The sequence below is a fragment of the Vipera berus genome, assembly GCF_964194415.1.
Source record: "Vipera berus genome assembly, chromosome: 1".
NCBI classification, from domain to species: Eukaryota; Metazoa; Chordata; class Lepidosauria; order Squamata; family Viperidae; genus Vipera; species Vipera berus.
The window spans coordinates 300,894,705-301,038,883 of NC_138202.1; the positions used below are offsets into that span (position 1 = coordinate 300,894,705).

Sequence of the window (144,179 nt, forward strand, 5' to 3'; positions counted from 1 at the left end):
CCTCTTCATGTCATCTAGTGCCTGCCTGCATTTTTGCAACCAAGCTATGCTAGCCTGAGCCTTGAGGCATATCAGCTGGTATGTTGACTTCATGTACTAGGTATTGCTAATTAACATGATCTAGATTGGACTTTCCAATCTTGTGCCCTGCTGTGTTGAAATGATTGCTCTCTGCATTCCAAGCCAGCTTTAGTCATGTAAGTTGAAGCTTCTGGAAGTTGTCAAATTGGCACCTTGAACAGGCAGCAGACAATGAAAGCTGTTTGCACTTAAAATAGTATGAGTTTGCCTTATTGAGATTCTTTTCTGAATCTCTGAGACTTTCTTATGTTCAATGCTGCACCAGTTCTCTTAAAACATTTCAAAGATAGCAGTAGCACTTGGTACTTAGACTTATATACCACTTCATAGTGCTTTACAGTCAGTGGTGGGATTCAAATATGTGAACATGGATGTCACTTCCGTAAGTCCATTCTGGGCCTGGGCAACAAAAAAATTAGCTACCGGTTCTGCTGAAGTGGTGTGAACTGGATGAATCCCACCACTGTTTACAGTCCTCTCTAAGTGGTTTACACAGTCAGTATATTGCCTTCAACAATCTGGGTCCTCATTTTACCGAACTCGGAAAGGTGGAAGGCTGAGTCAGCCTTGAGCCAGTGAAATTTGAACTCTGGCAGTGAACAGAGAGCTAGGCTGCAAAGCTGCATTCTAACCATTGCACCACCACAGCTCCTAAGATCCCTTAGTAATCATTTTTGCCTGTTCAGTAAGAACCATAATCTATTTTCTACTTTATTTTCATAATTTATCCAATTTGTACAGTTCTGAGTTATTATTATTATCCTGAGTTATTTCAATTAGAAGCTGGTGAATAGTAGGGCTGAAGATACTGACAAGACATTTTGTACAGAGAGAATGTGTGTTATGTGATACATAGTAAATGTGGATATTGGCAATTTCAAGGAAAGTGTAATAGACATGCACACCTCTCTTACTATAAATACCTTGCTTCTGTATGCTGAATTATTTACAGCCAGAAGTATTTAATTGATAGAAAGTATCAGCTTCTATGATCTGGAATGAACTCCCTTGGAAGAACATACAAGTTGAAGGATCTTTTTTTCCCCCTAAGAAAACAAAAATTAATTCTAGCATTCAGAACAGACCATTGAAATAATGAATAAAAGAAAGGTTCATTTTTTTTCCCAATAAGTTGTTTTTACTGTACATTTTGTAGCAAAAGAGGAAGGGAAAAGAAAATATTTTGATCACAGGGATGCCATTTTCTAAAACTTCAAATAGGAAACATGACAGATAACAGGATCAAATACATAGCCATGTCACAATATATCTCTGAGCTGAGCTTTGTCTTAAAAACAAAAACCAAGATGGTATATGAGTGTTCTCTTCACCCTTTTACAATTCTGTTCAGCACAGTCCCTTTGAAAAAATAAATAGTGTGTAATTTCAGAAAGAGCTTCCCAATGGACAAATCTTTGGGAGCAAATAAATACAAAAACAATTCTGAATTATAGGCTGTGGCTCTAAAGGCCAACATTTCACTTCTGCCATGGAGTAGTGTTTTGGGAGGGCAGAATTTGTGCATTCACAGCTCTTCCAGATCCATTAATGCATTTGATTATCACTTAAAAAGGCATGATGGGTAGTCTCAAATGGACAAGGGTTTCAACAAGAAAGACAAACATGTGAACATAATGTGGGACACAGAGAGACTATATAGCACTGTTGAATCTGGGGCCCTCCTAGTCTACACTGCATTTTCCAGAGCAAATGAGGAATATTCTCATAATCAACCTTGGAGTTTCATGTGATGCTGGAGATTTCATGCCCCTTTCTTCTGACTGACATGATGATATGCCAATTTGTGGTATTTAATATGAAGGCTATGAATCCCCCTCCCTCTTCTAATGTTTATGAGTTGGATTTTTTTGTTGTTTATTGATTAAATAGTGATTTGGGCTCCTTGGCCAGAAATAAGAACATTTTTCTCCTTTCTCCCTCAGGTTATAAAAACTGGATTTCTCTCTTCCACCCTGACACTAAACTCTCTTATATTCTTAATAACCTATGGCCATCTGTTGATGAATAAAATAAGATTGGAAAATGATAACACCTTAATTATTAATAATCAATTATTAGATTTTTTCTGGGAAAGTGCTATGGAATTTTTTAAAAAAAGACTTATAACAAGGGAAAGAAAGGCATTGAGTATGGACTGTTGGATTACTATTTTTTCTGGAGAGGGGAGAATATTCAGGTAAACAGTGGCAAGATTTTTTCAAAATGTTGCTTTTAATCTTAATGTTAATTTGTGTGTTCAGGGTTTCCTTTTTCCAGATATATTGGTTATGTAGTGGCAGCTGAGGTTATTTCCCTGTTAGATTTGTGTCCACTGAAATGTTCTTCTCAGACAATGAGAAAATGAAGACAAAAATAATTCTCCTAAGAGTTGAATAGACACTTCTTAACCAGCATTAATCCTCTTTCAATTTTGTTACACAGTTCACTGGGAAACTGGGATAGCACTGAATGTTTCCAGTGAATTCCTTGAGACATTCACACAGATATAAATAATATGTTGAGGGCATATCACCATCTCCTTACACACATGCACACATCCTATAAATGTCTCATAACTTCGTTTACTCCACTTGAATTTTTATGTTAATATTTATTGACCAATATGTTGCTGAATGTGTTTGTGTGTGTGTGTGTGTGTGTGTGTGTGTGTTTTCCTTCTATCACATTTATGGCCTTTTGAACTCATGTCTTGGTTATGTTTGGTAGGACTAAGAATGGAATGGAGGGCAACTTCTATTTACACTGTGCTTTCCATGACCCACTCAGAACTCCCATAAGTTCCCTTTGATTCTGTCACGTCACTGTCATTGTACTGTAAAAGCATACCATTCACTGACAAACTACGTTTTGTCCAAATGTTTGTGATTTTTTTTGGGTAGTTGCAACACTGAGAAGTGGAAAAGTCCCCCATGTCAAAAGAATGGCTACGCTTAGTTTTACCCTCCAGTGGCAACATGAGGAGGCTACGAAATTTGGATTCCTGCTGACCCAAAAGTGGCTCCTTGTCTGAGTGACGGACCACTATGGAAGTTCTTGAGTCTATTGTTTCTTCTTTTTTCTGACACTTCAAGTCCAGAGAGGCAAAAGCTCCCATGAGCCGATCAATATTGTGATGCTTCGATCTTGATGGGGGCCTCCATTTACTGGACAATGTGCCCTGCTCACTTTGGAGGCTGTAGCCATCACAGTCACGGCTGTTCATGGAACTAGAGGAAGAAGAGATACTGCTGTGTGCCGACTCACAGTTAAACTCCATGAGTTCATTCCTTACCACAACTTTGGGATTCACTTGTGGCAGGACTCCATTCTGGACAGGTTGAGATCCATTTGTTTGAGAATAGACGTTGCTAACATTGGCCATCTTACCAGGATTGTTGTTGCAAACCTTGTACCGCACCATGAGTATGATGATAAATACCAGCAGAGTAGCCACAATGATGCCTCCAATGATTAAAATCATGGTCCCACCCAGAAAATGGCTGTGCATGGACTGGCACTGGGGATAGTCCTCTTTGGTGTAGAACTGGGCACAGCCTACTATGTTGGTAGCAGTGAGCGTTGTGGCAGTGTCATCCCACAGGGCCAGAACACACAGATCATAGCCTGTTCCAGAAACTAGATTGTTCACCACAAAGGCTTTATTTGTAGCTGGAATCATCCTTAAAGAGAAAGAAAAGAATAGCATTAGATTAATTTGAAAGAGAACAGTAGACTGGCAAGGCAGAAGCAATTGTGGACTTCAGAAAACTAAATAACAGGTACAACGTTTGAATTCTAAATTGTTTCTTTTTTCACCTGAGCATACAGACACAACAATCTTGTTTATTTCTGAATATGTGATTTTAAAAAAACTCATTCTGCCATGGTACAAGAACTGGCCCTTACAAGATTAGTGGCATTTTCACCGTGGTTAGGTAAATCATATATTCCGGCTTCCTTGTTGCTATTCTGTCCACATATTACAAATCATAATGCCTGAAGTCCCAAATTGACAAAGCACAAGCATTCAGAATACAAAGAAGAGACATTACTTCAGTTTAATATCTAACAAGATTATCAAAATATACGTTACAAGCTTTTATAGCAGACAGGTTATTAGTGCTGTCTGTTTTCTTTTGTCTGTATTTTTAATTGTTTCAACATTGTATCAGATGTAAGCTGTCAGATCTGTTGGAGTGGCCACTTACAATAAATCAAGAAAAATAAATGTATTTGTTTAATTTGTATGCTGCCTGACTCCCTATGACTCTGGGCAGCACAAATAAGGTTATGATTGCTATATAAGGTTGTAATTGTTGTATCTTGTGTATAATCTTGGGGTCAACATTACCTTCAAAACATTTTCTGATGCATTGGTGCTTCTTCAGGATCAAGACTTATGAGATACAGGGGAATCATAGTCTCCTGCCAAAGAATACCTGGAGGGAACTTTCCTCTCCAGAAATGGAAATGTCTAGAGATGTCAAGTTGCTTCCCCCACTCTGCCACCTGGCATCATACCAGCCAAGTGGCAGAGACAATGCAGGCTTCAAAAACACAGATTCAGTAAACCTGTTTATATCCACCAGGCAAAAGCAGTTTCCCCCTTCTGGCCAGCTTTCAATCATTTATTGCATCTCAGTTCTGCTAGATGCATAACAAGCAATGGCTTTCATGGGGATCCTAAGAGCAGTTCTTCCTGAATTGCAAATCAAGAAGACTTATATTTGCCTGCATAGAATTGAATGAGTGTAGCTTTTATTAGTTTCATACCAGAAAGCATTTGTAACATTTGAAGAGCTTTATAGGAACCAACAGAGGCACCTATAGGAAATAAACCAGAGGTAGTCTTTAGTGTTAGTGTTTTATGTATATGAAGCACTCTAAGGAAGACCATCTGAAAATTATCTCCATAAGTATCCTGTTTTCCCAACGTCATCAGTTAGCTCAAAATTTTCAAGCAGAGGAAAAGAATCAATCACAACATGTGGACTTTACTCACAAACATCTAGGAATGTCACAATATGGCAGCCAGGGATAATTAATCACTCTCTGCCATTTGCTCCAACGAAGGAGACAATTTATTCTTTGATGACAAACTTAACAAACGGTTCAGTTTAGCCTCAAGAGTTAACATAATAGTTTCTTAGTTATGTGACACAGATGTTTGCCTTTCAATACTGGGGGACGGGGCACACTGAGTAGAAGGAAGAAAATTCTTCCATTTCCACAAAACCCAGTTGAAGTAAATGTCAGCTTCAGGTTGTCATATGAGTGGAACATAGATTTGTAAGTTACATTTTTCATAAGAAAGACATTTTTCATGCTATGCCTAACAGCATGCTATGCTATGCCTAGTAGCAGAAAGACATTCATCTTTTAATCAATTAACCACTCAGTGGTGAACCAAGAATATTTTTTTTAAATATTCTCCTCCCCCAATGCTGTTGCCCTTTTATTTCGACCCCAAACCACCCCAGTGATGCCCTCGACATGATGTCCCATTGCCTGGAGGCGGTTCGGGTCTGGATGGGGAGGAACAGGCTTCGGCTCAATCCTGACAAGACTGAGTGGCTGTACGTGCCGGCATCTCGGGAAACTCAGAGGATTCCATCTCTTACTATGGGGGGTGAGTTATTACCCCCCGTAGATAGGACCTGCAACTTGGGAGTCCTCCTAGACTCACAGCTTTCTTTAGAAGATCATATAGTAACTGTGACTAGGGGGGCCTTCGCCCAGGTTCGCCTGGTGCGCCAGTTGCGGCCCTATCTAGACCAGGATGCCTTGTGTACAGTCACTCATGTGATCGTGACCTCTCGGTTAGACTACTGCAACGCTCTCTACATGGGGCTGCCCTTGAGGACCACTCTGAGGCTCCAACTGGTGCAGAATGCAGCCGCAAGAGTCATGTTGGGGGTCTCCCGATACTCCCATGTTACACCTCTGCTCCGTGAGCTGCATTGGCTTCCAGTTGCCTTCCGGGTGAGATTCAAGGTGCTAGTAATGACCTTTAAAGCCCTACATGGCATGGGTCTGGAGTACCTTAGGGAGCACCTGCTGCTGGCATCAACTTCCCTCCACCCAGTGCGCTCCCACAGAGAGGGCCTCCTCAGGGTACCACCGGTCAGAGAGTGCCGACTGGTGACCCCCAGGGGGAGGGCGTTCTCTGTGGGTGCGCCGGATCTGTGGAACCGTTTACCGGTTGAGCTCCGGATGGCTCCCGACCTTCGCTCCTTCCGACGTGATCTAAAGACCTATTTGTTTGAACAAGCCGGCCTGGTCTGATGGGTTTGGGATTTTATCACTGTTTTTATGTAATTTATCTGTTTTATTGGGCATTATGGTTTAATCTCTTCTTAATTTTTGTATTTCTGTATTTTAATATTTATTGCCCTGTTCACCGCCCTGAGTCCTTCGGGAGAAGGGCGGTATACAAATAAAATAAATAAATAAATAAATAAATAAATAAATAAATAAATAAATAAATAAATAAATAAATAAATAAATAAATAAATGTCATTGATTACCAAACAGCTAATTAGTACATGACCAACAATGACTAACTAACTCCAAACCTAGAGCTGATCTTCTGGCTAGTATCCTTCTGATTCCTGTTATCAGTCAATATACCCCTTAATTGCCTACACCCAAGACAAAATGACTAAAATGAAGACCCTTGGCCTCTTATATCTTGTCCACTAGTTATTCTGTGCAAGAAACTGAACCATACCATGCTAGAAATAATAATAATAATAATAATAATAATAATAATAATAATAATAATAATAATAATAATAATAATAATAATAATAATAATAATAATAATAATAATAATAAAGTTGGAAGGGACCTTGGAGGTCATCTAGTCCAACCCCCTGCTCAGGCAGGAAACACCAGTGCTTTTTTGGTAAAAAAAAAAAGGTTCCGGAACTCACACATGTCATACAACCCACCTTGCCTACCCTACAAGGTTCCATCCAAAAAAGGTGCCGGAACTCTGTTCTGAGCGTTCTATGAGAAAAAAAGCCCTGGGAAACACTATACCATTTCGGACAAATGGCTGTCCAGTCTCTTCTTAAAAACTTCCAGTGTTGGAGCATTCACCACTTCTAGAAGCAGGTTGTTCCACTGGTTAATTGTCAGGAAGTTTCTCCTTAGTTCTAGCTTGCTTCTCTCCTTGATTAGTTTCCATCCGTTGCTTCTTGTCCTGCCTTCAGGTGCTTTGGAAAATAGCTTGACTCCCTCCTCTTTGTAGCAGTCCCTGAGATATTGGAACACTGCTATCATGTCCCCCCTCATCCTTCTCTTCGTTAAACTAGACATACCCAATTCCAGCAACCGTTACTTATATGTTTTAGCCTCCAGTCCCCTAATCATCTTTGTTGCTCTTCTCTGTACTCTTTCTAGAGTCTCAACATCTTTTTTATATCTTGGTGACCAAAACTGGATGCAGTATTCCAAGTGTGGCCTTACCAAGGCATTGTAAAGTGGTAAAAAAGATCCTTTTATCCTATTTATTTTTTGCAGTCCAATTTAAAGAATTAAAGTTCCATTGATTTGTTCTTACACAGATTACTTTTAAGTTCACATGTACTGTCAATTAAGAACCACTGTTATAAAATATCCCGTTAAATATGGCATTCTAGAATAGTGTTTTTCAACCTTGGCAGCTTCCAGATGCGTGGATTTTAGTTAATAGAATTTCGCAGCCAACATAAGTGTTGCTATTGATGCTAAAAGCTGAAGTCTACACAGCTGGAAGCTCTCAAGCTGGCAAATACTGCTCTAGAGCTTCTGAGCATAGAAAAAGTAGGGGCACCATAAGTTTCTTGCTGAGACAAATAAAATCTTCAACTAACAAAGTGACAAATGTGGTCACTGCACGCAGAACTTATTTATTGGTTGATTCAAAAAGCCTTATTTATCCTGTTGGTTCAAAAAGCCATTGCATGATTCCCATCATTACCAGACAGGGAATATAAACATGATCGTGTTTGTTCCCTAATTCAAAACTAAAAGCTTCTTCCCTGACTATTGGTAAAGTAATGCTTTATATATATTAAAGACAATTTATAAAGATAGATTAAGCATCTTCTCTAGAATCTCCCTTTTGGGAATTCAATATCAGAAGTAATACCAAATGATTAAAATAATGTTAAAAGAAAGCCACCATGCCATTGGTTTAAATTAAACAGCTATATGCCAGTTTTTTCTGTCTAAACAAGGGAAATAGAGTTACAAACATATACTGTGAAATTCTACTTTAAAAAAATAAACAAAGAAAACAGCTGAACATCACATGGATGAATGAGAAAGAACAGTCAAGAAACTGTGATTATCATTCACCTTTCTTGGGGTCATTGTATGATAGTAGTATTGGATGTGAAAATGGGGACATCTAGATTTTAAAAGTTAAACTACAGTTGGCCTCAAGAAAGTTCATTTGCTGATGACCATGTCAACATACCCATATAACTTTCTTGACCCCTGTCTTAGACATTTGCATATGTTACATTCCTGCTGTGGAGTTTGATTTCTTTTAACAGAATAACAAAGTTTAAACGGACCTTGGAGATCTTCTAGTTCCACCCCCTACTCAAGCATGAAACCCTATACCATTTCAGACAAATGGTTGCCTTCCCAGTGTTGAAGCACTCAATTTCTGGAGGCAAGTCATTCTACTGACTAATTGTTTTAACTGTCAGGAAATTTCTCTTTAGTTCTAGGTTGGTTCTCTCCTTGATTAGTTTCCATCCACTGCTGTTTGTCTTGCCTTCAGGGGATTTGGATAATAGGTTGACTCCGTCTTCTTTGTAACAGCCCTCCAAATATTAGAACACTGTTATCATCTATTTATCTTTTCATTAAGCTAGACATACCCAATTCCAGCAACTGTTCTTTATATGTTTTAGCCTCCAACCCCCTAATCATCTGTGTTGCTCTTCTCTGCAGACTTTCTAGACCAAGGGTATCAAACAGCTGGCCCACAGGCTGGATGCATCATCAGGAAACCATGCCCACCCCATTGTTGGCAGTGGCGAAAAAGCTTCAATACGTTGTGCAACGTCATGTGACATCACGAGTTTGACATGTCTGTTCTAGACTCTCAATATCTTTTTTATATTGTGGGGACCAAAAACTGGATGAAGTATTCCAAGTGAGGTCTTACCAAGGGATTATAAAGTAGTACTAACATTTTATATGATCTTGATTCAACCCCTTTTATCTGACTTTTGTCTGGAAGAGATTCCTCCTCCTTTTTCTGAAGGCCATTCCCTCTTTTCTCTGCAGCTCTCTATAAAAGGCTATAGAAAAAGATAGAAGCAAAGATAGAAGCAAAGAGCAGAAGAGGATGATCAGAAGTAAGGTGGAAGGACTTAACAATGGTGATGGCTGCACCGTTGGAAGACCTGAAGGATAAGGTAGGGCAGATTGTCATGGGAAAAAATCTGTCTTTGTAGTACTAAGAGCTGACAGTAATTTCATATGCAGCATTCAGAGAATCTCAGGGATCACACTAAATTGAAACCACATTTTTTCTAAAATATCTCATTAATAATCATACTATATTTTTTAGTGGAGTGCTTTATCAATGTGCACATCCATTATACAGTGATAAAACACTGGTTTTTTTTCTTCCTTTCAGTCTTGTCCAGTGCTCAGAGATTACCTGGATAGGTCCCTGCAGTTTTCCTGCCAAGGTGTTTCAGAAGTGGCTTCCCCATTGCCTCCTTCCTAGTGCTGGGAGAAAATAACTAGCTTGGCTTTGTGCCTAGGCAAGATAGAACTCATGATTTTCCCACTTGTAGCCTGATGCTTTAACCATTACACCAAACTGGCTTTAAAAGCATGGTAAACACTGGTAAACTGACTTGATTCATAATACACATTTGGTATACATGTATCAATAATGTTTTGTTTTTTTAGTATACATCTGCACAGCTGAAAATCACTGCATGGAAGGAATCTATATACAGTTATATGAAGAATCATGCCAACTATTTTTGTAGGGTTTCATTAATGGGTAAATTTGTGTCTCTAACACAAATTTAATAGTTAATAGTAAAAACTGTGGGAGATTCATTGTAGGAACACTGAATGTAGGGCAATGCAAGCAGAGAGGATGGAATGGGACTGCAGAGATAGTCTCAAAATGAACTCTTTTTTCCAGAGACACAGATGCAAATTGTCCATCAGTTCATTGTCTAACATAGGGATCCTCAACCCCTGGGCCACAGACTATTATGAACTGGGGGACACACTTGGAAGTTAGCAGTGGGTGAGTGAAGTTTCATCTGGTTCCCCTCAGGTCCCCCTCAGATCATCAGGCATGAGATTCTCATAAGAACACAAACCTTACTGTAAACTGTGCATGTGCCCCCCCCCATGGAAAAAATGTCTTCCATGAAGCTGGTCTTTGGTGACAAAAAGATTGGGGACTGCTGGTCTAACATATTTTCTTTGCTTCACTTTTTCCAACCTACTTTTTTCACTTACATGATCACAACCTGATTGACAGATTCAGCTCTAATTTTGTTCCCAATGATCTATCTTAATTACATCCTTATGGCTAACATGTTTTCCTTTCTGATTTCTCAGTAGTTATCAGTATGAGACAGAAATAGTTTAGACTTGCACTGGAGACCTAAAGTAGGTATATTCAGCCAACCAAGCTTTCGTACCAATCTGACAGGTAATTCTGCTAGTAATTCTCACTCACACAATATCACACATTATTCTTGGAAATTTTAGTAGGGATTATGTGTTAATTTGGGCATTTTAGATCTGCACAGTTAGATCACATAGTTAAGATAAAGAACCTTACAGGATTTTTTTTAAAAAGCTGATGGATTAAAACTAAAATGAAATTATTGTTTAGCATACACATTGGAGGAATCAACAGTCAACAGAATGTCACCCACATAGGTAATTTTTAATTGTTCTGTTCCTGTAGATTATACAAAATTTTTGCAAGGCAATTGAGCTCGTCATTTGGCGCTCTAATGTTGGAGTCACCAAGGAGTCCAGGAGCTTGACTGTGACAGGCTACCATAGCAGATGTACTGGAGGTAGAGAGATGTTTGTGTTGCTCTCTCCCACTCCAGCTGGTTTCTAAAAAAAATAAATAGGTGTGAAAAATAGCACAACATTCCTTCTGCCTCTAAAGCTTCTTCCCATTCTATCACACTTTGAAACGTCTCCATTCGCCCACTCTCAGTCTTAACAACAATTGAATGTTTATGCTAAATTGATGTCAGATTTTCCATACATTCCAATTTCTGCCCTGCCTTTGGAATTCTGCCAGTCACCATAGTATTAAGTCTTTCTAAAACCTAATACAATGACTGAGATTTAGCTAATAAGCTAAAACGAGATCAGTCTTTCTGTGGGAGAGCGTACTGGTGTACATATACACACATGCAGACATACAAGCACCTACAGCATATATGTATAATTCAATAGCATTTCCTGCAGCGCTGTGGCAATTCAGGATATGACTTGCTCATATTAGTGTTTTGTTCATTTGCCCACCTTTTCTCTAGAAAGGTGGCTTTCGCTTTGTCCTCAAATGAACAACCCATGGCCTGTGACAAGAGAGTGTGGCTGGCTTGAATTTTCATACCCAAAGGGAGACCTAAACTTGGTTCTCCCCAAACATAGTTGATTTTTTTTTACCATCTCACTCTACTAATTCTTTGTTCAGTGTATAACACAGTATGAATATGCAGAGTTTTGAAGCATTGAAACTTTGAACAAAGGACCCTCTTGAAGGTAAACTACAAAACAAAGTGGTCACTTGCTTCTAAGCAGGGAAGCAACCATAATACTTTGCTCTTGCAAAATGTCATTGAGGATTGAAGATTGGCCTCATCTCCAAGTTCATGTGATGCATCACTAATATTCTGCATTGATCTGGGGGCAGGTTACAAAATTCTGCATTGAACCATATAGCAAACTCTTCACATTCCCTCTGCCCTTCCCACATCATTACATGGATCTGGTTTCATCCTAGAAAGTGCTTTCAGGAGTATTTTATCTTTATTAAATTTAACTACTTGAATTATGTTCCTTACTACACGGGTTTTCTCTTCCATTCTTTTCATCAACACTTTCCTTGTTCTTAATATCTCAGTTGCTTCATGGTTCACATAAAGGGTCAGTTGAATATTAAGGGTTTTTTTTAATTTATTTCCATCCTAAGAATAAAATTAATGAGTATTCCTCCCTCTACACCACTGAAGAGTTCTTAAACAAGTGTCAGGTCCATCTCCTTACCTCTACTGAAGTGTGAAACTAACTGCTCTGGATTAACTATGGTAATCCTTTTTTAAAAAATAATAATAATCATACAACCTGTATCTGAGAGATGAATCAACTATTCTATATAATTCTTGCTGAAGTTGCTGAAAAAGTTTATGCCTTTGCTGGTTGCTTTTGACAAAAAAACAAAACAAAAACCACCCCATGATTGTTAGAGATGCTATTTCATCTCCTTTCTGAATTTACAATCTATTATATTCTGTGCACCTGCCAGCACACATTTCTTGAAAATCTAGGGCTTTTTTTTCATTCTGTCTCCTACATCTGTGTTCTAGATAATATATGAACTACCTTTCCCTAAACATCACCTCTGTTTTCTTGCCATTACTTTCTGCAAGGTTCCTTTGGAAATAAAGCAAATCCTTTTTTGCTACAAGAGCAGGGGTTTCTGACCTGTGGGCAATGGAGCAGTAGCCCATGGCCTAATTGCCTCTGGGCGGTGGTGGCTGGCTGGTATGCACCCATATGTGTGTGTGCATAGCCTCACTTGCATGAGCAGTGCCGTGAACATCAGGGATATTTGCAACCCCACTCACGTGAGCGTCGTTAGGATATTTGTGGCCCAAATAGCATGATCTGTGTTTTGATGCTTGTGGCCCCATTTGGATGAGCATTGTTGTGAATGTCACAGATACATGTGCATGCACACGCATGCACATGTGTACCTGCCCACCCACAAAAATCATCCCCTCTTTCTCCCCCCTCTGGGCCGCTAACCTGGAAAAGTTGGAGAACTCTGTACAATATGATTTCTTACCTAGTTTGCACAGACCTATGGATGAATAAATCTAGATTCATTCTGCATTGATTTTACATTCCTTCAAACATTTTTCTATTCCATCTAATATCCACATTAGTTTGCATGTGCATATTTTCATAAAATGAAACTTTTCTCAACATCTTTATTTATGTATGTAATGTTTCTTAGCATTTTAGCATTAAAGTTCTATACCAAAGCCTGAACAATTTGCTAAGCACATTGATTTGTGCTTTAGATTGTAAGCCGCCCTGAGTCTTCGGAGAAGGGCGGGATATAAATGGGATTAAAAAAAAGGGGATGTTTCAAATTAAATTGCTTCCCTTTTTTTTCTTTTTCTGTTTTTAAAAAAGCTGCCTAAAACAAATTCCTTTATCCCTCTAGCAGGGGTGTCAAACATCCGGCCCATGGGCTGGATGCATTATACCGAAACCGCACCCACCCCAGCTCTGGCAATGGGGAAAAAGTCACAATATGTTGTGACACGTCATATGATGTGGCAAATTTGACACCCCTGCTCTATAGGCCCAATGAAATAAATAATCAGATTGTGACCACAACTCTATAATCCTACTGAAAATTGACTTGCAAAGTTTTTATAATATCCATATCCGCATCAACATAACATTAATGTCCACACAGCCTTTGTATTTTTTGCCTTTCCTTGTAACTGATGCAAATAGCTGGAGGAACATCATGAGAGCATCTGAGAATTTTCCCCTACTAAGAAAGAATCTTGACCTCACGCAGAAGATCCATTTATATAAGGAATAATTTGCATTTAAAATTGATTATGTTAGCATCTTTACTGGCTCTCTTACTTATCTTTTATAAGCTCCCAGTTTTCCATATTAAGCTACCATGATCACACTTTCATTAATCTATTATTCTTGATATTTTCTTTTCTCAGTGACAGGCTAATTTTCCCCAGGCAAACTTTACATGTTCAGGTATAAACTAAGTAAAATAAGTATATTAAGCAACAATTCTATTTTCCATATTTCTTCTCAGGGAGACATTATCTTACTAAGCAAAAACTAATGCACCTACTGCTGCTATTTCAAAATATTGAAGTGGCAATGGCACACTAGATGTTGCACAGATGTAACATGATCCTTCCCCAGAGTAGTTATTAAAAGCCAGGGAAGAAAACAATAAGCTGCACAAGAAAATGAAGTACTAAGGACAAAAGATGGGTTAAATGAAATAGATAAACTAGATGAGACAGACTATGTGATCCTACTGTGACCAAGGGCTTAAAAAACAGGGTTAGAGACTTATGAAGTATGGGGAAGTGATAGGGATATGCTTGTTATTTCTCCTAGTTCCTATTATGAAATTAGTTTTCCCACTTAGAGCATTAGATCGGAATGACAGTATCATCCTTTGCAACAAAAGAGCATTGGAAGGAGGCAACACTGCTGTGATTCACAGATATACAACCTAATGGTTGACCACTTCTAATCATCCTGGTTTTCATGGAATTGATTGGTTGGTAATCTCTATCCTGGAATATTCAGCATATGCCCATTTTAATCAAGTTCATACTGTAAATGGAAAGAAAAAAAATATAACCTATCTACACTTACCGTGATTTGCTTTAAGATTCAATAGCAAGGGAAGTCATGTTTAACAGATATAGTTTGGCTGTCCCTGTTCAGCTGAATACAGATGCCATAATTTAACTCTATTTACTTGGAAAGGAATGTGCAACATAGCACATGGAAACAATAACCTAACTGCATCTTGAACAGGGGAAATGTGATCCACCATCATAAATAATAGATTGGGAATGGATAGTTATGAACAGACTTTAAATGTCTATGGCAAGAGGTGTCAAAAGAGGAGAAAGTGCAAAGCCATGTGGAACCTCAGAAAAGTTAGGTGCAGATAGTTTCATAACAATTTGGTGGGTGTTTCATGAATCAAATTATTGCATTATTGCTTTGAGATTCAGAAGTGGAGAAGGATAATCTAACCACATCCAGTTTCTATTTACTTTGCACTTATACCAATTATGCATGCTGACTGGATATCTTCCATCCTGGTTGGAATTTCATAGCTTTGATTTCCAAAATGTGAATGCATGGTAGAAGATTATGGTATTAAATAAATTTAAGTTTCAGTGTGCATCATAACTTGCTTCTTCTTTCAGTAGGTTTCCTCCTTCTCAGAAGAAAAGGGGAGGATTGACAAAATTAAACCCACTCCATTTCACTTCCAGCATATTAGTGTCTCAGTGTATTTCTCCTAGGCTCTAGGTTATTGCAGAAATCACAACAAATTCACACAAGCAAAACAAAGTTTGGTTAGTTTACAGTATATAAAATAACATGGGAGAGACAAAGATTATTAGTCAATGAGTGATTGCCCTGCCTAAATCAAATGATTGTTCAACCAAGGCACCAGTTGTTGTCTCAGCTGCAATGTCTTAAGGCAGCTCTCCCCCAACTCTTATGGCTTGGCAGCCCAGCTGGGGGGGGGGAGAGGGGAACTGGGCTGAATGAGTGGTGGGCTGATATGCATGAGTGGCAGGCCAGTGCACATATTTGCATTAGTGGAGCTGTGCATATGCATTGCACATGCATGCCAGGCCTGCTGCTCACATGATCTGATTCTGAATAGGCCATGGCCCGGTAATGGGCTATGGCCTGGGAGTTGGGGACCCCTGTCTTAAGGGAAAAAGGGAGAGGTTGTGAAAATTCCTGAGTATAAAAGGAGAACTTCCGGTTGATGATTGTGGCTACAACTTAATTCTACTCCACTATTGCTCAGTCACATCCTGAGTAATATTGGAAGAATTTTTTTTATAATCTACCTAGTAGATTAACCCAAACTAGATCAGTCCATTTCTAGAATTCCAGACTGATACCTTGAATTAGACTGGATAATCTATGTATGCATATACTCAATTTCTTTCCTAATACTAAGACCACAGGAACAATGTTCCATATTAGCTATTCTAAAACTGCTAAGAAATAAGGCTCAGTATGATGGAAGAAAGCAGAGGCTGGGCACTGTGTGCTCCTTGGGTTGGAGCTAATCAAGGAGTTGTCGATATCCAACATCTGTATTGATTTTAGGTGTGAGCACTCTTAAGAGTTGTCATCAATCACAGGTAACCTGCAGTATATTTTGGAGAAGGAATCTTCAACTGAGTGTCTTAAAACGAATGTTAGATTAAGGAACTTCATGGAAAGTCACCCAATCCTTCAAGGATACCAATGCTTTGGACTACAAGTTCTTCAAAAAGGATTAACCCTGTTGCATTGCAATCAGTATTGCAATTAGCCGAAGTATTTAATGCTCATTGCTGCTTTTGTTTATTTTAAATTGCCCTTTGATGCACTTCATTAGCTTTGCTCTCGAATTGCAACAATCTGTATTTCAGGTACAGGTAGTCTGCAACTTATGACCACAATTGAGTCCAAAACTTCCATTGGCAAGCGAGACAGTTGTTGTTAAGTGAGTTTTACCCCATTTTACAACCTTTCTTGCCACAGTTGTTAAGTGAATCACTGCAGTTGTTAAGTTAGTAACACAGTTGTTAAGTGAATCTGGCTTTGCTTGTCAGAAGTCACAAAAGCTGATTGAAAGACTCTGGGACACTACAACCATCATAAATATGAGTCAGTTGTCAAGAGTCTGAATTTTGATCACATGGGGATGTTGCAATAGTTGTAAGTGTGGAAAATGGTCATAAGTCACTTTTTTCAGTGCAATTGTAACTTTGAATGGTCACTAAATGAACTATTGTAAGTCAGGGACTACTCTACAGAGCCAATGCTGCACAACTTTGAATTCTGCCTTTTTTTCCCCAGGGGTGAGGTAGAAGCTAAGCCTAGTATTACTTCTACTCATGCTGCTTATTTCCATGAAACACTCCCAGAAGCCTCTTCGGCAGTGGTAAGCATCTTTTCAGAAGCCAAGTACCACACTATTAAACAACTAACCCAAACAACTCCCAGGAACCAGAGCAGCCAACAATGCAATTGCTGCATATTTTCTCATTTTAATTCTTTTCTTCTTTTGTTGAAACATAGGCAGAGTCCTAAATTTGTCTTTTCACAGAACAATTATCATTAGAGTTGATTCACTCCCCATGATTCTCAATCCTGTCTTCTCATCACTCATACATTCAGCTGCCCTTTGGAGAATTTGTCTTGTCAGATGAAGCCCAGGGTGCTTGTTGCCTCATTATTATTTCCTAATTTGATTATGCTCTTTTCAACTCATTTGAAAAAGAGGGAAGAAAAGGCAGAGTCAAAGGCGTATTGATAAGGTTGGTATGAAATGGCAAGCAAGACAGATCGAGATAATGAACATTCCCCCTGAGCTTCAAAGAGAAAGGAAAGCCATGTGAGATTCTGTGCATGAGGGAACATTAATTAATTAATGTTGAAATTTACATTAATTTTCCAGAACTCAGTTACAAAGAAAGAATAAGAAAAATGTTTTAAGGTGATTGTGCAAATAATGGAGAGCCTAGTTTTGGTCGGTGAAAAATGATCTTACTAGCCGGGAGGTTCCTCCCACAGACCTTGCAATTTGCATATGGCATCTATCAATCAAATCAATCAATCTCTATCATCCATCATCCATTTTCTATCTGTCTGTCTATCTATCTACGTATCTATCTATCTATCTATCTATCTATCTATCTATCTATCTATCTATCTATCTATCTATCTATGCAAACATATAGACACACACACACATTTACATACAGACACACATGCACACAGACACACAGACACGCACACATTGCACTTTGTTTGCTGTGGCCCCTAACTGAACATGCAAAAACCCCACAAAACAAACAAATGCACAACCTATTTTTATTTGAATTAATGGGAAAGCCTTTAATATTTTTAAGAATTGAACTTACCTTCAAGAACAGTATATTTAATTTGGGAAGCTCACAGGTTCATCTTGTTTACTGAAGTCTGAAGGGGCATCTGTGACTTCAATCTCTTTTTTTTAATTAGCCTGTATGTTAATAACAGATCTGCCTGAACACAAATATCAGTGGGTCAGTTATCCATTTTCTGGTAACTTCCCATTGCTACAGGATGGGTATATATGACAATTTCTAACTGGAATCAGAAAGCAGAGACATTTTATGTCCCTGTTTTATCCTCTTCAGCTTTTTCCAATCAAATTTGGGACCAGGATATTTAAATGGTTATGTCTTTCCATTCTATTGAGGGAAGCAACATAAAATCACAGAGGACATCTATAGGAGAAACTTTTCAGTAGCGGCATAACATGAAATGCCTTGGCCAGTAAATTTGTCATTTCACCACAAAGGTAAAACCTTTTCATAGTTTTATTTGGCCTTTTGAATATATTTCAATGCACCTTTTTGTCTTCATTATTATTATTATTTTCAATTTGTTGTCAGCTTACAATGTACATATATTACAGGTTGTTCTCGACTTAAGACCACAATTGATCCCAAACTTTCTGTTGCTAAACGAGACATTTATTAAGTGAGTTTTGCCTCATTTTATGACCTTCTTGCCACAGTTGTTAAGTGAATCACGGCAGTTGTTAAGTGAACTGGGTTCCCCATTAACTCTGCTTGTCAGAAGGTTGCAAAAAGCGATCACATGACGCTGGGACAAAGCAGACATCATAAATATGAGTCAGTTGCCAAGCATCTGAATTTTGATCATGTGACCATGTGGATATTTCAATGGTCATAAGTATGAAAAATATTCATAAGTCACTTTTTTCAGTGTAACTTGAAATGATCACTAAACAAACTGTTGTAAGTCAAGGACTACCTGTATTCTTGTTGCCAAATTGTCATAGCTATCCAACTTGTTTGTTGTTGAAAGCTAGTCTTACTTTTTAAAAAAATAGATGAACCTATAGGTAAAAGTAAAGGTTCCCCCGTACATGCGTGCTAGTCGTTTCCAACTCTAGGGGCCGGTGCTCATCTCCGTTTCAAAGCCGAAGAGCCAGCGCTTGTCCAAGGACATCTCCATGGTCATGTGGCCGGCATGACTAGACACCAAAGGTGCACGGAACGCTGTTACCTTCCCACCGTAGTGGTCCCTATTTCTCTACTTGCATTTTTACATGCTTTCGAACTGCTAGGTTGGCAGAAGCTGGGACGAGTAACAGGCACTCACTCTGTTACGTGGCACTCGGGATTCCACCCACCAAACTGCCGACCTTCTGATCGACTAGCTCAGCGTCCTAACCCACTGAGCCACCGCATCTTAAATATCATTTATTCATGACCTGGTGAAAATGAAGTGTTTTTTTAAAAAAAAACAACCCATAAAGCATTCTAAATTTTCTTCTCACTAGAAAGATATCAATCATAATTTAATGTTAATACTAAGAGACAATTACATTCTGCAATATATATGTGACACAGAATTTCACAGTTCCTTATCTGCATTCTCTCTTCAAATTTACTGGCTTGATGAGATTACAAAGCATTAATTTAACAAAGCACTTGTTTAAAACTGATAAAAAAAACTTTGACTTTTCAGTTGCTGGAATTATTTTGAGAGGCAAGCTGCTGACAAGTTAGACAACTGTAGCTTTTATATGTCACACTGCCCTCGATCATTTTAACTACAAGAATCTCTCTATTGAACATACTTCCTCATACTTTGGTCTCAAATCTCCCGTTTCATCTTCTATCTCTTTTGATGAATTATTTTATTTTACTTGATCACATTTTTAAACCATTCATCTTGTTCACAGAGGGACATACAGAATTTTGAAATGATTCTGGGAAGCCTATGATTATGATGCCAACACCTTGAATTGCATCAGTAAGCCAAGTAGCAGTCTATGCAGATTGTAAAACAGCAAGGGCAGATACTTGTGGTGCAAAATTTCTCCTATCACTGCCACATCATCGCATTCTGGACTAGCTGCATTACCAGTGCAACACAGAGTGGGTACTATCATTTCCCTTGATATCCTGCATATATACTTTGCCTTCTTTATTTAAGTTGTTTTGCTATGACTAGAATAGTAGAAAGCAGTGAGCTGTCATCAATTCTCCACTGCCAACATGCAACAATATTAAGGAAGAAAGGCATTGAAAGTAATTCTACACTTCGGTTTACCCAGCCTTTGCAATCAGAACCCATTACCTCTTATTGCTCTTCCACAAATCATGGTTTATTATCAAAGTTAAAAAAAAACCAACACATTTGCTTTGTAGAATGAGAAATGCATCTGTATAGATCCTGAGTTAATGCTGTTTTTCCCCCCTGTTGCCTGAAATTAAGAACTGTATTTTTATTAGTTCAGTTATTTATATACCCTCCAAAACTGCAAATAGCAGCATATCCATTAACAATAGTGTGAAAATCATTCGGCCAATAAAAACAATGATTATAGATATGTATGGGGGAAAATGTATCATTTGATTTATTTTGTGCCTAGGTCAATGCCATATATGCATATATGCATAAATCTGGTCTGTTTTCACATTGTTTTAATGCAGAAAAAGAGCAACTTCATATGAAATTGGATTTACTGTATATTTCTATATGTGGGCATAAAATGAATTTTGTATCAATAGTTTGAAATCTATGTTCTCTCAAAATGCACCGTTCTCATTTGTTTTCAAAATGCATTTTTAAAGCACAATTGATTTTTTAAAAGAAAATGTAAAAAAAAATGGTGCTGCAATGTTCAAGAAGTCAACACATCACTCTGTCTGAATTTGCATTTTAATTGGGAAAATCCAAAATTGTGTTAGACCATAACTGAATTCAGAAAGAGTTATGAATTCAAGCATCCATGCATACAACTATAAACCCTGTAGGTATAACATTTCAGCTAGCATTTTGTGGAGCTGGGCATCAAAGATTTTGACCATGTCTGCTTCACAGGTATGACATGCAATGCCATCTGGAGGATAGCTTGGAAAATTTTTGGAAGGATAGTATGTAAGGCAAAGTTACAATGGTCTGAGGTCCCAGGACTACCATATGGCCTTGAAAACTTTGAACATAGCCTCCAGAGTCCTTTCCTATAGTACTACTGAATTTAAATGAGACAGTAAAGAGAAATTTCCACAAGTATGGAAAGTAACTATGTAAATTTAATTAAATTTCACTGAGATGAGAAGAGATCTGACTTATGTGCTGTCCTCACAATTTTTCCCTCCAGTCCTTGGCATGCCACTTGAAGACCAAGTATGTTCCCCATCACAAGCTTTGGGATGACATTGAGCACCTTCAGAAAACTTCAAGAAAGACTCAACAATGATGTCATTAACCAATCAGAGCAGAGAATTCCTGAGAGGACAATCTGGCAGGAGATATTCTATCTTACTTACTTACTTACTTACTTACTTACTTACTTACTTGCTTGCTTGCTTGCTTGCTTGCTTGCTTGCTTGCTTGCTTGCTTGCTTGCTTGCTTGCTTGCTTGCTTCCTTGCTTGCTTGCTTACTTGCTTACTTGCTTGCTTACTTATCAAATGTATATGGCTACCCATCTCACCAAGGGTGAACTCTGGGTAGTATACAATAATCCAATAAAACTGCACATATATAAAAACATATGAATATATAAAAGGATAGTGTTAAAAATTACAGATGATTAAAATTAAAGTTAAAGTTAAAAAATATATAAAATCCAGGTATGGAGAGAATCAGCATATCCATTTCAGTAATGGAGTCACTGTTAAAGATACCCACTGATGAAAGTAGCATGTTCTGGGGAGACTGTCAAAAAGATGCCAGACTCACTGTCCTTTTATAGAGCTGTGAAATGCTAAACTTTGTAGTTGTCAGAGTATTTTGATCCAAAATCTGTTCACTGAGGGTTAAAATCCTCATTTATATAACAGCTAATTTAAATTCAGATTTCTATATTTTTTAGTTCTAAAGAAGGACATGCAGATTTAAAGCAGCAATTTTCTTGATCTAGCTGTTGAAAATTTGCTTTAGAATAAAATAATTTGCTGATATATGAGAGATTTGATTATATCATGATCTATACTTCAGTACTCTCACAAATGCTTATCTCAAATCTACTGATTGAGCAGATTGCAACATTTCAGCTCTAGCCATTTTTAGATGTTACTATTTTTTTGATCAATGTTAATTGGGGTTTGTTCATACTTCCTTCTCTTCCTATTAACTGCTGGCTCAGTACTTCTTCTCTTTACTTTGGCTTCTGATTTCCTTCTGATTTTAACTGGCACCATCACTTTAATATGCTCCTGGAGCACAGGGGAACTGCCAGATGACTGGAAAAGAGTTGATGCACTTAAAATCTTTGAAAAGGGGGGAAAAACTGGATGCAGGAATCTACAAGAGCAAACAGTTTGCTATCAGTACCTGGAAAAATCCTGAAAAGGTAATCAAACAGTGGGTTTGTGAGCATCTAGAAATGAACAAGGGGATTACAGCAAGGGTTTTGTTAAAAACAGATTATGCCAAACATAGTTTACTGCCTTCTTTCATAAAGTGACTAAATTAGTGGACCAAGGAAATGTGTGGATATAGTGTACTTAGATTTTAATAAGGCATTTGATACCCCTTCCAGATAGATATGCAGTTGGCTGACCAACCATGCTCCACTTAGAGTATGGTCCTTAATTGACCTACCTCCACATGGAGAGAAATATGCAGTGGGGTTCCTCAAAGTTCCACCTTGAGCCCCCTGCTCTTTAGCATCTTCATCAATGACCTAGATGAGGGGATTGAAGGGGTACTCAAATTTGCAGATGACACAATGCTGGGGCAAATTACTAACATTTCAGAAGATAGATTCAAAATTCAAATGAATTATGACAGATTTAAGTATTTGGCCCTGTCTAATAAAATGCTGTTCAGTGGCAAGAAGAGTAAGATCCTGTACCTATGAGAGGGATCTCACTGTCCTGATGGACCACCACTTAAGTATGAGTCAACAGTGTGCTGTATCTGCCAAAATAGCCAATGTAGTCCTGGGTTGCATCAATGGAAAGACAGTAACAAGATCAAGGGAAATGATAGTACCACTCTATGTTGCACTGGTAATGCCATATTTGGAATATTGCATCCAGTTCTGGTCATCACAATAAAATATGCTGAAACATAGAAAACTGAGGCCCTAAGTAGAGTGCAGAGAAGAACTACAATGATGATATGGAGTCTGGAGGTTAAATCCTAAGAAGAGCACTTGAAGGATTAAGGTGTGGTTAGCTTCATTAAAAGAAGAGAGTTGGAAAACATGATAGCAATCTTTCAATATATCAAGGGCTGCCACAAGAATGAGAGTGTTGATTTATTCTCCATAGCACCAGTGATAGGACAAGAAGTAATGGGTGGAAGCACATCAGAGAAAGATCCAACATGGAAATAAGGAGAAATTTCATGACAATGAGAACTATTAAGTAGTGGAAAACCTTGCTTCCCAAGGTGTGAGTGCTCCATCACTGGAGGTTTTGAAGAAAAGATTGAACAACTATTTGATGATATGATATGAGGATTTCTGCCTTCTATATATGTTGCAACAAATGCCATATTCCCTAAAACCTCTGACACTGCATTCTTCCTCTTTCCTTCCATTTCTCAGTTCACTGTGAACCATGTTCCTTATCCTTTCCACTATTTTCTTACTTCTTTCAGCTCCTTCATTTCTGTGTCATAGTATCTATTAACTTTTTAATTTGATTATTTACCCTTCTTTGCTTCAGTTCCTCTTGTAGCGGCCTAAATAAATCACAACTGTTTAAATCATGCACATTTTGCTTTGAATCCTATTTGTTATAATGGCCTTCTGGATACTATTGAGCAGTCCACAAAGCTTCCATAAATTAAGCCCAATGCATTTCAAAACCACTCAAAGTAGCCATTGTATGAATTTATAATCTAGTTTGTTTAGACATTTTTGTGTTTTCCTGAAATCTAATTTGTTTGTGTGCCGTTTTCATGCTGTATAGTTTATATAATATTGTATTCATTTTTTGACTGCAGAATTCCTTTGAAGAATTCTAAAGGTATGAAATATGTTAGGACAATTGTCTGTCTGTATACTTATTGCTATGGAAAGCTGCATTTAAGAGATATACATTAAAAGCAATCAACAAGATTTGTTCTTTTTTACTAAGTCTATAGGTAGTTTTATATAGTCTCATGGTAAATATTTGTAGAAGGATCTTCAATTGTTAACAACTCAGTAACATGCTTCTTGTGAGATGATCTGCCTGCTGAAAGTATGTTTTGTCCTTGCTTCAAGGAACTTAGGCTAAGGTTTAGAAGACTTCTTGTTTTATCTTCAAATCATTGCATATCCTTTTGAGCCTGAAACAGTGACTCGATCAAGGCTAAACACTGAATTTAACAGCTGAAGCAGGAACTGAATCTCACAGAATTATTAATGTTATCCACTTGCAGGTTTTACTTCACAGTCTTTGAAATATTTAAACAATGGAAACATAATTGAAACAAAGATAGATAGAGCCAAATAACATTTATAGCAAAATATATATTTAAGCAAATTGCAACTGTCCATGTATATTGGGAATTGCAGAATACAGATCAAATTTCTAGCACTCAAATGAACTAAGATTGGTATCCACTGAGATTCAGATTCCATTTTCATTACAGCTTTGTAGGAATATTCCAACAGCATTAGAGATGATAAAAGGTAAAACTGACATTAGACGGCAAGATTTTTTTTGCACTATGCAAATATGTTTGCACATGATTCATGTAAAATAATATGGTACCATTCTTGGTGGAACAAAATGAACAAATATTTATTTTTTTCTGACTTTGGGGGGGAAAGGATTAGATCTAATTATGACATGTTTATATTAAATAGTTTTTTTGATATCCTACTTGGGTTGAGTTTAAATTTGTTTAAGTGTTGTGAATAGTACAGGGAAGAATAGAAAGCAATGAGTTTTAAGGTTTATACTTTCTCTCCTGTTTTGGGGAGTAGCCTCCATCACTTTGTACAGACTGCACTGAGCTATATTTGAATGAATAAAGCTCCAGTCTTAATTAGCCATGTTGTCATATGTGTTATAGAACAGAGTATGATTTTCTCTTTGGATCTGCTCTCATTCTGGCATTTCCCTGTCAGTTAAAAATAATGAACCTAAAGGCTGAGTGACATTGATGCACACACACATTATAGCTGCAAACATCAGCCGGAAATACCAGAAATGCAGGATTGGCCATTAAGCAGAATGAAACTGCTACTTCAGGTGATGGCACTGGATGCATGGTAAATTGGGGCCAAGCTTCTGCAACCCAACTGACTTATGACTGAATTGGATGCAATACATTATATATTTTGGATATAAATTACATTGGCTACCAATTTATTTGGGGACAATTCAAGACAGTAGGCTGAAATTGCTTGGTATTGGGATATTTGAAAGGTTCCTCCTCCTATATGACTGTAATTTATATTGCTTTAGAGCAGGGGTCTTCAAACCTGGCCCTTTTATGACTTGTGGACTTCAACTCCCAGAATTCTTCAGCCAGCTGGCTGAGGAATTCTGGGAGTTGAAATCCACAAGTCATAAAAGGGCCAAGTTTGAAGACCCCTGCTTTACAGATTCTTCTGTATCTCCCAATTCCAAGAACCTATGTACTATAAGTAGCAATAGCAACTTATATATCACTCCATTGTGCTTTTACAGCACTCTCTGAGTGGCTTACAATGTCAGCATATTGCCCCCAACAATCTGGGTTCTCATTTTACCAATCTCAGAAGGACAGAAGGCTGAGTCAACCTTGAGGCACTTCAGGACCGAACTCCAGACTATGGCAGGGTTAGCCTGCAATACTGCATTCTCACCACTGCACCACCAGGGCTGCTTAAAATAATAGTCCCACATACAATTTAAAAAATGCTTATTACAGGTAGAAATTCTTCATTCCAATGGGCAAGGGCCACATTAATCTGAAATATCAGGCTTAACACTCTAGATACAAAGCTCTTCCAGGGCAAGGTTATTATATTCCTTAATAGAGAATATTTGTAGGTCAGGATTGAAATGAAGGGCACTTCATGCTCTCTGAACTTGGTTGTTTTCTTGCTGACATTTCATTATGCAAACTATAGTAGCTGGTGCAGAATGCGGCCGCGCAAGTTGTGATGGGGGTTTCCCAATACTCTCATGTAACACCTCTACTCCGTGAGCTGCATTGGCTCCCGGTTGCCCTCTGGGTGAGATTCAAGGTGCTGGTGATGACCTATAAAACCCTTAATGGCTTGGGTCCGGGATATCTGAGGGAACACCTGCTGCCGGCATCAAGTTCCCTTCGTCCAGTGCGCTCCCACAGGGAGGGTCTTCGCTGGTAAAAGATTGCCGGCGCATAACACCCAGGGGGAGGGCGTTCTCAGTGGGTGCGCCTGCCCTCTGGAACCAGCTGCCCGTGGAGCTTAGGACTGCCCCCGACCTTCGTTCATTTTGCCGGGACTTGAAGACCTAGCTCTTCGAGCTCTCTGGCCCAGGCTGAGAATTTTAATTTTAATTGGGTTTTTTTATTTTTTCAGGGATTGATGTAATTTTTTTTAATTGTTTTTAACTTTTGTATTTCTTGTTTTAAATACCCTGTAAACCGCCCTGAGTCCTATGGGAAAGGGCGGTATATAAATCCAATAAAATAAATAAATAAATAAACTAGGTAACATCATCAGTGCTACCATTTTTTTCAGCAAGAAAACAACCAAGTTCAGAGAGCACCAAGGACCTCTTTTTATATTTCTTCCATTAATTGCTGCAGCTTCCCCATGGTTGTATGGTGATTACACATTATCCAGGTGACCAAATTTAATTTGCTATGGGTTGATTCTTAGTAAAGGAACAAAGTCAGATGTCTTTCAATGGATTCTGCTGTATCTGATAAAGATTTGTGGTGATGTCTCGATGCCACTCATATTATATAATCCCAACAAAAGTATAACAGATGAAAAATTGCTATTCTCATTTTCTTAACAGGACTATATCACAATAAGTACTAATATCAGTGAATTCCCAATTATGATTGTAAGTCGATTGTAATCTTAGATGACCATGCTACCTTTGCCTTGGGAAGCTTTGTTTATTTCAAACGCAGGGAAGACCAGAGGCAGGGCTGCAGTTTTCTCACCATTTTGTCCCCTTCCCAGATCTAAACATCCAGCAGACTGGTAAAATGCATATAAGGCCATAGAAGATTTCTGGCAACATCACTGCTGTGTCTCTACTCAGAAGGAGAGTAGTCTTCTGCCCTACAGTAATTCTCTTCTGCTAGAGGTGGCTAGCAACAGGTAAACAGAAACAATCGTTTGCACTGTAGCCAGTGAAATCAAGTCACAAAAGCTGACTCCCCCCCCCAAAAAAAAAACAAACAAAAAACCAAAGCAAACCAGCAGAGAGCTCTGTGCGATTGTGTGTGAGTGCATGCATTCTTTGCAGGTGATCAATAGGTCAGCAGAAGCATCATAGTCAATTACCAGCAGAAAACAGTGAGGCTTGGTTGGGTTGGGTTTTTTTAAAAAAAAAAAACTGGCTAGCAAGCAAGAAACCACATGTGCCTTTGAAGCCTCTGTGCATATGCAAAGATGAGCCCCACCTCAATAGCATCATGGTGCAAACACATAAAGGAGGAGCTTACAGAGTGACAGTGCTGCAAGGCAGGGTTTGTTAGAATTTGCCCCACATTGCTGCAGACAGCCTTGGAAGCAGTAGTGTCTTTGGGGAAGGGCTGCTTGGGAAGGAGTGTGAAGAAAGAAGAGGTCTCTCAGGTCAAAAAGCTATCCTATTGGGCTGATTCTGCAAAGTTGTTCCTAGGCTAGAGTTCTCTACACAACGCAGTTGCCACAGTAGACTCTTTGGTGTGATATACTGTAGATATCCCTGCTTTTTTGAGATAATAATTTCCCTTGCTTAGGGAGTGAAGTTTGCAGACTTCTGGTTTAACATAGACCCAAATATTGTCAGCCAGGCATTCTCTTATTCTGACATACAAGTATATGGAAATCTATTTTTGAACAAAATTGCCTTACAGCAAAAAAAAAAAAAAAGACAAATGACTGCAGCCCCTGTCTTTGAGCCTTAAGAAAGAAAATAACATTTTTGGAAGTTATGATGACAATTATTCTGGTTTTTTTTCCTTAGTATATTTATCATTCCAGAATCTACAAATTGGAAAACCTTCTTTCTGTCTCTCTCTTTTCTTCTGTGTCTCTTTCTTCTAAAATAATACAGATGGCACTTACAGAAGCATGGAATCATAATTATGGAATCATAATTACCAAAGTAGTACAATTTTTAAAAACAAACACGAAGATAGATCACAAGGGAAAAAATGGGTTTAATGCCAGGTTGTCTGAAATTATTTCAATACATGCAAACTTATTTCAGGTTTTGGTGAGTGGTCCTAGTAGATATATCTTGCAAAGCTATAGATGAGAAAGAGAGAGTTTCTTCATAAAGTAGCCTTTTTGCTGACTGCAAAACTGTTAATGTGCTTCTCATTGTTGCTTTAGAAGCATCAGTCTCAGCACTCTATAATCATTGACTCACAGAAGAAGCAAGCACCATAGTGCTAAGAAATCAAACCAGGCTGGAATATTTATGCAAAAAGAATAGCAATAGCACTTAGACTTATATACTACTACTAATAATAATAATAAGTTGGAAGGGACCTTGGAGGTCATCTAGTCCAACCCCCTGCTCAGGAAGGAAACCCTATACCATTTCAGACACGTGGCTGTCCAGTCTCTTCTTAAAAACTTCCAGTGTTGGAGCATTCACCACTTCTGGAGGCAGGTTGTTCCACTGGTTAATTGTTCTAACTGTCAGGAAGTTTCTCCTTAGTTCTAGGTTGCTTCTCTCCTTGACTAGTTTCCATCCATTGCTTCTTGTCCTGCTTTCAGGCACTTTGGAAAATAGCTTGGCTCCCTCTTCTTTGTGGCAGCCCCTGAGATATTGGAACACTGCTATCATGTCTCCCCTCACCCTTCTCTTCATTAAACTACACATACCCAATTCCAGCAACCGTTCCCTATATGTTTTAGCCTCCAGCCCCCCAATCATGTTTCTTGCTCTTCTCTGTACCCTTTCTAGAGTCTCGACATCTTCATGGTGCTTTACATCCCTCTCTAAGCAGTTTACAGAGTCAGCATATTGTTTCCAACAATTTGGGTCCTCATTTTACTGACCCCGGAAAGATGGAAGACTGAGTCAACTTTGAGCCAGTCAGAATAGAGCTCCTGGAGTGAGCAGTGTGCCACCAATGCCCAAATAAATATCTTTATGGAGTTTTTTTTCCTCATATTGAACAGAGCATGGTCATAATTTCACCATAAATCTTCCCATTCAGTATAGGTGTCCATATGTGAAAGGGCTAGGAATGGAAGAGAAAGGACTAAAAGGAAGAGCAATAAGCCTTATTTTATTAAGGGAGGGCCTGGTACTAGCAATAAGACTCAAAGGGACTTAAATACTTAAAAAAATAAGACTCAAATACTTAAAAAAAAAGAAGATTCAAAGGGATGTAATTGGTACTAGGCCACAGAGTGTGCTTTCAGCAGTGAGCAACAGCCTCACTACAAACTTTAGATGGGAGCAGGTCAATAATTAAATGCAATTTCATCTCATTTGAATCTATATTTCGCAATGACTGAATAGATGATGATTCCTCTCATCATGCATTTAATAATTTCACTTTCTATCACATCACTTGGTGACAATGATCGAGGTGCCTCTTTCAGCCACTTCAGAGAGTCATTGAATGTGGTGTGCAACTCACATTGTGTCCCTCTGTCTCACATCAGTAACAGTTGAGGTGTTTTAGTTCTAGCCATCAGACTAAAGGATCCCCTCACTTCTCAAACTATAGAGACCCAACAGCTCTCTTCCTCCAAATATTCACTGGGGACATTGATAAAAAGTAAGATAGTTGAAGGGTCTCACCAGGGAAACACATAATCTCTCACTCTTCTCACACAAACGGTGATAGTTAAGAATCTAATTAGCTGAACTGAGAAATTCTTTCCTTTCCAAATTACTGAGTAAGCTGGGGTGGAAATGCAGCCAGGCCAATACTTGGCCTAAAAATCATCATGCAACTAATCCTGAATTATTTGCAAGGCAGGATAGGTGGGTTATTGTGGGACTGAATAAAGCACAGGGTTGGGCAAAGGTGTTATTAAGTAGTTTGTTAATTATTGCCAATTATGTAGGAAGGGAGACTTATAATGAGTCACTATTTTTCCATGAAGCAGGGGCAATACCTGTGTCCAGATGAAAGCTCAAGTAGCAGTTCTATTTGTAATAAATTGTTTTTGTTCATACTTGTAGTTTTCCATGATCAGGGAAATGTAGATGGAATTCTTTCTTCCTGAGAAACTAAATATGATGAAATTGCCAATATGCCTGTATCCAAAGACATCGGTCTTTAGTTTCACTTAGCTACACAGCTAATTAAGGTATAATTCCAGCTCATTATGATAAAATACAATTGCTTTATTAGGAGGATATTTAATTAGCATTAGCTCTAGCCACTTTTTTCCAGTGAAGAAGGATTCATTCAGTAATGGTTGAACTTCACTGCTAGGTTTATAAAATCCAATTGCAATTTAATGAGCAAGCTGATTGTCTATATAGCAGTCAGGGAAAAGGCACAGGATTATGTACTAGGATCATTGATTTCATGGGCACTGGAACAGATGCACAAATAATTGGTAACACACTTGAAGGTCCAGTATTGTTGTGGCATTGTGAAATGTTCAAGCTGTCTGGCTACTCATTCCCATGCTTTCCTGTGATGGTCACTTTTTTCATTTCTGAAGTTAACATAAGGAATTGATGCTTGCCTGTCCTCCATAATCACACTACAAAGACTTTTTCTTTTTCATCACATTGTGAAATGTATTTGGTTCATGCAGAATTAGGAGCATTAGCCTTAGTGTTGGTAAGTCTTTTGAACTCTGTCAATTTCTTTGGAATTCCCTACAAAACTAGATATACAATGCAACTGATGATGTTACCTAGTGGGGCAGGGGTCTTCAAACATGGCCCTTTTATGACTTGTGGACTTCAACTTCCAGAATTCCTCAGCTAGCGTGCCTGGCTTGTAGTAGGGCAATGAAACTTCTACAAGCAAACAACCAAATTCAGAGAACATCAGGTGTGCAGTGCACCCTCAGTAACTTTAAAATGTGTAGATTCAGCTTCCAGAATTTCTCTGCCAGCATATTAGCTGGGGAATTCTGGGAATTGAGGTCCACACATTTTAAAATTGCTGAGGGTGGGAAACACTGTTAAAGTAGATGGCAACAGCAGTAGTAGCTCATGTCTTGATTTCCAAATGCCCATTTATACCATTGCAAACTTGCAGTGGAGCCATAAATAACACTACACTTTGGGCTGTACTTCATACAGAGTGTGGGCATTACCTGTTATAGACTTCTGGCCATACACATAGTTTGCAATGTTAACCCAACAGCAACATAGATCTATCCCCAATACCATTCATAAGTGCTATTTCTCAATGCACTTATGAATGGTATTGGGTGTCACAACAAAGTAGCACAGCAACAATGATCAAAGCATCACAATAGCTTCACTATACAAAAATACCCACAAAGTTGGCATATTATCTTTTGCATTTAAGCATTCAGGAGAGTCTTTAACACTGAAGCCAACAAAACCGCTGATGTATCTTGGAAAGTCAACTCTAGAAAACCATCTTCTTAGTTCATAAAATTTAAACAACAGATAGCAAAATAAGTACTGTATAGACATATGTGTGGATAACTTTAGAGAAAGTACACAGAAATATTTGAGTCAAGATAAGAGACAACTCAGTTTTAGGAAAAGAGAAGGGGTGAGATATAAACTCAAAATAACATATTTTATATAATTTATACTTAAACATTTTTGTTAAAATAATATATTGTTGTTGTTAGTTGTAAAGTCGTGTCCGACCCACCGTGACCCCAGGCCTTCCTGTCCTCTACCATCTTCTGGAGTCCCAGCATTAGGCTCTTCTCCAGTGAATCCTTCCTTCTCATTAGGTGGCCAAAATATTTGAGTTTCAACTTCAGGATCTGGCCTTCTAAAGAGCAGTCAGGGTTGATCTCCTCTAGGACTGACCGGTTTGATCACCTTGCAGTCCAAGGGACTCACAGGAGTCTTTTCCAGCAGCAAAATTATATATTTTATATATGTATATGTATATATATATATTCTTAATAATTTTAAAAATACAAATCCCAGGCATATTCACTTAAAGTATAAAATCTTCAAACACCGGGATGGATAAAAAACAGTCGTTTATTGCTAAAAGATCATAATAAGCAATAAAAAGTAACCGTTTAAAGCATATCTACCTAATCTAACCTTTCGCTGGTCCTCTACCAGCGTCATCAGAGAAAGCATTGAAGGTTTTAAAAACCGTTGTGCCTGTCCGTCCATCCATTCCTGTTAATGAACAGACAAAAGTGACCATCCCAAGGCAAGGAAAATAACCAGCGAATGCGTGACCCATCGAAAGAAATACAGCAAAAAGAGGATAACGCGACTCATAAGAAAAAGAAGATACCAATCATGCAACAACTAGACGAGAAGACAAGGAATGATCTGAAAACAACCCCAATTGAAAGATATGGGCGAACCAAAGAAAGAGAGCGCCACAACACACATACACACCAACACACAAAGAACGTCCAAAGACAGCAAGATCAACTAAATCAGATAGCAGAAAGCAAGGGCGGCATATAAATAAACAAAAATATTGGGGTAGCTAGTCCAGGGATCAGATAAAGATCAGTGGATAAGCACTGAAAGAAAGTCATATGTGCAAGTGAATCAGGGTGGGAAGCTGTTTGCAGAAATCACGGAAGGGAGTCAAGAGGAAAACCCAGGTATAGCACAGAATGGCCAATCACAAGCAAGGAGGGTAGAGAAGGAGGACACAGAGAACAAGGAAATACAAATACCAACAGGTATGATATTGGATGAGGAACAGCAAAAGAAAACAAGATCAGTTAAGGCAGTCAAACCAAAACAGATAAGGAGGAAAAAGTTATAAAAAGTGACAGTAAGACCGGATTGCAAGGGAAGCGATGCGAGACAGTCAGAACAATCACGATTGGCTAGAGCAAGGTCCATCACGCTGCCAATGAGCAGAGTGCGGAACCAAACAGGCTTACCAATGGTTTTTCAAACCTTCAATGCTTTCTCTGATGATGCTGGTAGAGGACCAGCAAAAGCTTAGATTAGGTAGATATGCTTTAAAAGGTTACTTTTTATTGCTTATTATGATCTTTTAGCAATAAACGACTGTTTTTTATCCATCCCGGTGTTCGAAGATTTTATACTTTAAGTAAATATACCTGGGATTCTTATTTTTAAAATTATTAAGAATACATATACATATACATATACATATACATACATACACACATACACACATACACATACACACACACACACATATATATATATATGCACATACATATACATATATATATATATATATATATATATATATATATATATATATATATATATATATATATATATATATATATATATATATATATATATACATACATACATACATACATACATACATACATAGACCATTTCAGACAAATGGCTGTCCAGTCTCTTCTTTAAAATTTCCAGTGATGGAGCACTCACAGCTTCTGGAGGCAGGTTGTTGCACTGATTAATTGTTCTGTCAGGAAATTTTTCCTTAGTCCTAGGTTGTTTCTCTCATTGGTTAGTTTCCATTTGTTGCTTTTTGTCCTGCCTTCAGGTGCTTTGGAGAATAACTTCACTCACTCTTCTTTGTGATAGCCCCTGAGATATTGGAACACTGCTATCATGTCACCCCTAGTTCTTGTTTTCACTAGACTAGATATACTCAATTCCAGCAACTGTTCCTTATATGTTTTTGCTTTGAAGGAGCAGGCAGGACAGCGAGGTTAAGCAAAACTTAACTTTATTTAGAACCAGCCAAACAACAGAAGAACATCGCTCTATTTATACTTGCAGCTGTCAGATGTCTGGCCAATCGGGGCTGTGCCGGTTTCCCGCTTCGTTTGTTTCAGCCAATCGGAGTCGGGCTGGTTTGACAGCTCGGAGCTGTCATCTGGTGGCGCGTGCGCTGTAGCCGGCGACTTTGACAGCAGAGAGCTGTCAGTCGGTTAGCGCCTGCGTAGTTCCCTCCGGCAGCTTTTGACAGCTGTCAAAAGCTGCCGCGGTTTTACCTCAGCCCCGTTGGTTTACATTAAAATATGGTTAACGTTTGTTTTCATTAAACATGTGAATACATAACACCCCTTACCCCTCCCTCTGATTGAGTTGAAGTTTTCCCCCGGCTGTTTCTTTTCGGCTTTTCCCATTCGAAGTCTTCCAAGTAGGTGGGGGGTCTTTTTGTTCTTTCGGAGCGTCGGGGGGGTGTCTCCTCTGGTCGTTCCTTGCCCCTAGGTGTAGTGCTTCTGTTAGAGTCTGGTTCGGGGGGCAGAGGGTTTGGCTCCCTCGTTTCTGGGTTGGAACTGTGTTGTGGGAAAAAGTCATTTTGCTGTGATGACATTTGCTCGGGGAGGTTTTGGTGTGACAGTGTTTGCGGGGGGGGGGTTCTGATAGCATTTCGTAATTCCCCCTTTCCTCCATATTTTGTGGGCTGCGTCGCCGTAACTGGTCGATGTGTCTACGGAGGTGGGTGTTGTTTCCGGTCTCGACGATGTATGACAGGGGACCCGTCTGTTCTATGATGACCCCCTGTGTCCATTTATTCCCACCTCTGTAGTTTCTAGCCCAGATGGCTTGCCCGGTACTGAGAGTCCTGTGTCGGAGGGGAAGTTCTGGATCTGCTGGGTTTCTGTCTGGATGTAAGCAATCCAATCTGGTCGTAAGTCGTTTGCCCCAGCGGAGTTCTGCCGGGGACTTCCCGGTGGTCGTGCAGGGGGTGGTGTGTTGTGCTAATAGAAATTGAGCAAGTCTGCGGTGCCAATTGCCGGTGATGATTTTCCTCAGTGCCTCTTTGGTTGATTTCACCATCACCTCAGCCAAGCCGTTCGTCGAGGGGTGAAATGGAGCCGTGGTGGTGTGCCTAATAGAGTTCGCCGTTGTGAAACTCTGGAATTCGTGGGAAGTAAATTGGGGGCCGTTATCAGAGACTAACACATCCGGAAGCCCATGTGTGGCAAACAATCCCCTTAATACTTGTATTGTGGCTGCAGAGGTCGTGCTTGTGACTGGGGTCACTTCTAACCACTTGGAATAACTATCTACCACTATTAGGAACATTTGTCCCTGGAAGGGACCCGCGAAGTCTAAATGGATGCAGGACCAGGGTGTTTGTTTATTGACTGTAAAAATCCCTAGCAGGGGCTTGTGATCTGTAAAAATGGTAAATTGGCGACCGTAGAGGTAGTCGTGAAACTTTTTCACGCTGGCCACTATGGCTAAAGCCTCTTTATCGATTTGAGCATAATTGCACTCAGGTTTTGACTGCGTTCTGGAGTAGAACGCTATAGGAGTTTGGGTTCCTTTCCTCGTTAAGTGACTTAGGACTGCTCCTATGCCGTAGGGAGAGGCGTCACATGCCAAACACAGGGGTAGCTGTTCGTTGAACAGTGCTACTGTGGCGTTGCTGGTCAGTAAGTTTTTTAGAAGCCTGAAACTTTCATCGTGCTGCGGGGACCAAGACCAGGGGTTGCCCTTATCTAAAAGCCTATGGAGGGGTTCTGCTATTGTGGCTTTATGTGGCAGGAAGGTGTGGTAGAAATTAACTAACCCCAGAAAGGCTTGCAGTTCTTGTTTGTTTTTTGGGATAGGGCCTGTTTTGATGGCTCTTATCTTAGATTCAGTGGGGTGAATCCCTTTTGCATCAATTTTGAACCCTAGGAATTCCGCTGAGGGCACCCCTATGGAGCATTTGTCTCACCTTAATTTGAGCCCTGCTGTTCTGAACCTAAGGAGCACCTTTGCCAGCTTGGTCGCTAAGTCCCTTTCCGATTCCCCTGCTATTAGAACGTCGTCAAAATATGGGCAGACCCCAGGGATTCCCTTTAGTGTTTTCTCCATGATTTCTTGAAAGATCCCTGAGGCTGTAGAGATGCCGAATTGAAGGCGGTTAATTTTGAAGGCTCCCTTGTGCGTGACAATTGTCTGTGCTAGGGCGGTGTCAGGGGTGACAGGCAGCTGTAAGTACGCCTGCGCCAAGTCTAATTTAGCGAAAATGGCGCCTGACTTAATGGCCGCGAGGATGTCTTTGACAGCCGGGACAGGGTAAGCATGGGCATTTAATGCGCGGTTCAGGGTGGCCTTATAATCAGCGCAGAGTCTGATTTGGCCATTGGGCTTGATTGGGGTCACTATAGGTGTTTCCCATTCGGCCCCTTCGACTGGTTCTAAAACTCCCAATTTAACTAGCCTGTCTAGTTCGTTTTCTATTTTTTCTCTTAAAGCAAAGGGGACCCTCCTGGCCTTAATTCTTATGGGCATTATGTTAGGGTTCAGTTTTAGTGACACCGGGGGTCCTGTATATTTCCCTAGCGAGCCGTCAAAAACGTCCGCAAATTGATGGCAGACGGTATCTAAGTTTGACAGCTGAGTGGCGTTGATGCCTGTTAGGGCTATTCCTAATGCCTCGAACCAGTCTAGCCCCAGCAGGCTGGTCCTGTTTTCTTGGGTGACTAGAATAGTGAGGGATCCTTTAAATTGCCTAAACTCCGTTGGGACTGAGGCTTTTCCCTTGAGCTTAATGGGCGTTTTTTGAAAATCCGCTAGGCGGAGTTTAGTGGGACGTAAGGCAGGTTGCTGCTGGCTGCGGCTACAAATGTTCTTGTAAGTTTGCCATGAGATGAGAGAGACGGAGGACCCTGAGTCAACTTCCATCTCGCAAGGGACTCCGTGGATTAGGACGTCCACTTTAACTTTGGGCTTAAGGATGGTGTGAATCGTATCTTCCCTTGCCTTTCCCTTAACATTTTGTACTAGGGGTTTAAATTTTTGTTTTTCCCTGGATGTGGGTCGGTTCGTACCTGCAGACGTCACCTCCAATTCATGTAGGTTTTCTCGGCTCTGGCTACGGCACACGGCTTTGAGGTGACCTGTTTTCCCGCATCCGTGGCATTTGGCACTGCGGAACCAGCACGATGCCCTCGGGTGGTTTCCGCCGCAGCTGGCACATTTGGCTCTGCTAGGTTGGTAGCTGGCGCTCTTGATGTTATTGGAAGGACCCCCTCGGCTGTTGCGCTGGGACTTGAGTCTTTCGAATCGCCGCTGCACGGCATCGATGTCCATGGAGATGTCGTCCTCCTCTGGACCGCTGAAACCGCCGTCCTCCTGGTGCACGGACCCGCTGGGCCCGCTATCAGGGGAACGTTGGTTGTCACCGTGGCTGTCTTCGTAGGCGATGACTTCCATCGCCACTTCAGCCAGCGTCAGAGCGGGTTTGGCGATCAGCTTCCTCCTCAGCCGCTCATCTTTAAGCCCTATGACAATTTGGTCCCGGATTCGGTCCTCTAAATCGGGGAACCGACATCGCCGCGCGGCATGTCTGACCCGGGTTATAAAGTCATTGGCAGGCTCGTCAGGAAGCTGTACTCGTCGGGCGAAATTTACCCTCCAGAAGAGCTCTGACTTCGTGGGCATGAAGTGTTTACTCAACCCCTCGGTGAGTTCAGCGTAGGAGATTGTTGCGATGGGTTCTGGACTGAAGAGTCCCACAGCGGCATCGTAGACGGCGGGCCCGCTGAGCCAGAGGAGGGCGGCTGCCTTTGCCCGGTCGTCCGTAATCTTCTTCACCACCAGGTACCCTTCTACCTGGCCTAGATGAGATTCCCAGCATTCTGGGTGGCGAGTGTTGAACTCGCGAATATGGCCATGGTTCGTCATGCTGTCTGTCTTGGTCGTGGGTGCTGCTGCTTGCGTTGTGTGGAAGCTAGGCTTCCTAGTGACTTCAGCGAGTGACTAGCTCAGGCTAAGGGGAAAAATCTCTTCTCCCCTTAGGCGGTGACTTCAGCTATGCAAGCAGGAATCCCACCTTCGTCGCCAGTGCTTTGGAGAGAGAGCAGGCGAGACAGCAAAGTTAAGTAAACTTAACTTTATTAAGAACCAGGCAAAGAACAGAAGAGCAACGCTCTTATTTATACTCGCAGCTGTCAACGTATTGTCCAATCAGGGCTGAGCCGGTTTCCCGCACCGTCTGCTTCGCCAATCCGAGCCGGCTGAGTTTGACAGCTCGGAGCTGTCATTGGTAGCGCGTGCTGTTGCCAGGTGATTCTGACAGCCGAGAGCTGTCAGATGGCTGCGCCTGCGTGGTTCTGTCCGGCAGCTTTTGACAGCTGTCAAAAGCTGCTGCGGCTTTACCTCAGCCCCGTACTCTATTATAAGTATGTTAACGTTAATAAACATGTAAATACATAACAGTCACTCTACGTAGCTACACAGTACTGGATTTTGCACTGAGCAGGGGGTTAGATTAGATAGCCTCAAGGTCCCTTTCAACACTGTCACTCCAAACCTGAACCTTTTGATCAAAATCCATTGTCCATAGGATCTTCAAGCTGAGTGTAGATGCACATTCCTTTAGTCTCCTTTAGATTTGAAAGAAACCTGGTTTTGTCCAAATAATTGTAGTGTTTGTTGAAATAGACGACATCAATCAAGCTTTACTGCTTCTGCTACCAGTTAATCTCCTTGTTAGGTATCCATAGTTCTTTTTCTCTCTCCCCCAATAGCATTTTAAAATAGGCTCACCAGATTTGTAAGGGGAAAAAAAATCAAACAACAATCATAATGAATTAGAAACCTGCTTTTGAGTAAGAAGCCTGAACAATATCTTTCTGCCAGTTCATTTAAAGATCTAGCAGAAGTGTCCTCAGTTTTTAACCAGATGGGAAAAAAAATCAGCTTTTGAAAAAGAATATAGTTGATGACTTCTTGTTTTTTCTCTAAGTTAATCTCTGCACTAGTTAAGAAAGGCTTTTTGTTTCTTACATGATAATGAGAGTTATTTCAAGAACAGCTAAAACAACCTTTTTTCAATGGTTAATATCCACAATAGTTACAAAGTGAAAGTTTAGCTCAATTCACTCTTTAATATACTTTCTAAATCAATATGCAAATTAAGGTTATTATTTGATTGTCTCCTATTTCTGATTCTTAGAATGTTGCTTTCCAACAAGAACACAAATCATGTATTGGCAAATATATATATACACAGATAATGCATATATTTGAAAAATGTGTATAAGCGTGAATATTATGATAACAAATTAAAATAGGACCTTTTTTAAAAAAAAATCACAAACTAAATGAGAAAAAAGAGAAAAAAGAGAAACTAAGCAGAAATTAATGAGAAATTATTTCAGTATTTACCTGATTAACACAAATTTTATCAAACACTAGGATATAATGCTTGTGGTATTCATTCCAACTTCAAAGCATGTTGTATGGTTTTTCCTGTCAGGGAGGTGTTAATTTCTAAATCAGACTTGGGGGAAGCTAGTCAAATGTATGCCTAGACCAGGGGTAGGCAACCTCGGCTCTTTTATGACTCATGGACTTCAACTCCCAGAATTCCTGAGACAGCATAGCTGACTCAGGAATTCTGGGAGTTGAAGTCCATGAGTCATAAAAGAGCCGAGGTTGCCTACCCCTGGCCTAGACACTTAATGTCAAACATTTTCTGAATATATATATCCAAAGGATATAAATTTTGATCCATTTTGAACATTCATCAAAACAGGACAAAGAACTTGGCTGAAATGCCAGAGATGTTATTGTCCATGTAATAAAAATGCAGATGAGGTTCCTGATGGAAGTCAATCTTGGATTAAAACATTCTGGTTACAAGTATGACTTCTTTAAAGCAGAGCAGACAACAAAGCTCTGTGGAACCAAAGAAATTTGAAGACTGAAGCTCTTGTGCAGTGAAGCAATGAAAGCAATTAAGAGAAACTGTGAGAATTTCCTTTTTTTGTTTCCTGTTCATAAACTTTCTTTCACTCTGTATCCTTACATTTCTTTCTTGATTTCTCCCATTATGACAAACCACCCAATGAAGTAGATGACCTTTGCAAGTGGGGAACTGAAGCAAGGAGATACTGATTTTTGCAAGGGCACAAAGTAGCAAAGGTTCCTCCAAAACTAAAGCAAAGTAATTATTCAAAAAATTGCAATTGCTTCCAATGAAGAAGAGCTAAATAACTGGCCCCAGAGGTAGGTAATAATTCTTACTCAATTTGTATGGGGAGTAAATCATAGATAGTGTAATCTTATTCTAGGACGGTGGTGGTGGTGGTGATGATGATGATTTACTAAGATTTTCTGATAGTTACTCTTCTAAATACTAGTAAGGACCCTTCCTTCCTTCCTTCCTTCCTTCCTTCCTTCCTTCCTTCCTTCCTTCCTTCCTTCCTTCCTTCCTTCCTTCCTTCCTTCCTTCCTCTTAGGTTGTCTAGAAGCATACTCCCTTTCTTTATTGCTTTTCCTGAATTTCCTCATTGATTTTTTTTTCCCATATGGCAAATAGTTCAATGTGGATTTATATTATGTAAAACATAGGATGGCAAAGGAATTGAGAGATCAATTAAAATGCCAATACCAAAAAAATGAATGCTCAGAATTATTTAACGTATTTGCATTTTACACTTAACTCATTAAAATAATGCTCAAGATTTTGTGACCTAGATGTCAACAATGTGCAGAACAAGAATTGCCAGCTGCGTAGGACATATGGGGAAGAAGCAGGATCTCCAAAAATCACACTGCTAACATAGAGTGGATAAGGCAAAATGCAATGATGCCCCCCCCCAAAAAAATCCACCCATTTATAAGGATTTTTGACTGTGAAGCACTACAAAGTGTGGATAGCTGTTAAAAACATTGATGTTCCAAATTTGCTCATGTGTGCTGAAGAATCTGAAGAATTTGACTGTCAAGGAATAGATCAAATGGAATATGGTAAATCTATATAGTTTGAAATTGACAAAGAATGCATTACAATTGTATACTGATAGGTAAGTCCTTTAACTTGTCTGCAGAATATATAGTGAAAAATGCTAGACTAGAAGAAATAGAAATTGGTATTAAAATTGCTGGGAAAGATATCAACAAACTCAGCTATACTGAAGATATTCTGATGACTAGAAATGAGAAAGATTTAAGGAACCTTTTCCTGAAAGTGAAAAAAGTGCAATATTTTTTTTAATATAAAAGAACATGTCCAAGGGCAATGTATTCAAATAGCAGGGGAGAATTTAACAGGCTTTAACTTTCTAGGCTTAAAATGTATAAAGATAGTGACTCTAGCCATGAAGTAAACATCTACTATTGGGAGAAAGGCTATGACAGATCTAGACAACATATTTAAGTGTAGAGACATCTGATTGCCAGCAAGGGAACATATTGTCATGATTTTCCAGTATAACCATGAATGTTAGACCATCAGAGAAGGTGAACAAATAAAAACTGTAGTGGTGGAGAAGATGGTTGAGAACACTTCGGACAGCAAGAACAACTCCTTCTGTACTAAGAACAAACAAACCCACGCTCCAAGCTAAAAGAACTAATAATACAGCTAAAGATTGAATATGTTTGGCACAGTGCAAAAGCAAGAGTTATTTGAGAAAATCCTGAAGCCTGGAAACATCAAAAGCAATCAATAAAAAGACCAAAGCATGAACTTCAAAGAACTCAAAGAAGCAGTAAGTGATCAACACTTCTGATGAACTGATGTCCACCAATTAAGAAATTACTGAATTACAGCACACACACACAAACATATCTTTAATTTTTTTAAAAAAAAATTTTTAAAAAATCTGAAATGTGCTATTACTTTCTAATCTTGTTGCAGATTAGTAAAATAGGGGTTCCCTCATCCCATTCCATTCAACAAATGGCATTTTCTATTGAATTCTACAGAATGGTCACAGAAGTAACTTTTCAGACATCAAATGAGTTAGGATGGTGTAGTATTTTTTTTAAAAAAATCAGCTTTGATTTTACAGTATATAGAGATACATATTAAGCATACATAAAGTAAAGGTAAAGGTTCCCCTGCACATAGGGCCGGTGCTCATCTCTGTTTCAAAGCCAAAGAGCCAGCGCTTGTCCGAGGACGTTTCCGTGATCATGTGGCCGGCATGACTAGACACCAAAGGCACACGGAACGCTGTTACCTTCCCACCATAGTGGTCCCTATTTTTCTACTTGCATTTTTACGTGCTTTCGAACTTGCTCTGTCAGCTGAAGAAGCACGCGAGACAGCTGGCTAACAAAAACCTTTTATTGTCAGAACCGGGCAAGGAACAGACTTACAATGCCTTCTATTTATACTCCAGCTGGGCGGTCGGCGACCAATCAGGGCTGTGCCGGTTTCCCGCTTGTCCAAGCGGGCCAATCGGCGAAGGAGAGTTTTGACAGCCCGGAGCTGTCAAGCTATTCGCGCCTGCACAGTAACCGGTGGTTCTTGACAGCCGAGAGCTGTCAAGCGGTTACGCTTGTGCAGTAGCTTCCGGCAGCTTTTGACAGCTGTCAAAAGCTGCCGAAGGTTTTACCTCATAACTAGGAACATGGTAACATAACATATAACGTGTGAATACACAACAGAACTGCTAGGTTGGCAGAAGCTGGGATGAGTAACAGGCGCTCACTCTGTTACGTGGGACTTGGGATTTGACCCGCCAAACTGCTGACCTTCTGATCGACAAACTCAGTGTCCTAACCCACTGAGCCACCGCGTCCCTTGTAAGTGTACATAGGAAAATGCTAAAAGTGCCAATGGCTGGAATTACAACAAGGTTGGAAATTATCTTCCATCCCCCTTGATTTATGGATATTTTGGCAGATTGATTCAAATGTATGAAAAGTGTTAATGGTAGCACTCTGAACAGCTTCTTTCACATGAATATGTGTTTGTAAGTAGGTGAATAGATGTAAGAGATTACAGAAAGAATCCTGACTCATGGAAATATTCCATTTGATGTTCTCTCATCACCATATAAACTGTAGTGAAGATAACTGTTTGCTCTGTCTACAACACAGACCATGACAGGACAAAGTCATTAAATTGACTGGTTGAAGATTAGAATGAGCTATCTAGCCAAACACAACTCATCTTCTCCTTTGTTTCTCAATTCACAATCTCTCTTTGTCCTCTTATTTTATTTCCTCATTCCTGGATAAAAACAGCTGAATTGTCTCTACTTGCAGAGGAAAGCATGGGAGAAAGGCAAAGGGCTCATGTCAGAATTGAATAATTCATTTTTTTCTTATCATGTGCCAACTTATGTACATATTTTTAAGCTACCTATAGAAAAACATGGATATAACCTTGAAGAACAAATGCAATAGCAGTTACACAATCATCAGGTTAACCCTGAAATAGAGGAAGAGGAAGTATAAAGTGTAGAGAAAGAGAGAGAACCTCTATCAGACTTTCAAGATTAATGTCAACCAGGTGAAGGTACTAGAAATACCATTGAAAGTCTGTTATTATAACTATATATTTTGATGATTACTAAGTTGTTACTCGTGAAATACCAACAGAAATATGGCAAGCAACAGAAGAACGATCAATAAAGGTCCTAACCAAGCTATGCCAGCAAATCTGGAGAAAGATACAGTGGTCAACAGATTGGGAGAGGTCAATCTACCTTCCAATGTGAGGCTTAACAGAGTATACAAACTATCATACAATATCCTTAAGTTAATTTGCTAGCAAAATAATATTTAGGATCATCCATTAAAGTTCTACATAAAAATGAGAGATGCCAGAAATTAACTAACCTGCAATTAGTGCAGGTTCGCATCCCACCAGGCTCAAGATTGACTCAGCCTTCCATCCTTCCAAGGTAGGTAAAATGAGGACCCAGATTGTTGGGGGCAATTAAGCTGACTTTGTAAATAATGCTGCTTGGGGTGTGTGTGAAAGCCCTAACAAGCAGGCATATACATAGAATGAAGGCTACTGCTAAGCTTGTAAGCCGCCCTGAGTCTTCGGAGAAGGGCGGGATATAAATGTAATAAAAAAAAATAATAATAAAAAAAACTGGCTTTAGAAAAAGCCGAAGAACAGAAGCATTATTTCTGATGCACACTGGATAATGATACACACTGGAGATTATTTCTTTTTTTAAAAAAAAGAAATACTGATTTTTTTTTAACATACTCACCTTAATATTTGATAAATAGCATGTTGTATGGGTTTACATTTAAAAACAATCCATAACAATTAATTTCTATAATTCCATAATCCACATAGTACTTCCTTTGATTTTCTCTTCTTCCAGTAATATTCTCTTTAACAAACCTTAAATTAGTACATTTCTTAATATTTTGATAGATAACAATTGAATATAAACATTTTTCTAGTATTTAACAACCACATCAATATAAAACTTCTTTTCTAAGTGATCATCTTAATTACCTCATCATAAGTCCTGTTTACAAAGTTCTTATTCAGATTTGTTTTCCCCGCAATGTTCAAAACATTCTTACCAGCTAAGATTTTCTTAGAGTTAATTACACTTATTACATCTTTTTCTTCAGACAAGCTATCCCAACAATTTTACATTTCTTATATCTTAAAAAAAAAACATACAGAAAAAGAGAAGAAAGAAAGGAGGGAAATAGTATACTACTTAAAAACATATCCCTCTTAAGGTAAAATACATTTATATCCAAAATTTTTCTATTTTTTTTAACCATGTTCAAACAAATGTTCAATCTTTAAATATTCCATCTAATAAATCCAAAATCTAATATTTTGAGTTTATTCAGAACATTCTTGTCAATTGAAATTTTTTCAAGATCAATTACACTTGAATATCTAAAACCTTTCCCTCATATAAACCATCCTAACATTTTTATATTTCTCATATTGTAAAATAAAATAAAATAAAATAAAATAAAGAATATTATGTTACTTGAGGGGCCTATCCCTCTTAAACTAAAATACATTTATATCCAGAATTTTTCTATTTTTAACCATATTCAAACAAATGTTTAGTCTTTAAATATTCCATCTGATAGGTCCCATCATCCAATTTCTTAATTCTAGCTTTAACTTTTTTTTTGCCAAACATCTTTCAGTATGTTCCGGTGGAACAAAAAGTCTTCCCATAGTCTTGTAGATGTTCTCATAGCTACAGGAGACAAATCCAGTAAAATGTTTTTGTGGGAGGGTTTTGCCCCTTTGTATTCATTGAAAATCTTTTTTTTTCTTTCTCTCTTAATTTCTCTTACCATTTTTGTCTCTCAACTTCTCGTAGTTCTTCTGACAGTTCTATAATCCATTTTGTCAAATCTTTTTTTCTTGTCCTCAGACTTATTTTGCAATCTTGCAGTATAGATTATCTTTTCCATGTCCAATATTTCCTGCAATTTTTTCTCTGCCAGGGTTAAATCATAATTCCTTTCATTGTTGGGTTTCACCTTTAAATCTCTTTCCTCTGGTCTATGTTGAGTTGTCTGCTTTATCTGATCGCTCTCTGTTTCTATTTTCTGAGAGTTTTTTGTTGTAAGGTTAAATAGAAGATTTATTCATTTAAATTTTCAATATTGTTTTTAATTTCCTCTTGGTTTGAAATCATTGTCATTTGAATTAGTTGCAACATAGCATACATTTCCTCCTGGAAAGTATTTGTTTTTTTCTTGATATGTCTTTCTGCAGGTCTCTGATGTTCCATGATAGCCAAAAATCAAAGATTCCCTTTCTCTGCAAGCAGCTTCAAAGTCACAATTCTATAAGTATTTATAATCCAGGAAGTTCAATTTTTTAAAAAAGTTTATAGTTCTTGCCTTGTAAATAGCCCAAAAGGTTTTCTTTTTGTTGCAGTGGTTCTGTTTAGTTAAGGCATTGAAGGTCACAAAAACAAGTTATCTTTTACTGGGCTTTCTGTCAGTTCCTGTATTAGAGTAACTAAGTTGTATATTTTCATCCATCACTCAATGTCAGCACCAGTTCATTTTTTGAGTTTCAAAACAAACAATTGCTTTCTTCTGTTTTCATCAATAATCTTTTGAAAAGAAAAGAAAATCTTAACAAATTCCAAATTTCAAACTTATCCAGATTTAAGTCTTATATTCATTTCATTTCAATATATTTCTGTCCCCCATAAAAGTTAAATTCACTGTTTCCTTCTGTGGGAGGGTGGGACAAGAATCTCCCTCCTTCTCACTTTCAGAGGATTCCCCAGGGAATCAAATATCAAGTAGAAAAGAGAAAAATCAATATTCTTACCAGTTCTAAACATGATGTTTATGATCAAGCTTGAATTAGTGCTTTTTGGCTTTGACTGCTTGTAGCTTGGGCTAGACTCTGGAGTGAAGCTAGCCTTTCTTCTTCTGGTTTCTGGAGGGCTTTCCCAGACTGACCAGATCAACCGCTGTCTCTCTACAGTCGGCAGGGCTTCCCTCCTTCTTTGTCACCTCTCCAGGGAGACTTTAGGCCCAAGAATCGGCCATAGGATGCAGAGCCCCATGATCCCTTGGCTACTTGCGCTACTACACAAAACTGAAAGCCCACACTGGAGTTTCTGATGCACTGGCTATACCAAAGAATACAAAAAGGGATTCCATAGATTATAGAAAGGCCTTCAGTTGTATTGATCACAATTCAAGCTGTGGATTCAGTTTTTAAAAAATGGGTCCAAGAACATATTATTATCCTTACGGAGAAACCAATATAGTTCTTAGATAATCACAGTACAAACAAAATATACTGAAACAGACTGGTTCCAGGTTGGCAAAAGAGTGAGGAAGATTATATTCTCCCCTGATTTATTCAACCTATATGCTGAATATATATTAAGGGAAGCTGGGGTGGAAGAAGTAAGCATGGTTTTAAAAGTGGAGAAAAAAAACATTAATAACCTGCATTGTGCTGATGATAGGCAAAATTGCAAAGTATTTGAAAGTTCTAGTGATAAAAAATAGGGCTAAAATTAAATATAATGAAGATCAAATCATGATAACAAATAGTAGAACCAGCCTTAGAACTGAAATAAAGATATCCAATTGGTAGAGAGCTTCTGTTGTTTAGGATCAGCTATCAACAGGGAACAAGCAGTCAAGAAATATGTCACAGAATAGCACATGGTAGAAGAGTCATGAAGGCTTGGAAAATATATTCAGATGTCATATGTGTCTATATCTTCAAAGATCAGAAGAGTGCATGGTATTCCCTTGTGACACTCTATGGAAGTGAAAGTTGAACTTTGAAGAAGCAGGCTACAAAGGTTATTGATGTTTTTGAACTTTCTTGCTAGGAAAAACTCCTGAGAATGCCATAGATAGCAAAGAAAACAAACAAATGGATCATAGAACAAATGAACACAGATTACTTACTCACTGGAGGCACAAATGACCAGACTCACATTATAATATTTTGACATCATATGAAAACTTCGCTTTCTAGAGAAGTTTTTTCCCATTCTTTCTGAGCTTAATTCACATTTTGCTAACCATTGCAAGCTTATCTCTTTGATTTTCTACAATTAATCTAATACCAATTCAATTCAGATGTGGTAGTATGGATGCTACCTACTTTCATATTTGGTGGACTTGTAGAAATATAAAAGCTTTTTGGATTAAAATTTGGTGGAACATTCAAAAGATTTTTAAGAGAAAGATAAAGTTTACCCCACAATTATTTTTATTGGGTGTTATTACAGATGGTGATACTAAAGAAATTAACTTGATGTTGAATTTGATAACAGCTGCAAGGTTATTGGTAGGGCAATATTGGAAGAAGGATTGCCTGCCTACTATAGAGGAATGGATGCTTAAAGTGTCAAATTTAGCAGAAATGGCTAAGATTTCTGCTTATTTGAAGGATCATTCACAAGAAAGATACATTTCGGTTTGGAGAAGATGGATAGATTATATTCAGAAAAAATATGGGACCAAAAAGTTCCATTTAGCTTATGAGTAAATTCTAGATTGTTAAGTCTTTTTTTATTATTATTATTAGTTATAATAATATATATATTATACGATATTATTATTGTATTAGTATAAGTTGGATACTTTTAGATTGTTTGTAATTATGTTATAGACGGGTTAAAGTGCATTATGTATTTAGTTATTTATATAGTTGGTTAATGTTAGTTAGATTATGATTATTTTATATTTGTAACCCTGTAATCAGCTTTAAAGGGACGCGGTGGCTCAGTGGGTTAGGATGCTGAGCTTGTCGATCAGAAGGTCGGCAGTTTGGCGGGTCGAATCCCGAGTGCCGCGTAACAGAGTGAGCGCCTGTTACTCGTCCCAGCTTCTGCCCACCTAGCAGTTCGAAAGCACGTAAAAATGCAAGTAGAAAAATAGGGACCACTACGGTGGGAAGGTAACAGCGTTCCGTGCGCCTTTGGCGTCTAGTCATGCCGGCCACATGACCACGGAGATGTCCTCGGACAAACGCTGGCTCTTCGGCTATGAAACGGAGATGAGCACCGGCCCCTAGAGTCGGAAACGACTAGCACGCATGTGCGGGGGAACCTTTACCTTTACCTTTACCTAATCAGCTTTGGGAAGTGGGGGAGGGGGAGGGGGGTTTAGGGGTGGGTTGGGGATGGGATAATATTGTAACTTTTATAAAACTTTTCAATAAAAAAAATATTTTGACGTCATATGAAAACTTCGCTTTCTAGAGAAGTTTTTTTCCCCTTCTTTCTGAGCTTAATTCACATTTTGCTAACCATTGCAAGCTTATCTCTCTGATTTTCTACAATTAATCTAATACCAATTCAATTCAGATTTAAATCTACACTCTATCTAGGACTCTGTCCAAGTACATTACAGAGTGTTGGTTATGGGAATTAAATTGAAAGAGAGAGTGTTATGTATACTGTTTAAGCTTTGGTAGAAGAAAGAGAAGATAACCCTTCTTTCCCTCCCTCCCTCCCTCCCTCCCTCCCTTCCTTCCTTCCTTCCTTCCTTCCTTCCTTCCTTCCTTCCTTCCTTCCTTCCTTTCCTCTGCCATTATAGTGGCAGCTTAGTGAAGACAGTAGCTATTTATTTAATAAAAATACCACTGTATTAATGAAGTAAAATAATTAAGTTGGTTTGATGGATATTTGGATAGGGACTTCCTTTCTCCCTGACCAGGGACAGGCAAGGCTTTATATGCTAACTTGATTTGTTGAAGAGGTGACAATAATTCATTTAGCAAGTCAAGGCTTAGAGATCACTGATAACCTCCAAATTTCCAATATCTAGAAGTCACTGATAATAACAATTAATGCTATAACAGGGAGTTATAACATATGACATGCTGTATCTCCATATATAACCTCTGTTTAGGCACCATTTGTGAAATTATTATTTGCAACTTTTATAATACTGATGCCAATAAGTACATGAACAAGACCATGTTTCTGGTGTTCTCCCTGTCTTTACCAAATTCAATATATCCAATACCACTATAAAGCAAGACTCCAGCTTCTGTGAAGACATATTATTTATGAATAAAAATGCAGCTCATTGTCAGATTCTCTGAGTAATTGACAAGAGGTCAGAAAGAACAAAAAACAGTATGAGGTGGAAAGAGAGCGGGGCACAATTTTGGGTGAGTATGCATTGAATAGGACTCCAAAAAGTGTCCAAGTACTCTACAAAAATGTCTGGACAATGAAGTCAGAAGGATTAGATCAAAAACTAAGACTAATTTGATGGAAATTAAGTATATTAGCACATAATCAATCAACCAATCAAATATGTTACAATGTTTGCTCCCCATGCAATCAATACATTTCTCCTTTTAAAAAATAATTTTATGACAACATTTGGAAGGCCTCTAATGTGAAGGTATGTCCAAATGTCCTAGGCCCCTGAAATAAGGGGTATGGTCACTCTGATTCCCTTGTCCTCAGGGATCAGGACTGTCACATCTGTCACCAAAATTGTTACAGTGTTTTCAAGATCACTAAATCTTAGCAGATGTCAGTATTCTTGCATAACTGTTGGTGCTATTCATATATTAAATTCCATGAGATTGCAGCTAAAAAGCTGCTAAAGTCTTGAGTACTTGAAGGAATATATATATATAATTGCTAATTAACTCTTTCTTTCCTGCTTTGGCCTGACTCAAGGCTTATCCACAGGATATAGTCAACTTATGACAGCTCATTATTTGTGTAAATTAGGAAGTTAAAACAACTGCCTAATATATAATCAGCCCAGGTTCGAATCTCAGATAAAGGGTATGACTGACTGATGAGAACATAATAAGTTTGAAATGATCATCTCAGCCTCCCAAATCTTTATTAGCAATTTGAATAATTTACACAAATAATGAGCTGTCATAAGTTGACTATATCCTGTTAATTAATTAAAATATTTTCTCTCATGGTATTTTGACATCTACTAGCTAGCCGGTATGTACATCCATTCTGTTGCTACTTCTAAGATCTTGTTTCTAGGACTGCAGGTACTTTTGCTTTCAGTTTGGAATTCTGCAGCTCATTCATAAAGTAAACTAAAAATGCCTCCTCATCAATAAAAGCATCTTCATTTCCAAAAAGAAGTCACTAGAGAATAAAAAAAATCTTCCACAATAGGTTTGTCTTTGTATTAATTAATTGATTTAAATGTACTTAAACACAGGGCCAGTCACAAAGGACTCAAATGTCTATACACTAATGCACAGAGTATGAACAGTAAGCAGGGTGAACTAGAAATTCAGGTACATGAGGGCAGATATGATATTGTTGCCATTACAGAAACATGGTGGGACAAAACCTACCAATGGAACACACAGCTAGAGGGATTTAAACTATTTAAAAGAAACAGACTAAACAAAAGAGGAGGTGGAGTTGCTCTATATATAAGAAATAACTTTATCTCTACAGAAATAGAGCACAACAATGACGAAAACTGTAAACTTGAATGCATTTGGGTCAATATAAAAGGGGGAAAAATGACATTGCCATAGGTGTATACTATAGGCCGCCCAACCAAGCAGAGGAAATAGATGAACTTTTTGCTAGTCAGCTAACTAAGGTATGTAAGAAGCACATCACGATAGTAATGGGGGACTTTAATTACCCTGATATCAACTGGGAGACAAACTCTGCACCAAGTGGAAGATCAAACAGATTCCTGTCAAACCTAGCAGACAACTTTCTCTCCCAAAAAGTAGAGAAGGGAACTAGGGGATTAGCCATATTGGATTTAATTCTCACAAACAGAGATGAAATGATAGAAGGTGTCGAAGCCACAGGAACCTTGGGGGGAAGTGATCATGCAATATTGGAATTCAACATTCTGGAGGCACAAGCAATAGAACACAGCCAAACTAGAGTCTTGGACTTTAAAAGAGCTAATTTCAATAAACTTAGAGAGACCATGGGAAGAATTCCATGGATGAGAATCTTAAAGGGGAAAACAACTCAAGAAGCTTGGGAAATTTTGAAAAGTGAGATAATAAAGGCCCAGTCTAGCACAATACCAACAAAGAAGAAAAATAACAGCTCTCAAAAGAAACCAGCATGGCTGCATAAAGAACTCTCTGATAAATTGAAAGATAAAAAGGACAAGTATAAGAATTGGAAAAAGGGGCACATAACTAAGTCAGAATATCAGCAAATAGCCTGAGCCTGCAAAGATGAAGTGAGGAAAGCTAAGGCTCAAAATGAACTAAGGCTTGCGACCAAAGTCAAAAATAACAAAAAAGGCTTCTTTCAACATATATAAAAAAAGAAAAAAGTTAAGGAAATGATTGGTCCATTAGTGGGGGAAAGTGGCAAGAAGGTGACAAGCAATAGGGAGAAAGCAGAACTATTTAACTCATTTTTTGCATCTGTCTTTACACAAAGGGAAAAAACAGTCCAACCTACCAAAACCAGTGCCATAAAAAACAGAATAGAAACGCAAGTTAAGATAGGCAAAAAAAATGGTAAGTGAACACCTGTCCAGCCTAGACGATTTCAAATCACCAGGGCCAAATGGATTACATCCCAAAGTTCTCAAGGAACTGGCAGACGTGATCTCAGAACCACTGAACTATATTTTTCATAGATCCTGGAGCACTGGGGAACTACCAGAGGACTGGAAGAGAGCTGATGTAGTTCCCATATTCAAAAAAGGGAAAAAAATAGATCCAGGAAACTACAGACCTATCAGCCTGACCTCAATACCTGGGAAGATTCTGGAAAAGATAATCAAACAACAAATCAGCGAACACCTTGATGCAAACAAAGTCATCACTAAAAGTCAACATGGGTTTGTCAAAAACAGATCATGCCAGACAAATCTTATTACATTCTTTGACCAAGTGACAAAACTAGTGGACCAGAGGAATGCTGTAGATATAATTTACTTGCACTTCAGTAAGGCATTTGATAAAGTAGATCACAACCTACTACTTGATAAGATAGAAAAATGTGGGTTAGAAAGCATCACCACCAGATGGATTTGTAGCTGGCTGACAGGCCATACTCAGCGTGTGGTCCTCAATGGAACTGCATCTACATGGAAGGAAGCGTGTAGTGGGGTGCCCCAGGGCTCTGTTCTGGGCCCAGTGCTCTTCAATATCTTCATTAACAACTTGGATGAGGGGATAGATGGGGAACTCATCAAATTTGCAGACGACACCAAGCTGGCAGGAATAGCCAATACTCCAGAAGATAGGCTTAAGATAAAGAAGGATCTGGACAGACTCGAACACTGGGCGCTATCTAACAAAATGAAATTCAATGGTGAAAAAAGTAAGGTTCTACATTTAGGCAGGAAAAATCAAATGCACAGGTATAGTATAGGTGGTACCTTGCTCAATAGTAGTAACTGTGAGAGGGATCTCGGAGTCCTAGTGGACAATCACTTAAATATGAGCCAGCAGTGTGCTGCAGCTGCCAAAAAAGCCAACACAGTGCTAGGCTGCATTAACAGAGAGATAGAATCAAGATCAAGTGAAGTACTAATACCACTTTACAATGCTTTGGTAAGGCCACACCTGGAATACTGCATCCAGTTTTGGTCACCACGATGTAAAAAAGATGTCGAGACTCTAGAAAGGGTACAGAGAAGAGCAACAAAGATGATTAGGGGGCTGGAGGCCAAAACATATAGGGAACGGTTGCTGGAATTGGGTATGTGTAGTTTAACGAAGAGAAGAGTGAGGGGTGACATGATAGCAGTGTTCCAATATCTCAGGGGCTACCACAAAGAAGAGGGAGTCAAGCTATTCTCCAAAGCACCTGAAAGCAGGACAAGAAGCAATGGATGGAAACTAGTCAAGGAGAGAAGCAACCTAGAACTAAGGAGAAACTTTCTGACAGTTAGAACAATTAACCAGTGGAACAACCTGCCTCCAGAGATGGTGAATGCTCCAACACTGGAGGTTTTTAAGAAGAGACTGGACAGCCATTTGCCTGAAATGGTATAAGGTTTCCTGCCTGAGCAGGGGGCTGGACTAGATGACCTCCAAGGTCCCTTCCAACTTAATAATAATAATAATAATAATAATAATAATAATAATAATAATAATAATAATAATAATAATAATAATAATAATAATAATAATAATACACATCCCCTTCATGGATTACTACTGCCTTGTCGTGGTGAAGGGGCTTGCATAATTCAATGAAGCTATGAGCTATGCCGTGCAGGGTAAGTGCTATAGATCAGACTAATTAAAATTGAATACATGTATATATCTGCCCCTCTCAAGGAATGGAAGCCAATCCAAAGTAGAAAACTCTTCTTTTTGAAACCTGACTCAGATTGTTTTTATATTCTGTTTTGCTTCCAATCTTGACTTTCTCTTCTTCAAAGATTAAATGAGTTTTTTGTAAGGAAAATGACAAGTAGTAGCTGTAAATTTCACAGATGCTCCAGGACTGTGGGAATATTGTATACATAAATATCTTGATTTCTGCTGACTGAATACCTTGTGATATTCTATTACCAAACTATTTAAGTCAGTGAAAGCTCAATTTAACAGACAATTTAGTGGGAGGCAGTGTGCAATCTTCCCAAATGTCCATTAGATATAACATCTAATAATTTATATTGATTTGTGTCATGTGTGTGATTGTATAATTATGTAAATTGCTGTCATCTGCATCACATCATTAAGCAAATTTTGTAAATTGCTGTGAATAAGGAAATTTTAATATTTTCAAAACTATTTTAAGTGGCTTGTTCAATGGCTTGTATTTGGAAGTAATGGACATGTCTGCTATCTTGAAGGGATATCCACACAGAAATATTGCCTTTTGCATCAAGAATCTTTTAAATGGGTTTTCACTACCTATATCTTCATTAAACTACTGAAGACCTCTGTAAATCCATTCTGATTCAATTTGAGTTGCAGATTTGAAATTAAAGACATGGTTTGATATAAATTCAATAGAAACTGATTTTGTTTGAACCCATGCAAGACTAGGGTAGAAAGGCAAACTTTAAAAGATCTGAAGCTGTTGTACTTTGGGGAGAATACAATGAAAATACCAGAAAGAGTAGACCCTTTAGAAAAGTTTCTTGTAACCAGAGACAGGTTATCTGAAAATTCTGCAAAGTCCTTCTGCTATGTCTTCTCCCTTTTCAAAGTTAGGAATCTGTACTTTTAGGAAAGGGGGTTAAAGAATGCGGAAGCAGTGCTAGCTTCCATCCGTTGCTATAAAGGAGATTGATGTATCAAAGAAAGGGCAGAACCATCTGAAGATGACATACTGTACACACAAAGGAAGCATATAATGTACCAATGGGCTTGCAAAGTGAGTGAGATGATGTTTGGCTGTAAAAGTGACCTAAATATGAAACATCATGTAGTGCCATATGTGAAAAACATAGCATATGTACAGCTGCCTACAGTAAGTAACAAGAGTGTACATTACCTCTCTTGATTATGTCAATTTAAAACATAATAAGTACACATGGGATAATGATGATGATGATGACGACAACGACAATGATGATGATGTATTAGATTTATATCACACTTGTGCTCTGGAAGATCAACCGGGGTATACAATCTTTCAATTTTATCCTCACAACTACAGACCTGTGACTGGGCAGGGCTTTCGCCAATTCAATTCAATCTGCACTGCCTGAAATTGGCTTGAATTACTGTATTAACTAAATTGAAAATCAGAAATAAAAAAAAATCTAATGTAAGAAGAAAAATTAAAATGATTTTTGTTTCACTTTTTTCAGTTGAGTAGAGTTGAACAGTTTTAAACTTTTCCCATTACAAAATTAAATTATGATTTCTCTTGGGAAATACCTTGCATCCATACCAAGATTATTTTCAGGATCTGACAATGTGCTTCAAGGCATGAAATAAAGAAACTTTTTACAGTATCTCTAGGAAAACTACAGTCTTCAAACCAATAAGTCCCACACATACAAGAGGAATTAGTGCAATAGTCCCAACCATTTAGAAAAAAAAATGATTTTTGCTTGAGTTACATACTAGATTTGACCAGAGAGATGAATCACTAGGAACAAATTGGCCATAACTAATATAAGTTGGCTTACCATTGGACTGAGCTTTAAATTTCCCTGCTTTTTAGACTAATTGTTATGTAGCAGCTCTCCCACAATAGGCAAGTGGGAGTTATTTATTAGTCTGAACAGTTTATAGGCTTCCTCCTTCCAAGAATGAAACCAAACCTGAAAAGGATTTAATTTTTTTCTTAAGAGGAAAGGAGATTTCTGTCTCAGTCCTTTGGTTCAGTTCCAGTTGTATTGTTATTGGTAGATCTTTCCATCTAGCCAGATGGGCTTCAAGGACAGAGATAGAGAATTCACACCTTTCCATTAAGCCTGTTCAAACTGGGGCGGTCCTGTTCCTTTACTGCAATTAATGAAAATGATACCAGTTTCTGTGCACATTTAGATCATTTTGTTCCCTAATCTGCAGCTTTAAGATGAATAATAATGGAAAAAAATTCTGCTGTAATTGAAAAACCCAAAGAAAATAATAGAGTAGCCAAAAATAACATAGGACCAGCATCGTTCATAGGATAAACAACCAACTAAAAGCCAGGTAGTTTTGGAGAAAAATCAAAATGAGAGATTGCCTTTTCTACTGGGAAAGTAGACATTAAGATTTGTAAGAGAGGCACATCTGGAAATTCTTCTGTTTTAGGACTACAAGTTTATAAAAAGCCCTTGGAACCAGCTCTTCATTCCTTTACATGCACTATAGAGCAGAGGTGTCAAACTGCCAGCCCGCGGGCCAGATGCATCATAGCAAAACTGTGCCCACCCCATTGCCGGTAATGGTAAAAATGTTGTGACATTGTTAGGCATATGGTGTTAGCCTACAATGTTGGGTTGAAAATATATTAACCATGATGTTATGTCTTTAAGAGGTTAATTGGCCAATGGGTGTGTAAGTGTTCTCATGGCCATAAGAGGGAGCTAGTAATGTAGCTTCTTTCTCTCTCTGAATTCACTGCTTTCTACTGTTACTGTTTTTGCTCTGTAACTTGAACTGTGTATTGACCTCTGGACCCGTAAGAAGACTTTGTATTTTGGATTACTCCTTGGACTGTTGACCTGGACTGTTTATTTGTGACTGTGCATTTTTGTTCTTACACCACCTTAAAGTAAACTACTTTTTGCTTTTATAACTCAGTGTACTCTTGCTGCTCTCAGTACCCTTCCTTGTCTGTGCAACTCCTTGTTAGCACAAGGAGACCTCTGCACAACAAATTCCTTAACAGACATGTCACATGTCACGAGTTTGACACCCTTGCTTTAGCGGATGCATAATTTAAACTAAGACTTTGAATATCAGTGTTATTATTGGTTACATTTTATTTTTTTTAAGTACACACTGCTCTTTATTTGTATTTGCTACTTTAGGAATCCCTGAGGGAGGGATATAAATTATGCACTCTAAACAAATAATAACATTTTTTTTTAAATGTGAAGTCAAAATGCCAAAAGTGAAAAGAACCTACACTGCTTTTGAAGGTAGTTCTGAAAATCTGTTAGTCTATGTGTACAAAATGTGATATTTTTGCAATATTCTCAAAATTAATGTAACATTCCCATAACTGTTTTGCTGCTATTTCTGATAACTCTGCTTTCCAAACCTGTCTGTGGTTTAAGAGACCTCATCAGGTTTTTAAAAGTATTTTTGAGTACATTTGTGGACCTTCTTAATTTGAAGGATACACACACACACACACACACACACACACACAAACTAATAATTATTTATTTGACATTGTGCTGCTTTCCTATTTTTACTTTGGGCTAACAGGTGGATATAACTCTCAAAAAATTCTGTCATTCTCTGACTTTATTAATTGAAGCAGACTTCAAAGAAATGTAATTTCTGATTAGTCTTTGCCTCTGTTTATTTAAAGATCACATTAAATTATGATTTTTTTCCAAGTTGTTTTTCTCCATCCCCTTAATTTACTTTTAGGGCACTGTACAATCCTTCACAGAGGCAGTTTGTGTTATTGTTAAGGCACTAGGCTGGAAACTGGAAGACCACATGTTCTAGTCATGCCTTAGATACAAAGTCAGCTGGGTGACTTTGGGCTTTGAGCTGGGGAACTTTGGGCCAGTCACTTTCTCTCAGCTCTAAGAAGAAATCCCAGTTCTAAAAATCTTGCCAAGAAAACTTTATGGATTTGCCCAGGCAGTTGCCAAAAGTCAATAATGACGAAGTCACATGCAAGCACATACATTTTTTTACTGATAGAATAAGTTGTATAGTCATTTCAGATCCCATTAATTTCCCATGCTTACTTATATCACCTATTTGGTCACTTCTTATCAGATACTTCGATGCTATATCAGCATCACCAATCCTTCCAGATCATTATAAAGGCTGCCTAAAGTCACCTTCATTTCCTCCTAGCCTTGAATTTGGAGACTAATTCTTTGGCTGAATGGACAGGGTGAGACAAGAGTTCCTGCCAAAGGAGGAAGGAGAGGAGAGAGTTTCTTGCAATGAAGAAATTGATTGACAAGTACCTCTTCACAACAGCAGAACCTTAAGAAAAACATATTGCTGTTATTGAAATTCCATCTACACCACAGCAAAGCCTGATTATAAATTGACTTAACTCCCATAAAGAGCCAATATTGTGAGCAAGGACAAATTCATCTTTTACTCTAAATAGTGTTTTTATTTTATTTTATATAATTTTTAGTGAATTTTTAACAAGCTGAAAGCAATACAAACATTATAAAAGAAAATAATAGTGAATAAGCAAGAATAAAATAGAAAAAGAAAGCAAAGAAATGAAAATACTATAAAGAGGCTTCTGATCTTTTTGGCAGCTGTTATAAGGGTATTTATATTTTTAACCCTCTCCTTCTAAGGTTACATCATAATTTCCTTCTTCCCTAAGCTTTCTAATAATCAAACCCATCAATTTCCAAATGGTATTTTTTAAAGAAAAATAATATTCTGACTTCAGGTGGTCTTTGGTAATGACTACTTGTTCAGTGACTGTTCAAACTTACAATGGTGCTGAAAAAGTGATACTTACTATCAGTCCTAAAGTTCTACCTGTCACAGTGTCCCTGTGGTCACATGATTGCAATCAGGGTGCTTGAGTACTGATTCTCAATTACAACATCGTAATGACCCCTTGTCATATGATTACCATTTGCAAAATTCTTGCTGGCTTCCTACAAGCAAAGTCATTGGGGAAGTTGGCAAGAGGTTACAAATTATGACTACTTAACATAGTGCTTAATAACAGTGCAGGCTAGACTTAACAATGGCAATCAGAAGAGCTGGGACTGATATCACTAAGGGGCACAGTCATCTGATCTTGTGTTTTATGATTGTGTCCCTTAGTGACAAAAATTCTGGACCCAATTACCATTGCTAACCAAGAACAACCTGTATGTAGTTGTTAGCTTAAATCTGAAATCACACCATAATTGTATTATGTCCTTGAAAATAAGCCAGACATTACAGCTGTTATATTATGCAAAATGCAGCAGCCTACATAGTGACAGGAATGATATCACCTCTGTACTATGGGAGTTGTACTGGCTCCCGTTTTGTTTCCCAGGTGCTAGGAATGACTTACAAAAGTTCTATATTATTTAAGAAATGCTTATTTCAAGGAAAATCTGCCTGCCAAAGCCATATCAGTAGGAAGTACTTGGTAAATTTTCTCTTTCCCATAAGGAATAGTTGGAGATTACTCAGAGATGGGGTTATAGAAATAATGTGGATTATTTGTTAATTTTAGAGTTAATAATTTGATGTATTCTTTCATCTATACCTATACCAAAGAAAATCTAAAATAATTATTTTTGTTTGCTTTTTTGTTCCTTTTTTCTTTTTGCACGTTTATCTTGTTTTTATATTGACTTTTCTTTCTTTTTAATTCTTTTTCTTTCTGCCTGTCTATTTTTACCCCCTTTTTTAAACAAAAAACCCAAATCTCTTCTCTTTCTCTCCCTCTCCCCCCTCCCCCTCTCTCAATTCTATATGTGTAAAAAAGAGAGAGATGTCTTCTCTCTTGTAGTTCCCCTCCTGTGAAACCAATTAGCCTTAGAAATAAGTACTGCATCCAGGAAAAATAAAACCTGTTGAAAACTTTACTATTTAACTTTGTGGACCTCACCACAAGAAGCATTTTATAGACAAGAAATAATAGGCAAAAAACCACAAATGCATAACCTATCATGAGCTAACAAAAATTTTGTCAATGGGAATAAAATCAAGAAAAGAACTGGTAGTAGAGGAATATAGTTGTCAATCGTTCTCTTATTTACAATTATTGGGAAGATTTAAAGTAGACAAAGGAGTTTTGGTTTTGAACATTGTAAGATTGTGTTTGAACCAGAATTGGGTACCAGTGAAAAACATGTAATTGTTAAAATGTATGAAGTTTTATTGAAATTTGAAACAGAAGAATAAGTGAAAGAATATATAATAAAGCAGGCAAAAAATCAGTTACAATATACAGGTGGAAAAATGGGAAAATACATGGAATGACAAAATTCAAATGTCTGCATGAAAAGGAAAAACTACAATATAGTGTCAAACAAGGAGGGAGAAAACTGAAAAATTCAAATTTATAACCCTGTGAAATGCTTATTCTGTTCCTAGCGAGCTGATGCAGAGTAGTGGGGAGATACAAATATTACCAAATGCCAAAAAGCCTCTAATGACCTCCTTTCTAAGGACTACAAACCTGTGAAAACATTTATGTCCCTGGAACATTCAGATTGGACTAAGCAGAGCTTTTTTTCTCATAGAACGCTCAGAACGGAGTTCCGGCACCTTTTTTGGATGGAACCTTGTAGGGTAGGCAAGGCGGGTTGTATGACATGTGTGAGTTCCGGCACCTTTTTCTTTTACAAGAAAAGCACTGGGACTAAGCATAGTAAAATTTTCTAAGTATAGGATATGAGCGAACAAGAATTACTGTATACATATGGAGTGATATATAAGCCTAAAAGCTATTGCTGAGAAGAAAAGACCAATCACTGTCTCTAGGAATTTGCAACCTAAATTTCAATTAAGGAGAGACTACAGAAGCCATAAGAAGGGGAGGCAGATGAAAAGACAGAGAATGAACATGAGTAAAGCACCTTAGGATGCACGACATATTATTGTGCAATACAATTTTCTTGTGTTATTTTCTGTTCTTCTCATTCAATGTGAAGGAAGTAATTTTGCTTTTGGAATCTTCGTGAATAGAAAGTCTACCTCCAGCAAAAAAAAAAAAAAATGAAATTTCAATGCACCATTAAATAAGAGATTTTCAAGCAGCCTAAGAATTAAAATAGGGTGAAAAAACCAGGAAGGTTTCAAGGAAGACATCCTTGAAGAAACTCTAAGGCAGAGTTCCAAGCATTCTTTGTTGTTTTTTTCAGTTTGAAGATGAAAAGGGTGACTATATTTGGGCACAATATATTAACAAATCCCTATATCCATTTATTCAACCAGGCTTTCTTCTTTTTCTCCTTGTTAGGAATAATGCAACAGGATGGTGTTCAGAACTATGACAGGAGCATGCTCTCTCTCCTTGTCATTTTATGATATCTGTTTGATGCTTGAAAATTCAATTAAAATTCAGCAGACAATGCCAAGGACTAAAGGCCATAAGACAGTTAGAATGGAATCCTGACACTTTAGTTGGTGAGGGATCCAGAAGTCTCCTTTGTTGGCATTTAATATTGATGGCTTGTATGAAAATGTTAAAACATCTGATTTCACCCATGAGTCACTTGAAGTTTAGCAAACATCCTGTTTCAAGCAAAGCATCTTCTTAGTGTTGAAAGCATGAGTGTGAGCCTTGCCATTTAGATGCCACCCAGCTAAGGGAGGAAATGTGACAGATGTTGGGGGTAAGCACCGTGACGTGATTCACCCTGAATGTTCCTTGAGAGCAAATGCTTAGCCTTTGATAAGCTAGATAAACCATTGGAGGCAGTAATAAAACAGAGCAACATTAACATGCTTAAATAGTTACCGCAAATACATCTTGAAAACTTCCTGTGATATATTCACTTCCACAAGTGTAACTCCTGTGACTTTATTGCTGATTAACACCAATGTTACATGAAACTCAGTCAGCCTTTTGTAAGTGCATTACCTAAGGTCGGGTTTGGAGCCATGCTTGTAAAGCTAAAATCATCAAACTTGCTTTAAAAAAAAGGCAACTTGTCTCCCAAAAACTCAGTGTTCTACACACATTTTAAAGATAAAGCCCCAGGTCTACCTCACCCACTCAGGTGCCTTCCATATCTCCTTCCATATCTCCTGCAGAGCCTTGGTGGAGCAGTGGGCTAATGCCTCCTTAAGTAACACCAGCTGCCTGCAATTAGTGCAGGTTCGCATCCCACCAGGTTCAAGGTTGACTCAGCCTTCCATCCTTCCGAGGTAGGTAAAATGAGGACCCAGATTGTTGGGGGCAATTAAGTTGACTTTGTAATAATGCCGCTGGGGTGTGTGTGAAAGCCCTAATAAGCAGGCATATACATAGAATGAAGGCTACTGCTAAGCTTGTAAGCCGCCCTGAGTCTTCGGAGAAGGGCGGGATATAAATGGAATTAAAATAAAATAAATAAAACTTCCAGAAACCCCAATGCCTATGCAAGCCAGAAAATCTAGCAGTTGTATTCCTGCCATATCCAGCAAGTACCAAACTGGGAAAAGCTAACCTACGTGATATCATATGAGAAAACAATTACAACAGCCAATTTCTTCCTTATCGTCAGCATTTCTGGATTCAGTCATTCATACACTTGTTTGATCCATTTCTAAGACTTCCCCACTCACCAATGACACCAATGGCAGTTTACAAAGGATTAAAAGCAAATCAGTAAAGCCAACAGTATAAATGAACTAGGCAAACAAGGGAGGAAAATAATATGATATACAAGTATGTCAGCTCCATAGTTATATAGCAATACTATAACAATTAATAGATTTCTGGCCGTGTTCTGGCCCAGTGCCTAGAGAAAAGTCAAGTCTTTAATGCCCTTCTAACAGAGTGCAGGATTGGGATTATGTGAAATTTGGGGGAAGGGAGTCTTTATTTTAAATATGTAACATAGCGCAACCACATTGCTAACACGTTATAGTAACACTTTTTTAAAATACCATGTGCTCATGATGTTGCCATTCTCATCCTCAGCCCCTAACTATGGTAGTTTAAGGTCCTATTTGAGTATTCCAGCTTTAAAGTAATGTTTCCCCTCTTTGTTCAATGAAATTTTGGCACTCTAGCATGCTTCATCAAACAAATGGTTGATGATAGAATCAGAAGCTGGAATTGGCCCAGCTTCTGCTAGTCTCTCTTGCCTGCTTTGGGCAGGGTACCTTCTTGTCATGGGAAACATTCTCCTTTGTCGTTTTGGTTTGGACTATAGGATAGTGAAATTTTAGATGTCTCTTCATTTGTAATGACTAAGTGGTGCTTTCCAAAATTGTTGTCAGGTTTTTATATTTATACCTTATATACGGTACATGGATTTAGTGCTCCTTTAAGAGAATATTAAACCGAGAGAAGGGGGTGGTTAAAAAAACAGACAAAGTAATCTTGTGGTATATAGTTGATTTAAACAAGGTTACACATTATGGCACATATAAAGCAGCTTTTTCCTGCTTTTACTAACAAACAGTTGTATCTGGCCATACATTTAGTGTTGTTGGAGCTGTTGGTGGTGGGGGTCTCATTTTGCCTATTCCGTATGAAGATTGGGGTGGGGCTATTGAATATAAATGGCATATAAATGCTTCTTTTTCTGAGATTCAACTTTTGTGGTTACAAAGAGGAGGGTCCTTGTACCCTTCAAAGAACCAACTCTTTAAAAAAATAACTATTTTATCTCTCTGGACATTGACACTCACAGGAGGCAAAGGAAGCAAGTGATATTGTGCGTTGCAACATAATATCTAAAATATTTTTATAAATTATGTTGCAATGCACATTTTACTACAAATTACGGAAGACCCCCAGAAAACCTTTGTTTGCATGGGTTATAGTTGTCAATTTTTTTTATCAAATTAAAATTTAAAACAAATGAATCCCTAGATTTATTTACTGAATTACAGGAAAATAACAATATTAAACCCATTAGAAAGAAAACCTTTATTTTTTAACAAAAAATATTAGTTAGAAAAGTGACATTGCTTAACATTTTTGCAAATATCTTCAGGGTTCCTAATAGGATCTTGGTAGAGGAAGTAGGTCCTAGGATCACATTTTAAGAGCCTTGGTGGAGCAGTGGGCTAATGCCTCCTTAAGTAACACCAGCTGCCTGCAATTAGTGCAGGTTCACGTCCCACCAGGCTCAAGGTTAACTCAGCCTTCCATCCTTCCCAGGTAGGTAAAATGAGGACCCAGATTGTTGGGGGCAATAAGCTGACTTTGTAATAATGCCGCTTGGAGGGGGACGAAAGCCCTAATAAGCAGGCATATGCATAGAATGAAGGCTATTGCTAAGCACATTGATTTGTGCTTTAGATTGTAAGCCGCCCTGAGTCTTCGGAGAAGGGTGGGATATAAATGGGATTTTAAAAAAAGAAAAGAAATATTGGTTTAACACAATGGAAAGGCTCAGTTCCTTCACTGACCTCGACAGGGATGTTGAATGGAATAGGATAGCCTGATACAGTTACTTTCTTTCCAGTAAGAAATTAAATTAGGAGAAATCCTTAATGGGGATGAGACTAATAGAGCTCTTCAGGAGTAAGGGAAACTAATTCACCTAGGACAGTGGCCCCCAACCTTTTTGGCACCGGAACTGGTTCTGTGGAGAATGTTTTTTCCACAGATGGGGGGCAGGGGGTTTGGCATGCTGCCTGCATACTGTGGATGGGGCTTTGCTTGTTTGCATGGACCGGTTGTTGGAATGCCATCGACTGGTGCGGGTCCACGGATCAGGGGTTGGTAACCCCTGACCTAGGAGGTGGAACCCAAAAGTCAAACCTGGAAAAAAGGAATGGTAAACATGTACACACTGCTTCTAAGAAGCAAGGCATTTCATCGTATTTAAGTGTCAGATGTTAAGACTTCCAGCTTACAAGACATTTCTCTAGTTCATCAGCGAGAGTCAGGTTTTCATTAATAGTGTTGGAAGTGAAGAAGGGTCATATTAAAGCTACAAGAAAGTAGCTTTAATTGTTGTAAAATTGATGATATTACATATTGTTTGTCAGCTGTTTGTGTCTGTGACATACCTTCATTTGATAAATACCTAGTCAATTATGGTGACATTCTTAAAAGAGAAATTCCTTGTTTTGTAAGGACATATACTGAAACATGAAATATGAGAAGCGTGAACCAAATAAATTTTCAAGGCAGAAATGAAGCTCATGCAATTGGACATTTTAAAATCCAGTGAACCCTGGGAAGGGATAGGCCACCATATCATCTGATTTGCCCTGTGATCTAATATTGGAGGCATGTGACCCTATAAATGAACAAAGCAGTGCTGATATTCAAAATGGACTACACAAAAAACGGGCATAACAGTTAATAGCCCACTATCAAATATGAATGTGAAGGTACAGGAAAAAAAACAACAACAATCCTCTGAATTGTTTCAAGATGCAGAAGAAACTGATAAGGATCTAACAGTTGTCTTAAAAAAGAGCATATATTCCTATAGTGAAGAAGGAAGAGGCAAGAGAAAGCACTTCTCTACTAAACCAATTCATCACATAAGTCATGGTTGGCCAAGATCTTACAAAGAAGAAAAGAGTTGCACATGGAGAGAAAAATGTTAGAACAGGTAAGCTTCAGAAAGTCAAGGAACACAAGATGAGATAACTAATGTAAGATGGATAATGAAGAGAATAAAAAGAAAGAAAGAAATCACCTTTGCTTTATGGAATTAGAGCAGGTTGTATTGTATGGATTGTTATTATTTTAGAACATTTTCAAGGAATAAGAAGCTATGAATAGTTCAGAAAAGGAAATAGAATGAGACAAGGTTCATATAGTCTATATTTATCCTTAACTTGTAGGATGAAATCAGAAATGAGAGAATCACTGGATTCAAAATAGAAGACTGAAAATCTAACAACGCAGAAAACCTCATTCTGATATCAAAGGCTCATTATGAAAAGAAAAGTGAAAAATGTGAGATAACATTAAATATTAAAAAGAGAATACTAAATAGACATAAAGGTGACAAAAAGAAGATGGTAGGTGATTTTGGCAAGTTACCCCCAGTGGGAGATTACCCAATAAATTTAATTAAAGAAGGATCAAGGTACGCAAACGTCAGATTTGATTCCCTGCACATATGGGGCAGCAGAGGAAAGGGAAATTGATTGAATCAGATAGATAGAAGAATTCTAATCCAGAAACAAGCAGGGGAGATTGAGAACTGCACTTTATGTCCTAATCTGTGAATTTGCAGCATTTTGCAAAGGGAGTTGTTGATTCATGAAAGAGTGCTAAGGAGTGTATGGGAGCAAGGGAGAAGGGTGCTGTTAGATTTTCAACAAGCCTGTCTTCAGGATAAAGAAGAAGAAGAAAAAATCACTGAGTTCAACAGCTTGGTTTTATTGAGAGTCATTTCTGTACCTATATTATACTCTTGACCATTTGATGGCTGTTTATTTATTGCAAAGTGATTTTTCACTATCAACAAGTGCCGGTTTATTTTATTGTATGTCCCAGAAGGGGGGGGAACCACTAGTGCCTCCCCTCCATCTGTTGGAGATGTGACACAAAATTGGACAGATCTCTCTTAGGATCTTGGGAAAGCTAATTTCTTCAACCCAGGACAAAATTTGTTTTAACACATGCAATTTTCATTAGGAATGTATGCTTAAATTGTTCAAGTGAGTGAGCTTATATATTTCTTTGCAAAATTAAAGTTTACAACTTTATACGGGATTTATTTATTTATTTATTTATTTATTTATTTATTTATTTATTTATTTATTTATTTATTTATTTATTTATTTATTTATTTATTTATTTATTTATGGGACTTATATCCCGCCCTATCTCCCGAAGGACTCAGGGCGGCTAACAACAATAAAATTAAAGGTCTCTGTACAATAAATTAAAATTAAAAATTAAAATAAATTAAAGATTAGAGTTAAAAATTGTAAACATAATTAAAATCCCTGTCAGTCCAGGTCAGCCAGGTACAAAAGGAGTGTTTTGAGGCCACGGCGAAAGGACTGGAGATCTTGGGCTATCCGAAGCTCAGGGGGGAGCTGGTTCCAATTTGCAGTATTTGATATCCAATAGTTTCTTATAATGACTTTTGCAGCATTGAGACTACAGTCCTATAGCCTGGCTTTATGGTTCAATATTATCATGTAAATATGCCCATTCATAACTATTTAAGGTAAAATTTTCCCTGTCCACTCATGTCCGACTCTTCTCAGTTTCTTGGCAGAGGGAGTCAGCATTGTCCAAATATATATTTTTGTGGTCATGTAGCCAGCATGGCTATATCACAAAGGTGCACAGAATGCTGTTACCTTCTCACTAAAGATGGTGGTACCTATTAATGTACTTACATTTGCATGCTTTCAATCTGCTAGGTGGGCAGGAGCTAGGCCAGGAACAGGAGCTCACCCCATTGCACAGTGCTTGGGTCTTGAACCTGGATTGTCAGTTTTCCAACTGACAATCTCAGCGTCTTTAACTGCTGAGCCATTGTACCCCCCATAACTATTTACATATATATAATACATATCAACTACATTACATACATTAAAGCATGAATATTATTGTTCCATCTATCCTGGTGGTGGAGTGATTAAAGTGCAGAATTGCAGGCAAACGCTGCCCACAGCCTGAAGTTTGATCTTGATGGGACTCCAGGTTTACTCAGCCTTTCACCCTTCTGAGGTCAGTAAAATGAGGACCAGATTGTTGGGGGGAATATGCAAACAATGTTTCTACATTATAAACCACCCAGAAAGTGCTGTAAAGTCTTATGGAGCCTAGATGCTATTGCTACTGCTATCCTACAAAAACTTTTAAATTGGTCAGTTCACACACCATATGAATTCCACTAATTCTGACTTAACACCAGTGTTGCTTTGAAACAGTTTTTATCTTGAAATGATTAAAGATCAGACAAAATGTAAGAAGATAAGGAACTTGAGAAGATAAAGGAACTTTAGTATTCATTCAACCAAGCTAAAATTGAAATATGCAGCATAAAATTAACTTTTACATTCAATAAATGCAGGAAATACTTGTATGAATTTCTCAACCTACAGCTCTCCATGTGTTGAATTATAATCTCCATCAACCCTCACCCACACAACTTTACTAAAGCAAAGTTCATTGACATTCTGCACCTTCACACAAGTTTATCCCCAAACATCAGCAAAACCAGTGGCGTAGCGTGGGTTGTCAGCACCCGGGGCAATTTGCGCCCCCTAACCCGGTGACATCATGGCACCGCCGAAAAGACGCGCCCCGCAGCGGCGTAGACTTTCCAAGAAGAGTTGCGCGCATGCGGGATGCTTCCGGGTCCCTCTCGAGGGCGGCTGGGTGGGGCTCCGACCTGCAAGAGCCGCTGCATTCAAGCTCGCACGTGAGCCCCGCTAAATAAAGCCACGCATGTGCACGAAGCTAGGCCAGCCGGCCGGCGGCTCTGTCTTCGCTCGGCCAAGCCTGCCGGGGCGCCTGCGGGGCGCTTGCGGTTGGCCTGAGCCTGGGCGGAGAGTTGGGCGCTTCTATTTATTTTATTCAGTTTATGTGGCCGCCCATCTCACCTGCCGGACTCTTTTCGCTTTGCAAGAAAGAGCAGCTCGAGAGCGGAGCCAAGCCGACTCTGTGCAGCCCTTGGGGCTCCCTGAGCAGCTCAGTGCGAGCGCGCCCCCCCCAGATGTTGCGCCCGGTGCAGCCCGCCCCCCCTGCACCCCCCACGCTACGCCACTGAGCAAAACATAAACTTTGTATTTGGATGATCCACTTTAACTCACATTTAACTCACATTTATATCTAGTAAAGTGGGGAAAAGATTCTCAAATGAAATATTGCTAGTTTACAGCATATCAGTACTAATAGGCTTAGGGTTAATGTTAGTAGAAATGATTTGAGTATGAGGCTGAATTGTAATGATAAAAGTTATGTTTAAGTAATCAAGTCAACTCAAAATTGTTTATATATGCCAAATAATGGTACATCTAGATATATTTTAAAAATATGTCCCAGAATTATGTACAATAAATATATATTTTGTGTACAAAATATACAGTAAATCTAAAGAAATATCTGATATACATGTTCATTATGTGAATATTATTATTGCAAAGAGTGAAATAACTTGTATTCTTTTCATCATCCTTAATAAGAAATATACTAAAATAAAATGGATCTAAATGTGCCATAAACTGGAACATTGAGAAGTACTTCTTAGAAGTACATTCTAGAGCAGAAGCATCATTACTTTATTACATCTGTTCCAATCCTGTTTGGTTTTTGTTTTTGTTTTTTGTTTTTGTTTTTTTGTTTGCAAAGCAGATTGTGTAGTGATGGATCAAAATTGTCAATGAAGTTAATCTTCAGCAACATTAAAAATGCATCTGTGTAGCTCAAACTGACCCTGCCTGATCCAGGGAAATATTCTTGCCAGCAATTTCAAAGTTATGATCTTATGTATGAGTCTCTAATCAAGAACTACATTCTAGGGCAGGAGTGCCCAACTATGTCCCCTTTATGACCTATTGTACCATGCTGACTCAGGAATTCTGGGAGTTGAAGTCCAAAGGTGATAAAGGGACCATAGTTGTCCACCCCTGTTCTAGGGGATATTTGTGTTAGGAAATGTCTCAGTAATTCTTTATGTTATTTTTCTTTATGTTACTGCCTCTGGCTTCACTCTTCTTCACCAGTTTTTATCTGCTCTGTTATTATTCCTAACTCTCTTAGACACTAAGCAAGTTGAGAATGCAGTAATCATGTGCCTTCCAGTAGAATGGACACTATGAAGAAATGTGAAAGAGATAAGGGTCTTTATGTGGCCTATCAACATGTGGCATCTAGACAGCTGGCATTAAGTCATCTGATTTATATATTCTTTACTGTAATGAGCTATATTATATTCATAGTTAAATGACAATAATATCTGAATTTTCATCTTCATATATAAATTTGCATTAAAATGATTTATGAAAATCCTCATATTTTTTTTCCTTTTTTTGTGGTACACATGGGCAACATATTCACTATTATGGAAATAATACTTTTAAATACAACAATATACATATATATGTATAACTTATGTACACTGTAACAATATGTCAGCCCTCCCAGGTAAACCAGATGGGAAACACGAACTAGTTATTTATTGTAAGGCTACATTAACAAAATCTGAAGGAACAAACTTCCCATCACTTCTATTAATTGCTTGATCACTTAGGGCTTCCTAAATTTCATCCTTTCATTGCCTTTTTTGTCTGATTCTTTTCTGGACAGCATCTCTTTCCTCAAGGTGCTTGACACATTCCATTGCAAACTACAAGTGGCTTTGGTCTCATGGCAGAACTGAACATCCTGGTTCATGTGGGGGATTTTTAAAAACTTGTAATGACTCCATTCACTTCAGTTCTAGCACAAGAAAGATGCTTGAATTCTTTGAGGAAACTGATTTGAGTTTAGTCATCTGTGAGCAAAAAATCTTTCCATAAAGATCAGTAGGGTGTCTAAGGTTCTGGACATTCACTGAGATGCTAAGTAAAAGCATTGTAATTCCAGAGTAAATACATACATTCTATCAATCAGTATCATCATTATTTCTAGAACCACAAATATTTGCAATATGATTGATTTCAGCTTCCATAAACTGGGGAAAAGGTTTTTATTGCCTAAGTGTACTAATTTGCAGATAGTCACTGAAAATCTCTTTGACTCAGCCCAGGAATGTCCTTGAGAAAATAATAATATTCTATTATCTTGAAAGGCATTCAAGATCACTGTTCTATGCAATATGTATGAAATAATAATAATAATAATAATAATAATAATAATAATAATAATAATAATAATAATAATAATAACAGCAACAACAAACATCCACATCTGCCTATCCCAGGTCCCTGGTAAGGATTCGATAGGTAGACAAAAATGCCAAATCCAGTCTGAACATCTGGCTGACTGTGCGAATAACAATCATCATCATCATCATCATCAATAAAATTTACTGACAGCAGAATGGTGGTTCTTATATTTTATTTCCTGGTTTATATTGTAAAGAATTTAGAGAGGGGGAAAAGTTCAGAATTAATTATGCATAGTTTGTTCTACGTATATGCCAAGAAGAAAGCAAGCTGTGCCACTTCTCCTGGCATAAGATTTTATTTGATTGATATAGATTCAGTTTTGTTTTCTGCAGGAATTTCCCTCTATTTTATCCAGGTAATAGCAATTTTGTTAGGTAGGTTATTCTGAGAGACAGTAGCTGTTCCCAAAGCCATCAACATAAAGACAGATTTTAACCTAGCTCTTCTGAATCGTACGTCTGTGACTTAGTTTTCAATCCCCACAAAATATTTTCCCCCTTTGATTAAAAACACATGCTATTGTTTTATATATAATAGCATGGTATTATTATCCTGCAAGTCACCAGCTTCCTTACATGATCTCACAGTTGCCAATTCAACTATTTATATTCAAGACATCATGCCTATTGTACAAGGTTAAAAGGTGAAATGAATCTAAAGCAAAATACAAGGCAGTTTCTGCTTCTCATAGCTGGAAAAGAAAGTTTTGATTGGAAAAAAAAGTATATTCAGATATAAGACGACAAATGTCTTATTTGATCTTATAAGCGAACCTATACTTCAATATTGTCATCAAGAGCAAGATTTTTTAAAATGCTACTTCAGACACAGCAGATACCAAGTGTACTTGTCAATATGCATATGATATTTTTGCTATTTCATAATATATGCCACTACTCAGATAGACATGAGACAGGGAGACTTATGCTGTAAATCCACATTATAATTTCTCTGCTAAAGAAATTACACAATTTGTCTCCTAAAGGATTCACACTTACCGATAAATTAGAACTTCATCATCAGAGCAGTTGTATTGTAGCTGGTACATTTTAACTCTTGGAGCTGACTTGCTTACTGTCCATTTGACTAAAGCTGAAGTAGTTGTCACCTCAGAAACCGAGACTGCCCTATCTGGTGGCCCCTTGTTTTCTCCTCGATTAGACTTGCTGGAACTTGTGATGTCAGAAAATCTTGATTTAGGAGGGGCTGTCCGGCCTGTACCATTGCTGAGATGTGGAAGCTGGACAATGGATAACTCAACTGTTGCAGTAGACTCTCCAGCAGCATTTGCTGCTATGCATGTGAATATTCCAAAATCCTTAGAGGTTGTGATAAGGATTTCCAAAGTGCCATTGTCATAAACTACTGTTCTTGAAGAATTGCCCATAAGTCGATCATCTGGTGCAACCCAGTGAATGACGGGAGATGGATCTCCAATAGCTTTGCACTTTAAGGTGGCAGTTTGTCCTTCTAAAACTAACAATTTGTGAGTATGTTGAGTAATCAGAGGGGGCTCACAAACAAATTCCTCCTCCCGGACATACCAAAAATATCTTCCCTTTAAACCTGGAGGAGAAGCACAAGTTTCCATATCATCATCCCTGTCCAGCCGCCGTAGCCACAGTAGTTCACAGTTACAATGCAAAGGGTTTCCTCCAAAGCTCAGAGATAAAGGTGGGGAAAATGGAGTTGTAGTTAATGGAGATATTTGAGACCTGGCAAAAATGGGATCAGGAGGAAGCTTCTGAAGTCTATTGGAAGTTAGATCCAACCTGGCTAGTTTCTGAAGATCAGCAAAGGTCCCCTCTGTGATATAATCTATCAAATTATGATCCAAACTAATCTGGTGCAAGTTTATCATCTTCATGATGGATTCCCAAGGGATGCTTCTGAGGTTATTATAAGAAAGATCCAGATCTTCTAAGGTAAATAGAAAGTCTTCAAAAGCTTCATCTGAAATATAATTTAGTTGGTTGTTGTTTAGAATCAAGTGCTGAAGGTTAATCAAGCCCCTCAAAATATCCTCCCCAATGTCAGGCAACCTATTACTGTCTAAATGCAAAGATCGCAGGCTTTCTAAATCAATGAAAGAATAGGGCTGAATGTAACTGATGGTATTCCTAGACAATGTGAGGTCAACAAGGCCAGTCATGTTGGCAAAGTCCTGTCTGCTGATGTTAATAATAAAGTTGCCCCCAAGTCGGAGTTCAACAGTCCTCCTGTCTATGTCTGGTGGTACAAAAAGAAGTCCCTTGGAAGGGCAGAGAGTTCCCAGTGACTCAGACAGATTTTGACAAACACAGTATTTTGGACAGGCGTTGACCGCAACAACCACTCCAAACACCAGGATGCTGCAGAACAGTTTTTCCATGGTAAATCAACGATGGGGCCTGCAAGAATGAGAAACAGTTTAGAGAATTGCTTACACACACACACACACACACACACACACACACACACACACTAAAGTGGCACATTTTAAAACCTAGTGGCATCTGAAGTGTTGTTTTACAAGCATGATATGACAAATGCATTTAAGCAATACCTCTAAGCATACTGAGAATCATGCTTTGTAGCTCTTTTTCTGGATACTGTTGGTACTTTTAGAAAACATTAAATCTGTTGCTTTTTAGTGTACATTGACACAAATGGCATCTCTTTTATTCTGAGAGCTATTTCTTATTTAGCTAATCATAAAATACTATTTCAGCTGTAAAGTGTAAACTTTTTTTTGAGGAAAAAACTTACATTATTTTAATTCCTTGCAAACATCTCTGGGTTAGGAAAAAGCCCAGAAGTCATTTGATGGTTCACTTGCAGTTTGTTCCAAACGCCAAGCAGGCCCCAAGCAAATTTAAGACCAAGACAGAAACCACAATAAAAATACCAACAACATACACACAAAACATGAACTCCCCCTCCCCAAATGTATTGGTGTCAGGAAATGTTTATTTAAATGCCTTACAATTGAAAGGAGGGAAGGTATTCTGTGATTGTAAGATGCCCTTAAACTCTGAAGTTAAAAAATCAGGCTGAGTAGGAGATTGGTGCAAAGAAGACAGGGCTGCTTCAAACATGTTGAGGTGGTCAGGATGTTCTTTTTCATATTTAGGTGGGAGAGGAAATTTGTAACCTTTTTTAAGGGACAATTGTAGCACTTAAGTTATAGTTTTGGGGTGTTCCGAATCTTCATATGATGGAAACCGTGTCATCAGATATCATCACTTGTGGTAAGAATGAGCTTTAAGAGCCAATATGAAAGGATTAGGAGAGGAGGATTAGAGGTGATTTGGTGGACCCTGACTTTCATTTTCAAACAACTTTCTTCAAACATATGCTGGCTAGTGATTATAAAACCCCAAAGGGTATCAGATTAGGAAAGTTACTTTAGCATGTAGATTTGATTCTTTCAGTCACTAAGTGCTGTCCATTACACACATCTTTGCTTCAATAGCTGAATGGCTCCTATGCATTTAGTCTTATGTATTTATTTATTAACAATATCAGCAATATCAATAGCACTTAAACTTATCTACCCCTTCATAGTGCTTTACAGCCCACTGAAAATAGTATACAAAGTCAGCATATTGCCACCAACAATCTGGCTCCTCATTTTGCTAACCTCAGAAGGATAAAAGGCTAAGTTAACCTTAAGCCAGTTATGATCAAACTCCTGGATGTGGGCAGAGTTAGCCTGCAGTACTGCATTGTAACCACTGCAGCATCACGGTTCTTGATTGACCATCTTTTCCTAGTTCCAAAGGAGGTATACTGTACAGCTAAAAAACATTAGCTGTACAGATATATTCTGCATAGGTAGACAGTTCAGACTATTAAAAAATAATAATAACACTATGTAACAATAGCCATGAAATTAAATAATGAATGTATAGATAAGAAAAAAGGACTTCTTTTCCTCTCTTGACATGCTAATACTGTGCAGAAGTCAGTTAAAACAAGAAAAGGTCATATAACAAGAAGGGTAGCATAACCTTCTTTATGTTGGAGATAATTAGTTTTATGATGAAGGATTCAGCACTAGTATAAATCTAGAAATAGACTATCTCAGAACAAGGTAGAGTTTTTCAGAAATGTTGATTATTTTCTTTTGAAAAATCACCTCTTAGCAAAATATAGAAATAGTAAGCTTTTGCTTTTGCTGTATTTGAATCTGAATTAAGAATTTGCTTAGACCAGTCTTTGAGATTTGCTGCACTTGGAGGATTCCCACTAATGCACATTTCCAGAATAAGACAGTTCACAGCCACAAATCAATGCAATGCAACACAACATCCCTTCTTATATACTGTATCATGATGCAACCTATGAAGAGCCAATCTCCTAGATATGTTTATACTATAAGTATTTTTTAGCTCACAATTGTTTAGATTTTGGAGGAGGAGGAGGAGGAGGCAGCTATACTTGGAATACTGTATCCAGTTTTGGTCACCACAATGTAAAGAAGATGTTGAGACTCTAGAAAGAGTACAGAGAATAGCAACAAAGATGATCAGGGGACTAGAGGCTAAAACAAGTGGTGGGATTCAAATATGTGAACAACTGGTTCTCTGTGTAGATGCCACTTCCAGAAGTCCTTTCTGGGCCTGGGCAACAAAAAATTAGCTACTACCTCTGCTGAAGTTGTGCTAACCGGCTGAATCCCACCACTGGCTAAAACATGTAAGGAACTGTTGCTGGAATTGGGTATGTCTAGTTTAATGAAGAGAAGGACGAGGGGGGACATGATAGCAGTGTTCCAATGTCTCAGGGGCTGCAAAAAAGAAGAGTGAGTCAAGCTATTCTCCAAAGCACCTGAAGCCAGGACAAGAAGCAATGGATGGAAACTAACCAAAGAGAGAAGCAACCTAGAACTAAGGAGAAATTTTCTGACAGCTAGAACAATTAATCAGTGGAACAACCTGCCTCCAGAAGCTGTGAATGCTCCAACACTGGAAGTTTTTAAGAAGAGACTGGACAGACATTTGTCTGAAATGGTATAGGGTTTCCTGCCTGAGCAGGGGGTTAGACTAGATGATCTCCAAGGTCCTTTCCAACTTCTATTATTATTATTATTATTATTATTATTATTATTATTATTATTATTATTATTATTATTATTATTATTATTATTATTATTATTATTCACACAGTCAGCCAGATGTTCAGACTGAATTTGGCATTTTTATCTTCCTATTGAGTCCTTACCAAGGACCTGGGATAGGCAGATGTGGATGTTTGATGGTATTATAGATATCATCGCAGGATGGAAGCAGTTCCTAGTAAGGCTGTCTTTTGCAATTGACTAATGGTGAATTTGTCAATGCCAATGGTGTTCAAGTGGTGCTCCAGTTGTTTTGGGATTGCACCCAAAGCACCTATTACTATTGGTACTACCCTTGCTTGCCTTTGCCACAGTCTTTCTATTCTATTTGTAGGTCTTTGTATTTTGTTATCTTCTCCAGTTCTTTCTTGTCTATTCTGCTTTTCTCCAGGCACTGCCATGTCCACTATCCAGACTTTTTTGTCTTTCTTATCGACAATTGTTAAGTCCAGGGTGTTATGTTGCAGGTGCTTGTCTGTTTGAATTCTGAAGTCCCAGAGCAGTTTAATTTTATCATTTTCCATGACTTTCTCTATTTTATGATCCCATTGTTGCTACTTTGTCGTGCCACTGCTTATAGTCAGTCTGTGCAGTCTTCTTGCAGCAGCTTACCAGGTGGTCCACCATTTCTTCAGCTTCTTTGCATAGGCAGCACTTACTGTCTGTCGCTGTCTTCTCAATTTTGACTTTGTGTGCATTTGTCCTTAAAGTTTGGTCTTGTGCAGCTGGAATTAGTCGCTTGGTCTCTGTCTTCAATTTTCCTGCTCTTAGCCATTGCCAGGTCTTATTATTATCTGCTTTCTCAGCTATTTTTTAATGTACTGGCCATGTAGTGCTTTGTCTTCCCATGCCTCTATTTTGTTCTTCATTTGGTCTTTCCTGTAGGCCAGTTTGGTCTCTCCAGTAATCAGTAAGCCTTCCTGATATACTAATTTCAGTGCATCTTCATCTTTCTCCTTCAGATATTCTTCCAAAGCCATTTTTTCTTCTTCAACCATCTGATGTACTTGCAGCATTCCACACCTACCTATTTGCCTTGGTAGATAGAATATGTCAATGTCACTGCATGGATGAAGGGCATGATTCATTGTCATTATTTTTCTGGTCTTCCTATCCATTGCTTTTAGTTCTGCTCGAGTCCAGTCCACTATTCCAGCTGTGTATCTAATGACTGGAATTGCCCAAGTGTTGATTGTCTTCATGGTATTTCCTCCATTTAGTTTGGACTTTAAGATCTTCTTCACTCTCTTGATGTAATCTTTTTCTTCACTTCAGTGTGCTTGATGTTATCAGCTTGAAGGATACCCAAGTATTTGTAATAAACTTCCTCATCCAGACTCTTAATGTTATTTTTGTGGAGCCTCTTGATTCCTTCAGTTTTCAGTATTTTTCCTTGTTTGATAGTAAGTGTGGCACATTTGTCAAGCCAAACTCCATTGCAATATCTTGGCTATATATACGGACAGTGTTGAGCAGCGATTATATTTCAGATGATGTTTTTCCATACAGCTTCAGATCATCCATGTAAAGGAGGTGGAATTGTATGGCAGATGTTTTTGATGTTTGATAGCCATGTCCTGAGTTATTCAGTATTGTTGACAGAGGAAACAGTGCAATAACAAATAGTAGTGGTGATAATGAATCTCCTTGAAATATTCCTCTCTTGATATTAACCTCTCTCAGTCTTTCACATTGACCTGAAACTTTATCTTCCATTGTGCCATCAATCTTTGCACAAATTTTCTGATGTTTCTACTGACTCCTGTTATTTCTAAGCACTTGATTATCCAGTCATGTGGCAGAGTTAAATTCCTTTTTGTAGTCGATCCATGCCACATTCAGGTTGGTCTTCCTTTTCTTGCAGTTTTCCAAGATTACTTTGTCTATTAGGAGTTGATCTTTTGTTCCTCTGTTATTGGGGCGGTTTACTTTCTGCTCAGGTGGAAAGAGATTGTTTTCAACTAGATGCTGTTGTACTGCATCAGCTACCACACCAGTTAGCAATTTGAAAGTTGTTGGTAAGCAGGTAATTGGCCTGTAGTTGCCTGATGTTGCTCCTTTTGCTGGATTTTTCATTATTAGGTAGGTTTTCCCAGTTGTTAGCCACTTTTCAATTTCTCCTCCTTGTAGTATATTGTTGAACTGCTTGGCAATGAGTGGATACATAACAGTTAGATGTTTCAACCAAAACCCATTCAGTTCATCTTCACCTGGTGCTAACCAATTTTTTTATCTTCCTTGCTCTTTTTTTCTACCATTTTTGTTGTTATTAATAGTTCTTTCATTTCAACTTCTGTTTTATTTGCATCCACCTATTTTTATTATTATTATTATGATGATGATGATGATGAAGAAGAAGAAGAAGAAGAAGAAGAAGAAGAAGAAGAAGAAGAAGAAGAAGAAGAAGAAGAAGAAGAAGAAGAAGAAGAAGAAGAAGAAGAAGAAGAAGAAGTTCTCATTATGTTCAACCATGCAAATAAATAGAGGACAATTCAAGCATATGTTTAGCTTTACCTTCTCTTATAAACTAGAATCCTGTGGCTTTCTAACCATGCTGTTTATGCAAATCTCTATTACAGTTAGCAAAGCTTTGAGCTTTGCATTTATCCATTAGTAACAGACAGTGGGCTTTTGGAATCTTAAATTGGAATTATATTCTGCAGCTTTAATTTAGTGTGCTATCCTAGAAGCTTCAACTATAAACAAACAGAGAACAAAGGCTTTAGAAAACAATTTGAGAATGAGATTGATACATTAATTAGCAATGAGCAGAGATTTCTTTACCTACTCCTTCCTCTATTGCCTAGCCCAAATTTTATTTTTTCCCCAAGGTTTTTGTGTCATATGGTTTCTCCTTTTAGTGTGTTCTATTTCCCCAATTACCATTTGGGGAGATGCTGTTATGTTTCACTGCACTCCTGAGAGCAAGTTGACATCAAGAAGCATAATTGAGGAGAAGCAATTGAACATAGTTTTGGGAGATAGGTAACAATATCAAACAAAGGACAACTTAAGTTATGTTTATAACTTCTAATACCTAGGAATTAAGTTTTCCAGGTGTATGTATGAAAGAGAAAGAGAGAGTCTGTGTATTATGAAAGTTGCATAAATAAGAGTGGTGCCTTCTCTTTGTGCTCATGATACTGATCATTCTATCCCAGAGAAAAACTTCAAATGGATTTTGTTTGTTGGGAGATTAAATATGTGGAACTCTGTCAGACCACACTGCCACTTTGAGGCTTCTCTCACACTTTTACATTTCTTAAGGAATAGATAAAACAGTAGAAAGAAAGAAAGAAAAGCAAGAGTAAAGAAGCATAAAAATAACATACTACTTAAAATATGTATCCCTAAGCTAATATCTATTTATTTCCTAAATTTCCTATTCTTTTTAACCATAATTAAAAAATATGTTTAATCTTTAAACATTCCATTTAATACATCTAGTCATTTATCCTTTAACTCTTATTCAAAACATTTTTATCCATTATAATTTTCTTAAATTCAATTACATTTAAATATCTAAAACATTTCCTTTATCTAAATCATTTCAACTTTTTTATATTACTCATATCTAGAAAGAGAACATAAAAGGAAAAAAAAGCATACTATATTATATTTAGAGAATTCATCCCTCTTAGAATGACATATATATTCAAAAACTTTTCTATTTCTTTAACCACATTCAAACAAATGTTTCTTTTTTTAAGTATTCTCTCTGGTAAGTCCTATCATCTATTTTCTTAGTTTCCACTTTAGTCTTTTTCCTTTGCCCAGTGTCTTTCTTAATCAATGTATTTTGCTGAATCAAAAAGTTTTTCCATGTGTTCGTAAATCTTGCTGTAGATATAAAAAGTAAATCAGGACAAGTGTCTTTGTATGGGACTTCCACTTTTCCATGTTTGTTGAAAATCTTTTTCTTTTTCTTTCTCTTCACTTCTCTTATCATTTCTTTTCTCTCCAATGTTCCTGACATCTCTACTTCTCTGTTGTTGTTTTCTGGGAATTTTTTTGTTGTAGAGTTTACTTGGAAATAGATTGATTTATATTTTCAAAGTTGTTTTAGATTTCTTTGTGGTTTAAAGTCATTGTTTGAATTAGTTGCAATATACTATATATCTCCTCCGATGAAGTATTTATGTTTTCTTGATATGTTCTTTCTACATGTCTCTGATCCATGATAGCCAAGAATTTGAGTTTTCCTCTTCCTTTCTTTTCTCTGCAAATATCTTTTGAGTCCCAATTAGATAAATATTTGTAATCCAAATAGTTCAAAAAAGATTTTTTTTCTGAAATTTATAATTCTCTCTTTGCCTAGAGCCCAGGTTATTGTCTTTTTTTGTCACAGCTGTTCTTTGTTGTTCTTTGAAGTCACAGACACAGATTAGTTTTCCCTAGATTTTTCCAAGTCTTATATTAAAGTCATAGCTGTCATAGTCTTCATCCGCCACTAGGTATCAGCAACTATTTGTTTTTCAATTTATAAAATTAACAATTATCTTTAAAATGACAGTCATATCCATTCAAACAATTTTAGATTTATCCAGATTTGAGTTTTAAGTTTCAGGTTTTATATTTATTTCACTTCCATATATTTTGATCCTCCATAAAAAGATTAATTTGCTGCTTCCATTAGTATAAGTGTGGGGCAGAAATCCCCCTCCTTCCCTTCTTGGGGATCTTTTCCAGGAAATTAAGCATAAAATAGAAAAGAGAAGATCAAATTCCTCACCCAGTTTCAAGCACGCTATTCACAGTTGTGCTGGTTAGTGTTTTTAGACTTCGGTTGTTAGTAGCTTGGGCTGGTTGATGCAATACAGCCAGCCTTTCTCCTGTTGGGTTAGAAGGCTTCCCCAAAGCTAAACAGAATGGCTGCTGCTGTTTCAGAATCTCTTGAGCACCCTTCTTTCTTCATCGCCTCTCTGGGGTGATTTAGACCCATTTAGGGTCCCTTGGTAGGACAAAATTAGCCCCGGGGGTGCGGAGAATCCGCAACCCCATGACTGGTCGCTACCATGCAAAACCGGAAGTCTCCTCCTCACAGTTACTGTTTTTGAGCCAGGTTTTACCTAATCTGTACTTGTACCTTTGATTTTTCCTGCCCAGGTGTACAACCTTGCTTTTCTCCACATTAAATATAATTTTGTTGGATAGGAACCATTGTTCAAGTCTGTCAAGATCTTTTTGGATCCTGTGCTTGTCTTCTGGGGTGTTGGCTATTCCTGCCAGCTTGGTGTCATCTTCAAATTTGATGAGATCCCCTTTTCTTCCCCATCTAATTCATTTATGAAGATATTGAAGAGTACTAGGCCTAAGACGGAACCTTGTGGTACCCCACTGCTTACTTCCCTCCAATCATTTCTAGTCCTTCCTGGGGCAACCTTACTCCTAATCCCCAAGATGATTATTCACATTGACCTTGATACAAACCAAAGTAAATCTTTCAAGTCATTTGAATGGAAGGAAAAAATATGGGCCTAATGATAGCATAAAGGGTTTCAAGTCAAATTGAAAGTCCAGCTGTGCACCTTCCTTTAACATGGATGAAGGTAATAAAAAGCTGAAGAAGATATAGGGAGCTGGAGGAGCTGCTGCCATGGCTGTCAGTATCTACCCAAGTGGTAGAAAGTGAAGAAAGTGGCATGCTGTGGATGACATCTGTCAGGGGTAATAAAATAGAGAAACTGGCATGTTGTCAGGGGTAATAATGTCAACAGTGTTGTATCATACAGAGTATTCTCTCCATTCCATCAGTTATCAGTAATTGTATAAAAGCCTAACTAACCACATGTAGCTAATTTTTCATGATCATTAAACCATTTCTATAGGAAGCCCTTGAAAAAGACATGAATTCAATCACATCTTCTTGTTTGCATTCTTTGTTTGCATTCCAGAGAAAAGATGCCACCTTTTTAAAACTGCCTTTGCTAGACCTAATTTACTAGCATACTTACCTGGTTACAATAATCCCCCTGGAAATGATACACCTAGAAAAGAACTTGGCTTAATAGCAAAGTCTCTATAGAATCTACCTTATTTGCCTGCTCTAGACAGTATTTTCCCTTTGGCAGAATCATCTGCTCCATTACCCAATGTTTCCATCTATGGTGAACACTTATCCTGGCATCTCCTCCCATAGCTGTTTTACTCATCTGCAAATGTTTTACAGAAGACCTGTGATATCTTATTACTTTGCTGATTTGTATTTAATAGGCTTCCATAAGTAGCATTTTTTCACCAACACAAGGTAGTTTTCTGGGTGCCAAGTGAAAAATAGCCTTTTTAGACCTCTTACCACATAGTTCAGCATGAATTAATAAAAATAATAAGAAGAATCACAAAGACCTTTTTTTTGTATTTAAATCTCTGTCATAAAGATACAGGTATTGAGAAGTGGTATTTAATTTTTAGGGATGTCTCCAAGGAACTTTGTTTAAAAATTATGTATTCAGTCACTGAGTTTTGCATATAAATTACAAATAATCTTTGCATATATTGGTAATATTATGAGGTAATTTGCATATTAATAGCTTGAGTGTGTGTATGTATCTATGTGCTTATGAATGGTATCAAGCAAGAACCATCTAAGCCACTGGGTGAGATCATTCGTGGTTTTGGGGTTGGGTATCATCAATATGCTGATGATACCCAGCTTTTCATCTCTACCCCAAACCACCCCAGCGATGCCCTCAATGTGATGTCCTGTTGCCTGGAGGCGGTTCGGGTCTGGATGGGGAGGAACAGGCTTTGACTCAACGCCGACAAGACTGAGTGGTTGTACGTGCGGGCATCTCGGGAAATTCAGATTACTCCATCCCTAATTATGGGGGGTAAGTTATTACCCCCCGTAAATAGGGCTCGCAACTTGGGTGTCCTCCTAGATTCGCAACTCTCCTTGGAAGATCATATAGGAGCTGTGACTAGGGGGGCCTTTGCCCAGGTTCACCTGGTGCGCCAGTTGCAGCTCTATCTGGACCGGGATGCCTTGCGTACAGTCACTCATGCGCTCGTGACCTCTTGTTTAGACTACTGCAATGCTCTCTACATGGGGCTGCCCTTGAGGACTACTCGGAGGCTTCAGCTGGTGCAGAATGCAGCCGTGCGAGTGGTGGTGGGGGTTTCCCAATACTCCCATGTAACACCTCTACTCCGCGAGCTGCATTGGCTTCCGGTTGCCCTCTGGGTGAGATTCAAGGTGCTGGTGATGGCCTATAAAGCCCTAAATGGCACGGGTCCGGATTACTTATGGGAGCACCTGCTGCTGGCATCAACTTCCCTTCGTCCAGTGCGCTCCCACAGAGAGGGCCTCCTCAGGGTGCCGTCTGTCAGAGAGTGTCGACTGGCGGCCCCCAGGGGGAGGGCGTTCTCTGTGGGCCCGCCAGACCTTTGGAACCGTTTACCGGTTGAGCTCCCGATGGCTCCTGACCTTCGCTCCTTCCGCCGTGACCTAAAAACTTACTTATTTGAACAAGCCGGCCTGGTCTGATGGGTTTGGGGTGTTTTAATATTAATTTTATTATTTTTACTGTAATTGGGCTACAATGGTTAATTCTTTTTTAACTTTTGTACATTGTATTTCTATTGTATTTATTGCCCTGTACACCACCCTGAGTCCTTCAGGAGAAGGGCGGTATAGAAATTAAATTATTATTATTATTATTATTACATGTCAGCATGCTTTTTCTTGGGATAGGCAAATCTGTCAATTTTACTTGGCTCAGTTTCTATTTTTTTAGTGATGAGCAAGGACCCTTGATTTGCTTGGTCAGATCCTCAGCTCCAAAAGTACCCCTACCTACCTACTTTGTGTTAGTCTGACTCATCCCACCCAGTTCTTCATATGAATCAGGGACAAGGGAACATCTTTACTGTATATACAGGAAAACATAAACACAACATGGTGCATATAATGTTTTTACTTATGATCAGAATGGGGTGTTTGCAAGATTCTTATGGGAAGCATGTAAAGTAACACAGATATTGGTGTAGGTTTTTTTTTCTTCCCCCAATTCCATGATCTGTGGAACCATGAGGCATTAGGCATGGGATTGCCTCTAAACTGTATAAGTAAAAAAAGCCTTGCTCTATCAAGTATGAGATCACTTAATACAGCTTCAGGAAGGGAGCAAAGCAGTGCTGGGAAACTCATAATCTTGACTGAAGGGTGACAGTTCCTTTAATTGCTACTGTTCAGCATTTAGTATTTAAAAGCATGTGGTCTATGATCTGGCAAAGGGCCATCAATATTTGCAGTCATAAATACTCTAATACAGGGATCCCCAACCCCCTTTCTGTAGACTGGTACTGGGCTGTGGCCAGTTAGGAACTGGGCAGTGCAGCTGGAGGTGCACCTCCAGGCAAGAGGTGATACTACAGGGGTCTGAGCAGGGAGAGTGGCTGGGCAGAAACTGTCTTGCTCAGTGCAAAGGTCCTCCGGCAGCTGCACTTGCAACTGGCTACTCCTCCTCCTGCTAATTCTCCTTCCTCTTCTTCCTCACTTTCCTCCTCTCCCCCTCCCAGCACCCCAGCTGAGCTTGCATGCCCTTCGTGCAACTCTCCAAGTTTCCAAGACCAGTGTGTGCCAGCCCAGCTTGAAACTGGGAGATTCCTCAAAGCCTCATTGGAAGGGGATCCTCCCAAGGTATGTGTGTGTGAAGGTGTCTTTTTGTCAGGGTGAAAATAGGGGCAGGGAGAAGCTACCTTTCACCTTCAGCCCTGCCATCTCCAAGGGATCCTCTCTCTCATCTGCAACTTTTCTGAGACCGCTGGGCTAAGTTCTACTTCAACCGGACTTTTTTGCTTTTCTTCCAGGTGCCTCGTGTTTTGGCAACATCCTGCCTGCTTTTTGTAGTTTATTGTGGTGAGTGTATGTGTGTGCATGTTCCTCCTTTCTTCTGCAGCTCTCCAAGTTTGCAAGCAAGCCAAGTGCGCTCCTACCTGGCTTGCAAAGAGGGAGAGGGAGGAGGAGGGGAGAGAAGCTACAATTTCCCCTTAAACACTGTGTCTCCAAGGGAATCCCTCATTTGCACCTGTTCAGAGACTGCTGGGCTAGCGCAGTGCTGAGGTGGTTTGGTCTCTCTCTCTCTGTGTCTGTCTGTCTGTCTCTCTGACTCTGTCTCTCTCTCTCACACACATGATGTTCTCAGCACTTCCTCAACATGCTGGGTTTTGCTGGAAGGCTGAGTTTAGGACTATCTCATCCTTCCTACTTTCTTAGAAGCAGAAAGTCACTGATCTAATCTAATACAATATAGTAGTGATAGAATTCAGTGCATTATTTATTTGTTCGTTTGTTTATTTAGAAAATTTTCAATTAATGTAATGCACTAGAATCACTCTCCAGCCCTAGATCGCTCTTCAGCCCTAGATCTAGGTGGCAGAAGCATTTTCCAAGCCTCTGGAGCCCGGATTGGGCCACTGGCATGCCGCAAAATCATCCCGCAGCCATGGATATGAGCTCCAGAGCTTGAAAAAGGTCTTTTTTAAGTGATGGCAGCGGCAGCAGCATGATCTGTGTGGTGGGTGGGTGAGCAGTGGCAGCGTGATCTGCGCAGAAGGTGGGGTGGCAGCAGCAACACAATCTGTGTTGTGGGGGGGAAATGGGGTTGGTGGCAGTGTGGTTTGTGTGGCGGGTGGGGGGGAAACCTGCCCCACTTGTTTCATGGCTTCTTTTGGCTGAGCCACATTGCAGTAGCATTGGGCGCAATACGCAAGACGGCAAACAGCTGCATCATGCCGAAACTAGCCATTTGCCGTCTGCTGCCCAATGCTGCTGCCATGAGGCCGCAGAACAAGCTGGGTGGCGGTAAGAAACCAGAAAAAAGTGATAAAGTACAGGTAGTCCTCACTCCCCTTTAATATCTTCTCTTCCCCACCCCCTTTAATATCATCTCTTCCCCACCCGCTTTCACATCATCTCTTCCCCACCCGCTTTAATATCATGTCTTCCCCCACCCCCTTTAATATCATCTCTTCCCCCACCCCCTTTAATATCATCTCTTCCCCTACCCCCTTTAATGTCATCTCTTCCCCCATCCCCACTCCTCCAGTCGACCATGCCCTGGCACTCGCCCTGGTCCCATCCCCTCTCCGCCAGAGACCCTCAGATCCTCCCAGTCCTGCCCTGGCCCACACAAGTTGAAGCGAGTTACGTCAAGCTGGCCATGCCCATCCAGTAGGCCACACCTACCCAGAGGGCCACACCCACCCAGTGGGTCACACCCATCCGTCACCTGATGATAAATAAGTAAGGTTTGGGTTGCAGTTTGGGCACTCAGTCTCTAAAAGGTTCGCCATCATTGCACTAGAATTATCCTGAACTCCCCCTACCCCTTCCATCCCATCCCACCCCCAGTCTATGGGAAAATTGTCTTCCATGAAACTGGTCCCAGGTGCCAAAAAGGTTGGGGACCTCTGCTCTAATCCTCCATGAATCTATTCATTTAAAAAAATAAAAAATAAAAACTCTATTTGGTAATCATTACCTCAACTGTTAGCAGTGAAAGCCATAGGTTCATTATAAGCTGAGTGAAAAAAATGCCTTCTGATGGGCTTGCTTTTTCTTGATTTTAATTTCATTGGATAATCTTTTTTTAAAAAAATCCCATTTATATCCCACCCTTCTCCGAAGACTCAGGGCGGCTTACAATCTAAGAAGCACAAATCAATGTGCTTAGCAATAGCCTTCATTCTATGTATATGCCTGCTTATTAGGGCTTTTGGGGGGCCCCCAGCGGCATTTTTACAAAGTCAGCTTATTGCCCCCAACAATCTGGGTCCTCATTTTACCTACCTCGGAAGGATGGAAGGCTGAGTCAACCTTGAGCCTGGTGGGACGCGAACCTGCACTAATTGCAGGCAGCTGGTGTTACTTAAGGAGGCATTAGCCCACTGCTCCACCAAGGCTCTTGAGTTTTCAGGTGGGCTTCTCATCTTTAATTGCTATGTGAAAAGCAGTATAATATCCAGACAGTGTATAGATAAGTTTTTCAAATTGTTTGGATGCAAACAAGTGAATATTTGGCTAATCAGAAAAAAATATGAGTCAATTTAGTATGAGTTCTCATGAACTCAAGATTATCACCTTAAAAAATGGGAGAAAGTGTAATTCATTCATTATGAAACAGAGTTCAACTCATCCATTTTTCCTTTGGATATTAAATTCATATGTAAAATACAAGAATATATAAGCAAATGAATTATATATTTTACAATCTTCACCTATGCTGTTAAATAATAAGGACAACAGTATCTCTATCCTGCTGGCTAACCTGCCTTTGAAATTCTGCATTCTCTGTCCCCCTATATTCACCCTGAATATTTTGGCCATTTATATGATATATTCTTCCAAGAAAACAAGCATTTTAATACATATCTGTAAGGTATTAATACAATGTAAACTCTGTTCTTGGCTAGGCCTCTCATGTCTAATTGCAATATGAGATAATTAACAGCATTAATTACATGAACTATAATTTTGACTCAGCCACTATTATCAGCAGGAAAACATTATATTCAGACACCTTTTGCCTCTGTGGCCATCATCTGTTCCTAACCAATGAGATGGATAGTTTCATTTCCATGGCAACTGACCAGCTTCAAATAAAATGAGAATATAGAAAGGCCTTAGAAAGCACTTCCAATTTATGATACAGGGAGAAAAAATAAATTCTGTCAAATCATTATATAAAAGCAAGAAAGAATATTTATATGAAAATAAAAAAGTATAACAAATAGGAGATTGGAAAATCTTAGACTTTACAGACAGATAGTCCAGCTACTGTGCAGATCTGTATTTATTACCTCCCTGGTTCATTGGATTCTAATTTATCTTTGCTCTTATCATTTATATTTGTATTGTTAAGAATTTACTACTTAGTTTCTTTAATCTTACATTAAGGATAATTGAGTTGTGCTGTAGAGAAATCCAAGCTGCCGTATAATTCTCTGCACAAGAAATGCTATAGTATTGCCTCTAGGCACCACAAAACAGCAACCACAACTGAGAATTATTGCCATTTTATTAGATCTCTTATGAAAATACTGAAGTCTCATCACATCTCATGAGTTCATGATCTCATGAGATGACATTTCAGAGAGAGATCACCAATGTTTTGCAATATTTTTGTTCACTTGCAAACATTTGTATGTCAACTATAATCATAATTCTAGACAGCTTACAATAAACAATAAAATTCTATAAAATACTCTTATAATCAATTCAATTAAAGTATTATTAATAAAACCTATTAATAAAATAGGTTGTTATTATCAGCCAGGTGTGAATGTTATCTTGCAGAGGACTATTTTCACCATTGTTGTGAAACACTATTAGATTTGGGACAGAAACAGCCCAGGGGAAGTGTTGTGAGTTAGCAAGTTGTTCTAGAGCAAGTGGGCTATTAATTAGAAACTTGTTTGCTCTTTAGATCCAAACCCCTAATCATTTTCGGGGTAGCTACATAGAGCATCCTTCCTTACCAGATTGTATAAGGTAAGCAGGTTCTACCTAAAGAAAATGATCTTGAAGTTGACACAGATCTGAACACAAAACAATCACAATAAATTGAATTAAGACTGGCAGTTTACAGGCAGCCAGTAAAGTTCTTTTTCCTTCTTCCATTCAATCATATTTAATTCTTGGGGACTGTCTGGCAGACCTTTTCTTGGCAAGCTCTTTTTTTTTACACTGCCCCCATTCTAGGGCTGAGAGAAATGATTGACCCAGTACCAAACTGACTTCAAGCTTTTTTAGACAGGTGTTATTCTATTAACCTAGATAACACTGCTCAGCCAATGAGATGCTGCATTTGATGCCAACTATAATTGCAGATTCTTCTTTAAGTCCAGTCCAACATAAAGCAAACAACAAACTGAGAAAGGCATGGGTTACTGGTTTTAGTACTTCCTAGTCTAACAGGAGCCACGAGTTTAGGAGAACTCCCAGAGTATGCAGTGATTCCTTCAAATGAAGGGATATATAAGGGGCATCTCTAATACTCAATGGTTTCTAGGAAAAACAAAAGGGAAACAATTTCTTCTTGCTAGGATTAAACTGTACTCTGTTTGCTCCAAACATTGCCTCCAAATACCAAGTCAGAACTTCTGTCAGATCTCCTGTCTCAAAGGGATACCATGGTACTAATGGTTGATGGTATGGAACACTACAAAACAAGAAAGAATACATCCATTCACAAGTTCCATCACTGATTATCCCCAATGTAGTCCCCATCCCATAGTTAGCCCTGAAACCTGCCTGGAAAGGATTCCGATAATCCATTGTACCCAGAGCTTTCTGTATCCCAAGTTATCTCTAGATTCCAGTTATTGCAAAATATAGTGTGATGATGGCAATGGCCAGAAAATATTGCTGAATCTTTTTTTTAAAAGGCCCTCCTACATTTTTAAACAGAGAGAGGCATAACGTTACTTTCTCTGCAAATGAATAGTGCATACCTTTATCAATATTTTGCTAACAAATTGATAGTGATGATATTGAAGTGATGGATGGCTTCTGCCTTTTAAGATCAACTATCAACAGCAGTAACAGCAGCCAAGAAATATGCCACAGACTAGTATTTAGTTGATAGCAATGAAGGCTTTCAAAAACTTATCCAGATATTGTGATGTAGGACAGAATCCTGTAGGAAATGATATTTCTTCTGACACTGTGTGAAAGCTAAATTTGGACTTCAGAGAAACAGGATAGAAAGAGAATTGACACTTTTGGATTTTAAATGACTCTGAAGACTCCTCAGAATATCATGGATAGCCAAGAAAACAAACAAATGGATCATAGAAATAATCGGTCCAGAATTCCTACTTGAGGCACAAATGATGGGGACCATATTTTGGACTTATTATGCAAAGACATAGCTTTCCTGAGAAGCTTATAATGCTGGAAAAGGTGGAAGGAAAGAAGAAGACCACAAATAATAGAGTGGATAGACACAATTAGAGCAGAAATTTGTGCACTATTGGATGACTTGAGTGCCAGTTTGGGAACAGATCATCCAGAAGAAAGCTTATAGATTGATTGCTAGAAGTTGTCACCAATTTAATGGCACATAATCAATTTATTGCTAATTCAGTGTGAATTTCCAAGAAAGAATACAAAATACCTAGTTAAACTGGAACAGTTAATTAATACTTATAATCTTGGAAAACAGTTTCTTGTGAATTAAGCTTTAGTTTATGTAGTAGTTTAAAACATAAGACAATTTTTATAGTCCTTTCTATAATCAAAATAATTTAATGCTTTGATTGGATGAAAATGTGCATTGCCAATTAAATTTAGAAGCACAATCTCAATCTGTGGCATGCTGTTGTGAATTTGGCTTGAGACATTGTAAAGATATGCCCAGCTTCAAGATGCACAATGAAGCAGTGCTCAGTTGTGTTACTTGAAGCCAATGACTAAAATATGGCAAATCATTACAAGCAAATTGTTTTTCAGTGAAGAGAAGAAATTTTGCAAGTCTTATAGATTGGAGTCCCCAACCTATGCTCTGTGACCCCTTTTGCGTGGGGTAGATGTCCGCAGCCACTAGCCAGGGTAGTTCGCGTGGCCCATTTGCACATGCACGAATGGGCCACTAGCTGCCATGTGTGTGTGTGTGGCCGTTCGTGCATGCACACAGTGCCAGTGCATGCCACCAGTGTGTGTGTCCCTATGTGTGTATGTGCTCCCTCTCCCCCTCTCCTTCTTTTTCTCTCTCTCTCTCTCTCATTGTCTCTCTCTCTCTCTCTTTCTTCCTCTCTCTCTCTCTCTTGCATATGTGATTAATAGTAAAGGTTAAAATGGGCTATCTAGACACCATAAAAGCATCATGCATCTTGATTCAAGCACTATTGTTGCCTTCAGAATACCCACAAAACAACAATATATCCTTCCTTAGCCATGATAAGATTTTCTTCTTTTCATTGAGTTAAATTCTCCACACAGGAGCTAAAATGGGGCTTCAGAGAATGTATTGGAAACCATTTGAATTATTGTTTCTGTGTTTTATCATGTCCACATATACTGTATCATTAAAGGCCTGATGTTAACCTGTTATTTAAAGTTCTGATTCAATAAGTGATTTCTGCAAAAAAACCAGCAACGGTTGCTTCTTGATCCAGCCAACTGGCTTTAAAATGATCGACAAATACTTCTCAATGTAAACAATGTGGGAGTAATTAGCTAAACCTCTGGAGTCTTTAGCAAACTTAGATCATGTTTGCTAATTCAAAGTAAGGCAGATAAAATCCATCAACGTAAGACAATATGCCATGCCTTTCCCAATGTTCTTTTTTTCCAAAATGGTTGGTCATGCAGCCAGCTGGATGTTTAGACTGGATTTGACATTTTTATCCACCCATCAGGTCTGTTCAAAGGACCTGAAGCAGGCATATGTTGTTGTCTGATGGCATTAAAAGGTACTGTTGCAGTATATAGGCTGTTTTAAACAAATCAGACTTATACAGTTGACTGATGGGGATTTTGTCAATGCTGTGATGGCGATTATTATTAATAATAAAACAGTTCAGTGCAATGCTAGATGCTGACTTATTTTGATAGATTTCCAGTTTTCTAGAAGTGAGAAATAAGTTCTCCCTCTAAAAAGTAAAAGTTCTCCCTCTGCAAAAAAGTAGTATCTGATTCAAGTATCTGGGTTTCATTTTGTAGGATCCAACATTCTGACATATTTTGTTCTCTTCCCTTGTCTGCTTTTCCTTTCCTTTAAGTATACATTTTAAATGCCAACTTTCTGGAAGCTATATTGAGAAAGCACTCTTTGTCATGGTGACATTCTGTCACCATGACAGAAAGGCAACTACATTATGAGAATAGTGAAAAGACATAAAAATATGAAAAGAAAGTGCTGTGTATGTGCATAAAATGTGATATTTTTGCCATATCCTTAAAATTAATGAAACATACCTACATATTTTCTGCTATTATCTCTGATATCTCTGCACTTCTGGGGGAAAAATGGCAAACTGAAGATGACTCCACTAAAAGTGGAGCAGATGACTGCAGTGGAATGTATAATCAGTTCATACAATGGCTATTTGTCCCAAAGGTGCTTTTCAAAAGGCAACTGGTCTTTTTTTCCCCTTGAAAATATTTCACTTCTCATCAAAGAAGCATCTTCAATTCTGACTGGTGGGAATGGAAGGATTTATATTTTTTGCAGTTATTTGGTTAGCACTCTGAAGGTTGGCTGTTAGCTCAACCAAATGACATCAACGGCAAGGTGGCTGAAAATAATATAAACCCTTCTATTCCCCACCATTTAGTCAAAAATGAAGAAGCTTTTTTCATGAGAAATGAAAACATTTTCAAGGGGAAAAAAACCACCTTTGGGACAAGCATGACCTGGACGATTGAGAATTTCCATAGACATGGTTGTTTGTAATTTCTCTCTGGACAAGGAGAGAATTTGAGATTGTCCACAAGTACTCCAGACAATTGTGCCTTCCAAGGAGACCTCAAGGTAGTGGTCTCCAGTGGTTTAAAGATCTGGCATATTAGGGAATAGCTACTTTGCTCAATATTTGGGCAGGACATTTAAAAACACTGGGTTCACATACTTCTTTTCCTACTCATTTTGGAAATTGTGAAAAACAATTTTTTTTCAGATACTAGGAATCTTCAAATCCTTATATATTTTACTCTTTTCTGGTTGGTAGAGACATTCGGATCACATGGGTTCCATCCAATATACAGCAAGTAATCTTTTGATTTTACAAAAATGCTCTTTGTTTGCCTTTTCTGTTCTAGAACTTTCCAAGCCCCCTAAGGAAGTCAAATTGTCATTTGGGAAAGAGCTCTACATAAATAAAATCACAGAATCATAGAGTTGTGTAGTTGGAAAAGACAAGGATCATCAACAGAATGATGGAAATTAACCCATTTTAATGAGGTGATTGGCTGTCCAATCTTCTCTTTAAAAATTTCCAGAGGTGAAGAATCCAAAATATAAACAAGGAAAAAAAATCTATGTTCTGCTTTTTGTGAGATGCACAGCTATATACATTTGATTAATAAAATAAGTATCTGCATAAAATTTTTGGCTTGTTCATTGTCTACATTTATTTGATGTTTGTATTTTCTATTCCTGAAAAATGTCTGGGATGCTCAGTATAGCAATTTATTATAATGTGTTTAGATTTCCATAGACCTAAGCTCATCTTCCCTCCAGAGGTGCTCTATTCAGTTCAAGAGAAAGTACAATGGGAAACCCATAGAGGGATTGACAAGCAAGGTTTGTCTTCTGGGAAACTGAATGGGAAAGTTCTAACCTCAGAGGAAATCTATAAGAGCATTAGAAACTCTCGAAGCTTTGCACTGGGAAACTGATTTTGTAGCATCTACTCTAAGGTCAGTTAATTTTAGCCATCCCCCATATTATATGCTGACAATGAATCACTTTTACAAGTTTGTAAATGTGCATGGAGGATTAGTCAGCTCTTTTGGAGTTGGCTACAATTTTGCTTCCTCAGCAAACTCCTCTGAAATTTGCAGCTCCAATCTTCCTTCTCTATTACAACAAAATAACAAAAGAATCTATCTGTGACCCACATGGAACCCTCTCCTACTGTGCAACACGAGACTGCTCATTGAGTTAGTCCTGTTTTCCTCTTCCTGGTGTTGCTGCTTCTAATTCTGGTCCAGATTCCCTGCTGCTCAAAATGCAGCATCTCCCAGGGTGGGCTATTATTATGAGTTTGCTCTAATACAGCTAAATAATTGTATGGCCTTCTGCTTCCCAACTATGCTAGAGAAAGAGATCATAAAGCTTGGATCTTTATTTTTCTGTTTGGTTTGATCTTTGATTGTTATTTTTTTAACTTGTAAGTCCATGGTGGGGGGGGGAAGTGTTTTTGCTGCCACCTGCTTTAACTTGGAGTTATGAAATGACTTGTTTAAGTTAACTAAAAAGAAGAAATAGTAGAATTCAGGATGATGGCTTAAAATAGAACTAAATCTGAAGTGGAAGCACATGTTCCTGTCTGTATTGATCCTCTTCCTCAACTTTGGTTGACTTTTTTCTCTTTAAGTGATTTTTTCCCCCCAAAGGAAAATACTGCTTTAGTTGCCTTCAGTTAGGACACAGTGAGAACAGATCTGGCTGTTTCTATGGCCCACAATGGGTCAGCCAATTAACAGTCCTGACTGGGATCAGAAATGCAGCAAAAATAAAATAGAAATAATAAGCACATACAAAGAGATTTGAGATGGTTCTTCAGTCTGAGAAACTGAGTTACAGTACTGCACATCAAAATGAAACACTGAAGTGGTCTGACTTGATTTGGGTTTAGCAACACAGGTGCAGAAGATTCTTTAAGCATCAAGAGTAAAGCGTGCACTATTCCGATCTGAAGCAGGCCAGTGTGCTTTTTGATTTGACATTTACAGCTTTGTTGTATCTGTCAGCAGGACTTGAAGGAAGCCATACTTGTACAGCAGATGCATGGTCCCAAGAAAATCTGTGTTTTAGTAAAAGAGATATAAAGGAGATGGCAAGAGAGCACCAAGTCACTTTTTATTATTTACTATTACTTATATTTATTAGGATTGCATTGTTGTTACATTTTGTAAGTTCCCCTGACCTAAGGCAAATATATTTTCTTGGGCCCAGATAGTTATCAGGCAAGCCCAGGAAAACTTATAATTACTTTAAGGAGCTGTTGGATCCAAAGCATTTTTGCTCACCTTAATTCCACAGCAAACCAAGGAGATGGCTTCAGCCTGTTGCTTTTAAGGGGAGCATTGCTTTGATCACTGAATCAAAGTACCCCACAGAAGCTTCACACAGAGCCAAAGTGCTCCACAAGTCATATTAGGGAGAGGAAACAAAGGCAGTGAACATGATTTTTAAAAGAAGAACATTCTGACAGTTCAAAGAAATTTCTCCTCTTTCAAAAGGCAGGAGAAAGAGTAAATTGCTACATATCCTTATAGTTGGTGGGGTAGGGAACATTAATCTGACCTGAAGAAGAATTGGGAGCTGGGCTCAAATCATCACCAGTAAGATTTTTTTGTAGCTATCCCATCATCGCCACATAATTCTAAATACTCTCCAAACAGTAGTGTTCCTTGAAGAGAAGAAAAGGAGGAGGCGGGTAAGCTGAGTTTCTTATATTTAAAGAGGGCAGAGAATAAGGAGTAACAAATAATCTTATAACCTTAAAGAATAAATTGGGCTTCACTTTACAGTTCCTGCTTTTCAACTACTCCCAGAATGGTGGAAATACCAGCTAAAAGAAGCTCATGGCTATAGATGACATTTAAATTAACATTGCAAACAACAGGCTCCATTACCTCAGAATTTGCTCATTGCATTCCTAATATGGTTATTTTCCATGCTTTATTTTTTCCCCATTCCCACATAATGGAGCGAAGGAACTGGATGAGGCTGTCGGCAGGCCCAAAGGAAGAGAGAGAGGCTTTTGGAGGAGTTGGTGGCGGCGGCAGTGTGCTCCAGGGGCGAAAAGAAGCAAGGCCTCTTTAAGGAAAAGGTGGAAGAGTCAGGATCAGAAAAAGGAAAGAAGGCGAGGTTGTCGGAATACAAGCGAATTTGAGGGCTAATCCACATGGAGCCCCATTTCCATATGTCCTGTTTGCCATCGTTCACTCCCTAGAGACTAAAATGGACAATGTGAAATTTGAGCGGGCCACGAACAAGGAGTATATATCGGAGGTGGTGACCCTTTGAGAGCTGTATGCAATGAAATTTCATTTTGATGTATGCCGATTTGTGTACATTCAAAGTGACAATAAAGTTATCATCATAATGCATTTCTACTAGCATAGGCCAATGCATCTCTCCATTCTCTCAGTTGTCTTTTCCCCCAACTTCTTTAACTTCTTTTTTTTAAGCAAGCAGCTATTCGGTTCAACACATAATGACTTTTTCACTTTTTTCCCCCCATAGCCCATTTTGGGGCTTCAGTGCGCTTTCAGTTTATGGCCCTTAGGCTCTTGGTATCCAGGACTCTGTTGCTTGCTTGTTTCATTTGAGTACATGCCCATCAAGGTGATGTGCAGTTTAATTATTTTTCTCAACATTATGACTTATGAGATCTTTATTGGTTACAGGAATTTTCTTCATTGATGTTGGCCAGACCCCAAAACTGCTGACTTCTAATATATTGCACAGAGTGTATCAAATTGAGAGGATTTTGTTGTTGTTTCAGCATGTAAAAGTGCCGTATCATGAAGTGCAGATAGTCCTTGACTTCTAACCACAATAGCACCTGGAACTTCTGTCACTAATCAATGTGATTGTTAAACTTGAGTTGCACCCAGTTTTATGAAGTTTTTGCCATGGTCATTAAATGACTCCAGAGTCCCCTGTTGATTTTTCTCATCAGGAGCCCCCTGAGAAGGTCACAAATGGGTAACATATGATGCTGGGATGCTGCAATCATCATAAATACATGCTGGTTGCAAAGTTGATTGCCCAAATTTTAATCACATGACCATGGGAATGCTGCGACAATTGGAAGTGCAAGGGTCAGTCATATAAGTCACTTTTTTCAGGGCTGTCATAACTTCAGATTGTCACTAGCTAATAATCATAAGTCAAGTGTCATGGTTCTGATAGATGAGACCAGTAAAAGCAGAACTCCAAGGCAAAAGGTTTCCTTAAAGAACATATTTATTGGTTACAAAGTATCAGCACAGTCAAAAGTGAAACCAAGTCTTGAGTTCCCTCCCAAGCATTAGAATATTACAAAGTTGAACTTCCCACCCCAGCACTATGTCATTATCCATATTCCCCAATACAATACTTTGGTGGGCATTCTAAAAGAAGGCTCAGCCCTCCAAAAGTCAGGCAGCAATGACCTTGGTTCCCACAGGACAATTTATTATTTAGTCTAACCTTAAAACCACTCATCCCCCCCTCCCAGTACTGTGGTAACTGAAAACGAAACAAAAATAGCTTCAATCAAGATTGTTGCATGTTGGCAGTTGGATCTCTAGAGAGAGAACAAATTCTGCAGATGAAGAAAAGTTAGAGTTAGGAATCTTCCCGAGGCTTATGAGGGTGCTTATCAAAAAATCTACATTTCAGTCTATCTGCCTTGACATCAATATTTTTTACTCAAGTAGCTTCTGATAGTGTGTATCCCTTCCACTGTACTAAATCCTCTAATTTTCCCTTGTACAATCTAGAATGAAGAATTTGTTTTATTTCATAATGGGTCTCCCCCTCTACTAAAAGGGGACCAGGTGCTTTTTGGGGAACAAGTTTTAAGGAGGACTCCCTGACAGGTTTTAGTAAACTGCAGTGGGAAAAAGGATGGACTTTTCCCAAGAGACGAGGAAGATTCCAAACTCTAACCTTTTTTTGTCTGCAGGATTTTTTCTCTCTCTAAGGAATCCGACTGTCAGCACTGCAATGATCTTGGCTGAAGCCATTTTTTGCTTCATTTTCGGTTGCCACAGTAATGGCAGGGGGGAATGAGTGGTTTTAAGGTTAGACTAAACAATAAATTGTCCTGTGGGAACCAAGGTCATTGTTGCCTGACTTTTGGCAGGCTGAGCCTTCCATTAGAAAGTCTTCCAAAGTATTCTATAGGGAAATGTGGATAATGACATAGAGCTGGGGTGGGAAGTTCAACTTTGTAACATTCTAACACTTGGGAGGGAACTCAAGACTTGATTTCACTTTTGACTGTGCTGATACTTTGTAGCCAATAAATATGTTCTTTAAGGAAACCTCTTGCCTTGGAGTTCTACTTTTACTGGTCTCATCTATCAGAACCATGACATCAAAGACTACCCATACTGGGCATTCACAGACAGTCCTTAGGGGTTATTTAATGCAGGGCTTTTCAAGCAGTGGTATGGGTACCACCTGTGGTACATTGGCACCTGGCAGGTGGTATGTGACCATCCTAAAAAAGTGGTAGCGGGGGAGGAGAATGAGCTGAACCGGTGGCAGCACTGCACAAGCCTGAGCAAAAGATGGCTGGAGCTGCAGAGCTGTCAGGGCTCAGCAGAAGCACCAAGATCATTGCCAGGCTCCAGCTGGAGCTCAGCACTGATCCTGGGACTTCTTCTGAGCCCAGAAGAAGTGTCTATCAGTGGAATGTTGCAGCATCTCCAGGGTCTTGTGATTTACATTCAGATGCTTGGCAACTGATTCATATTTATGATGGTCACAGAGTTCCAAGGTCATGTGAAGTGACCAAAATCCGCTGTAACCACCCAGCAGAGGGGGAAAAATAAAAACCAAACACCCCCCATCCCACCCCTGCTGCCAATCCTCAACAGAAATGCTCACAATGAAAACCTCGGACAGGAGGAAGAGTGCCGCTGGGTGGGCAGGCAGGTGTCTTGTTCGGCTGTGGCTTGGGGGGCACTTTTTTCAGTGCCACTGTAACTTCGAACAGTCACCAAGCGAACTGTTGTAAGTTGAGGACTACCTGTACTTCATCACTTTTTCCCTTTTTTTTTGGTCATCAAGTTTTTGACACCTTGCTAGGTGACTGGTGGTACTTGGATGTTGCCATATTCTAAAAGTGGTACAATGGGTGAAAAGGTTGAAAAGCCCTGGTTTAATGTGCCTTACTCAGCTAAGAAAACTTTTAATAATTAATGAGGGGAAAGAGCCGCTTTGATGAGGTTTGGAAAAAGCTATTTATTTCCTGTAAACTAGCCCTAGCCTGGATCATTTGAAAGCTACTACTGATCTCAACTGGAACTTATCCCTCTTAATTAGGTCCTATTCCTTCTCCCAATCTACCACTAACGTTTTAAGCTACTCTTCTTTGTGTCTGGTCTGCCTGCTTGTTTCTCTCTTTCCACCAAGATTGCTCTTCAAATAGTAATAGGAAAGGGGCGCGGCACATGCCAACACAGAAGGTCTTGGGCTTGCAAGATAGATATGGCATGAAATAAGACACTAAGAATTTTGCCTAGAAGAAGATAGAGTTTCCAGACATTTTTGGTTCAAGCATTAGGTAAGTTTTCCACCTTGTTTATAAAAAGTAGTAATGGTGATTAAAAAAAATATTTTAAAAATGGACAGGTCATCTCTAAATCACTCTTCTTAAAAAGGGCAGGCAACTGAAAGAGGGAGTATCTATCCATATGTCAAAGATTATTGAAATTATTCCCACATCAGCAGAATGTTGCACTCGATCACCTATGGGTCCATTCCAACTCATACATTAAATTACGGTATTCTATTTTTTTCATCAGTTGTGATTTTTATGATCTTACTTTTAGAATCGGCCTCTGCAATGGGTTTGAAGAGCCCATTACTATTTATTGATTTAAAACATTTATATGGCTGTCCATCTTATACTACAGTTTGGCCTGCTCCCAAACAAAAATTAAAGCAATATCAATAATAAAACAACATAAACACCATATCAGAATTGTTAAAACCATAAACATTAAAAAAATATGTACTAGCATTGACAAAGGTGGGACCAACTACCAGTAGGTTCACTAATTATTGCCCACCAGCAAGATGATCTCATGGTTCTGTCATTATGACTCCTTTCTAAACTTCAGTGCAATGGTGCCATTGGACCAGATTGTGGTATGCAGGGCTGTTTTTGTCATAGAACGATCAGAACGGAGTTCCAGCACCTTTTTTGGATGGAACCTTGTAGAGTAGGCAAGGTGGGTTGTATGACATTTGTGAGTTCCGGCACCTTTTTCTTTTACAAAAAAAGCACTGGTGGTATGTAACTTGTCCTTCTGTTAAAAGTAGAAATGGGACCCTGGCCTGGTAACCTATGTAAAACATGCCAAATTATGCTAAAACATACAGATGTTTAAGAACAAAGTATGTAATACTCCTGCTTTTATTCTCTCAGTGATTCTTTTCCATGTAATACTTCCTTTTAAATTCTGGGCTAAAAATTCTGCACAACTGTAACTTATATTCTTGTATATAATTGACATTTGGCAGGTTCATCAGGAGTAAGTAGGAGGGAAGCTTCTACTTGCAGCAAACAGCCATTGCTTGTATGGATTTAATGTGCCCACTTATCAAGCTGTAATGCCAGTTTTGCTCTTTTTTAAAAATTGATTTATTCTTCTTCTTTAGAATGATTTCTAACAGCCATCTTTACCTTTAAGACACTTGGAATTTTGCCTCAATAAAAATCTATTTCACTAGGAAAACAACAGACTCCCTTACACTCACACATACAGACACTGTTAAATCTGTACTATAATGTTCATTTATAGCTCTAACCTCCTTCTCTTTCCAATCTCCAGCTTTTATTTCCCCATTTGTGAAAATGTTCTCAGTGTTAACCAAATGAAAGGAAATTCTTCTTCCACTTGTAACAAGCTCAAAATAGCAAGGAAAGAGAGGGACACTATTGCTATAAAAGTTACTTTGTCAGTTATACATGTCCTACCAATAAAAGAGAATGTTCTACCAGCCTGGATGAACATTCATTAGAGTATAGGAAGCCAACTTCTGTGCATTTATGCTGATTGTCAACTTGCCAACATGGTGCAATTTGAAGGAAGAAGGGAAATGAAGAAAATATTTTGTTTCTTCTCTATTTATCTTTCATCCTGAGGTATATTTATTTTCCACAAGTATTGTCTTCATGGTGGAAGAGGAATAAAGAAAATGGAGGAAATATGCATGAAGGGGTTCTTTTTAAATGAGATAATGGATGGTTGATATAATGTCTACAATCACCAGAACTGAGTAATGAAACCAGAGTTTAACCTTTCATCTTTTTAGACAAAAGTAATTGTGCTCTGGCAGCAGGAAAATGAAGCATGTCAAATTCAGATGAGGTTACTTCATCAATGGAAAAAAAAAACAGTATGTGTTCATTATCCACATGCTTCACACCAGGACAAATGTTGTCCTAAGTACTCATTGTCACAGCAAGACTAGTATATCAACACACATGAACAGTTCCATTTCAACATTAAGTGATTATTACTATGAGTTTAGGCCTCTTCAGGCTATGAAAAAGTAATTTCTCTCTAGGACCCCATGCAAACAAGCAGAAACCATCTGTGGAGAAGGGATAACTTTTGTTTTCTTTTTAATGTATTTGTTCTTTGTACATCCATCCATCCAGGTTAATTAATTAAATCAGTTCTAAAACAGAACAGAAGATTTCATCAAAATAAAGGAGGACGGATTTGTGAAAAATAGGTAAAACACAGCAGTTCCTGTCTCCCATTCTGAATTATTCATGCTGAGGTATTCTCTCCACTAAGTTCAACAGAACAACAAAATTGCAGAGTTGAAAGGGATTTTGGAGATCTTAGTCCAACCCTATATCATTTTAGATATGATATGGGGGCAGGACAAGATAGTGGAATTTTTTTTATGCCGTCGTATAGAAACTGGTGAAGATAATCTTGATTCAATACTTCCCACACAAAGAAAGAAGAATAGAATACTGTACTTTTCATATAAGTACCCAAATTTATGTAATATAGGATATTCAACTTTTGCTCAAGTCCTGTAAATATGTCTGTCTATCACATCTCTCTCCTATCTATCTATCTATCTATCTATCTATCTATCTATCTATCTATCTATCTATCTATCTATCTATCTATCTATCTATCTATCTATCTTTCCACAGAGTATCTATAAATATGTATGTTTACTCATGTACACACATATACAGTACAAAATTAAGGGTAATGAAAACATTCAATATAATACATCAAGATTAACTGAAACAAAAATACATCTTTCAAAAGGTTTTGAAGGCTTTCCTTTTTGTCAGGAAGGACACCATCCAAACCTTGGTCATTTTAATGCATATATATGTACACACCCACCCACCCACCCACACACACACACACACACACACACACAATGCATGCACTTGTATTTGTCTTTTTCTCCATGACTCTTATTTCATATACTTTTTCTCTATAACCAAGTTAAATATATTTGGTTCATTTTGTATTTTGAATTAACCTACGTGGCTCTGACCAACACAACATAATTCTGGTTGTGTTTTTTTTATTATTATTATTTTTCTCTTTGATTTTGGATACAGGTCTTGATTTAGGGGGAAAATGGATACAAAAGCTATAGATTAAACAAAAACATGCAAAATATATATATTTAAGGGGAAAAAAGATAAGTGATGGATTTTTCCTTTGGACAGCAATATTGGGCTTCAGGATTTTGTGGACTGTGGTCTTGATCAGGGCCTTTCAACCAGTGATACACATACCACCTGTGGAACTTTGCCACATGGCAGGTGGTACGCAACTGCTAGCCAAGTATAGTGGGGGAGGGGAATGAGCCGAAGTGACCCAAGCCTGAGGGAGAGGCAGCTGAAGCTGCAGGACAGTCTGGGCTCAGCAGAAGCCCCAGGAGCCAGCAGGGCTCCAGCTGATTGTCTCCAGCTGATTGGCATTTCCGGAAGCAGCACGGAGCTGGTGGGGGAACTGAACAAAAAGGGGGAGGGAGGAGAGGAGAGGCTATAAAAGGAGGTGGTTTGGGTGGGAAAGTGAAAAAAAAAGACAACAGGGAAAGAGGTCAGTAGGCAGGGAGGAAACAGGGACAGAGAAGAAGTAGCAGCTGTTGCTGAAGGAAAGGTCCCCTGGTTCGTTTTCTTCAGCCAGGAGAATGCAATCACCGCTGATGAAATGAAAAGCCGGCATGTTGGAAAGGAGGTGGGTTTATTTAGTTCTGGATCAGGTGGCAGCTTGATTGGGTTACCATATGGATTTTTGTACAGTTTTTACAGCATTTTGTAATTCAGAGGCTCCTTTGTGTGCTTTGATTATTGGAATATTTTAGTCTGTATTTTAGGCTAGCAATGAGTCCAAAGTGTTGACTTCCATAGGTTTAATCCCTTTAAACACATGTAATTAGTTTTACCCTTATCTTGAGTCTATGGCTTTTAGAAAGTTTTCTTTGAAGGCAAACAGGCTTAATTTAAGGCTAAAGCTTTTTGCAATTCCACTTTTGCAATTTCAGTCTCGGGTTGCAACATTGTGACATGTGACATGCCTGAGACAGCTTACAGAGGGGGAAAAATGGAGTTTATGTGTTTATTTTGTGAGCCTTTCTTGCTTTGCACTTGATTCCTATGTATTTAAGGGTACAGAGAAGGGATTGGGAGGGGGGTGCATTCTTACTCCACTGTGGAAACAGCTCAGAAGGGAGAGAGGAAGAAGGGCTGACCAGCTAGCTCAGGGGTCTACAAACATAAAAGCAACTTTAAGACCTGTGGACTTCAACTCCCAGAATTCCTTATCCAGCCATGTTGGCTGAGGAATTCTGTGAGTTGAAGTGCACATGTCTTAAAAGTGCCAAGTTTGAAGACCTCCAAGCTAGCTGGTAGTGGTGCATATTAATAAACATGGATAAATTCATCATACATTTGTCAGTGCAAAGGGAAAGTGATTCAGCAAAGGAACAGCCACCAAAGAAATTAAAACTGGTACTTTTTTCCCTTTTTTCGACAGTTTGTAATATTTTATTAGATTATAGAATAAAATACAAAAATACAAAAGCAAATAGTAGGACACAGTGCAGAGGAAAAAGGGAGCAAAAGTGAGGGGGAGAAGGGAAAAAGAACACACTTCCTTTGTTGCAGTAGAAGGAAGCATTAACACTGAACCTCAACTTTTTACTTTCCCATATTATAAACTAGCCATTTCTATAACAACAAATGAATCTAATCAGTAAAACCCAAAATCCCAACCCCCTTTTTTTGTCATCAAGTTTTTGACACCTGGCTAAGCACTGGTGGAACTCAACTATTGTCATGTCCTAAAAGTGGTACAATCTGTGAAGAGGGTGAAACGTTCTGGTCTAGATAACAGGTGTTTTCTCCAGCAACTATGGCTGGCCTCTTCAGAGGCAAGGTGGTCTCTACCTCTGAAGATGCCAGCCATAGTTGCTGGTAAAATATCAGATTTTTATCACTACGCAACAGACACTGGCTTTGAAAGCCTATACCAGTATATTTTTCTTCAGAGCCTTGATAGCTGATGCCTGCTCACTGTGGAATCCTTGTCCTCATTATCATCATCAATTTAGGTCATAGAAGAGAAGAATTTACCCTGTTTTCTTTTACATCAAAAGAAAGTAGAAGAAGGAAATCCTTTTTTTCAGTGCAGTACCAAATGGTTGCCCAGTACTGCTTCCAAAGCATGAAAAATGACAATAGTTCAATCTTATTCCAGCATGATCCTTCACCCAATATATGTGGGATTTATTCTCTGTCAAAGACAGGCATGAGATGAATTGGAGGGCAAAGTTCAAGAAGAAGCTACAAAATATCTCTGTTACATCTCTGTCCCATTTTCATCAATAGAACCAATTTGCTGCTTTACAGTCTGCTCCTGATCTTTCTCTCCTTCTTCCTTCCTCTTTCCTTAGTGGAACATAGCAACGTGACCATGCAGACAAAGAAATATGTCCTCAGTTACAATTTGGTATGGAAATAGGGTGGGCTATGATGCAGTGGCTCAGTGGGTTAGGACGCTGAGCTTGTCGATCAGAAGGTCGGCAGTTTGGCAGGTCGAATCCCGAGTGCCACGTAACAGAGTGAGCGCCTGTTACTCATCCCAGCTTCTGCCAACCTAGCAGTTCGAAAGCACGTAAAAATGCAAGTAGAAAAATAGGGACCACTACGGTGGGAAGGTAACAGCATTCTGTGCGCCTTTGGCGTCTAGTCATGCCAGCCACATGACCATGGAGACGTCCTCGGACAAGCGCTGGCTCTTCGGCTTTGAAACGGAGATGAGCACCGGGCCCTAGAGTCGGAAATGACTAGCACGCATGTGCGGGGGAACCTTTACCTTTACCTTTATGACAAAACTATTTGATTGTTTTGTTTTAAAATCCAGTCTAGATTTTGCCCATCCCAGGAAAAATAAAAGGGCTGAGTTTGAAAATCCCTGTTCTACTGCAAAGGGAACATAAATGTTATGCAAGTCCCATTTATACTTTACAATAGACCACAAGAAGACAAAACAACCATGCATATTTTTTACAGTACATCTTTAAGCCTTTATGACATAGAAAATCGTTTGGAGATGTCACAATGGCTTTACATATTCACAAAAGGACTAACAAGATGGGTATGACAGATCAATAGGCTCATTCTGCAAAGATTCTTTACCTTCCTCTGAAACTACCCTAATTCCAGCTTCCTTACTCTTTTTTTCTAGGCAGGTGGTCATTCTCCCAAACAAAACCCAAGGCTGTAATTTGATGGTGCAAAGCTCAGAGACATCCACATAAAAAAGGGGAAACTGGTGCTAGACAGCAGTTTAATGCATTTATTAAAATATCAACTAAATGCATATGGTAGAAAAAAGAACCTGGGGAGTTATCTATATTACTTTTCATTGATATGATGATGCTCATTGACATTGAGTATCTGATTAAGACACATCTCCTTTTAGCATTTTGGCATTTTCTCAAAGGTCACCATCATGAATCAGGCCAGCCTATGAATGAATGAATGAATGAATGAATGAATGAATGAATGAATGAATGAATGAATGAATGAAAAACAGATTTCTCTTGAACGATTACTGATCTAAAGATTTGCAGCTCTGTTCTTCCATAGATTGCCCTATCTTTTTGCAACAAAACTCCTTGGGGCATCATCAAAATCAGCCCGTCTTCCATCTCAGACTAACTTTCAGTCTTGGGCTTTTGGTCTTTCTAGCGTTCTATAATTTAACATTTGTGCTTAGTGATCTCTCTTGGAGCCTGCTTTTTCTCTTTCTGGACTCTTGTGATCAGTTCAGTTATTGAATGTCATGTTTACTGATGATAATAACGTCATTTAATATAACCCAATTACATCTACAGTACTGAGAAAAGTATGCTTACGTTCTAGTCATCTACATTTTTTTCAAAATTAAATCTGCCATGGTAACATGTTTCACCCTACTTTCTGTTCCCTAACAAGCAGGCATATACATAGAATGAAGGCTACTGCTAAGCTTGTAAGCCGCCCTGAGTCTTCGGAGAAGGGCGGGATATAAATGTAATAAAAAAAAAATGTTCCTACTGTACATTTCTATACTTCATCCTCTTAAATTCATGGTATACAAATGAATGTTAGCACAGCAGCCTTAGGAAAGCCATCTTTGTATGCAGGATGCATCAGAATTTTTCTTCTGTAGTATTTTACTGATGAGCTTCTGCACATTAATAGGATATTACCCCCACAAAATGTGCACAGTCTCATTTATCTGGAAGACCATGTTTCTTGCTTTAAAAAGGTAATGCTCCAGTCTAAGGTCAGTTTAAAGAACCATAAGAAAGGAAAGTAGGAGCCTTGGCATTGTTCATCATCTGTTAGCATCGAGGAAATCTACTCAGCAAGTTTATTTATTTATTTATTTAATTAGATTTGTATACCGCCCTTTCCCGAAGGACTCAGGGTGGTTTACAGGGTAATTTAAACAAGAAATACAAAAGTTAAAAATGATTTAAAAAATTACAACAGTCCCTGAAAAAGTAAAAGCCCCCAATTAAAATTAAAATTAAAATTCTCAGCCTGGGTCAGAGAGCTCGAAGAGCCAGGTCTTCAGGTCCCGGCTGAATGAACGGAGGTCAAGGGCAGTCCTCAGCTCCACGGGCAGCTGGTTCCAGAGAGCAGGTGCACCCACTGAGAAGGCCCTCCCCCTGGGTGTTACCCGCCGGCAATCTTTTACCGGCGGCACCCTGAGAAGACCCTCCCTGTGGGAGCGCACTGGAAGAAGGGAGCTTGATGCTGGCAGCAGGTGTTCCCTCAGATATCCCGGACCCAAGGCATTTAGGGCTTTATAGGTCATTACCAGCACCTTGAATCTCACCCAGAGGGCAACCGGAAGCCAATGCAGCTCGCGGAATAGAGGTGTTACATGGGAGTATCGGGAAACCCCCATCACAACTCAGGCGGCTGCATTCTGCACCAGCTGAAGCCTCCGAGTGGTCCTCAAGGGCAGCCCCATGTAGAGAGCGTTGCAGTAGTCTAAACGGGAGGTCACGAGCGCATGAGTGACTGTGCGTAGGGCATCTCGGTCCAGTTAGGGTCGCAACTGGCGCACCAGGCGAACCTGGGCAAAAGCCCCCCTGTTCACGGCTCTTATATGGTCTTCAAAATTGAGCCGGGAGTCAAGGAGGATGCCCAAGTTGCGAGCCCTATCAATGGGGGGGGTAACACCTCACCCCCCATCGTTAAAGATGGAATGGTCTGGTTAACCCGAGATGCCGATATGCACAGCCACTCAGTCTTGGCAGGGTTGAGACGAAGCCTGTTTCTCCCCATCCAGACCTGGACTGCCTCCAGGCAGCGGGACATCACGGCGAGGGCATCGCTGGGTTGGTTCGGGGTGGAAAGAAAAAGTTGGGTATCATCAGCGTACTGATGATACCCCACCCCGAAACCACGAATGATCTCACCCAGCGGCTTCATGTAGATGTTGAACAGGAGGGGCAAGAGAACCGACCCCTGAGGAACTCCACAAACAAGAGGCCTCGGGGTGGATCTCTGCCCTCCCGTCAACACCAACTGCGAGCAGCCCAGGAGATAGGAGGAGAACCACTGTAAAATGGTGCCTCCCACTCCCAACCTCCTGAGACGCCGCAGTAGGATACCATGGTTGATGGTATCAAAAGCTGCTGAAAGATCTAATAGGACTAGGACAGAGGAGCAACCCCTGTCCCGAGCCCGCCAGAGATCATTCACCAGCGCGACCAATGCCGTCTCTGTGCTGTGTCCGGGCCTGAAACCCGATTGGTACAGGTCCAGATAATCAGTTTCCTCCAAGAAGAGAGGAAGCTGATGCACCACCACACTCTCAACAACCTTCGCCAAAAAGCGAAGGTTGGAGACTGGATGATAATTATTTAAAACAGCCGGGTCCAGGGCAGGCTTTTTGAGGAGGGGTCTCACCACCGCCTCCTTCAAGGTGGCAGGGAAGACACCATCCTTCAAAGAAGCAGTTATTACTGCCTGGAACCAGCCTCGTGTCTCCTCCCGGGCCACATAAACCAGCCAAGAGGGGCACGGATCCAACAAACAGGTGGTGGTGCTCAGCCTCCCCATGATCCTGTCCACATCATCAGGGGAAACAGGATCAAACTCAGTCCAGATAACATGCTCAAGACCGTCCGATTCCTCCATGTCAGACTCTGCCCAGTCAGAGTCCAGACCGGCCCGGATCTGAGCGATTTTGTCCGCCAGATGATGACTAAACTTCTCGGCTCGTCCCTGCAAGGGATCCTCCCTCACCTCCTGGTTAAGGAGGGAGCGAGTCACCCTAAACAGGGCGGCCGGGCGATTATCTGCAGATGCGATGAGGGCAGCAAAGTAATTAGATCTCGCTGTCCTGATCACCACAAGATAAGACCTTATAAAGGTTCTTAACTGCAATCGGTCAGATTCGGATCGGCTGGACCTCCAACCGCTCTCTAGACCCCATCTCCAACGCTTCATCTCCCAGAGCTCTGCAGAGAACCATGGAGCCCAACGGGGTTTGCACCAGGTCAGAGGTCGCAAGGGTACAACACAGTCAAGCGCCCCGGCAGCCACCCTTTCCCAGGCATCCACCAAGGCATCGACTGGGCTGTGGGTGAAAGCGATGGGTATAGACCCAAGCGCCATCTGGAACCGTTCTGGGTCCATTAGGCGCCTGGGGTGGAACCACCTGGTTGGTTCCGCCGCCCAGTGGTGGGGGGTGGCGTAATGGAAGACCAGCCACAGGAGATGATGATCTGACCATGACAGGGGAACAATGGTTGGAGAACCCCCTCCCAGATCATCCCACCACTGTCCAGACAGGAACACCAAGTTGAGAGTGTGACCCCCCACATGAGTCTGGCCCTGAATTACTTGGGTCAGGCCCATGGCCGTCATGGAAGCCACGAACCCCCAAGCTAACTCAGACGACCCTCCCAGTGAAGGCAGGTTGAAGTCACCCAGAACTATAAGCCTGGAGAACTCCACCGCCAACCCTGAGAGGGTATCGAGCAGCTCGAGCAGGGCTGTTGCCACACAGCTGAGCGCCAGGTATGTGAGCAACAGGCCCAACTGAGCCCAAGGGCCACATCTCAGGAGGAGGGACTCACTCCCGGCCATCTGGACAATGGTGGTCTCCCGTGGGCATAAAGTCTCCCGGACAACCACCGCCACCCCACCACCCCTTCCTTGAGCCTACAGCTGGTGTAGCACATGGAAACCTGGAGGGCATAACTTGGTCAGAGGAACCCCTCCCTTCGAGCCCAACCAAGTCTCCGTGATGCATGCCAGATCCGCACATTCCTCCTCAATCAAGTCCTGGATGAGGGGAGCCTTGTAAACAACGGATCTGGCATTAAAATAAACCAGCCTAAGCTCAGGGGCCTGATCACCCTCATCCCCGGGCAAAAGGGTGCTAACCGGAGGGTCAGAGCGCGCCACCGCTCAAAGATAGCGAGGGCGCGATCCCAGATGTTGATGTGGCCCTCTGTGCAACCACCTGCTGCCATTCCCTATCGTCGTGGGAATTTGATGCCCCACCCCAACATTCACAGAACCAGCAGGCTCCACCCCCAAACCCGTCCCGTCAGGACCCCTAAGAGGCCCAGACTGAGTGCCGGTTAATAATTCCCTCCCCACCCTACTATCCCTCCCCCTCCCTAACCTTTTGAAATAACCGGCTAAAAATGTATCAGGGGTCTCTTAACATGTCTCAACTCGAGGCCCCTGTCTAAGCCCAGCCACCTCTCGGAGTCCCAACAATTGGGCTCGTCATTAAGGGGAGTGTGGAAACAGGCGGCTGGTCATGCCCAGGAGGGAGGAACCCCCCTGAGGGCATACAGATCAGCTCCAGAGTAATGGAAACAAACCATGCAGCGATAAAATGTCCACATAGGGCAGATGTTACAAATATTACAATGGGTGGTTCGATGGGATGATGGTATAAAGATGGAATAATACTGAGTCCGGTAGGTATGTCTCTCAGTCCACTAGTCCAGCTCAGCTCTCACCTGAGCTGGTGATCAGAAAGGAAGCCCAAGCCGTTCTCTCACTCCAGCTGAGGAGTCCAACCTGGGGTGGAGAGAGCAAAGAGTCCCAGGACAAGCCTACCCCAACTGGTCTCTCACACCAGTGGGGTGGTTGATAACCAATCCAAGACCGTCCTCCCACCACAGTCAAGTCCCAGGGCCAAACCGGACTGTCAATGGGGAGGTCTTGATTCCAGCCAGGCATTAAAATGGCCATAGTACCTGCCTGCCAGCACAGGAAGTAAGCCAGGCTACGGCCGATCTTCGGGCCGCCGGCCACTGCCGCCATTCTGGAGGAGGGGGCAGAAACAACCTCTCTCACAAGCATCTACCCGCTGGTCCAGATGATATTCCAGCGGCAAGCAAAAGGCATTCCCTGCAGTAATTTAGAATCCAGGCATTCCTCAATAAGTTCACTGCAGCAGGGCAGAAACCGAGGCCGATGTCCGGGCCTAACAGACACCGCCGCCATCCGGAAGGAGAGGGAGGGCTCCGTGCCGCTAAAAATGGTGCCTGCCAGCTGATAACAGACCCAGCTCCCGATAGAGTTTCCAGCTGGTAAAATCGATGAGACCGTCACCGTCACCCCTCCGTACAAGCGTAGGGTATGCACGGCGAGAGAACAGGAAAAGGAAGCCTGCATCAGCACAGCGTTGTTCTCCAGGCCGGTAGGCGAGTGCCATCTGAAATGCCGGTATCCGAAGGGGGGGACTCAGCGCCGCCAAAAACAGTGCCTAGCAGACGTCTCTGCGTTCACCCACCCCCCGGAATCGCCTCACCATACTGTGCCGCAGCTGGGCCTCCCTAAATTGACCCATTTAGAGCCCTCTTGGAGCGCACGTAGCTCAAACTGCAGCCGCCGCCATCTTGGGCAAAAAAAAAGTACTGTATACGTTATCTAATTGGAATTTCCTGCTGGGATGAGATGTATTATAACTATGTATTATAACTATTATTGATGCATTAATTTTCACGTGTGTATTGGGATATTCATAATTTATACAAGTAGCTGTACTTTTGATGCTGAGTTTTCTCTTCTTTGGCTTAGCAGAAGAGCTCAGTCACCCAACATAGGCTGCTTTTGTTGTTTGTTTGTGCAATGCTTTATCAATGCTCATTTGTATATTTTGTTGAGTTGCAGAAAGATAATTCAAAATGAATAGGGACAATTTGGTTCTTCAGGTAAAGATTGTTGTTGTTGTTGATTTGATTTGTTCCTACATTTGGAGGGAATACAGGTATTTATTCTGAAAACCTTTTGTAGTGTTTGTAGTTTAGGGTTGAAATGAGGGTTCCTTGGTGCCCTCTGAACTTGATTGGTCTCTTGCACACATTTCATTACCCATACTAAGTAACATCATTAGTGCTAGTAAAAAGTAAACGTGAGTAAATTGAGAACAAACCCCACTCCCTACTAACACTGATGCTATTACTTACTTTGGGAAATGAAACTTCTATAATAAAACAATCAAGCTGAGAGACGACCAAGGACCCTTCACATTATTATTTCCATCATGCTACAGTTTTTCTGCTTCCCTAACATAACACATTGATTTGGAAATAAATCTATTCATCTGGGATATTAAAACTTGAGATAAATTTTGAGAAGATTTTTATAGTCAATGAATGCCAGAGGACACTTAGCAAGCTCTAACAAAAGAGTAAATATTACTTTAGTCAATAATAAATACAAATATGTTGCAACTGTGGATATCTAGAAACATAAGAATAATATACTAATTATAACAATTATGGATGAAATAAACAAATATATACATGTAAGTTCTATAATGTGCAATATTGGTTTTTGTTGAGATAAATACTTGTTTGAACATGTTGCATATTTTTCTTTGAAAACATCAAAAGGAAGGATGTGGGAGATACAAAATATATGGCCTGCAAAGTAGAAATGTATTTTCCTTCCAGTAGACTTTTTTAAAAAAAATATGGTCATAAAAATGTAGCCTTTCAAATATTTTTTTAAAAAATTCTTATGAAAAATTCAACCTAACCTTCAAGGTTAATAAAAAGTAACTAGAAAACTATCTTTAAACTATCTTTTTTAACATGACTCCTTATTGTTGGGGGCAATAAGCTGACTTTGTAATAATGCTGCTTGGGGGAGGGAAGCCCTAATAAGCAGGCATATACATAGTAGAATGAAGGCTATTGCTAAGCACATTGATTTGTGCTTTAGATTGTAAGCCGCCCTGAGTCTTCGGAGAAAGGTGGGATATAAATGGGATTAATAAATAAATAAATAATAAATAAATAAATAAATAAATAAATAAATAAATAAATAAATAAATAAATGTCAGAGAACAAGTAAAAATATCACTTTACAACATTTACATTTTAAAATTGCTTTCCTTTAAGCCATTCATCCAAATATACCAGCAAGGATTCTCTTTTTGAAATGGGAATCAGAGAATCTTCTTAGTGATTCTAGCCTGCTTTGGAAATCAGTCCATACTGCTCATATTTCATTAAAACGCCATTTCAACATTATTCAGAAACTGAGCTGAAGAAATGGAAGGAAGCAGCAGTGTAATTCATATTCCTTCTCTTGCTATCATTCTCTTCTCTCATTTCCCTCAAATTTTTGTGCATGGAAATCCGAAAAACGCTTCCATGTGGACACTTAGGCCAACGTTCAGTTTTCCTTAGAATGGAAACTGGCCTGTTTGGGTCTTCTAAATGTCCATGTAAAGAGGCAGCCCAATTATAGATCTTACGGATGTTTCTGGAGCTGTCCAGAACTTTGGAAATGGAATGACTACATGAAGTAATCTATGAAATTTTCACAGCAACATTTTTTGGGAAGTGATTTGTTATTGCTTTCTTCCTAGGGATAATAGAGAATGTCTGGTCCAAACTCACTCAGCTGGCTTCATGCCTGGAACCCACAGTCTCTGTTTCTACTTTGGTACCTTAAACCACTACTCATTTGGAAATGGACTCTGTGGCAGTAAGCAAGTATCATTGTACAATGCATTACAGCACGAGGTATAACTTAGCATCTCTTAGCACAAGGAGAGCTATGGTATTCCAAAGACTTTTTCCTAATGATACTTCATTAGGAAATTAGGCATTCTTACATTAAACAATGCCTGCTTCTCATACATTTCCTTAAGAAGACTAGAATATGGATTGAAATTTTGAACTTTACATTCTTAGACAAAAGGTTTATCTTGTTTTATTTGTTGTTCTGCTTTCCTCATTAATTGAGTTGACACTCCTGTGTGTACATTAAATAATGTTAAAATACAATAAAGCAAAGTATAAGATGTTGAGTGACATTTGTTGACATTTTCCAAAGAGGCAAAACAAGTTAACATTGTAGCTGAATGTTAAAAGGTCTGGGAGTTAATGTCTTTACTCATCAGTGGGGCTCTGGGCAGGGTTGACTGAATGCAGCCAGAAAATATATTTATATTTCCTAACAGGATTTTTTATTTGTTTCATTGAATGTATTTGTAAAATATTAATGAAAAATAAGAAGGAAACAAAACCCTGTCATTGTATTTCTATTATTTTCATAAAACATCAGCTTCAAATAGGAAGAAATAATAAGCCTTTTGATTTTGATTTTAAACCCAGAAAATGTTTCTGTATACAAGTCAATAACCTGTTTTTCCCCATTTCACTATATAAAATTTGTTTGCATTGATCTCTCAAATAAATCTGAGCTATGGCTTAGAAGTGCATGTGTTTGTTTGTGTATGTGTGTGTGTGTGTGTGTGTGTAAATCCTGACAATTAAATAACATTTTTATGTCTTTCTGTTACTTTACTTTCAAGAATGTAGGTAGGCATGATGTTTATGCTTGCTGAAATGCCTTCACTGACTTTTTTTTAAAGAGGCAAGAACATCTTTTATATTTTATAAGCATCTTTTTATTTTGCACAAAACTCTTTGACTAATCTAGAATTTGACATGGATATTTCTTACCAGTAGGAAAATATTACTGCAAATATTGTAGAATTTAGTTTAAAAAAGAGATGGTAAGACCATTTGCAGTAGGATGATGATGGTGATGATGATGATGATGGCGACTCAAGATGCTCTTGAGGAATAAGCACAAATGATCTGGAGAGATCAGTTCTGTTTTTGTGATAAGAGCTTAACTGAACAGAACTGAACACAGTGAAATGTGATATTAGACCCAGAAACACCCTTGGGAAGGCATGTGACACTCACCTTGAAAGACAGTCACTGCCACTGTGGTTGTTGTCACCTAAAGGGGTGGTGGGAATTTCCAGATAGGCCTTTGGGCGAAGCATGACATCCTTCCCTCCTCCTCCTTTCCACAAAAGATCAGCCTTTTTCACCTCTCTCTATTGGAGCTTGTATGCTTGCAAACGCATGTGTTGAAAGTTACTTGCAATCTGTTGTCTTGAGTCTATCTGTGTGGAAAGCAAAACAAACGAAGAAAACCATTGCAGGGACATACCATTACAGGAGCCATAAGATTAATACACTAGTGCATTAAATCTTTTGAATGTCTGAACTGTTTTTTTTTAAGTAGAAGTATAGAGAACATAAAAGAAACACATAACCCTAACTCCGCGCTTCCTCGAGTTGTGTATAAAATGGCTTAGGCTACTTTCTGAGCTGAAGATTTTGTAATGAAGCAAGTTGGATAGCTTTGTACATACACACTTCACTACAGCGATTGTGTGGGTGGGCATTATTTAAAGACAACATGAACAGAAAACGTGACAGCGATAACTGATCCTAGGCACTGGAAATTCTTTTTTTTTTTTTAATAGTTTCAGGATAAGATAATTTGATAGGTATTTTCTTTTCTTACTCACCGATGATGAAAACATTATCTTTATGTTCTCCATGCTTATATTGGTATAAACAAAAGAATGTTCAGAGAAGAAGAGAAGGCCAATAAATTATTTTAGTAAAATAAGACAACAGTTATATCTCTGGGTAATATATTTGAAGGAATTGTTTCAAATATCAGTTGAATTATTGCTCGTTTGTATGCTACATCAATTTCGCAGTGCAAGCACAATTGACTAAAGCCTTTTTCCGAGTCTAGTCTGTTTCATTTCTCATATTACCAAACAGCACTTCTGCCAGCTTGAACATACCAATCACCGGTTGTTTCAGTAAAACACCTAGGCTTTGTAGATAATTATCAGCAAGCTCAAGCTGGAAAGTAAATCTATTGATATCTCCACTTCACATCAGCACAAAGAGCTTGTATAGTAAAGCAAGCTGTATAGATCTTTGAGAGGGTGCTTCATTATGATGAAGCTGCATCCCTTGGCTGGTCTGCCTTGACTGGTATTTGCAATAGTCAGAGGAGGTAAATCACATCACTTTTTTGGCCTCAGGAGAGTCACTTTGCTTCCATGGCATGACATTTTGCTGAGGGGAATCCAAACTGCCCTACAAAGACCTAATTGTAATAGCATTTAGATGTATTACTTTTCAGAATAGCAAAGCTCTTCATAGATAACATTTCCATACAACTCTTCTGTATGGTAACTCATCGTAATTATTTATAATTCTTTCCATGCACATCACCAGTCCTTGACTGTACTTAACACCAGCTCTGTCATTTCATAGCACATACAAAATGCATCTGTCTCTTAGATGCAACTTACAGTTCTCTCCTTTTATGATAACACGGAGTCTGTAATGGAGGCAGTTGCCTTTGTATAGCAGACTGAATGTTTAGATCTGTTAGTGATCTTTTACTTTCAATGGTGAGGACTGGATTTTATTTCAGAATGATCCTCTACATATTATGTAGTCATTGTGTAGCTTCTAGCAAAGCAATCATTTTAAACAAGACTTTTATCCACAACAATAAGAAGGCTAGCCACTACATTGTTATCATATGCCCTTTTTGTCTAAGAAATTTAAGTCAGTCTCCAGTTTTCTGTTTGCCATGATTTTATCCTTAGAACAGTTCTTGAACTAAATCAAGCTAAGAGCTAAGTTTAGGAAGTCGCTAGTGGAGGTCAGAACTTTAGGTCATATCCCATTTCACCCCAGACTTAATCTGATTAGTTTGGGGCTATTACACTATCATCTGGGTGTAATGGTTCGGTTGCTCAACAGCGAGACCCTGGTGAGCTGGGCACAGCAGCACCCGAATTTTCTGTATTCCAGCTGTGATTTTACTAGGGTTTTATAAAGTGGTACTAATACCTTGTGTGATCTTGATTGTATGCCTCTGTTTATTCAACCCAGGATTGTATTAGCTTTTTTGGTTGCTTCTGCACACTGCTGCCTCATAGTTAAGTGATCGTCCACTAGGACTCCAAGGTCCCTCTCACAGTTACTGTTTTTATTTATTTATTTATTTTTTACAAATTTTATTGATTTTCTAATATTACATTCACATATTTAAAAAGCAATGTGGTGGCTGGGTAGTAGTAATTCAATTACATACAGATATCATTAGTACAGATTTCAAATTGCTACCATAAATATTTCCTCTCTTTTTCCCTTCATATATACTGTCTATTTGTTGATTTAAAGACAAGTTTTATCCTATCAATCACATAGAAAATAACTTTCTTACATATATCCATAGTTTTTAGTTTACACATATTCTAATTGTTTTAACATATAATCTTTTAGACAATCAATGACCTAATAGATTTTTCAGTTTTAATTTCCACTAACATTTAGATTTAACGTTTGATATTTATCATTCCCAAGATTTTTAGTATACTCCCAATTCATCTATCACCATTCCTCACAAAATCTAATATTCAAAATATACATCCTGTTTACTTAACTTCTCACCCTCTATGTCAACAAGTTAAGGATACAATATGAGATCCTTCCTTTTTGCTAATTTTCGGTTGTTGTTTTTAAGTAGTAATCAAAATTTCTTTTTATTTTGATTTTTATTTCAATATTTAATACTTCCTCTCTTCCTCTTTGTATCTGCTATCTCTTGCTTAAACTGATAATTTTCATTTTTAACATTCCATATAGACCTATTTATTACTTTCAACAATAGGATTTTAGCTTGTCTACATTATTCACCTTTACATGACCTCTATGCACAAATCAATATTCAAATTAGCTATTAGCATTTATACTGATAAATTTTAATGACCAAATGTTTTTCTTTATCTCAGTTCATAACAATGTCTTGTGTTCAACATACACAACTTATCTATTTAAGTACATTCTGTTTCAGATTTCAATAAGATGGTTGAAACTCCATTTATCTTGAGTTTTATTCTGGCTTTTTTCCTTTTCCAAATTATCTTCCATGTCCTTGTTTTTGGGTCATCAAACCAATCTCCTTGTAATATCATGTATATTAATTGATATTGGCAAAACCATCAGGTCGCCATTTTTTTGACAGGACTTGTAGGTCTAGTGGGTCGTCTCTTTATTCTTCCATATCGATGTAGTTGTTCTGAATTGTTTGTCTTCTCATCCAACAGTTCTTTTTCTAGATCCTCTAGTTCCTTCTGAATTGTATAACAAACCTTTTCCTTTTTCAAAGTTGTCAATGTCTTTTCTGGATTTTCAAATATCAATATTTGTTTAATAGTAGATTCTTCTGTCATCGTACTTGAATGTTTCATTTTTTTCTATTGTATTTTGTATAGATGATTCTTTAGTTGTGGTCAAAGATTGGGCTTTCATATCTGGGCTGTCTTCTTGTTCCTTCACATAGCCTCTTAGTATTTCATTGGTTGTGGTAAGAATTTGGATTAGTGTTTTCAACATAGTGAGAGTTTGTTGATCTTCATCCATAAATAAATTTTGTTTACAGTTACTGTTTTTAAGCCAGGTCTTGCCCAATCTGTATTTGTGCCTTTGGTTTTTTCTGCCTAATTGTAAGACTTTGCTTTTCTCCACATTGAAACTCATTTTACTGGATAGGGCCCATTGTTTGAGTTTGTCAAAATCTTGTTGGATCCTGAGTTTGTCTTCTGGGGTGTTGGCTACTCCTGCCAGTTTGGTGTCATCTGCATATTTGATGAATTCCCCTTCAATTCTCTTATCTATGTCATTTATGAAGATATTGAAGAGTACTGGGCCTAAGATGGAACCTTGTGGTATCCCACTGCTTACTTCTCTCTGTGTGGATGTAGTACCAATGAGGACTACTTGCTGAGTATGGTTTGTCAGCCAGCTACAGATCCATCTGATGGTGATGTTGTCTATCCCACCTTTTCCTAGCTTACTAAGCAATAGGTTGTGGTCTACTTTGTCAAATGCCTTACTGAAATCTCAGTATACTATGTCTACAGCGTTTTGTTGTCTACTAATTTAGTCACTTTATCAAATAATGAAATAAGATTGGTTTGGCATGATCTGTTTTTAACAAACCCATGTTTGTTACTAGTTATAACTTTGTTTGCTTCTAGTTGTTTGCAGATCTGTTTTTTTATTATTATTTTCCAAGATCTTCCCAGGTATCGATGTTAGACTGATTGGTTTGTAGTTTCCTGGGCCTGTTTTTTTTTCTTTTCTTTTCTTGAAGATGGGAACCATATCAGCCCTTTTCTAATCCTCAGGTACTTCCTTGGTGCTCCAGGATTTATGAAAGATATGGTGCAGTGGTTCTGAGATAACATCTGCCAGCTCCTTCAGAACTATAGGATGTAATCTATTGGGTCTTGGTGATTTATATTCATCAAGGTGGGATAGATGTTCTCTTACCATTTTCTTGCTTATTTTAATTTTTTGTTTCTAGTTTGTCTTTTGCAGTAGTTTTGTCTGTGTGTGTGTGTGTGTGTGTGTGTGTTTGTGTGTGTGGTATATTGGGCTATAATTTCTTTTTGTGTGAATTGTCTTAGCAGTAACATGAAGTGGTTTGCCATTGCATTATTCAACTTCCTAATCTAGTGTACAATTCCTTATGATCTCTAACCCTAGTATTAACCAGCTTGATCCTGATTCTGAGCATCAGCCAATACATAGATGCTGTTACCTTTTGTGAGTTCAGTCTAGTAGTGTATCAAAATTTATTTTTGTATCTTTAACTTCTCTGAAACCCAAGAATATACTGGAATTAAATGTTACACAAGGAGAACAAAAAATAAATGGAACATTGTCACTCTTTACTAATTGTGTTGTATTATTTTCTCTCAGCATGAAACAGCAAAATATTCCTCTTGTATGTGGAGAAAACATCATGCTCACTATGTGCAGATTACACTTGTTTTTTTTTGAAATAAATGCTTATCCATTACACTGTGTAGATGCACACACAAATACATCCCATTCATTGGTATAGTGTGAAATACAGCACTCAGCAACTTGTGTTAAAAGGATATTTTGTAATGTATACATATGGGAGAGCTTCAGGTAATCTGAGAATTTGTGCAATTTGAACATTGCTGTACAGGTAGTCCTTGCTCAACAACTGGTCATTCAAAGTTATGCGAGACCCAACAAAAGATTCTATAATTCTGTTTTGCATGATTACATTTCAGTCCTTGCTCACTTTTATGGCCGGTTGCAATGTTCCACATTCATGTGACTGCAATTAACTTTTTTTTTGGCTGCTCTCAAGCTTTTCAGCTGATTTTTGGCAAAAAAAAACACCCATAGGAATGAATAAATTAATATAATTACTTTATAACTACCACATTCACTTAACAATTGCTGCAAAAACAGACTGTAAAGTCAGGTTGGTGGGTGCCTTGACTTACAGCCATCATGGTTTATAATGGAAATTATGATGGGCTCCATTATGGTTGTAAGTTGAGCTGTACCTGTAATTGCTTTCAGGATATATTGGCAACTAGAAAATGAAGAACCCTGGGTTCCATTCTAGTTTTGCTCATGAGGGTTCTATTGTTTTAGGTATTTATTTAATTTATTTATTTAATTTAATTTGTATACCGCCCTTCTCCCGAAGGACTCAGGGCGGTGAACAGGGCATAAATACCAAAATAACCAAAATACAAAATTAAAAACAAATTAAACCCTAGTGCCCAAATGTAAAAATAAATTACATTAAAACAATAATTAAAATCCAAACCCATCAGACCAGGCCGGCTTGTTCAAACAAATAGGTTTTTAGATCACGTCGGAAGGAGCGAAGGTCGGGAGCCATCCGGAGCTCAACCAGTAAACAGTTCCAAAGGTCAGGTGCACCCACAGAGAATGCCCTCCCCCTGGGAGCCACCAGACGGCATTCTCCGACCGGTGGCACCCTAAGGAGGCCCTCTCTGTGGGAGCGCACTGGGCGGAGGGAAGTTGATGCCGGCTGCAGGTGCTCCCTAAGGTATAGAAGTGTTAGCACTTCACTTTAGAAAAGCAGTCACTGCTATATGTAAGTGCTTATTTCTGCACTGAAGACAATGATAGAGTAGGTATGCTTTGGAACTCTGTGACAATTGAACCTAGCTGAGCACACAACAGTGTACATGATAAACTACAATATACTCTGAGGTTATCCTTAAACTACCCAGCGTGATACACTTGCCCAAAGCACTCTTTGTCCCTGTTATCTAGGTATTAAAAAAGAGGAAAAAAGAAAACATCCTCCAAACCAAGGCAAGACAGAAATGACATCCTTCAGACTAGTCCAGCATCACTAAGGAAAGCAATTTATTGTCCTCTGATGCTATCAGCTGCTGAACTAGGTGAAACAGACAGCACTAACAAGGTTGTAGGATCACCTTACTGTTTTGTAAGTCATTTGAAATCCAGCTTTCTGTCCATCAAAGCCTATGTTTCCAGTCACATTTTATAAAGAAGCTTCTCCTGCTTTATGATAATCTGCCTTTTCTGCCCTCGTTGCTTCGTATTAACACCTCTTTCCATTAGCATTATTGTTGTCAGATCACTTTCTGAAAATATGATTATTAATGATATTAATTTATTATTATTAAAATTTGTTACAATCACCCACTTCAGCAAACTCCAGGTAGCTTACACAATCCATTTTCCATACGGGCAGAAACCTTGCCTTCACACCAGGAGCAGAAACCCCAGTGTATTTCCTGACATACAACTATTCCGAATAGGCTGATCTGAGAATAAGTTCCTGAATACTCCACTGAATAAAACTGGTTGACCTTGAAAGCAGCATGGATGTTTGGCTGTATTTCCTTTCCCCCCTTCCCTGAGGGAACCAAACTAATGTGAGTCCTAGCAAGAAAGTGTTCACAACAATTCAGAACATCAGCTGAAAAAAAAAACTGATGCCTATGTGAAACTGATGACCTTTCTCTGTCTATCTCCCCGGAGTAATTGCAATGTGAAGATTTATACCCTGCTGTGAGTTTATTGAATGGCACAAAGAGCTTCAGGTGCAGATCTGATTCTGATGGACCCTTGCACCCACATATCACACCACTGGGGGTGGAGAAAGTAAAGAGGAAAAGACCAAACATTTTGAAGATGGTGCCCTGCTCTTAGAGGGTCTGAACATCTATTAGGCTGGCACAATGAGGCTCAATGAAGATTCATAAAATAAATAGTCAGGATGTCATTTGCCGAGCATCAAGTAGGCTAAAAGACCACTTGCTGCTATGTAAAAATCAGCATCTTGGGGCTATGTCCATTTCAGGGATGAAATGGATAAGTGTAATAGCAAAAAGGGCATGTAACAACAACAAAAACAACACAACAACAACAATAGAGTTGGAAGGGACCTTGGTGGTCTTCTAGTCCAACCCCCTGCTCAGGCAGGAAACCCTATACCATTTCAAATGGTTGTCCAGTGTCTTCTTAAAAACTTCCAGTGTTGGAGCATTCACAACTTCTGGAGGCAGGGTGTTCCACTGATTAATTGTTCTAACTTTCAGGCAATTTCTCATTAGTTCTAGGTTGCTTCTCTCCTTGATTAGTTTCCATCCATTGCTTCTTGTCCTGACTTCAGATGCTTTGGAAAATAGCTTGACTCCCTTTTTATTGTGGCAGCCCCTGAGATATTGGAACACTGCTATCATGTCACCCCTCATTCTTCTCTTCATTAAACTAGACATACCCAATTCCAGCAACTGTTCCTTATATGTTTTACCTTCCAGTCCCCCAAAACTCTTTGTTGCTCTTCTCTATACTCTTTCTAGAGTCTCAACATCTTTTTTACATCGTGATGACCAAAACTATTTGTATAATGATGAAACGGATATTGCACCTTTTTTCTAGGAAAGTGAAGATAGGATAGGTAGAAATAATATCTCCTTCCCATGTTACTACTATATATTTAAATAGGGTTATAAACAACATTAGGTATGTTACAGATTCCTTTCACTGAAAATCTATGATTTACGAACCAGTCTCAACTATGGTACAATGGCAATAATCCAAGAAGCCTCCTGCTATCTGTCATTCTTGGTAAAAAAAAAAAGTTAGTAAGCATCATGACACGTTCAGGAAAGTTATCTAAAAGATAACACAAATTTGGAAAGTTGTGCCAAAAGAAAAAGTAAGCCAGGGACAAACAATACAGTACATACAAGATGTTTCCTAACAAACAAATATTTATTTGTTTATTATACTAATATCCCACTTCCATCTAAGTAGCTCAAGGCAGCATATATTTTATCCTTTTATAATAACAACTCTCCAGAAGACAAACATAATTGGTAAAGTGGAGGAAAATTGGTTTAGCATCCATGTAAGAGCAATGCAGTTTCAAATTAGATGTTTTTTGGGTTGGTTTTTTTTTGGTCAGTGGTTTACAGAGAAATTAGACGGAACAAAATACCTTTGGAATATATGAAATTACTTGTTGGGATAAGTGGATTGAACTTTCTGCATTTTGGGTTTTATCACCAAGCATTTATCCCAGCTTCAGTAACTGCCTGGAATGAGAATGCTGAGGATTTTGCTTCACTTTAAGCTTTATTATGGACCCTGCTGAAATCTCTGTTCAGGCTTCCTTTTAATATAGGAATGGTTTTTCAATATCTGCTGCAAACCAGTGCTAGGAGATGTATTCCATATATATTATGGAAATAACAGCTCTTCAAGATAGGTCAGGTTAAAAAACAGGCATGACAGGGAAATCCTGTATTGCAGTAGGATAGAATACAGCAGGGGTGTCAAACTGCCAGCCCGCAGGCAGGATGTATCATGCCAAAATCGCCTCCACCCCATTGCCAGCAATGGAAAAAAAAGTCACGATATCTCACGACACATCATATGATGTTGCCAGTTTGACACCCCTGGAATACAGGATCTTAAAACCCAACAGAATCAAGGCAAGATTTATTGTTTATTTGATTATTATTTATTTGATATGCATATAGCCAACCATCTCACAGTAATGGCACTAGGCAGCTTGCAACATTTAAAAGCATTGTCATAACTTTATATATACAATATATAACAACATCCAAGGAGACAGTTCAAACCAAATAACCATATGATTAATTTTAATCCTCGTGCTAAGGAATGGTCAATGTCTTAAGAAACCACTGAAGAGCCAGCAGGATCTAACCTTATGGGGAGTCCTTGCTCCTTCCTTTTCCAAAATCAGTTCTATATTTCCTTATTTGAAACTATTTGGTTGTAGTTATAATTTCTATTCAAGCAAAGTTTATAAAATGGGATAATCTTACTTTAAAAACAAAGAGTAAGCTTGTTTCCCTAAATAAACAAAGTGTAATTACATTGGATTAAATCAACACTTTGTTTTTATTTATTTTTCACAGAATTGAAAAAAAACCACTTTGATTTACCCCAGTGCCTTTGGGCATTTTAACATTATTTAATATATATGTCATTGCTGCTCATTCTAAAATTTAAAAAAAAAAAGATTGCTGTTCATTCTAAAAAAAAAGATTGGAGATAAAGAAAAGTTAACTATGACTTGTAAGTCACTACTTTTTCAACAGGAAAAAGGAAATATCTTGATGAAACTGACAGTGCATATTTGCATGAACCCTGGAATACTTTAATATCCTGTTTTTGAATGCCAGTGAAGGGTCAACTTAAGTAACATAAAATTTCATGAGTTTTTACTACCAAAAAATCTATGAATATTGGATACCTCAGACAATATTAAATAAAGATTGGTTGCAATAGCCTTACTCTTGAATATTATGAGACTTGTAGGGTTTGGATTGTGTTTTACCTTGTATGGTTTGAACTGTGACCTTTAAAATCTGAACTCAACATGCTTCTTAATAGAACTCTAGACCAGGACTTTTCAACTTGTGGTACAGGTACCACCTGTGGTACACTGGCACCTGGCAGGTGGTACTTGACCATCCTAGAAAGGTGATAGTGGGGGAAGGGAATGAGCTGAACTGGTGGCAGCACTGCACAAGCCTGAGTGAGAGATGGCAGGAGCTGCAGGGCTGTCAGGGCTCAGTGGAAGCACCAGGATCAGTGCCACTTTCCAGCTGATCGGTGCTTCTTCGGGGCTGTCAGGGCTCAGCGGAAGCATCAGGATCAGCACCAGGCTCCAGGTGGAGCTCAGCACTGATCCTGGCGCTTCTGCTGAACCCAGAAGAAGCACCGATCAGCTGGAATGTTGCAGCATCTCCAGGGTCTTGTGATTTACATTCAGATGCTTGGCAACTGATTCATATTTATGGTGGTCACAGTGTCCCAGGGTCATGTGAAGAGATCAAAACATGCTGCAACCACCAAGCAGAGGGAGAGGAATAAAAACCAAACACCACCCCACCCCCACTGCCACAACAGAAATGCTCACAACAATGAAAACCTCGGACAGGAGGAAGAGGACTGCCGGGTGGGGAGGCAGGTTTCTTGCTCGGCTGTGGCTTGGGGGGCACTTTTTTCAGTGCCATTGTAACTTTGAACAGTCACTAAGCAAACTGTTGTTAAGTCAAGGACTACCTGTACTTCATCACTTTTTTTCCTTTTTTTATTTTTGGCCATCAAGTTTTTGACACCTTGCTAGGTGACTGGTGGTACTCAGATGTTGCCATATCCTAAAAGTGCTACAATGGGTGAAAAGGTTTAAAAGCCCTGCTCTAGACTGATTACCATGTGTTAAAAATACATATGAACTTCTTAAGTATATCCTCACCATTTGGAATCTCTCATGAGATCAAGAATTAAGGAATTTTCAATTATGGGGGATGACTAAAAAAAATCAGGACACAACACAGGAAGGTGAAATCTACCTCTATTTGCACTAATAGACTGCTGATACTGTTGTTCTTCAATAGTATTTTTTTTTTAACGAAGTGGCAAGAAGGAATTTTGGAGCAGTATGATCATTCTTTTAAGTCATTCTATTCATAACATTTTCCAGCCTTTCACCATTTTTTTATTACAATAATTTTGAAATGACATTATATTTCAATATAATGTAAGTCTAAAAAATGAAGAGACTTAAGTATAAAACTATAAATAAAATTATGCTCACTTTTCAAGAATTCAAGCACATTTTGTTTTGTTTTTTGTTTTTTGGTCTAGTCTGTTTTAGTTTTGTTTTGGTATTTTGTTCTTCCAGTTGGTAAGTATTTTAATTAAAACTATTTGCAGCAGCAACCTTAATTGAAAAATGATGAGAACAACATATACCTGTTATTTAGAATTTTAAAAAGCAAATATTTTTTTGGAATAGAGGTGTTGAAGTATAATAGAAGAAAGTGGAAAAACATAAAATACTCTCCTTTGTTTAAACATTGTTAACACATCTTTGATGTGGACAAGAATTCTTTTTCTCTATCAGCGAAAACTAAAATATTTGCATTTCATTGATATGCAAAATCAGTGTGTATTCATTTTATTTTGTAATGTATTTTGTTATGAATTTCCTTCATTCTTAGTCAGTGAAGCATTGTCATCCAATGGAACACTCTTTATCATGGATGCAGAAGGGTTTACGATGATGTGCCTTTATTCACACTCATCCATCCACACACTCTCTCACTCCATATTCAGATATACTCGCAAAAAACATCTGTAAATCCAGCAGTTAAGCCTTCATATTACAAGCAAACAAGGAAAAGCATCTTAATGAGACAAATTAGTCTGCTTCTTGTGCAGAAAGAAGAATGTACGATGTATGGAGATGGAATTACTAACTGTTAAAATTAAGTTTAACTACAGTAAGAGAGGATATGGCCTGGACTCCAACTGGGCTGAGATGGAAGAACAAGACATGGACAGTCTTGTCGACGTCATCTGGGAAGAATTTGATACTGTAACTCCTAAGGAAGTGGACAGGATTATGAGAAGGTTGAGCTCCTCCACATGCTTACTGGACCCGTGCCCTTCCTGGCTGGCCTATGCAGCTCGAGAGGGGACACGAGGCTGGTTCCTAGCGGTCATCTCTGCTTCTCTGAGTGAGGGTCACTTCCCCACCACCTTGAAGGAGGCGGTGGTGAGACCTCTCCTCAAGAAGCCCACCTTGGACCCATCCTCTTTGAATAACTTTCGTCCAGTCTCCAATCTTCGCTTCCTTGCGAAGGTTGTTGAGAGCGTGGTGGCGCACCAACTTCCTCAGATCCTGGATGAAGCGGTTTATCTAGACCTGTACCAATCGGGTTTCAGGCCGGGCTACAGCACGGAGACGGCATTGGTCGCTCTGATGAATGATCTCTGGAGAGCCCGGGACAGGGGCCATTCCTCTGTCCTTGTCTTATTAGACCTCTCGGCGGCTTTCGATACCATCGACCATGGTATCTTGCTGCGACGCCTCAGGGGACTGGGAGTGGGAGGCACGGTTCTGCGTTGGTTCTCCTCCTTTCTCCAGGGTCGCTCGCAGTCGGTGCTGACAGGGGGACAGAGGTCGACCCCGAGGCCTCTCGCTTGCGGAGTCCCTCAGGGGTCGGTCCTCTCGCCTCTCCTGTTCAACATCTACATGAAACCGCTGGGTGAGATCATTCGCAGTTTTGGAGTAGGGTACCATCAGTATGCTGATGACACCCAGCTTTTTATCTCAACTCCAAACAATATCAGTGATGCCCTAGACGTGATGTCCCGCTGCCTGAAAGCGGTCCGGGAATGGATGGGGAGGAACAGGCTTCAACTGAACCCGGACAAGACTGAATGGCTGTACGTTCCGGCAAGCCAGGATATTCAGAACGTCCCACTGCTTAACATCGGGGACAAGTTACTACCCCCTGTTGATAGGGCCCGCAACCTGGGTGTCCTCCTAGACTCGCAGCTCTCCCTAGAAGACCACATAGGAGCTGTGACCAAGGGGGCCTTCTCCCGGGTTCGACTAGTTCGCCAACTACGGCCTTATCTGGACCTGGATTCCTTACGTACAGTCACCCATGCCCTTGTGACCTCTCGCCTAGACTATTGTAACGCTCTCTACATGGGGCTGCCCTTGAGATCCACTCGGAAGCTTCAACTGGTGCAAAGTGCAGCGGCACGGACACTCTTGGGAGCCTCCCGATACTCCCATATCACACCTCTCCTCTGTGCGCTGCACTGGCTTCCAGTTGCCTTCCGTGTGAAATTCAAGGTGCTAACAATGACATACAAAGCCCTACATGGCATGGGTCCGGACTACCTACGGGAGCACCTTCTGCCAATGTCAGCACCCCACCGTCCTGTGCGCTCCCACAGAGAGGGCCTCCTCAGGGTGCCACCGCTCAAGGAATGTCGGCTGGTGGCCCCCAGGGGGAGGGCATTCTCAGTGGGTGCGCCAGCCCTCTGGAACTGCTTACCAACCGAAATCCGGATGGCCCCCGACCTCCGCACCTTCCGACGCGACTTAAAAACTTTCCTGTTCCAGCAGTCCGGCCTGGCATGATAGCGTTAATTGGGGTCCCAGTTTGTTTTCACTATTGTTTTTATTATTTTTATTGTTCATCTGTATACCTTCCTTCCTCTGTACACCGCCCCGAGTCCCTCGGGAGAAGGGCGGTTTATAAAAACTAATAAATAAATAAATAAATAAATAAATAAATATCCAATGAGGGTCCATCAAAAATGCCATAGGATATCAGGCATTTATTTAGTGTGTTTTATCAAAGGGCATATTTCTTTGTCTATGCCAAGGGATGTACTGAACATGTGAATAGCATGTAGTTTCTGGATGAGGCTTAAACAAAAACTAAAATTGATTTAATTTCCATTGGTAGTGAATGAAAAAAATAATTATATTCCAAATGACTTATGTCACACAGAATATTTTTGAGCTACATCATGTCTACACTTAGCTTATCATTCTTAGTGAAAACTGCACATTTCATTAAATACACAGAATGAAGCTTCCTTTCCATTTTTAATGTTACAGTAAATGTATTGTTAACTTTTATCTTAAAGGGACATAATTATCTGGGGGGAAAAAAGATCCTGGAAGAAAAGATTTAGCCTTCTTGCCCATAACCAATAAAAGGTTTGTTGTTGTTTTTTAAATTTAAGAAAAAATACTGTATTCTCAGATTGCTTCATAAATGGGTTGGAAATAATTTGAGATTAATGAAAATGAAATGAGAGAGAAAAGAAACCTGTCAGATCCCTCCAAAGGGGTTGGACCCTCTCATTGTAAAAGTTAAGGCAAATGTTACATTTTCTGTTTCTAATTTCCTCTATTTTTCACTGTTCAACATTGCTTATGCTAGCTGTCAGTCTCGGCTAAAAGGTAATATATCAAATAGCGCTGTGTGCAATCAGAGGATTATGTTTTAGTCTTGTCAATTTTTGAGGAAGCCATTGAAGACACGCAGATTTTAAACATATGATTAAGTTGGATAAATTTTACTCTGCTCTTTCTCTCTTTTTTCCTACATTACTGTTTTCTTCTCCTTATTTATATAGCTAGTTCTAGTTTTCCACACACTCCTCAGACATAAGAAATTTGCTGTCTTGAAATGCACTAGTGCAGAACGTGTGTGAATACACAACCATATTAGAGGATATTTAGTGACATTTTAGCACCAAAAGTGGGTGGATCCCTCCTGCTCATAGGAAAGCCAATTCAATTAATATCACTTTTGTAATTATGATAATCATAATCCTTCCTTCCTTCCTTCCTTCCTTCCTTCCTTCCTTCCTTCCTTCCTTCCTTCCTTCCTTCCTTCCTTCCTTCCCCTCCATGAAGGAAATCTATTAACTTCTAAGGAGGGCAGATCAGATATTCTGCATCTACTCATCGTGAGGCATTTGATTCAGGTATAATTTAAATAGATTCAGAGTGGGTGACTACATCTGTCAGCTGCAATGTGTAAAAGCTCACTCTCGATTCAAAGCGGAATAAATGTGCAGCTCTTCTAACAAAAGAATGCTTTAACAGAAAGACAGTTACACTGCCAAGCACAGGAAAAGGAAAGAAAGATAAGGAAGCAAAGGTCATGTGGAAGATATAGTAAAAAAAGATATTAAGAAACACCTCCTTTTTCTTTCTAGCTACTTCCCCTCTTTAGTCAACACTTACTCCTGTGGAGTGATGAGACTTTAAAAAGTTTCTAACGTCAACCAATTCAGTCCAAATGCTCTAGTAGAGAAAAATGTGGGAAGAGACTGTACCGATCAGGAAGATGACAATATTTCTGTCCACTGTTATGGAATATAATTTCCCATGTGAGAGAAGAGACTGAATACTGTGGCTCTTCTGTCAGATCAGAAACATAAGCTTCATATTTCTGCCTTGGATATAATCATGAAGCAATGTTGAAAATCACATCAATTATTTCTCCTTTCTCCCTTTCAGGTATTTTAAGAATTTGATTCCCATAGGATCTTTTGTCAACACATTTATAGCTGCCTTTGCTATGCAATTACCTAACAATCTTTAAATTGCATAAAAAGAATGATAACTTTTCCATTAACTGGAAGACTAAATCAATCATGTAGATGGAAATCTTAGTATAGCTGTTTAAAAGCTTTGTACCTGGCATCTGTTACAAGATAGAAAAGTGTGGGTCTGTAGGTTTGGATTTTTTAAGCATTTTCTGAGATGTCTTTGGTAATGTGATTCCTTCACTAACTGACTATCCATGATATTCAACTCCCAAAGAAGAAACTGATTTCTGAACTTCATCATTGGTGCTGAGAAACAATCAAGTCTTGGAACAAATTGTATCAAGAAATGACTTTGGATACCACAATAAAGAAAATAGTTAACACAATCTATTGTCTATGTCTTTGAAAAGGGACTTAGAACACTGTTAAGTCAATTGTGCACACAACAGAAATTTAACTCTTCTTTTCTGTGGGGAATATGATATAAGAACAAAGATAGTGAAACACAAGAAATTAATTTTGAGAGGTGAGAGATGTGTGGCTGCTTTTGAACACATATGTGTACCAGAAACAGAATGGTAGAGATTGTTGCAGATTTTAAAGATAACATGATTCCGAACATCCCAACATTTACTGCTATATCTACACCCAGTTAGTAAAAAAAACAAAAACAAAAAAACATTTATTCTTGTCATTTGTTTATGGGTTGTTGTTGCTGTCCTACCTCCTATGAAGTAGGTTTATGATATGAGATTTTGTTGTGTTATTGGGTTATGTATTCATTTTTTTTAATCCCACATTTATTAACCGGAGACAAAATCCTTGCATGACAAATCACACTTGGCCAATAAAGAATTGTATTCTATTCTATTATTTTTATAAGTAATGCAAGGGAGCAAACAGATGGCTTTCATGTCTAAGACCAGAACTCACAGTCTCCTGGTTTCTAGTCTGCTGAATATGTCCTATGATGAAACAGCACTTTATTGTTAAGAGTCTTTAGAAAAACATGTAGCCAACCCAAGTTCAACAAGTAAGGAAGTTCTGATGTTCTGTTTTATATCTAAAACAGGTGTAGGACAACTCATCACAACCAACTTGGCATGGTGAACTCACCATGGCCAACTTGTCATTGCCAAGTCGCTGTGAGACGACTCATGGTGAGACAGTTCAATGCAGATTAATACCTTTTATTATTCATCAAAGCATTACAAGAGCTGGTAGTCATAGGAACAATTTCCTTTTATACAAGAGATAAAATAATTTTGATGAAAATGTGGTCAACAAAAATGAGAGGAACTAAGTGAATCCCATGGCAAGTTGTCTCACGGCGAGTTGGCCATAGCAAGTTGTCCTGCAGCAAGTTGGCTGTAGTGAGTTTTCCACATTGAATTGGCTATGACAAGTTGGCCATGGCAAATTGGTCATGGTGAGTTGGCCATGACAAGTTGTCCCATTCTGTTCTAAAACAGCCTTTTTAAACCTAATTACTTCCTTTCTCACATTTCCCATTCAGAATTGGCAGAACTGATTGGGAAAATCTAGAAATAATCCAAAACATTTAGAGGATAACAAATTGGGAAACATTAATACAGAATTTACTTACTTACTTACTTACTTACTTACTTACTTACAGACTAACTGACTGACTGACTTATTACATTTGTTTGTTTCCCACATCTTGTCTAGAAGTGACTAGAATAATTACAGTGGGGATGAAAAACCACTTGTGGGTTCTTTAGTCACAGAATTTACAATGGAACCTGAATCAGGGAAATGATATATTAGACATACAGTAAGGATCTTTTTGTACAGTACAGACAGAGTATTCTGAATAGGGTAGAAGTGGTGTCATCACCCACCCACCCCGTGTGTAATACTTATATAAGACAAATAAAAGGCCATCAATCACACAACAAGTGTATATCTTTCTGGATTGTCATTCCAAAGATGGAATAAAATGTTTCTGTGCTATGTCCTAGATGGGAGAGAGGGAACTGCCAATGATCTTTTCAGCCATCGTCACCACTCTCTGCACCGCCTTCCTGTCTGAAGCAGTAATGCTTCCAAACCAGACTATGATGCTGTATGACAGGATGCTCCCAATCATCCCCGTGTAGAAAGTGGTCAGAACAGGGGAAGAAAGATGAGCTTTTTTCATGCGACGCAGTTTCTCACTGTTGAGCAACCAAGCCAGCCTACTTGTTAGCTGCACACTCAGGAATTTGATGCTGGTAACCATCTCCACAGGTCAATCATTAATGCACAGAGTAGTGTGGCTGTGACTGCCTTTTCTGAAATTGACAATGATTTCTTTAGTTTTACCGGTATGTAAAACTAGGCTGTTTTCTTTACACCAGTTCACCAACCCCTCAACCTCCTTGTGAAAAGCTTCCACATTGTCATCACGAATAAGGCCCCCTACTGTTGTATCATCTGCAAACTTTACAATATGTTTGGTGGCAAACCTAGCACAACAGTCATGGGTCAACAGGGTGAACAGCAGCGGACTTAGGACGCAGCCCTGAGGAGAAGCTGTGCTCAGGGTAATGGTATTAGAGGTATTTGCTCCAGCTCGCACATATTGGGGCCTGTTGGTAAGAAGATCCAGAATCCAGTTGCACAAATGGGTGTTTAAGCCTAAAAGGCCCAGTTTGTCAGAACAAGGGAGAAGACATCCCACTGTACAATGATCTAGTTACACCAAGGACAGACAACAGTTGTTGTTGTTGGTGTTGTTAGTTGCGAAGTCGTGTCCGACCCATCGCGACCCTATGGACAATGTTCCTCCAGGCTTTCCTGTCCTCTACCATCTTCTGGAGTCCATTTAAGCTCACGCCTACTGCTTCAGTGACTCCATCCAGCCACCTCATTCTCTGTCGTCCCCTTCTTCTATTGCCCTCAATCTTTCCCAGCATTAGGCTCTTCTCCAGTGAGTCCTTCCTCCTCATTAGGTGGCCAAAGTATTTGAGTTTTAGCTTCAGGATCTGGCCTTCTAAAGAGCAGTCAGGGTTGATCTCCTCTAGGACTGACCGGTTTGATCGCCTTGCAGTCCAAGGGACTCGCAGGAGTCTTCTCCAGCACCAGAGTTCAAAGGCCTCAATTCTTTTGCGCTCAGCCTTTCTTATGGTCCAACTTTCACTGCCATACATTGCAACTGGGAAGACCATAGCCTTGACTATACGCACTTTTGTTGACAGGGTGATGTCTCTGCTTTTTAGTGTGCTGTCTAGATTTGCCATGGCTTTCCTCCCGAGGAGCAAGCGTCTTTTAATTTCTTGACTACAGTCCCCATCTGCAGTGATCTTGGAGCCCAGGAAAATAAAATCTGTCACTACCTCCATTTCTTCCCCATCTATTTGCCAGGAATTGAGAGGGCTGGATGTCATGATCTTGGTTTTCTTAATGTTTAGTTTCAACCCAACTTTTGCACTCTCCTTCTTCACTCGCAACAAGAGACTCTTCAGTTCCTCTTCACTTTCTGCCATTAGAGTGGTATCATCTGCATATCTTAGGTTGTTGATATTTCTTCAAGCAATCTTAATTCCAACTTTTGATTCATCTAGCCCTGCCTTTCTCATGATGTGCTCTGCATATAAGTTAAATAGGCAAGGTGACAGTATACAGCCTTGCCGGACTCCTTTCCCAATTTGGAACCAATCAGTGGTTCCATGTCCAGTTCTCACTGTTGCTTCTTGGCCCGCATATAGGTTTCTCAAGAGACAAATAAGATGTTCTGGTACTCCCATCTCTTTAAGAACTTGCCACAGTTTGTTATGATCCACACAATCAAAGGCTTTAGCATAGTCAATGAAGCAGAAGTAGATGTTTTTCTGGAACTCTCTAGCTTTCTCCATGATCCAGCGTATGTTGGCTATTTGATCTCTAGTTCCTCTGCCTCTTCGAAATCCTGCCTGTACTTCTGGTAGTTCTCGATCCACATACTGCTGGAGTCTAGCTTGTAGGATTTTAAGCATAACTTTACTAGCATGAGAAATGAGTGCAATGGTGCGATAGTTTGAACATTCTTTGGCACTGCCTTTCTTTGGAATTGGAATGTAAACTGATCTTTTCCAATCCTGTGGCCACTGTTGAGTTTTCCAAATTTGCTGGCAAATTGAGTGTAGCACTTTTACTGCATCGTCTTTTAAGATTTTGAATAGCTCAGCTGGAATACTGTCACCTCCACTAGCTTTGTTGTTGCTCAGCTTTTCTAAGGCCCACTTCACTTCACATTCTAGGATGTCTGGCTCGAGGTCAGTGACCACCTCATTGTGATTATCAGGGACGTTAAGCTCATTCTTGTATAGTTCTTCTGTGTAATTTTGCCATCTCTTCTTAATCTCTTCTGCCTCTGTTAGGTCCCTGCCATTTTGGTCCTTTATCATGCCCATTTTTGCATTGAACGTTCCCTTCATCTCTCCAATTTTCTTGAAAAGATCTCTGGTCCTCCCTATTCTATTGTTTTCTTCTATTTCTTTGCACTGTTCATTTAAGAAGGCATTCTTATCTCTTCTAGCTATTCTCAGGAATTCTGCATTCAATTGGGCGTATCTTTCTTTTTCTCCCTTGCCTTTTGCTTCCCTCCTTTCCTCAGCTATTTGCAAAGCTTCCTCAGACAGCCATTTTGCTTTCTTGCATTTCTTTTTCTTTGGGATGGTTTTGGTTGCTAGCTCTTGTACAATGTTGCGAACCTCTGTCCATAGTTCTTCAGGCACCCTGTCTATCAGATCTAATTCCTTAAATCTATTTGTCACCTCTACTGTATATTCAACGGGGATATGATTTAATTCATACCTGACTGGCCTGGTGCTTTTCCCAACTTTCTTCAGTTTAAGCCTAAACTTTGCAACAAGAAGCTCATGGTCTGAGCCACAGTCAGCTCCTGGTCTTGTTTTTACTGACTGTATAGAGCTTCTCCATCTTTGGCTGCAGAGCATATAGTCAATCTGATTTCTGTGTTGACCGTCTGGTGATGTCCATGTGTAGAGCCGTCTCTTGGGTTGTTGGAAAAGAGTGTTTGCTATGACCATCGTATTCTCTTGACAAAATTCTATCAGCCTGTGCCCTGCTTCATTTTGTACTCCAAGGCCAAACTTGCCTGTTATTCCGGTTATCTTTTGGCTTCCTACTTTAGCATTCCAATCCCCCATGATGATAAGGACATCATTTTTTGGTGTTAGTTCTATAAGGTGCTGTAGGGCTTCATAGAACCGATCAATTTCATCCTCTTCAGCACCGGTGGTTGGGGCATAGACTTGGACTACTGTGATATTGAATGGTTTGCCTTGGATTCGAACTGAGATCATTCTGTCATTTTGAGGATTGTATCCCAGTATTGCTTTTCCTACTCTTTTATTGACTATGAAGGCTACTCCATTTCTTCTGAGGGATTCTTGCCCGCAGTAGTATACCTGATGGTCATCTGAATTAAATTCACCCATTCCTGTCCATTTTAGTTCGCTGATACCTAAGATGTCGATGTTCAGTCTTGTCATCTCTTGTTTGACCACGTCCAGCTTGCCTTGATTCATGGATCTTACATTCCAGGTTCCTATGGAGAAAAAATCTTTACAGCATCGGACTTTCCTTTCACCACCAGACATATCCACAGCTGAGCGTCCTTTCGGCTTTGGCCCAGTCGCTTCATTCTTTCTGGCGCTACTAGTACTAGCCCTCTGCTCTTCCCCAGTAGCATATTGGACGCCTTCCGACCTGAGGGGCTCATCTTCCAGCGTCATATCGTTTTGCCTTTTGGTACTGTCCATAGGGTTTTCATGGCAAAGATACTGGAGTGGGTTGCCATTTCCTTCTCCAGTGGATCACGTTTTGTCAGAACTCTCTGCTATGACCTGTCCGTCTTGGGTGGCCCTCCACGGCATAGCTCATAGCTTCATTGAATTACGCAAGCCCCATCGCCACGACAAGGCAGTAATCCATGAAGGGGACAGACAACAGTCATCAACATAATTTATAATTTATATTATGATAGCAGAATGATAGGGCTTACATCCCCAGCAGGCTTGTTGTCCAATGAGAATTAAACTTTGGAATGGCACAAAATGTCAAAATCACAAAGCTGGGAGAAGCAGTGCAAAATGTATTCAGTGGAAAAAATGATGAACCTGGATTTAAAATTCCTTTGAGCCTTCCCAAAGATATTGCCACCTGCTGCTAAGCATGTTATTTATAATTCTAATCATAGAGGTGCCACTGCTGAGCTATTGGAATTAGCACATCTATAGCATTATTTCTATACTTTTAAAATATGACTGTAATAAACAGAGCCTTGCTAAACTAGTTCATAGACTTGGAGAGTCAGTGTTTTATGTAGCTCCACAGGTGACCTGTTGAATATTGGACACTTGTAAGTAGAAAAAGAGTCACAATATTTGTATTTCTGGAGGTATTAAAAAGCCATAAACACTAGGACTTATGGAAAATCCTAAACTTGACAAATTTAGGATTTTAAAACCATGTGGTTATGAATTTCTTAATTTAACTATGTGTTTTGCAAAGGATATGTGAAATCTCCCTGAATTAATTTTAAATGGTTAACCCTGAGTTGTAATATAACATTGTGAAAAAAGGACAAAAAATGTCAACTGCACACTTTTTCAACAGCATGCATGCTTTTGTAGTCATGTGTCATGCACCTTAAGCTAAAAAAGCCCAATGCTTTTGCCTGCCTTTATAAGTGAGCTGATTTAGTTTCCCGTAATCATGTTCTGAACCTTTTCTAGCTCCATCAATTCCTTTTTCAACTGCATATCAGGGCTACGTTAGGTGGGTACTGCTTAGCATACCTTAACTGATCTTGAAAAGCTAAACAGGATCAGACCTGATCAGCATGGAAGACTAGCAAGAAATATCAGGGCTGTGGGCTCAACTGGATCATGCCAATAAATAAATAAACAACATCTCAGAATTAAGCAAAAGCATAAAATTCCTTTACTGTTGCCAAGAAAATTACAGAGACATGTCCAATGCAATCACCAGGAGTTGCTCCTACATAGAAAGAGTCCCTATTAAGTTGCATCTTTATACATTTTTCTCCTTTACCTTTTCACCACATCATTTATTTTGTTCCAGCACATTTTGCAAAAATCAGAGATTAATACATCCCATTCCAAAAAACAAAACCTGAAGTAGATGGTGTAGAGTATCTGCAGCAATGAGACTGACATCCTGAGAGCTTCCGGTTTGCCGATGCGGCTGCCATGGACGTCTGGAAAGGAGCTCTGTCTTCCGCGTTCAGTTTCACTTTGCTGGGGGACCCTGGAAAGAGCTGAAAGTCACCCTATAGGAGTGATCAGCAAGGAAGGGATCTCCACTTTATCTCAGGATGGTGGTAGCCCTTTTGTTTGATCTGGGGCAGCTCTCCAAACCAGTGGATGAAAGATCGGCCATAGCAATATGGCTCATCACTAGGCTGCAGACAGCCGAAGTCACACTTACCACCAGGCAATTATAAAGCAGCGTGGAAGAGACTGGGTGAGATCTACCTCTATTAAATCCTAACTATCTTTTTTTTACCTACATAAGCTGCTTAAAGTACTTTCCTCCCTGGGGAGAGGGAAGGGAGATTTTATCCCTCCCTCTAGAAACAGCAGTGACTGACTGTCCAGGGGAGTTTAAAACATTGAAAGAATAACTTGATCCTAATTGGAATTTTATTTTTTAAAGTTTGTGGATTAAAAGATTTTTTTATTCTTACTGAAGATCTGTTTTTTTTACTTATAAAAAAAGAAGCAAAACTGAAAAGATTATAAAAACTTTGGACTTAAAATAAAACTTTAAATGGTAGGGGCAACATATTGTGGCTAAACCTGATACTTCAACTTCTTATTGCTTAAAAGAGACTTGGCCAGTAGCCTAGACAATAGATAAGACTTATGTAACCTTGAAATATCAGCTATGAGAAGCCCAGCTGTGTTCCATATTCATTGACTTTTTTTTGCATTCTCTGATTGTAAAGCTTTTAGCCTAAATATACTATTAAGAAAATATGGATGAAGATCAGGAAGAGATTCTCTCTATATTGAAAGCAATTCATCAAACTATTCTTACCGCCACTGATGAAATAAGAGGTTACAGAAAAGAACAAGAAGTCAGTCCAGATACACAAACTCAAACTTTGATTGCAACTAAAACAATCAACTATACAGAATATAACAGAAAAAGTGGAACAATTAAATATTATGACAGAAGATTCAACTGATCAACAAACAGAGTCAATGGAAAACCCAGAAGAGGGACTGACAATATGAAAAAAGGAAAAGATTTTCTAATAAATCAGAAGAAACCTGAGGATCAAGAAGAAGAACAGACTGAAGAGAAGATAAACAGTTCAGGACAAGTACATTGAGATGGAAAAATGTGCTCTCAAAAAAATGGCAACTGAATGGCTTTTTCTACATCAAACAATATACATAACAACACAGGGAGATTTGTTTGATGACTGAAAAGCACGGATATGGAAGATGATTTGGCAAAGAAAGAAAGCTAAAATAAGACTGAAGAAAATTGGGATTTTGACTTATTCATGAGAATTAAAATAGAATATACTCAAATAGATAAGATGTGTACTTAGAATATTAGATATTGTTATGAGGCAAAAAAGAAAACTTTGGTCATTTAAAACTTAGAAGTATAAATATTAACAGTTAAATTTGAACATTGATATGCTTATAAACGTCAAATGTAAAGGTAATTAAGATATATATAAAGTAAAAATTTATCGATGAATGTAATAAATATGTTTTTACTTAGTGGTAATAATAAAAATTATTAGCTTAAACATGAGATAGTAGATATTAAGAGAAAAAAAGAGAGGAAATATTAAATTTTGAAATAAAGAGAAATTTTGGTTACTAAATTTAAGATATTTGGAAATTACCAGAAAATAAGAATATTATATTGTATTGTTAATTAGTTGATGTAAGATGGTAAGAATTCAAATAGATGAGATGCGTATCCTGAACATTAGATCTTGTGATGAATTGTGATAAAGGGAATTGGGATTATTTAAAACTTGGAAATTATAAATATTAAATGTTAAATTTAAATATTAATGGGAAACTAAAAATTGGGAAAAACTAAGAAGGACATTGATGGTCTAAAAAGATTGAATGTTAAAACAACTAGGATATGTATAAAGTAAAAATTATTGATAAATGTAAGAAAGTTGTTTTTTATTTAATCTATATAATAAGAACTGTACTCATTTAAATGAGACAGTAAATACCAAGGGGAAAAAGAGAGGAAACATTTAATGTAATAGCTTGAGATCTGTATTAAAGATATTTGTATGTTACTGAATATTGACCAACTGAGCCGCCACGTTGCTTTTCAAATATTTAAATGTAAAACTAGAAACTCAATAAAATATTCTTTTTTAGAAAAAGAGAGACTGACACCATGAGACTGATCAAGCATTCAAGCATAGTTCTGGCAGATGCTTTAAAGTAGGGGTGTCAAACTCAATTTCATTGAGGGCCGCATCAGCATTGCGGTTGCCCTCAGGGGGCCGGGTGGGTATGGCCTGGGTGGGCATGGCCTACTGGGTGGGCGTGGCTAGAGTGTGTATGGCCTACTGGGTGGGCGTGGCCAGCTCTACATCGTTCGCATCAAGGGTGCCTATGGGGGCCTGGGCAGGAGTGGGACAGATCTGAGGGTCTCTGGCAGAAGGAGGGTCTCTGGGCCAGGACCAAGGCAGTGGGGGCCATTCCCTCACTGTTTCCAGGATGGCTTTGCGGGCCACATGAAACCTCTTCGCGGGCTGGATCTGGCCCCCGGGCCTTGTGTTTGACATGTCTGCTTTAAAGTTATGGCCAAAGACACATGGGAAGTTTTTAATCAACTTTTGAGGTGAGTTAAGTCTGGCACACAGATTTATAAGACAACTCACTGCCAAACATCCGTTGCTTCTTGCTTTCTGGATGATTTCATATATACTGCTCAAAAAAAATAAAGGGAACAGTAAATAAGACATCCTACTATTAAATACAGTACATTGTGTGGTTTAAGTGTTCCCTTTATTTTTTTTTTGAGCAGTATATTTGCCAGGAAAAACAAAACAAAACACTGCATGTATCTAACTAGTCTTCAATAGTACATCTCAGGGAGGTTTTCTTTTTATAAGTAAATAATGAAAAATACCAAGGAAAAAGGGTGATGTAACAGTTTCTGTAGACTTAAACATTCTTATGTAAGCAGAGAGCTTCATGGGCTTTAAAAAAAAAACCTTTTCCCCCATTTTCAATTTTTTTTTCCTACAGCAATATCTTCCTTCAGAAAGAGGAGGGTCATTGCTATTGCAATGTTAAGTGTGTACAGACAACATGACAGAAGCAAGGTGCTACAGTTTCTGATACCTACGTATAAGTCTTTTCTTTTCACTTTTTCCTGCTGGCTTCCAAATATGCGAGGGAATTATATTCTGGCAAAGAGGTTGGGAATCTGAAGAAAGACTTTCTGACCAGCCCTAGATGGAATTTACAAGCAGAAGCAGTAGCTGGAAATCTGTAAGGCAAGACAGAGTCTGCTTGCAATTCTCCTCTGTGGCAACTATTTAATATTACCTTTCTCAGGGGCTCTGCCACTGATACAGTTTATAAAAGAGAGAAAGCTAGGCCAAAGATACAAATATATGTTTCTCTTAGACTTAGAGCATTGGTTCTTCCTGTGTCTCATCAACCATGCTGCGTTAAGCTCCTGCAGAACTGAAAGAAGAGTTTCATTCTGTAGAGTCTTCCAGGAAGAAAGGGTTGGTTGATTTTTATGCTGCATTACATGAAAAGTATTTCATTTCTTCGTTATCAATCAGTGGGAGTAAATCTGTTCTTCCTCCATTAGCCCCCAGTTTACACATGATTAAAGATCTTGCTTGAAAATGAGGTTATCCAACTGCTTAATCAAACCATTTTGTTAACTTCATAAAAATATATCAAGATGACTTGGACTCTAAATCTTCACATATCAAAAATACTACTGAGATGTGTCTGCAAAATATTGGATATATCATTTCTGTCTATCAAAATATTTCCTCCATGGTACAGAACATAGGAGGGAATACCTCATGTCCTAATTTCCATTTCTATTCTGCTGCCATTATGTATATAAAAGGGTTAAAGATGGGACAAGCAAAGGCCACACCCTTTTGAATTGTCTACTAAGCAGTTTCCTTTTGATTTAAACCAATATACAATGTATATTCTTGCCTGTTGTTGATATATCTCCCTGATTTTGCTGATCTTTTGTCTCATTTTTTGCTAGTTACATACTCTGAAGCTTTATTGAAATAGCTGCTCAACACTTTCCATATATGCAGCTAAGATATTGCAATGACATTTGGACTGGACAAATGTGCTACTCATACATCAAGAGGGGAAAATAGTGACAACTGAAGGAATCAAAATGTCCTATGGAAATAACATCAAAATCTAAATAAAAATGATCATTACAAATACCTGAGCATCCTTCAAGCTGACAACAGCAATCATACTGAAGTCAAGTAGAAGTAAATACATCATGAGAGTGAAGATTTTAAAGTTCAAATTCAGTGAAGGGAATGCCATCAAGGCAATTAACACCTAGGCAATTCCAGTCATTAGATACACAGGTGGAATAGTAGAGTGAATTCAAGCAGAACAAAAAGTCCTGAATAGGAAGAAGAGAAAAATAATGACAATGAATGATTCCCTTCATCTATGCAGTGATATTAACAGTTTTGACTTATCAAGAAGCATAGTTGGGTATGGAAATTGCAAATACACCAGACAGTTGAACAATAATTTTTTTTTAAAAAAAAAAGAGCAAAGGAAGAATATCTGAAAGTCAGTGAAGAGGATGTACTGAGGCTAGTATACAATGAAGGCTTACTGGAGGGACCAAACTGACCTTCATGAAAACCAAGTTAAAAATAGAGTAGAGACATGACAAGACAAGTATTATATGGGCAGCACACTTAAAAATAATCTTAGCAATGGTTAAGAGCACAAAAGTTGAATAAAGAGACAGAGAAGCTAATTCTGCTACATAAAACCAAACCTTCAGAACAAATGCATACAAAGTCAGAACATCCCTGTCCCCCCAGTTGCTCTTAGCTGGAAAAAAGGTACTTTACCATCTGTACTGTTTATTAATCTGAACTATACCATATAAATACTATGCCCCCTCAAAATATGGCATGCTCCCTGAGGAGGCCCTATGACCCAGAATAATTGTATAAAAGCAAACAGAAAGAGAATATTAATAAAAGGCTGGAAGAAAAAAATATTTTGAATGTGACAAAAATTAAGGGTAGCAGAAACAATCTGACAGTTACAACTTCAAATGAAACATTATAAATATAAATCTCTACATAGTTAATATCTGAAAGAAATTGAAGGTGAGATTTATAGTAACAAAATTTGGTAATGGCTTCAGATTGGATCCATCAAGAAGGAAATGGAAGGTGTAATTATTAAGCATAAAATAAGCACTAGTCAAAAAAGCCATTAAAAATGAACAAAATTATAAACAAAGGCAAATGTAGATTATGCAAAGAAAAATGAGACTGTTGACCACTTAATCAATAGCTGTAGCAAAATTGTCCAAACAGATCATAAGGCAAGACATTATAATGATACAAAAATAACATATTGGAATTTATGCAAAAAGTATGGACTTGATGCCCAAAGTTTTGGTTTGCTTAGAATGAGTAAATATTGAATAACTACTCCAAAATAACATATAAAAATGTGTGGGAGCTCCAAATTCAGATGGACTGATATCCAGAACATAACACAGTCATAACTGAATAAAAATATTTTACTAACAGATGTGGTAATACCATAAGATTCTATAATTGCTCAAAAAGAACTGGAAAACGTTAAATATCATCATTTAACAATAGAAATACAAAGAAGGTAGAATAAATCAGCAAACAAATTCTTTATAATTACTGGATCACTAGGAGCAATAACAATACAATAGAATCAACAAAACATCTGACAAAATTAGAATTATTTGACCTCAAAAGATTGAATTTATTTATTTATTTATTTTTAAAAACTGCTTTGCTTGGGACCACATATATGTTACAACAGTCCTTGGACCATTCTTACCTGAGTATTCTTCAAAAGAGGTTGTAACACATTAATGACAGCAAGCAAACGTAAGGAAAAGTGACATTACAATCAGGAGGAATTACTGAAAATGAATCTGAGATATAAAAAAGAAAACTATCCAATTCAAAAGAGGCTGCAGACACACAGACTCAGAATTAAGAAGAACCCAAAAATCTAATAAGAGAGAGAGTGTGCTACATAGCTACTGCATGTGTTTGATCCTAATTAATAGAAAGAAGCACAGAGATACTCAGCAATTGTAGAACAGGAATGGAGGGAAGAAGCATGAGAAGAAATGGAACCTGTTCCAAAAGGATTCTAACAGAACCATCAAAGGATAATAAAATCGTAAACTGTCAGTGGGTTTTCACAACAAAGCATGAGGCTCATTGCAACATGTAATATCATAATGTTAGGTTAGGAGCAAAGCGCTACAACAGAAAAAGATGTAGATTATGATGAAGATTCTGCATCCTTTGCTAAACAAGCAAGCATCAAAATATTATGAAATGTAGCAGCATTTAGAAAATTGCACATGGAACACTTAGACATTAAGCCAGGCTTTTTTCATGGTGATTTGAAAGAGGAGAATTATATGCACCAGCCACCCAGATTTTAAAGAGATAGAGAAAGAAAAACTGGCCTGTAAATTGCAAAAATACACATATGGCCTAAATCAACAGCAACAGCATGGTATGATAAACTGAATCAAATGTTGCAAAATGGGGGCTTTGAACAGGGAAATTATGATCTATTATTATTATTATTATTATTATTATTATTATTATTATTATTATTATTATTATTATCATCATCATCATTATCATTATCATTGTTATTCTCATTACTGATTAAATTTTAGGATAATAGTCAACTTCAAAAGACTTTGAGAGGCCTCATGAGGCTAAAAGCACAACAACTCTATAAAAAAAATATCCATTAAATAGTGACTGTTTAAGACAGTGGTTCCCAACCTTTTCTATATCCCGCACCCTTAGAACGCTTCTGATATATTCTCGCACCCCTTACAAAAATTCTAAATAATGGCAACAAATTTATTTATTTATTTATTTAAATTTATATACCGCCCTTTCCCGAAGGACTCAGGGCGGTTTACAGGGTATTTAAAAGAAAATCAATACAAAAGTTAAAAACAAATTTAAAAAGATTAAATGAGACCCTGAGAAAAATAAAAACCCAGTTAAAATTAAAAATTAAAAAAATCTCAGCCTGGGCCAGAGAGCTCGAAGAGCCAGGTCTTCAGGTCCCGGCGGAATGAACGGAGGTCGGGGGCAGTCCTAAGCTCCGCGGGCAGCTGGTTCCAAAGGGCAGGCGCGCCCACTGAGAAGGCCCTACCCCTGGGTGTTACCCGCCAGCAATCTTTAACTGGTGGCACCCTGAGAAGACCCTCCCTGTGGGAGCGCACTGGACGAAGGGAGCTTGATGCTGGCAGCAGGTGTTCCCTCAAATATCCCGGTCCCTCACCATTTAGGGCTTTATAGGTCATCACCAGCACCTTGAATCTCACCCGAAGGGCAACCGGAAGCCAATGCAGCTCGCGGAGTAGAGGTGTTACATGGGAGTATCGGGAAGCCCCCATCACGACTCGTGCGGCCGCATTCTGCACCAGCTGAAGCCTCCGGGTGGTCCTCAAGGGCAGCCCCATGTAGGGAGCATTGCAGTAGTCTAAATGGGAGGTCACAAGCGCATGAGTGACTGTGCGTAGGGCATCTCGGTCCAGGTAGGGTCGCAACTGGCGCACCAGGCGAACCTGGGAAAAAGCCCCCCTGGTCACGGCTCCTATGTGATCTTCAAAATTGAGCCGTGAATCCAGGAGGACACCCAAGTTGTGAGACCTATCAACGGGGGG

The 144,179-nt window shown here is 38.9% G+C and overlaps 1 protein-coding gene across 1 annotated transcript; it reads right to left on the minus strand.

Annotated features, from left to right (window-relative positions):
• Positions 1–2,839: 2,839 nt before the first annotated feature.
• LRFN2 (leucine rich repeat and fibronectin type III domain containing 2) lies at positions 2,840–72,921 on the minus strand (the record flags this gene model as incomplete). Its single annotated transcript, XM_081314958.1, has 2 exons — positions 2,840–3,761; positions 71,549–72,921. 2 exons carry the CDS (start codon positions 72,919–72,921, stop codon positions 2,840–2,842), a joined length of 2,295 nt encoding a protein of 764 aa, XP_081171084.1.
• Between the last annotated feature and the right edge of the window lie 71,258 nt (positions 72,922–144,179).